The sequence below is a fragment of the Agelaius tricolor genome, unplaced genomic scaffold, assembly GCF_023055355.1.
Source record: "Agelaius tricolor isolate 1412-34295 unplaced genomic scaffold, bAgeTri1.0.p SCAF_5, whole genome shotgun sequence".
Classification (NCBI taxonomy): Eukaryota; Metazoa; Chordata; class Aves; order Passeriformes; family Icteridae; genus Agelaius; species Agelaius tricolor.
Genome location: NW_027269265.1, coordinates 24,006,585 through 24,150,763, shown reverse-complemented (window position 1 = coordinate 24,150,763; position 144,179 = coordinate 24,006,585). Strand labels below are relative to the sequence as shown.

Genomic DNA, 144,179 nt, shown 5'->3' with positions numbered 1-144,179 from the left:
AATATAATTTTGCTTATTGTTATATCTCCCACAAATATTTATTTTTTCCTTTAGTCTCTCTCCTCAAGAAATACTGACCACCCAGCCCACAGCCTTTGTCCTCACTGGAGTAAGTAACATGTAGTCTCTAATCTGATATAATTTATTTGTGGAAGCTCATTCAGTGTATCTTGAAGCCCAGTGAAGATTTCTATCAACAGGCACTAGATTTATATGATCAGAGAGAAGAGAGAAGACATTTCATACAAACTACTGTAATAACTGAAAATTAGGATAATCAGAAATTGGACTGTTTTGAAGTCCTGAGCAATGTTCTTCATTCCTATGGCTGTGGCTAACAAGGAGGGAGAAGTGGCTCTCAGAGCTGAAGACAGGGAGCTAAGAAAAGCCAATATTGTCATGACTGACAAAAAAAATCAGGATAAAAATAGACAACTACTGGAAAGAAACATGTTCTCGCTTTTCCAGAGTATTTTAAAACCTCAAGAAATGACACACCTGTTCATCGCTGTAGAAATTTTTGTCCATGTTTGAGGACCATAATGATAGTCTCTGTGTGAATTATGAATTTTTTATAATAAAAGTTACCTTTTATAACTAATTTTTTCAGTACCCAAAAAATTTGTCTTCTTCTATAAACTACTACAAAAGCAATGAGAGAATTCTTTATAATAAAGTACATCTTAATTTTTTTCCTGAAGTGTTTTCCAAAAAAATATTTCAATCAACTGTAGTGCCTTTTCAAGCTTATCAAACACAGTAACTCAGTAGAAGTAACAATGCAGCTCAACATAGATCATTCATGCATAATTTATGTTATTTGTTCCTTTAAAAAGGAATGTTTTTCCTAAAAAATAAATGAAAATGAAGAACTGATTTTTCAAAGTAATTTCTTTTCACTTATTTCTACAGTATTTTTCTCTATACAAAACAAGAAATGAGCCAATATTATCAGGTAAACCGATGTGGTAGCATATGAAAGGACCAGCCAATTGCCAATTAAATTGGGGAAATAATGATGAAGCAAACAATATTTGAAAATGTGTTTCTTTGTATTAAATATCTCACTTCAAGGCACTGAAAGGAAGGAGAGAATAGGAAACTGCTTAGATGATTTCCTATTCTTTAGCTTTCAATCAATTTTCCTTTCTATAAAAGGAAAACTGTACAAGGCTACAGATACCCTATACCCTGACTTCAAGAGGATTTTTGACATGGTTTTGCATGATATAAGGTAGCAGGGTATAAATGGAATTACTAGGACACACATGCAAAGCAATAGTTATCAACTCTCAAACCAGAAATACTAAAGGGCATTTGTCTTTTCTGGGTTTAGAAAAAGTCAAGTAATTGTTATTAAGTAGTTGGATGAAACTAAGAGTACATTTAGAAGATGTTCTATGCATCTGGAAAAGTCAAGGGCTGCAGTTAAGAATAATTGTAAAAAACTGAAAAAATGTAGGGAAAAGCAACATACAATTCAGTAGAATAAAGTCTGGGTTATGACTTCATGTTGTGACACACAAACAAGTATTCTGTCACTATGTTGCAACAGATAAACTTTCCAGTCTTCAGGCTCCAGAAAGAGAATTTTGTTTGTTACCACTGCCCCCAAGAAAGATGTAAAAGACTAGACAGAGCCTGGAAGAGTTCAAGGAGATAATGATCAGATTAGGAGACTTAAACTGTTAGGAAAAAAATTATAGCACAACTTTTTTTGTTTAGAAAAGGAAAAGCTAAAAGACAGTGTAATATGTCCAGGTATGTAAAATAGGCATGCAGATAACCTTTCAAATTAGGGAAAAGAAACCTATTTAAATGCTCTAAATCAGCAATAAGGAAAAAAAAGTTTCAGCAAATTTAATTATTAAGGTAATCTTTATAGGGGCGAGAATAGAAAAAAAAAAGCTAGAATAGGTTGCATAGGGGAAACTGCGCAATCACTATAGATGAAGCCTTTTTAGTCTTTAGACCACCTTTAGCTACATGCTTGTACAGAGTCTTACAAAAAAACAGCCTCATTTGCAGAAAAAAATTGCAGCTGCTCCATCAGTAAAGGTAAACACTGATGGATGCCAAGGGGGAAATAGAGCACAGGACTAGGAAGGGTGTGTGAGCTGAACAACCCTCTCCTGACAGTTTAGTTTAATGATAACTGGTTTCACATCACTGGGAGATATGAAACCATGTGTGTGTCTCTGATAGTTTGTGGATTAAATGGATTGTGTGCTTCTCCAACTGCTAAGGATTACAACAAGAAAAGGTCATTGTGGGGAATTCAGCAACATACATTAGCGAGAGGAAGTAAGATTTCTGTTTTTTTCCTGAGGTGACACTTATACATAAGTTTAACAGGTTTGAAATCATAGTTTGTTCTCAATAAGGAGATATTTCTAGAAAAGCAAGTTTTTCTAAAGTCCATCCAGTATAACCTTTTGAAGCCAGAAGTAAAATGGCAGTCCATTAATTGGCTCAGTAGATCGCAAAAATTTGAGCTGTTCTCTGTCCAACCTCTTCTTCCTTCTTCCTCAAAAAAAAAAGCAGCCCTAAGTTTGGGATCTCTGCCACTCAATTCCTTCTCCATTTCCTCAATTGCTCCTCCAACTCTTACAATCGTTGAATCACCTAAATTATGGGAGGCTGCCTGCACAACATGACATTTAGGTTGTAATTTGATGCGCTGGTTTAGCCACAAAAACCAAGGCAAGCCATGACTCCAGAAGTCAAGTGAGAGGCCTGTGAGTTGAATGCTGGAATTATTAGGAGAAATACCAAAATATGCTTCACAGAAACAGATCGATTAATTGTAAAAGTCCCTCCTGGTCTCTCCCTGCTAATTTTTTTGAGCAGCTGTTGTACTCACAACCCCAGCTGTTATATCCCAGAAGCAAAATCAGAACTAGTCAAAATTATTTTTCTGCTTTATTTCTGCTTTATTTAGTGAAGACAGCACATTGTCTTCACTATCATTTATTTTTTTTATTGGAATATGCTAAATGCTTTTCTGGGCCATTGACTTCCCATTGCATAGGTCAGAGTGACATAGTGGTAGTTTAATACCTCATGCAAATCTTCTGTTCCATTTTTTCTTCTACTGACCATCATATTACAATGCTGTGAAACACCAAAAGGATCCTCTAGTTTGGAAAGCAGCCTGGCAGAAGCAACATGGCAGGAAGCAGTAAAAATTACAAACTACAAACCAAAAAGTAACCCAGCTCTACCTCTATACACACAGAAACAATGTACTCAATTCTTACCTCTTGAGTGTAATCATGGAATCATAGAATCATGGAAAGGTTTGAGCTGGAAAGGACCTTTAAGGCCATCTAGTCCAAACCCCTGCCATTACCAGGGACACGTTCACTAGATCAGGCTCAGAGCCCCATCCAACCTCCCCTTGATTGTTTCAAGGAATGGGGCATCCACCACCTCTCTGGGCAACCTGTGCCAGTGTTTGATGATCTTCATTGTATAAAACATCTTTCTTATATCTAGTCGGAATCTGTAAACCCTGCTGAGTGATTTTCATGAAAAAAAAAAGAAACTGTGACAATTTGGCTAATTAAATGAATATTACATCTTTACTAGAAAGGATTGTGGTATCAGGGGATTTGAGAAATCAGGGTCAATTTGTAGTTGCTAGAAATGCAGCTTGGCCTTTCACCTTTTTATTATGCCATTTACAATGAATAAGCAATGTTAATAGACTTTCCATTTCCTGAAAAATTTTCTAAACTTTGAAAATCATTATTATAGCAGAAATTTTGCTTTGCAGGAACAAATCATGCACAGTGAAAGCTACAAGATGATGATAGTTTGATTGTAGATTGTGTTTCACAACTTCCTCTACTCCCCCAAAAGACCATCTATCTGCAGGTATTTTAAAATCCTGAAAGAAATCCTCTAAGTGATCCTTAATTCTATAATCCTGTGACTGTTTTGCTACCTTCTGAAAGTGAAAGCATGTGAAATGCAGGAACTTCTGAGAGAAAAAAAAAAAAAAGCATAAAAAAAGGTGAGAAGATAAGCTCCAAATAGAACACCCAAAGTCAATATAGGAGTAGTTCACAAGCCAAGAACAGGTAGAAGCACCATCACATACTATGAGATTTTAATGCAAAAGGAATTTAAAAATGAGTAATTTAGATGCAGTCAAAGATTACAATAGAGGTAGTCAGGATTACAAACCTAGATTTCCAAACAGACTTAGAGCTTAAACTTTTCCATCAAAGGCAGTAGCAGAGAAGGGTCATCTGAGAGCAACTTTCCTAAAGAGAATTTGAGATATGTTCCTCTGAGATGGGTGATAATTCAAAAAGCATTGTGGATTTTGCAACTATATACAAAAACTAATCTAATGGTCCTCTGTCTTGGACTGTAGCAACAGAGCGAAAATAAATAGAAAATCTGTGACTCATTGTCAGGAATTGAAGCGCTTTTTTCTGGTGTAACAACTTGCAGGAACACACATGAATAACTTATAAAACAGATAATGTAGCAAGGCCAAAACAACAGCATGCATCTCTTACTACAAACAGCAAACATGGATAGACAATACAACAATTGAGAATAAATAGACACTCTAGTCTGAAAGGCTAGAGCGCATCTTTAGGAATATTTCTAGAGGGCAGAATCTGAGCTCAGATCTTGAAATCCAAATGGTCTCATTCTTAAGGGCACAGCTGAGGGAGAAGACATTTTCAAACCTGAGCTTTACTAGGAATAGCAGCCAGTTGTATGGTCTTCACTAGCTCTCTTTTCAACTACCAAGATGAAACAGAAACCAGTTAGTGAATGTGTCAGAGCAGCCAATTCTGCAACTATTGATGGCTGAAGACAGAACACACCTTTCTTCCTCTGGCCTGATGCCTTTCTACAGGAGATTTTACTATTGAAAAGTTACAGGCTTGGTCTAGCCAGAGTTTACTAAACAGCTGAAAGTCCAGTTTAAAGAAAAGGAAATGAACCTCCACAAAGTCACTAATCTTCCTGTAAAAACAGCTTAGCATGGCAGGAAAAGGACACTGAAACAATATAAATTATATTTTAGTGGATGAATGAAGTTAATAGTATTGCTTGTTTTCTTTTCTTTAAACACAAATCAGCTATGGAGCTATTGAAAGCATTTACATTGTACATATGAATACAACAGGATTTTCACATTTAAAATATTTTTCCTTTTCTATAGTAACTGTTCTTGGACCAAGAACTAAGGAAGACAACAATTTAGCACTAAATAGTAAAATTGTTATTTAATGTTATTTTATTGTTGAAAAAGAGAATGTTGAGAATAAAACAAATGGATTCTAGTACACGCAATTCTGATGACCTTTATAGTATGTTTTTGAGATTCTGGAAAAATAGCATAAGGTATTTTAGAAATGGGATTGTTTCTCATTCATCTGATTGACTTCAGTTATTGTTGTTTCAGGGCTTTTTACTTGAGACAATTTTTTGTTAATGGTGGAAATATGTTCATAATTATTAGCAGTATCGATCCAATAGGTCAAAGAGTTTCTGCTTCCACATACTTGAAAGAATAATAAAGACCTATATAAGCTCAGACAAGCTGTTATTCTCATGACTGCTCTTCAAAGTAAGTGTATCCCATAGAGGCTGCAGACTTTGCTACACACATAAATTTTAATGAACCCTCTCATACTTGTACTTGTTAGTGTTTGGTAATAAAAATCCATATACAGCAGGGACTGTTCACAAGGGGAAAGTGAGGTTTAAGGAAGGAGTTAGACACCTTTATGTTAACCCTGCACAGGCAAATCAACTTGTAGGAGAAAGCTGTAAGAAAAAGGGAGGCTTTCCTGCCTTTCATCAAAGGACAGACATCAGCCAGGCTAAAGACAGATCTACCAAGCCTCTTTCAGGTTCATGAAGCAAAGGCATGCTATTAAACAAGACCTACCATGGCAGCCCTGGTTGTGGCTCCATTCCAGGGTATTCACAACAGGAACTACATTAAGTATTTTCTTTCTAAAGATAGAGAAGTTGTATTATAACTGAGAAGGCAGGAAAAAACACATTTCCTGTAAGAAACGTTAAGAATTTGCTAATAAACATTTCAGAGTAGTCATTAAGAAAAATACCACCACATCTGACTTTCTTTCTGTGCTGAGAGACATCTTGTTTGTAACAACTGAAACCAGCCTCTTCTGTTTAATTCATGAAATAGCTTTAACAGCATCTGCCATGTGGATCACAATTAGATCCCTATGGAAATGGCCTATTATAATCTTAAATCACTATTTCTGTCCTATTTAAGAATGTTGCCATACTATTTGCCTGTAGTAACATTACTGAAATCTTTAGAGTAGGTAAAAAGGCGATTTTAAAGTTTCTAAAGCATAATCACTACATAAGCAAGGCAAAATATGACCAGAACACTGTCTTCTTTTATGTCAGCAAAGTTTTAAAAGATAGAATTTCATTTACAGTCAAAGAAATCAAATTATGTTTTCACCAGCTGCAAAGTTTTAGCTGCAGGAATTTCCATTGTTATCTGAAGTCCTCAAATCAAAGTAGATTGTATTTTGAGATGACTGCTCACTAGTTTTTTCTTTTTTTTTTCACTCTAATTTTGACTTTGCTGTAGAGCTGTTGTAAGCTAGTATCAGACACTGGCCTCTTTGTCTCACTGAGGTCTGTATTCTCCATTCAGCATTCATTTTCTTACAGTAAAATAACTCAGATGAAGCCAATGTTTCAAACTAGAGTCTATGACCTGCCCTTGCTCAGAGGAGTATCTCAACTTACAGGACAGAAGCCTTACTAATAAGTGTTTGTACAAAAGGACCTTATGTCTGTATTGCCAGAGACAAACAAAAAAATTATGTCTGTATATAAACACAGGTGTAAACAAAGCATGAAAATAATCCATCCTTGCTTCTATATTCAAATGGATTGTACTATACACATGCTGTATTTACAGATGCATTACTGTAAACATCCTTATTACATGCCTCTAGCTATTGTTTCCTTTGTTAGAAAATAGAAATATTAAACAATTGAATGAGTTCTGGAATTAATAATTCAGAGAAAGGAAGAGAAGAAATATTTTATAAATGGTTATTCATTCCACTTACACTCAATTCAGCAAATGCTATGTTGAGAGCAGCTTCCTCCCCTTTCTGTGCACTGCCAGTTTCACTAGGAGGTGCATGAAAGGAGCAGAACCCAAGGTAAACACACCCCATCCTCTCAAGGCACAATTAACATAGTGAGGAGAGGTGCTTTAGTGGGAATATAGTAAAGATTGAGTTATTTATATTAGTGACCAATATTACCTGTAGGGGAATAGAATATAAGAAAATAAAGGTAGTATAGAAAGTAATCTTACCCCTAAGGAGTTGCAGCTGGGCCAATTATTAGCGATTAGGGACCGGCCTGACTTTGACAGGCCACAGCTGCAGCCAATGAGAAGAAGAGTACTATAAAAGAGTGGGTTGGTTGGTTGAGAGGGGAACTGGACTCAGTTGGCTACTGTGAGGACAAGGAAGAGCCTGTGTTTAGAGGACCTGCCCATGAGAAACATCAAGGAGGTATGAAACTAGCAATATGCAGCCTTTGCAATGTACTGACAATAGAACTCTTGTAATATAATGACAACAGTTACCCATGTCATTTATTGATACAGCAGTGTGAAGACTAATCTTTACCATAGGAAATAAGATTTTTAGCCTAGGATAGTGTAGTCATATCTAAAATGTCTCCCAAAGTAAGTGCCTCAGGAAAAAGATTAATTATTTAAAGGGTGTAATAACAGAGATCACATGGAGAGTTTGAAAACTCTTCCCAGTCTTTTCTATAAAAAATGAAAATGTCTGGGACAAATACAAAGGACAAAGTCAGAGAATCTGACACAGGAGAAATATGATGGGTCAAGTTGCAGAGAGCTGTAGAAAGGGCTGAAAGCATCCTTTTGTCGAACTGCATCTGAATAAGGAACATGTACTAGACTTAACAAAGAGAATTTGAAAAGGGACTGGACTTGGGTAGGCAGAAATAGCTTGTTTTGCATCAGCTGATAAAAGATAGCCTAGGAGTAATTCAGATACAAGTGGGGTTGTGATCTTGCAGTAGAATTCTGAAAATATCAGACAGGATTGGATGGCTGGTGTAGGAGTGGGGTGGCAGAGAGGAAGGAGTGAGTGACTGAATGTAAAATAATACAAAGCACGTATTTTCATCCATGCCTTGTTTCATAACACAGTGACTCACCTCCCAAATTCCAGGACAGTTTGGTCTCTGGACTAAGCACTGCCTTTTTCTTTCTCTTAAATTCATGCCTGATATTCAAAAGGATTTTAGTTATATAATACCTTTCCACCACTTTTTCAGTGATCTATGAGGCTTTCTCCATTTTAACAGCCTAAAACATTATGGAAATATGTATTTAGGCTAAAATGAAAACAGCTACTTTCTATCCTAATAGCCTACTTACTAAGATTCTTTTAGACAATAGTGTCCTGTCTCTTTCCTACAGAAATTGGACATTAAATGACAAGACAGAAAAACTTAATGTTTAAATTTCATCATTTTAATGCAACAAAAAATAAGTGATTATGAAAAAAGTACATTGTCCTGTGAAACACTGGGAAAAAGATCATATCAGGATTTGAGTTTTTCCCCTTTGCTGACCATATATAGAAAGGATTGCTGTGGAGCTATGTTCAGCCTCTGGGTCCTCATCAAAGCTCTTCATCCAAGGCCTTAAAATAGAAAGTATTCTGACTTGCTGTGGGATATAAACATTGAGTTGTCTGTATGACATAGTTAATTTCAGTATTATGCCTAATACATCGATATTTTTCACATTAGGTTTTCTACCCCTAGAAGAAATTGCTGTTTTGGGATTAGGTGAAACCTCAATGGAGGTATAGGTAAGACAGCCAGTTTTCACTTACCACAGATATCAGCAACAGTTAAACTCCTTTTTGGAGGTTAATAGGAACAACTGACTACAACAGAAACACCACAGAGGTGTATGGAAGCACAGGTGTCTGTGGTGCTGGTTACAATTGCTGGTACCCAGGTGTTGGTTTGTGTCTGTGGCACGAGAATCACTGGGGATGTGACCACCCAGAAAGCCATGAGGGGTTTTTGGCCACTCTGCTGAAAGACAAAAGGCTTAAAGCTGGAAGTAAAAGAACTAACTAGAGGGGTATTCATGCTTGACTATGGAAATCAGACATTATGAGGGCAAATACCTCAGAGTAGGAGAGCTTGCTAATGACTAATTATTTCTGTGTAAAAGAAAACAAAGAAAAACCACTCAAGATGCCATATGGCTGCTGATTTGTCTTAGATGTAAGGATATATAGAAGCAAGTAATATGAAGCAAGGAAGTGAAAAAAGATTATGAGCATCCAGTCCCTGCAAGCAAAGCAATGAGGGAAAATAAAAGCAGGTACAAGAAAGAATCAAAGGGCAAAACAAAGAGGAAGCCTTTCTGCTTTCCACACCCCATAGTTTTGCCATTCCTTACCCCTTTGTAATCACATATTCCCCCCACTTTATGTATGAAGCTACTTTAGTTATTGAAATACAGCTTTGGAAATTGAGATTCAAAATGAGAGCCATCTGTGTCAAATGCAGAGCATGTGGAAAGTCCCTCTCCCAGAACATAAATATGTTTACTTTCTCACAAATTTAATTTAATTTGTGCTTTAATTTAAAAACTGGAATGTTGCAAAAAACATTGTGGAAGTCACTTTTCCAGCTATAGCAAAGCATGAAGGAAAAAAATATGTACATATGAATTAAATTTTGCATACATAAATTGTGTAATATGTTCAAGATGCAATCCTCATTTTGGTGGGTAAACAATACTTTCTATTTAATCTTCTTATCACAAAAGTACATTATTAGCAGGTATCAGCTAAAAATATATACTCCAGAAAGAAGATAAACTATATCAGATTATTGGTAATAATTTCCATGTTTTAGAATTTTCATTCATTTTTTAACAATTTTTTTCTTGATACATCAGCTTAATCAGCTGTTGCATATTTTACGAATATGTTGTGTGTCTTTAACACTTGTAAAGTTTTCCAAATAAGTTAAGAGCAGATCTATGCTAACAGCTAATTAAAGCTTTTTAAGAATTTTAGCAAACCTGAATTTGTTTGCCTTAGTATTCCATATCATTTTATTTAGTAGATCAGAAAATAAAAGGCATTAAGGTTCCACCCTGAATGTCAATAATTTTAAAATGCAGCTGTCTTATTGTCACTGAATAATCTGAGATCTGCATACTGAAGATATTTTCTTCAAAGTGAGATGAAGGGATATTAAATCTTTCATTAACATATTTTTCTACACTCTCTCTTTCAATAATTTTGGTTAAATTACAAAATAAGCAATCCTATCCTATGCACTTTAACAAGCTTCCATCTAAAATTTTCCATTCCAAAAAAAAAAAAAAAACCAACCACAAGCTTTGTTCTATTTCAGCTCATGCTGGAATTATTAATGCATTCCTTTTCTCTGGCTGTTTCCAGAATCATCCTTGAAAACCAGAGTATTGAAGACCTACATTTATTTTCATTTGTAAGTGAACTTTATGGTAATTTTTTTTCACTGAATTCATGACTCTACATCTCTGCATGGCATTGTGTTTAATTGTATTAATTATTAACAGAAAGATTGAAGGAAATTTCTATTTCTCAGGCTTTTTTCTTCAGAAACCAATAAAGAATTCAAGGACCTTTTTTTAGGACTACAGAAATCTTTGAGAAAGCACTTTTAAAAGCATTAATATTTTTAAGATAAAGGCAGAAAGGGAAAATCAATTTCTAAAATGGTAATATTTCCCTTATGGAAAGAATCCAAAATTAGTAAGCTGGTGTAGCTTCAGAAAGTAGGTTAAAAATACTTTCAGGCTTTTTACTCCTTGCATTTTTTAATCCCTATGAAGTTAATGCATTTGTACCGAGACTTTTACAGAACCTGAAGTGTTTGATTTACATTGAATAAATGTATTTTATTTGTTAGAAATGGATCTATTAAAAATTTCTCCTTTTATTGGTTAAGGAATTTCCTCTTTCCCAGTTTAAAACAGCCATGACAAAAGTAAAAACACCATGAATGTGCTGCCAGTGACAGGAAGTATGAAAATAAGAGAACTGACATTGATTATTTTATCAGTCTGCCACCAGGACTGCTTATGACACAAACATGGTGTATGGGCATCAGTAGATTAATCATGAAGGGGTGAATAAGATGGAGTTGCATGTTTGGTTAGAAAAGTTCTCATCTGAGCCATCATTTGAAATTCTGTTGTTAAAGTCAGTCCACCAAACGATTCCAACAGTAATCCAGTCCTCCTTTTTTTCCTTAATACAGTTCTTATATAGGATGACTCCCCACTTTGGAGAATCTCCTATTTCACTCCAGTAAACATCCTTTATACAGTATATATGTATTTGTCTCCTTTTTTTTATACCTACCAACTTAAGATGAGGTTGAAACCCTTTATGGAAACTCCAGGTATGACACTTGACTGGTCATAGACTATATATGTAACAAAACTGACAAAATTACAAGGCAAAAAAAAGTCCATTTGTATTAAAAAGAAAAAAGCAAATATATCTTTTAGATGTATTTTGTTCCCAAGTATATTGCTTCTCAACATATTGGAGCAACATGGACCTTGAGTTCATCTCATAGCCCACGCTTGGATTAAGCCAATTTGCATGATAACCTGAAGTTAACTACAGAAAAAACTCTTGTTCTATAACTAGAATTTGTAGAGGTTATGTTTTAATTATAGGTCTTTTAAAATTTCTAGTGGCTGCAGTGGCAGATTTAATTAATTCAAATTCACATAAAAGTAGCATAATGCCAGATTGTGTCTGAAGAAACCTGGATGATCAATTGGAAATCTTTAAACTGTCAGTTGCCTTAGCTCTGTTCAGTCAAAGAGATGACAGAAATAACCCCACCACATTAATGCCACCAGAGCACTCAACAGCTAAGAGGGGGAAAGGGAAGCTTTTTCCCCAAAAAACCCCATCTTTGTCACTTTGAAGGGCTTAGTTGTAGGTGGGATGCATAGAAAAATACTGATACGCTGTAAAGGCTCTGACCTCTGTGCAGAATGGACGTGAGTTAAGATTCACTGTATGTTTCAGAATTTAGTATTGCTGGCATAATATTTATAACAAATATCACTGCAATAAAGACAACTTAATTTCTGTAATAGACTCTTTCAAAAGAGACTCAATTCATCTTCTTTTAGGAGGCATTTGGTATACTCCAAGCTTGGGGTATAGTAAGGTCATTCCAGCATTTAGGTAGGATTTTCTGTCGCTTCCATTTTGTTCTAATATTTGTGGTCATCAGTGCCACATAGGGAAAAAAAGGCATCAATTACCCAGGAAATTATTCCAAAAGGCAGACAAAGCAGAATAGAAATCATCATCATTCTCAATAATATTCCTTAAATGTTTGGCAGGAAAGACAAGTTCTCTTCACAAGAAAAATGTGGACAGTAATGCCTTTTACAAGGAGTGTCATAAACTTCCCCTGAAACCTCCAGAGACAATCTAACTTAATATTCACCTTCTGCAATGAGTTTGGAAGTGACAGCCCTATTAGCAAACTAATTAGCAATCCGTTTTACATGGCTAAATTAATTTTCATGGCTTAATTATAAACCCTTTGTGAACCTAAAACTTTCAGATGCTCCATTTTTAATAAGAAATGTTACCTTAAAACTCATCATAGTGAACTACTAATTTAAATTTCTACAGTGAGTAATGCATAAAAATATGTTAATGACTATATTACCATACTCCCTTTAAATAATAAAATACCAGCCACATGCATTCTTCATTGCTTTTATATTACAGTGCAAATACAACTGCATTTTAATACAAGTGTGCAATTAAATTTTTGCTAGTACACATTGCTCTGGAATCTGCTTGTAATGAGATATGACTGGATTGTCAGGATATTACTTTCAATAGTGCAAGCATTGTTCAGTCAGCACAGTCTCATGAGGGATACATCCAGCTAGAAACTAATGCAGACAAGTCAGAGGAGACCTGTAAAGCCAAACAGTTGGTGATAAGGATTTAATGTCCACATGATACTTATTCCAGCTGTGGTGGGACTTGTTTTGTAAACTTTGGGATAACTCTAGCTTGGCCTGACTGAATAACAATTTGTATCTGAAGCTGCACCTTGACCACATCTTCCAGATTAGTTTCATCCAAAAGAAAGACAAAAGGGACACTGAAAAAATCAACTAGAACTTCTTCAAAATGCAAGCTAAAGCAGAAATTGGGAATGAGCAGATTCATCTCACACCAAGTTCTTGATCCAGACAGAAATTGGACACACCCTTGAGATCAACAAATTGACCTCTTAGTCCAGGGACCTTTTGTTGAAATCTGATAATAAAATGCAAATTCACACTTGTTGCTGCAGAAACAAAAATCTCTGAAACCTCTGAGGCCACCAACTGCTCTGTAGAATCAAATAATCAAATCATTCTTATCCATAACCTTTCATCTGGAAAAGAAAAGGATTTGACTTCAAATGAAGGGGAAAGAAACCAACAGGCAGACCCCTCAACCTCTTGCAGATTCTTAAATTAATGAGTAATAATAAACTCCCTTTTAAGACAGAAATTCAAACAGTGTGGGAGTACAAAATGTCCACTGAAATTGCCTCTAGCATATCACTGTCATCTTCTGAAGAAAAGTTATCTCTGTGATGGTCTTTCCTAATTTACTCTAAAAGAACCAAGACCTTCATGATTGGCAATGTAGAATTTAGGTTTTCCTCCTTTTTCTAATCTGAAAAATGGCCTCTTGTTTGCAAGTACACAGAGGAAAAACTTGCTTACAAATTTCAGTTGATGATTCCATGAAATCAGCAAAAGACTTTGAAGATTTCAAAATCTGCTGCCTGTGAACTACATGCAAGAAATATCTGATTTTGTAATCTTAATCCCCAAAAGTTGTGTTTGGAAAAAATGATCAGTATAATACAAGTCTTCTTTCACACTAGAAAATTTTACTTCTCTCAGTCAGCTTCCTCAGTCATAAATCTGTTAAATATGAAATTGCACATATGAATGTTCCAATATTAATATTTTTCTTGTGGTTTTTCACTTCCTAATTAATAACTTAGAGAAAGCTAGAATTTTGTATAATATTTTGCAGTTACTTATGAATTGCTTAACAGGTCAATGTTTCAATCAACAGTTTTGTATTTTTTAGCAGCTAACAAAAACACAAAGTTTAATATCCATGAAAGGTAGCTCTGATACTTCAGAGTGCAGTGTAGAATTCTGAATTTTAGTAAACTATAATTATTCACACAGCCTTTTCAAGTGGATCTAGGTTTTCTGATGGAGTGACCTCTAGATTTCTCCTAAGACAAGTGCCAGATGTCACTGACATGCAAGTGTGTCTTGATAAGCCTGAAAGGCAAAGTTAAGAGCTGAATTTAAACTCTGTCTTAACCAAGGTTTTCCCCTTTGTTGTGAAGAATGTGAAAACAGTTTTAATAGAGAACGTTAAAAAAAGCAGAAATGTTGACAGTAAAATTAACTTCGATGTAATTTTGTAGCTCTGTTATTTTCCATCATGTTGTAAAAATATAAAACTGAAAAACTGATCTAAGAGTCTTACAGCTGCTATGGATACATGGCTGTGGCAATGATGTGTTTCTTTCCTGATGAACTAGCAATATAAATATATCTATTATTTACAAGTATGTTGCTTCATCTATCAAGGCTGCACAGAACAGACTGCACTAAGTAGGTAAGTGAAGCATGGCAGAGAGTGATAAAAATGAAAAATTACTCCCACTTCAGTTATGCTAATTCTCAGCCATGTTTACAATGTTTACATTCTCTTTTAAGGTAATGCCTCCAAAAATAGAGCTTTAATGAAAATTGCATCAGAATATTCAAATTAAAATATTCCTTTTCAGCTTATTTCACTCAAATAAAAGGAATTCAAAAGCCAACTCAGAAAATAAAAGAAGAAAAAAAAGCTCAAAGGATTTTAAATGCCCAACTCAATAATATAAAGTACTAATTTATCTGGGAGAAAAAGGTCTGCATGATTACAAAGCCCTATTTCTGTGACACCAGTTGCATTGTGAGAATGGCTCTTTGAAGTCAGGACTACCAGTGAAAATCATTTGATAATTACCTAACAATGGGATGCAATAAGTTTCAATATTTCCTTGCATTAAGCTCCTTCAGATCCCTGTATAGAACTGGAGGGCAATTTAAGCAGGAGGCTGATTGAAATGCTTTTTAAAATTGCCTGGAGAATCTTAGGTAGGTTCTTTTACAATAAGAACAATAGCCCAGCATCTTTCATGCCAGGGTTTGGCAGCATGGATAACCCAGGCTTTCCCTAGGTATATTTGTGGGGTAATTTTTGATAGGTGGGAACAGCTGCCATCTGAAACATCCTTGGTTTAACTAAGGAAGGAGAGACCAAGATTTGTGCCAAAAGCAAACTTTCCAGGATAGTAGAATATGTAGAATATGAAGAATAGTAGAAGATGATGTTCTGAAGAACAGATCTAAAGGGGCAGTGTGCTCCCTCCCCTTCTGCCAAAGGCCAGGGCACAATCAGAGCTGGAGGGCCTCTGTACTTGTGCTACGATGCAACACACTCAGAAATTGAACCATTCCTTTACATGGGAATTCAGCATCTAGCCTGTTTTCCCATGGCTGTAATGACAAATATTTGCCCCTTTTTATGAGACTGAGATAAAATTTCCTTCAGACCAGGTGACAGGCAGACACTGAGGTACATAATCTGCTCCTACCCTTTGGTCCACGAGAGAAGGACATGAGGCTGAAGGAGTGTTTTCTATGGGTTCATCTGCCCTGTGATGAGAAAGGAGTGGGTGGATTTCTGACAAAACCATTGAAAAAGGAGCTGCTATATTTTTTTTCTACAGGTACATACTCTGCTCCTGCAGTTTTCTCTAACTTTATGATTCTTTCCTCTTTGTATTAACAAAATATTTCATTACTATAATTTAGTAAAAATTTTCTGACTCATAAGGAAATACTTGCGGGCTTCACCAACTTTCCCACACTTGCCAGAAAGGGCTCAAGTTTATTACATTAATTTCTTGTGCAATCCAAAGCTCTTGAATTCAGACAAGTTTTCCAAACCCAGCAGATGGGTGGACATTTTGGGGAGGAAAATGCGGATTCAATGTAGAAGATATAAAGTGGTTGGAGGAGGAAGAGGAGGATGTATTACATCCCTTTTAGTACTTGTTTTAGTCATACACAAATATATATACGTTAAAAACATACCTTGTTTTTAAGGTACAATATATTTTTTATTGTTTGCTTTAAATCTGGGGAGGAAGCAGACTTTACAGACAACAAAGTTTTGTGGAATAATCCAAATTCTGCTGCAATTTAGCGTGTGGCGTGCAGCATATCTTTCAAATCATGCAGAATATCTTTCAAAGATACTGAAATTTTTACTTTTCTCCACAAGCTCACTCACGTAGGAATTAGGTTTCATGCTTTTACCATGAAATCATGGTAAAAGCATGAAACCTTTTTTCTTCTTAAATCAGTCCCTAGGATTCAGTGCATACTGCCAAAACTTTGTATTTTCCATCCCGAACACAAAAAGTGGTCGTCAAGAAAAATTTTATTCTTACCTAAGTTATTTTTTTTCTTGTCATATTGATTTAAAATCAATTATATGAGAAAAAGAATTGTAACAAAATCTGTGCATATGGCTCCCTTTTCTAAAGCTGCTACTACAAATGAAGCAACTCCACAGAGATTCTTACCTTGGCCAGGTTTCAGCTAAAAAGTGGCCTTTTCTTTAAGGCTATCACTATTCTTTTTCTGTTGTTGGCTTTAGTCTTTCTGTTTAAACCAGATCTGTGGAGGAGATCTAGACAAAATCAGCAGTGTTTGTTATCCTTACATTGATGTCTTCTCTGGACAATAGTTCAGAAGACAAAAAGTATTTGAGATTGCTGCCTAAAAATTCTTAGTTTTCAATAAACATTTCCTTGAGTCTTGAATACCTCTTTCACTATGCAAGTATTTCAATTCAATCTAATATTCACTTTGTATTAAGCAGAGGACCCCAGTGACAAATAATAACAATCCCATAGGAAAAAAAGGAACAAAACCAGGCACTGAAGAAACAGAATTGAATGACCTGTTTTGAAGGTATTTGATATAGATGATATATTTCATACCAATGCAATCTATAATTATTTGCAAGATCTAATAAGTTTAGTAAATTTAGTGGATTTGTTATTACAAATAAGTTTCCTTTTGGAATATCCTATCTGAACTAATAAATCTTATTAGAAATGGGCAACCCGCTCTGCCTACATAATTTTTAGACTCTGCTATTACAAATTTTGCTTCAAAAATTTGCTTCAATTACATATAAAACTAAGATTAAATCATAGGTTTACTTTGTACATAATTAAGACATGAAGCATATTACAGTGGCTGCGGTCATGGAAGCATTGGTGTGCTGGTAAAACATTCCCATTCTTCAGAGACATCCCATGCTTCAATAAACCCACCTGTACAGGCAGTTCCTAACAAACTGGTGTCCACACACAATGCCAGCACCATCCCTCAGTGAGCTGGCTGTAACCTCTTGTCACCCTCACTTCTCTTGGCTTCATAGACTGACAACAGCAGTTGAGTGGGACACGGGATGAGGTAATAGGCAGAGGTCACAAACAATGAACATGATGCACCTCAGCTAAGTGAATTAAAAAGCTTCAAACATGCATCTGGTTGTTATGGTAACCATGCACAAATTAACAAATCCTTTTAATATAGTTTTAACATAATGTCTCCTATGATATTTACATGGTTTTTCCCTTTGTGACACCCTCCAAGAACAATTATAAATAGTTGCTTTCACATCATTTTAATTGAGGACAATAAAACATATAAATTATATTTTCAAAACAAAATTAAAAACCTTTTAGGCATAATTAAAAATTATATTCAGTTTGTTACATCAAAATCTGACAAGGATTCATGACATAAAACCCAAGTTTCTCCAGCCTGTGTTTTTTATAGCAAAACTATTTTGCATTACTAATTTAAGCATATTCCATTATTGAATTCAAAATCTGAAACTGTTTTTGCTAAATAATACAGATGATAATTTTCTAATGCAAATTGCATTGCACCAGTGATGATGCAATTACAGAATCACACAATACATAAAGATTAATTGCTGGACCAAAATTTGTGGATGTCTAAGAATCAGTAACTACAACATAACCTAATTTCTTAAAAGAAGACAAATCTCCATTCCAATCCAACTATATTCTTCAATAGAGCTAATTTTCTAAATCTGAAGACCATTTTGAAGGAGAAGAATCAAGCAAAGATATGGCTATGTGTAGGTAACTGCTAAAGAGAGATATTCAAAGAAGATAGGAGATTAAAAATATTTTAAGTTATATATATATTGATATACCAAATGAAAAAGGAGTAAAATGTTTGTTTAGGAAAGTTAATCTCTGGGAAAACTCATAGGTAGTAAATGGTAAAGGTAAAGCAAATGAGAATGAAAGCTTTTAAAGTACACTTAGAGCAAAATATATTGTAATAGTGGCATAGTCTCACCCTCAGATTTTGATATTCACTGTAAAGTTGAAAAGTGTTTCTTAGCTTTATCATATGTGCTTAAAAAGAACACAGAATTAGGTATTCCAAAGAAGATCCTGGATGTACATACAGACAGGGGAATGGGATGCTGGAAAGCAGTGCTGTGGAAAGGGACCAGGGGCCCTGGTTGATGGCAAGTTGAACCTGAGCCAGCAGTGCCCTGGCAGCCAGGAGGGCCAGCCCTGCCCTGGGGGGCATCAGGCACAGCATCACCAGCCAGGCAAGGGAGGGGATTGTCCTGCTCTGCTCTGCACTGGGGCAGCCTCACCTCCAGTGCTGAGGGCAGTTTCAGTCACTGCAATGTTAAAAGGACATTAAGCTCTTAGAGAGTGTCCAAAGGAGGGCAATGCAGATGCTGAAGGGCCTAGAGGGGAAGCTGTATGAGGAGTGGCTGAGGTCACTTGGTCTGTTCAGCCTGGAGAAGAGTGAGGAGAGGCCTCATTGCAGTCTACAACTGCCTTGGGAGGGAAGGCACTGATCTCTTCTCTGTGCTGACCAGTGACACTACCCAAGGTTTAGGTTGGATATTGTGAAGAGGTTCTTCACCCAAAGGGTGATTGGGTGCTGGAAAAGGCTCCCAGGGAAGTGGTCACAGCACTTGACAGAGTTAAAGAAGCATTTGGACAATGCTCTCAGGAACACAGTGGGACTCTTGCTGTGTCCTGTGCAGGGCCAGGAGTTGGACTTCAAAGATCCTCATGGGTCTCTTTCAACTCAGAATGTTCTGTCTTTCTGTGAAGTGATTTAAAGTTTGATTTACAGTGCACTAGTAATAGGAAATTTCAAACAGTCCTGTGAAGTTTAGACACTTTTAAAATTGAGACCTTGGTAATTTACACCTCAAAACTTCTGGATGAGCATATTGCTGGTTTCAGAATTGCAGGAACATTCAAGAAGCCTGAAAGGATGCCGGTGCTCTGCTGATACTCAACAGGAGTAATGGCAGGTAATTATAGGCTTGGTAGCCTGCCAAAAACCTAGGGGGAAAAAAAATGTTGATATGAAATTCAATTAATAAATACAGAATAATAATTTATAACAGCCAAAATAATTTTACAGAATATAGGTCTCATCAAACAAATTAATAAATTTTGTATGAGACTACATGAATTAAAAAGATAACTGGATAGATACAGTAGTTTGAAAAGATATTTGAACCTCCATTAACTATCACGATCTTGTTCAAGAATTAGCACTACAAAACATCAGTCTGTTCTACATGTCCCCCAGTAAATAACAATAGCATCAACGTCATCAGGCTTGCTTCCTATTTGAGCACTTGTAAAACAAATGCATTGACAAGTATAGGAAACATTTATGTCAGAGCCTTACAAATAACAAAATAGTGGTCAGTGAAGTTCCTTAGAAATTAGAAAATGAGACAGAAATAATTGTCAGGTTTTTTTTCATTAGTCATAAATGAAATTTCACAGGGATCTTTTCTGAGTCCATTTCATCTCTTACATATGCATTAAAAAACTAGAAAAGAAGATGAAGCCTCATGTGAGGCAGTTTGCTGATGTATAATCCAGCCTGTAAAAGGGGAGGGCTGGCTTCCAAGACCTTACAGTAACAAACATGAGGCCTAATGAAATGTAATGTATATATACATAAGGCAAGGTACCAAAGTAGTTAAACTAAAAAACATCAAACAGACAACAGGAGCTTTCAACATCACAAACACTATCTATTTTTAATTCTGCTGCCTTATTTTTTTTTCCTTGCAGAAATCTTTGAACCCAAAATTTTCAAAATACAAGCTGAGACAAAAAAAAAAAAATCTTAAACTCTTCAGCCAGAAGGCTTATTCTGAGCTAGAAATACAAACAACTGAAAATGGGGAGTGTATGAAAGCACTGAACAATATGGAGGGAAGTTTTCTGGTATCACCTCTGCTCTGTTGAACGTTAGTGGTATCTTGCCCATCATCCCAGTATTTCCTGAATTTTGTCTTCATCTAATGGCTCAGAGTGCCCAAGCAGTTTAACAATGTGAGGTGAGCTCTAATTTTTCCACCAACCATATTCCCTTTATTGAATCTTTTAACAGCTGTATAAAGAATGTTCATTCAAATGTTTTAGAAGTTTTCTATGATTCCCATTCACGTTCAGACCCGTTACTCTGAAGACAGGTTATCTTTCTTTCTTTTAAAACCTAGCATAGTAATTTGAAGTGACGAACATCACCATTTTGAAATGCATTTACCATATCCTGAATCTCCTAGTCAAAAAAATTTAATTACCTTCATAATAGATACATACAGAAGGATTGACAAAAAAAATGAAGCAGTAAATGGATGCTGAGTATTTAACCTGAACTGGTGGGAGCCATGGCTCTGGACATGGCTAATTTTCTAATGTTGATAGAAAAAACTCATGAATTGAACTCATGAATTAGAATGTAAGTCACAATACCAGGTCTACTAAAAGGAAAGAATAACTGCAAATGCTTTGGATACTAAAGTGAGAAAGACAATTTGCAATATAACATGAGTCACCTTGGACAGAATATTAGAACACCTGCAAAAGCTGCAGCGTGAAGCAAAGCTATCGAATGGCTGTCACCTGAAAAATAATGCTTGGCAAGAGCTACCGTGAACAGCATTTTAAACCAGATCTGGCACTGTAAAATGGTAAAACAAAAGACAAGCACAGTAGCATAGGAACCATGGAGAAGGCAAACAATTTATTCTTTCAATATGGGCACATGAATATTAGAAAAATTGTCAACATACTAAACCCACAGACCAGTTTCTTACCACCCTACCACAGAGGTTGGGCCATAAAAACTTCTGTCACACAAGCAAGTTAAAGGTGCTGGTGCACAGATATTAACAAGATTTCTGATCAGAAATCTGTGCAAAGACTGCAGCTGACAAGCCAATGAGGTCATCAGCACAGGCCCAAAGGGTAGAGACAACTCCAGCCAGACATCTCAGTATGCTAAACTTGTGGAAGAGGGGCAGCCACAGCAGAAACAAGAGAGAGGAAATTAATGCTGAAATCTAAACTCTGATACGAATAGTCATGTAGCTACAAAATAAATTTGGTTAAGACTAATCTAGATTTCTCTACTCCACTTTTCACTGCTTTGCATGAGCTCAACCTTCTGAAGCTGTAGGGCAGCCAAAAAAATATTTCAGGGATGGAGTGAAAGGACAGATGCAAATGGAAGGAAATGCTATTTTCGCCTATTGAGCAAGGAACCCCAGCTTAATCCTACCTTCCCAGCCCTTCACTGCCTGCTAAACCAAAAGGAAAATCTTGAGGAAAAGCAACAAAAATGACTGAACCAGCAATTTATAAGGCTGAAGCCCTTTCTCCATAGAAAACCAGAATCACTAGAATGGTCCTAGAGAAGCTAGGAGAGAGTTAGTATTGATTTTATCATGATGTGCTTAGGGAAGAAGAATGGCTCTGCAGGTTTTCTCCCTATATATATCCACAGCTGAACATGAGTCAGGTGACAGGAGGAAAAGGAGACCTGTCTAAGATTCTTGGCTTGGAAAAAAAAATGAAACCAATGAAAGAATTAAAGATTTTGTGAAAAGTCCAGGTTGCTTCCTGACTGTAATACTGTAAGTACTGAAGAATTGAAAACTGAGAATGTTCATAAAATCAGGCCCTTAGTCCACTTCTTTTTCCCACTTACTGCAGTTGGCTGTACCTGTTTTCCCAGTAAAAATGAATTCTGATTAACATCCCACAGTGCAATTCAAGGCAGAGATGGGAGGGAGAAGAAGGCATTGAACAGAGCTAGTGTTAGTACACATATCTAAACACACTTCTACAGCTCTGTAGTTCTCTTTTCATGTACCTCCCACTGACCCCTCTCCATGCAGCCACCTCTCTGTTCAGGTAGCTCTTGCTAATTTAATTTTTATCTCCAAAAAGTTATGTGGGAAGAATACATGAAATGCAACCTGGCTTTGGCTCTGTGTTTAAAAAATGAGAACATCAATCATAATAAGATACTAAATTCTTTTAAAAAGTGTCATAGCATCTTTTGTATGGAGATCAGGCCTACTTGGTTTTAGTGCAGCTTGTTTGGTAAGGGATTGTGTTCAAAGGTACCAGGCAATTTCAGATCTCCCTATCTTCAATGCTATGAGAGACCTCAGCACATACAAGGAAGTTCTTGGCACTTCACAAGGATCGGGACAGAGTGAGAACATTAGGAGATAGTTTGCTTTCTAATATTTTAGGTCTGACTCATCCAGACTTGACATTTACAGCCTTATAAAAATATTAACACCTTCAAGAGTAATTAAAAGAGAAGCAGTCTAAAAGAGCTATTTTTATCAAAGAGAAAAGAAATAACTTTGTGTTGACTGTCTAAAAAAGCGTGACAAAGCCTAATTACATTTACTCAAAATCTAGCCCAAATAAAATGTCAAGATGATGGCTCTCTTTCAAATTTAGAGCTGCATAAGGAACATACAGGGAAACAGACTGTAATAGATATAACCAAATCCAAGTCTGTATTAAATTAAAAGCTGTTACAAAAAAAAGTGAACCATTTTCCTAAAAGTGACATCATGACAAATCAGAGGAAAATAAACATCATCTTCTTGCCTTTAAGAGGGTACAAATTCAGTGTCACTGACTAAAGAGGAGTACAGGGACATGAGGAGTGAGGGATGAGGCAGTGGGGAGAATTTCTTAGAAATTGTTAACCTTCTTGAACAGCATGGGTTTAAATGGCAGCAGAAGCACATTAATCTAGGTTCTTAGTCAAATTCAGCTGCTCAGGTTCACTCTCAAGATCCCCTGCAGAACCAGGCTCAAGCTGTTAACTGAAGTAAAAAGCCAAATTTCTGTCTTTTCCCTGAAGAAAAGATATATTGCCCAAATGATTTCCACTACTGGACCAAAGGAAAACAAGGGCAAATGAATGAAAAGAGCATATCTGAAAGTGTTCAGAACAGAAATCCTGACTGAAGAAAGAGTGATAGCTATAGAAAAAAAAAGAGGAAATTAGGAACTCCTTAACTGGTTCTCAGGTCTCTCTTACATCTACCTTCTCCTTGCTTACCCTCCTACCAGCTAATTTTGTCTTTGAATCAATTGCTGCCTGTCCTTATTTTTCTCTCCCCTCCCTTCTCCACTGGCAACTGGGTTTAATTTCACAGTTCATAACACTGGCAGTCTCCAAACTCTTTGTGGCTTGTCCTCTAGAGGCTCCCAACCATTTTATGTACCACGAATGAACACAGTACCTCCTCAGGGATCAATCCTGCTATCCCTTAGCTGAGAACTCTCCCCATGGAAGAAGTCATATAGCCTGTTTATCCAGAGAAAGTTTACAAAGCCAACAAAAATTACTCCAGTGTCATCATTAAGACATGCTCTAATTAGGACTGAAAGAAGTAAATCAAAAGTCATTACTATAAAGCTGCTTCTTTCTACATACTCTAGATGAGTCATCAAAAACATACAAGCGTGTTGAATACCAGTATTCAGATAGCATCTCTGCAACATCACATAGTACAGGGAAGTTTTATTAAAACAAGGAACTTGAGATCTCTGTCCAATTCTAATTACAAGCTCACACTTAGTTCTGTAACTGCCAGATGTCAAGTCAGAGCTGCCAAAGTGAAGCAGAACAGATGGCATAGACCCATTTAAGGCTCTGAGTTTTGAGAATGGGTTTGGGGGATTGCATAGAGGGATTTTTCTTGTGCCAAATAAAGCACTAGGGGATTTTTCAGCATCTATAGGAAAAAAGAATTTCAGGACAAATAAAAGACAATCCAAAGTCTCAAGCAAAATTAGCAGATACTTAAACTCCAATAATTTTTTTTTTCTCTAGTGGGAATTTTTATAATAAATCCTCCTTTCTGAATAATTTGTTGGTTTTAGTATAAAAAAAGTTTGTAAAACCTCGGGTCGTTCCATAAAGTCTCTTCATTCCTACAAAAAAGAAAAAACATAATGAAGTGCTTTAATATTGTAAATGAATCTTGGCTCTGAGTGAGATAGAGATATTTCAGATTGAAAATTAAAGAAGTTAAATAAACAAAAATAATTCTGTTTTCCCAGTGCCTGTGGTAGCAGTCACACAGAAATCTTACACCTGGTCTTCCATTAGAAGCTTAAAGGACTTTCATCATAGGCAAAGTGGCAAAATAGAACTGTTTACCACTGACTCAAGTCCAAAGGAGAAGAAGTTTTAGATATTTGGCCTCTGAAATCATCAAACTCTTCTTTGCTTAGAAAAGAAGAGTGATACTGAGGATCTGCTTCTTCAGTTCTAGTGGGAGCTGCAGATAACCAACACCTCTTAAGGCTGTGTTGTACGTGACTGTTAAAGAGCTCTTTCTACTCTAATTCAGAAGTGACAAGTGTTAAGGATGGCTTTTGACAGTGAAAAACCTCAGTCCAAGAAACTACTGTACTGGGTTTGCACAGCATGGATCTGGTGGAGGGTGGGAAGGCGACAGGTGGCTTCCATGAGAAGCTGCTAGAAGCTTCCTCCATGCCCAACAGAGCCAATTCCACCTCCACCTGCCAAGGCCAAGCCCATCAGCAAAGGTAGTAGACCCTCTGGGATAACTTATTTATGAAGGAAAAAAGTGCAGAAGTAATTGTGGCCAGAGAAGAGAATATGTGAGAGAAACAACTCTGCAGATACCAAAGTCAGTGAAGATGGAGATCATGGAGCTGGAGCAGAGATTCCCCTGCAGACTAGTGAAGATCAGGGGGAGGCAAACTGCCAGGTTGTCCCCCTGCAGCCCTTGGAGACCTTTGAGGTGCAGAGATCCACCTGCAGTCTGTGGAAGAGAGCCATGCTGAAGCAGATGGATGTCCACAAGAAGGCTGTGACCCTGTGGGAAGCCCACACTGGAGGAGGCTCCTGGCAGGACCTTTGGACCCTTGGAGAAAGGAGCCCATGCTGGAACAGGTTCGCTGCTGGGACTTGTAATCCTGTTGGGCCCCATGCTGAAGCAGTTTGTGAAGAACTGGCGCCCATGGGAAGGACTCGTGTTAGAGAACTTTGTGGAAGACTCTGTCTCATGGGATTGACCCCATTTTTGAGCAGGGGAAAGGCTTCTTTCCCTGAGGAGGAAGAAGCAGCAGAACAAACCTGTGATGAACTGACTGCAACCCCCATCTTCATCCCCCTGTACAACTGAAGGAGAAGAGGGGGAAAGAAACAGAGAATCAGGAAAAAAGTTAAGCCTGGAAGGAGGGAGAAATGAGAGAAAAGTGGGTTTAAGATTAGTTTTACTTCTCCTTATTCTACTCTGATTTTGATTGGTAACAAATTCAATAGACTTCCTCAAGCTCAGCATGATTTGCTCATGACAATTTGTGATCTTTCTCTGCCCTTATCTCAATTCATAAGCCTTTCATTATATTTTCTCTTCCCAATCCATTTGAGGAGGGAAGAGAGAGAGTGGCTTTCCTGGGTGCCTGGCATTCAGCTGTGATCAACCTACCTCCACAGTGTGAGAGTATGAGGCCAATTCTGTACCACTGTAGTGCTGGTCTAGAGAGTGTCTGCTCAAAACATGGCAGCCAACAAGATCATACCATTTTTTCCATAACAGGCTGAGTTCCTTCTGTTTGAAACTTGCTTCCCTTGAAACTCTTTTTATCTCTTCATGTCTGTACCGTTGCTATGCTGCAGTAGTTAACCCCTCAGCCATCTTCCCAGAGCAATGCTTGAAAATGGCTGTTTTCCCTAATGAGTCTGTGCAACATCAACTGCTCAATGTTGCAAACTGCACAGCAAGGCAGGGGCAGATGACAAGGAATATACTCCTAAGTGTACTGAAGGATAGGTCAGTAAGCTCATACATGCTGGGAAAGAATTTAGAGGAAGGATGCACTAATGTACTGAAAATAAAACCCTAGGCCTAGTTTTCTTCTGCTCAGCTTTTAATGTTTGACTTTGAAACCTGGCTGCCTTGTAGCCTATTATGATATTTTGCAACCATTAAATCCGTCTGTATAATCCAGTGCAATTCAGAGAACAACAAGCCATAGAAAGGAAATCCCTCCTCTCAAAAGGGATTTTAATCCTTTCTTGCAAAGAAGGTATCTATGCACCACTCACATTCTAGGCAAAATTTTCACTCTTGCACTTACATTCACTCATTCTTTAACAGCACAATTAAAAAGCTTCAAACATCCCTTCCATTTTTATTCCCCAGCCTCAGTCTAATTGTGAGACGAGGGAACAAGCTCCAGACTGGCTCAAAGCACAAAAGAATGTGTAGGAGTAAAAGAAAGAAGTGGATAATTATGCAATAGAAATACAAACAGAGAAATTATCATCATCATTATTATTGTCTTTAACAGGGAAATAATGCAGTGAGCCAGGCTGAGGAGCTTCTCAAGCAATCAGCCTTCACTCATGGTTCTCTGCTGTAATTGGTGAAACAGATTTAGGACTAAAGACTTAGGTTCACTAATTTATATCCTCTTCATTATTTTAGACCTTATAGAACTTAGCCCTAAAATGGAAAAGTTTTCTTTTTAAAAGTGGGGATAGGGAAATCAGGGAGGGTGATTAATGATGATATACCCAAGTTCTGAAACACAGAGATTAAACAATGAAAATCCAACCTCTGGGGGAAAAAAGATGAAGGTAGAAGAAGAGGGGAATAAATGAGCTAAATTAGCAAGCTCTAAAGTGAGATCTTTTTGCAAAGTACTTGATTTGTCTGGCATTTTATTTACTAAACTATCAGGCTACACAGGCTATCACACACTTATCACCTATGTACATCTCAATAACACTGTCCTTTCTTGCTGAGATTTTTAAACAACCCTTTAAATTTTCCTTTCTCCTTTGATGGCTGAAAGAGATTATTTTTGAACAAGTGAAGCAGCTCAAAATATATTTATATCTGCAAAAATAGTTTATGAAAATGTGGAGATTTCAGAGGAGTTACCAGTGAAATATCCTTAGACCTGAAACTCAACATCAATTTTCAACCTGTGCATAGTGAAGGAATCAAATATACCAGCCAGCCACCTAGAGGGAAAAAAAAATAAGAAGAGTTGCATAGAAATGCAGGAGGAGAGTAAGTATACTTCATCAAGGGCTGAAGATAATTCTTCCGCCCTTTTTTTTTCCTGTCCTACCAATAAATGGAGTTCCAGGAAAAGTAAAAAGTTATTTGCCTCATGCTCCTTCTCACACTGTAAGGCAATTAAGTATTTTTCTCAGTAGAGGCTCAACTTCTTCCCCACTGTGGACCAGATTTGCCATGTTTCTGTACTTCAGAGGGCCAACTGCAGCTATACCACATCAGCATAAAATAAACTAAGTCAGTAAAGTTCTTTAGCCTAGTCTGCACTAGGCCCATGAGCTGTTTCTCCCACTTCTGGAAAGACTCCTTTACTCCATGTCTTTTGCCATCTGGCACAACCTAACTGTACTTCACTACCTCATTTTCTTACCTTCTCTCTAAGTCTCATTTACAAATCTGCTTTGCTCTTTGCCTTCCCCTTCTGCAGTTTCTCACCTGAATCTTTCAAATATTTCAATCTGCAGAGCATTCTTCAACAGAGTGGAGTTATTGAAGGAAGGGTGAACAGCATCCAGCAGAATGTTCCCTTAGAGCTCACAGGATCCACTCATAACTTCTGTTTGTAATCTGAGTTCCTCTCAAAGTGGTGCATTACACACTGTTCCCATTCCCAGAGCACATGTCTAAGGTCTCAGCCTAGTCCCAGACTGATTCTCACAAGAATCAGCTTGAACATCTCATCTGCCTTAACCATTACAAGGTTATCAGTAAATCACCAAAAAAACCTTTTTCATTCTTACAACCTCTCAGATCTACAGGAGACTTGGATATAATTAGGTTCTACTACAGCAAAAGGAAAAAAAAAATTGTGTCTCACGTCAATTAATGTAATTTTGTAATAACCATTCAGCATGAAGTTTCTGTTTGCAGAAGATTTTTTTTTCTTAAATAAAATACATTATGAGGTCACTGATATTTTTCTCTCAGTTTTTGCGCTGATTAGCTGTCTTGAAGATACTGAAGATATTCCTGATCCAGAAATATTAATCCCTGCATATGAATAATTTCATCCAAGGTATCAGTTCTCTATTTCTAAAGTAACTCTTACATTCAAGTGTTTATAAAATCATAGCCAAAAACCAGAAGCAACCAGATCCATAAGTGGGAAAAGCAGTAAACAACTTAAGATTTTACACATTCTAAAGCAGTCAAAGTTCTTCCAAAACAAATGTTCACTGAAGGCTAGGATGAATACAGCAAGATAATGCAAGGTCATTTAACAAAATCTGCCATTTGTTTTCCTGGTCTCTCACCCAGTTGATGCTTCTACTGCCAGAATAGTGAAACTATGGAAAGTCCTATTTAACAGAACAATTTCAGTTTGCATCCAGAAAAAGACTACATATTGGTTTGTTGTGTTATATGTCTCCAATAACTGAATTTCATGGTGCTTTTTCTGTGAAATTACATTTTTTCATTACATCAATAGTCAATCATTCTAATTTTGTCCAAAATATGGTAGGAATGATTCAATGGCAGAAAAAATCATACAGAAGTGAAAGTATTTTAAAATTATGTAAAAACTCTTGAAGAGTAATCATTAAGAAATAAGCACTTTGATTTTCTAAACTGTAATGAACTTGAAATTAACATTTTCCCTTGAAACTCTATCTAAGATATACATGTCTTCCTGCATGAAGCTAGAGGTTGTTGTTCATTTTAAATTATGACACAGAAGCACTTTCTGCTGAAAACAAAATGTGACCTTTTTCTGTTTTAGTGATTGCCTTTGAAGAGAAATAAAATGTCACTGCGTCTCATGAAATTTGCTGGTAACTCATGTGAATCAGAAAGATATTTCTTTTTCTCAGTGGGAGACTGAGGTCTATGCAACCTGTGGTAGAAAAGAAAAAAATCCTTTGTTTTAGTTATAAAACAAAGTTGTTTCGTTGCTGGATGAAAAAAAAGAAGTCAAGAACTGGTTTTGAGTGCCTTTCAAAAACATCAGAAAAAATAATGCCTCTCAAAACACCCAACAAAAACCCCCAGAAAACAACTCTACATATTTCCATTAGCTTTCACAAGTTACAGACTCCTTAGTGCAGGTATATGTTCTACCATATCTGCCCAAGATTTAGCTTGTTATTCCAGCATCTCCTGTTGAGGACTATGTTTGACTCCTGCTTGTTAAAATCTAGCATGAAGCAGGCAGGAGCACAGCAGAAACCAACACCTCAAAACTAGTTTTAAGCAGGAAACTTAAATAGATTCATATATTTTAAAGCACATTTTATAAACAAATTTTTGTTTATGTTGCTGTGTTTGCAATGAAAATTTCTGACACTGTATTTTTAATGTAGATTCTACTCTGTGAAAAGATTCACACAGAACAAATAACAAATGTCAGTAGTTACCATCAGGTGACTCTTCTTGGATCTTATTGCTTCATTATTTCCAGTGGGTACTCCAAGAAACAAAAGGTCAAGGTATCAGTAGCCTCCTGCAACACCAAGATAGAATCAAAGGAAAAAAACAGAACCATAATCTTGAAGGCATGATCCATAAAGGTTGAAACTGATAAAAAAACCTGCATTTTCTCCCTTTCTTTCCTCCAAGAAAATTTTTTATTCAACTATCTTATGTAATTACAGGGAAATTGTAAAACTACAGCATTCAGTTTACTTAGACTTAAAGTTTTCATCCCAATTCCATTTTTCAAAGCTGAAAATTTTCTATTTCCAGGTTGGATGTTTTTTTTCCAGCAAAAAGTGGAGTGTATTCTGTTCTGTTCGGTGGAGTGTATTCAGCAGTTCCATTCTACTACACTGACGTTATGGTCAAAGTTAAAAATTTTTATAGTTAAAATATAAGACAAAGAAAAGAGGAAATGTGAGGATTCTGGATTTTTTTCCTATTTAATTTAGTGAGGAAGAAAAAAACCACAGAATTAATTTAAAATTACATATAAAGCCTTTTTTTTCCCCCTCACAAGAAATTTCAGAGAGGAAGACACAAGCTCTTTTAGCAAATACAATCAGCTCTGAACAGAAGGTTTACATCCCCCCTCTCTGGAGTATGCTGGACAAATATTTCTCTCTATCACCTATGATCCAACAGACACAGTCTTCTTTGGTAATGTTTCTACTTTAAATTTTCCAGCTAGAGATAGATTTGTTTTTCAACTTTTATTCTTCAGCAATCTTTTTGTTACTCTGCTGTTCTGCATCAACACAGTACCACAAGAAAAACTCTGGAGAAATCCAGCCTTGCCCTATAACAGCCCATGTGCCTAATGGCAGAGCACACATCATGCAGAGATGGCCACTAGAGCCCAATTTCATCAGCATTTCCTTCTGCAGCACACCACGTTTGGTTGCAAGCTTCTCTTGTTCAGCTCGAAAGCACAGTGTCCCCATGTGCAGAAACGTGATGCTCTCCCTAAGGCTTTACTGTGAGTCCCTATTGCTGCATGTGGATTTTGCCATGGGAATATATAGCAGCCATGGTGAGCCCATATCTGAAATCTAATTCCTTGCACCTCACTTTGCATAAGCTCCACTGACTGTTTGACATGACAAATGTGATGTGTTAAACATTTCTTAAAGGTTTGTAGGACCAAGGACACTGAACTACAACTGCGTGACTAATCCTCTGACACTCAGCCTCTCTTGTATGAGGGTTTATTTAAAAATTTCACTGCTGCAAAGAAAAATGAAAGGGTTTTGCCAGTCCTTTATTTCTGATTTTTTTCAGAGCTTTGTATTAAATTATAAGTGCAGTTGCTGCCATAAAAAACATGTGTACCACACTGCTTTATATTACAAGTAAAAGTAATATTTTTCCAATGTAAACTCCATGTTTACACTGGAAAATATTGCCTCCTAGAAGGCAGGCAATGGGCACACCAGCAAATTATTCCTGACAGATTATGATCGAGAGCACTCCAAACCACAACCTACACTTAGAGATTTGTGAGCCTTTCTGGAGACTGAGCAATAAAATAACTAGCATAAACCTTAAATTAATGGTTTACCTACATTGCACACCAGCATGTAGCTCAAGATCTCCAAACAAGCTCCAAATAAGCTAGTTTGGTCAGTATCAGATACAGCCTAAGTAGCTTGAAGTAGAGTAAATTAGTCCCCAGGAGCTTTGTGCTTCCACTGAGCATGAGCTTTAGTACATAGATTTACCTCTAATTTAACATCTGTGCTTACAGCTTTGCCTGTAGGGTTTTTTTTAAGGATAATAAATTTTAAGTGTAGGTTTTGTCTTTCTTTAAGATCATAGCCAAAATAGCAAACAAAAGAGGTTTTAAACCCATCAGATATTTCACCACTGCTGAAGGGCATATTACCAATGAGTAAGAGATAGGGAAAAACATTATAAAATTATGTGTGGTCACGTTAATCTTCTATTGACTTTGATTTGTTTGCAAGAATGATTTATGAAACTGTTAGGAGCTGCATACATTAACCAAACTATCCCATAATAGCTTTCATAGTGCTAACTAGTTATCACTAGTGGACAACACAATTAATGAACAAATCATGATTAGCTATCGATATGTCACCAGACAATATTAATTCAGCCCAATCACTTGTTCCTAAGCATTTTATTTCAGAAGCAACAGAACTGGAAATATATTGGCTGGTGTCATTGTGTTCATGTTATTCTTCAGATAAATATCTGTGCATATTCTATTTTTCCTGTTAGTCTATCAAATCATTCAGTATCAAAAGCATTTATCATCCTATAAATTATATTTTTTTATAAAATTTGCTTTTATAGTGGAAATGCTTTTCTTCTTTGTAATTTAGAAGACCCATCTCTAAACATCTGCAATGAGAAGAATAATGCAACTAAATTAGTGGCAGCTGTAACCCTTAACATAGCAAAGATTATCTTAGTATATCTGTCAGAATTTCAACCCCTTTTTATCTAATTGTTTGTTCTTCTTGCACTAGTCTCTTCCGTATAACAATTAAATACTGCATTCTCCTAGGCAATCTGCCCAAGAGTTGATTGTGCTCAATACTTTAGTTGGGAAAGAAAAGAAGGGGATAAACCTTGAGAAGTGTGTTTCAGTTATTCACAGAGGATAACACTAGGATACAGTATGGATCACTTGTCTTCAATAACAATGCCCTTTTAAACAGTGGTATGAATCTCTACATGAATATCAGAAATAAGCACTCTTCAGCTGCACCCCACCTCTCCTTTTTTATTTCCTAAATTGCAACTAATCATTTGGGATCAGATCATCCCTTGTTTTAAGATAGTATTTTGAATTACAGATACATTTCCATAATATTATGAATGTACCTTATCATCTTAACACTTCTTCAAACACATTCCTGGCTTCAATTTTAATATGAGGCATGATCCACTGTCTAGCCTACACAAATACCCACTGCATACCTTTCTATAATAAGTGGAAGTTCTACTGGAAAAAAGTAGTTTTCTACTACTACACAATGAGAACATCTCAAATGTTGACTTCAGAGGGCATTTATTTTTATTTTAATAAGAATTACAAAAAGGGATGGGCAAGAGCAAGATTTTTACTTCTGAATGTCTAGTTTTGATTTTCTAGATTAGTCCCTAAACCTGTCAGCAAGAGCTGCAGTGATAAATCACAATGAGGAGGGATGGCCCCCAGTCTGTGAATTTATTCCTTTTCAAGACTCTATGACCACATCTGGTCAAGAGGATGCACACACTGAAAGCATCATCTGCTCCTGCTTTTTATGTTGCTTTTATACTGACAAGAAAGGTAGAAAAATTATTAGGAGCCCTCCTTTTGAAGATTACTATGTTAGCAGATGGAGATATGTAGAAAGTTTCTATTCCCTCTGCTCATATGGGGACCCAGCCAGTACACCTGTGTGCCAGAGAGGTCATAAGCAGCTGTATCTGCTAACACACCCATAACTGCTGTACAAAAACCAAGCCAGCCCAAGGACTAGTGAATTCAGAACAGTTTGACAGGAGGATGCTGTGGAAGAGCACTGCACTGTATTTATGGTTTTCACCTCTGTCATTGAACAGAAATTGTACTGAATCAAGTACTTAGAATCAAACACTTAAAGATTTACCTTCATTTAGTCTTCAAGTGAACTAATACAGGTATAGTGAAACTTTATTATTTTTGAATAGCAACACCTGAAGAGGAATTAAAGGTGATTTTAAGTAGCCCACTTTGAATTAACTTATTTACTTACTCCAATTAATTCCTATAAATGCTCTGTTGCATACAGACCTTTATACACATATTTGATGCTGACTGATTTCATCTGGACTCTAGTTGCTTTGGTGAAACTGTCTTAATCAAAACATTTATCATTGGGAAAGAACAAGGGAAGGGGACACAGATTCTCAAGCACACCAGAGGCATTTGAGAAAAGGATGTAACAAAAGCAGCTCAGCAGCTCACCTTATAAGAGGTTACAGGCTACAACTTATATCATGAAAAAGGGGTCTCTTACACCAAAAGTTTTGTGCATTCATGGCTTGGCTTGCCCATCCCCTCCACAGCATTGCCATCCTCCTTCCTGAAAGGCACAGAGCCATCAAAGTAACAAGACCCATTCATCCCAAATCATTAACATATTTGACATGCTTCAAATGTTTCACTACAGAAATCAGACTGAATGGATTTTCCTGAGGGTTTTTGCTTAAGTAAAACCAGGAGACCAGAACTAGATCCTCCTCTTTTTCAGAGACCACATCAGGAAGAATTGAACCACAAATAACCTCTTCTTCCCTGAGTAAAGTGGAGAATAAAGCCACAAACATTTATTTAACTTGCATTGAGCAAACCAATTTTTGGTTTAGGTTTTTGGTGTAGGTTTGAGTTGCATGTTTTATTTAGTACCATGTACATTCTAACAGATAGAAAAATAAGTACAACATTCCTTCCCAAAACCCCAAAAGTTCAAGACAGGATATGCCTCACAATAGCTGAGTACCTGGCAACTATTTTGTTTCACAAAGAAATCATATGGGATAGTCTATATTCATGGGGCTTGTAACATCACTGCAGGGATGTGCCTACTGTCTCCCAGTTGTGTTATACTACTTTGGCCTCCTGTCACAAAAGAGTCAGCAGCATTATACTTTGTTAATGCATTTCAAAATAGTCTTAGCATGTCAAAAGTCATGTGTCAAGTAGGACAGCCTTGCAATAGCTGGACAAAAAGGACAATAGAAAGGTCAAAAGTCTTTTGCAAAACACTAAAAGTCAATCATTTTTGGACACAAAGTCGATTGCCCTTGGGCAATGCTAGGGAAACCTAGAAAGACTGCTTGGTTTGTTATTCCTCTTCATTGAGCTCTGCTACTGCAGGACTGCAGAGTCATGTCCAAAAGGAAATAAAATGTATTTTAAAAGCCCCAACAATAATACAACAAAATCACCCACTTCTTATCAACAGTAATTTTCAATTATATTTAAAGCTAAAACAAGATAGAAGGAGGCAGGTGAAAAAACCCCCTCCTGCTACATAACATAACACTGATATATTATTTTATTTTCATAGAATCACAGAATCATTTAGGTTGGAAAACACCTTTAAAATCATCAAATCCACCTGCTAATGTAACAATGACAAGTCCACCATTAAACCATGTCCCCACGGGCCACATCTACATGTCTTTTAAATACCTGAAGGACTGGTGACTCAATCACTTCCCTGGGCAGCAGTTCCAATGCTTGACAACATTTCTGTGAAGAATTTTTTTCCTAATATCCAATCTAAACCTCTCCCGGTGCAACTTGAGACCACTTTCTCTCTAGCTCTCTTTCCTAACCATTTGCACCTAGTTTGTATTCTCAGCATCATGAATCATAACTCAGATAGCTAATATTCACACCAGTAACTTTGTCTGAAAACAGTGCAAAAAATTCTTATATCAAGGTTCCTTAAATAAATTCAGAAACTTCTTATTTTTCCCAAACCCCGAGTCAGATGCAGTAATGTAATAGATGTCAATATTTGTTTCAGTATTACACAGAGATAAACATCTGTGCTGATGCTGTGCATTTTGACATGCCCTTCAGGCTTTTCATTCAAACTAGGCAACCAGAAAGATGTAATTATGGTAGGTAACTTTGTCTTTAAAAAACCCAGCTAACTTTTATAAGTAGGAGTGTCATGGAGCAAGCTGAAGATCATGAGAAATATGATCCTATTAGAACAACAGCAATACAAGTCTCTCGTACTGTTACAAGTGGAAGGTGAAAGTGTGATAACCAGAACATGTGTATTAGTTGCGTTTGAGTATTTGCAGTTACTGCAGCTTCCAAAACCAATATCTCTTTAAAAATGGGGGTCTCTTTCAACTTCCCTTTTTTTTACTAGTCTTTAGCTAGAATCAGAAAAAAAATTATGAAAGAGTTTTCAATAGGTTTCGTATCCTGTCCCTTGATCACCTTCTGGCGCTGCTGTTCAATTCTGTTTGTATAATCTTTGGGCACACTCTGTGTGATATATATCAGTCTTGAAAATTCAATTCTTCTCATCAAAGCAAGTAATAACAGCCTAATTGACCTATTATTCCCACCAGCTTCCTTGTTCACTGAAGCTGTATATATATTCTGCCGTGTCTAAACTTAACACTGCATTTATGTTTTACTGCTGTTTTTTTCTAAGTTGATGAAAGCAAAATTAATTTCTCAGTCAGTAAAAATCATGCAGAATTAGAAAAAAAACTTCTCTGTGATTTGTAACATAACTTATTTAATAACTGTGGAGTAGCTATGAAATCTAGGATTTATGCCTTGTTTACAATCTTTATCTCTTATCTAATGAGAGTCAGGACTCATTAAACATTAACCCATTCATTAAATGACATCTTTACTATAAAATTATTTTTCCTCCCAGAAAAATAAACAAACAAAACAAAACCAAACAAAACCAAAACAACCTGTCTAGATATTGCTGTGATTAGCCAGACATTCACACATGACATGGAAATGGTTGAACAGTGTTTTCCTCTAAGTAGTTTAAACAGAAACCCTCCAATTCTCCAGAGAGGAGGATGTCATAAATACCAGGCTTCAGTTTAGAGCATCCAAGACAGAGCTCACTTTGCTCACTCATGAGCAGCCAAACACATCTATACAAGGAATAGAGCCAAGATCTTAGAAGTTCTCCTCCCAGAAAGCCATCTCCATCTTTTAGTCAGTTAGGCTTGGCTTTGCACACGGGGAGACAAGGTGTAACCAATTTTTATTGATCCAGACACCTACAACACAACACTGCTAGCAGCTTGTGATTTACCACATCTCCTGAGTCACAGCTCAAAGTCCCAGATGTGTAGATATAACACAAATAATGAAAAGTATTTATTCTGCAAAAGTCAGTGGCAGGAAGAGTTCCAGTATTTCTGTGCCACCCAAGCATCCCTTCAGCACCAAGGCTACCCAGGGGATCAGACAGACATGCCTTCATCTTACAGTGCTCCCTTAGTGCATCATAGAGAGTAGTCAATAAGACAAAGACACAAGTCTTGGGAGGCCTGGCGTCTATTGTACCAAATCCCAGACAGTGTCATTTATCTGCAGCTACAGGTGCCAAAAAGCCTTTGTCAAAGCATGAAGCTAAAGGTTTTGCCAGAAATTTAATTGAGACAGGACAGTTTTCTGTAAACTGGTGCTGTGGTAACTTTGTACAGGAGAGCTACGTGACAGGCTCTGCAGTGACTTGTCTCAAGGAAGAATGTACCAAAAAAAAGAAGAAAAAATAAATATTCTGGCTATGGGGCACTGAGGGTCAGAATGGGACATTCTCTCAAAGCCTGTGTCCCAACAAAAGTTCACTTTCATTCACTGGAAGAGCAGCTTCCACAGAGTATGTGCTATAGAAATAAGATCTGCCTTTTCATCCCCACTATCTGCTGCCTACTCTCTCTGGCAGTTTGCCTGTCACTGAGAGTTTTTTCTTTTCTCCCTGTTGACAGAAGAAAATCTTCCCTATCACTTCATCTGTCTCAGCAGGTCACTGGTGTCTCTGGTCTTGTCTCCTTTCTCTCAGCCTTGGAAAACAATATCATACCTTCACCTATGTGGCATTTGAGAAGTTGGTGGATCATTTCTCATCTTGATCATCAGAATATTGTATTTTATCTAACCAAACTGGGCAATTTCTTTGAACACTAGAGCTTGCCAGCATCTGCAATAGGAACTTTCTAGTTTACACACTCAAACAGGTGGGGTAACTGTCATGCTGAGCTCTGGGCATGTTGGATGGCTACTCTCTTAAACTCCATTTCATATTAATGTCTGCAGCCACAGTTTTGTGTGTAGCCAAAACTTTAAGGAATACATGGCCAAGACAAGTGTTGATGATGCTATCAAGAACGACACAGATGCTGAAGACAGGCAAAAAATTAATTCATTTCATGCGGATCAATTAATACTAGAGGACATACCCCTGACCTGTGTCTTCAGTCAGTAAAGTGAAGAAAGTGCCTACCCACAAAATCCAAATGAATGAATGCAGCAGACTGGGCATCTGTGACAGGCTAAGACCAGGAATAGCAAGGAAAAAAAATTGTACATGGGACTCCCAAGTAAATAAGCACTGAGATCAGCTGCTATGAGTCACTGAAATGTTCCTCCCCTGACATTCTGGAGAAGACAGACAGCTCCCATGATGGGAAAGCAAAAGCACCTTGGTCTTCAGTAGCAAGGGCCAATTCAATTACTTTATGAGTCTAAGAATCTGTTTTGTTTATATACTCAGAGGCCCCTGTTCAATAAATGCTGGTTTGCAGTGAATGCCCAGCACACCAAATGCTAACAGTGTTGATGTCTCGTTGAGGAAGATGGGCAATTTTCCTATCTGGATTTTCCTTATTGTTGGAGCATGCAATATTAAAAAAGAGAGGGTGGGTGGACTTGTTCTGATGAATTGAATTAATTTCCGGTTTAATTAAAATACATTATGTACTACATATTTTATTGCAGACCTACAGAATGACATGCCCTCAACAAACACATTTCTATTATAAGATTTCCTTCAATTAGTGCCAGCACAGAGAGCTTCTGAACGCAGTGTACGGCCAGACAGGGCTCACTGGGAGGAAGAGAGCATGAAAGGCACAGTGCCTGGCACACTGTGGGAGATCCAGTGGGCCTCTGGCTTCAGGAAGAAAACCAAACAATGGGTGGTTGTTCACTGTAGGACTGACTTACAGCAGAAGCCAGTACCATGCTGCTTACTGGTCCCTCTGCCAGCCTGTGGCAGCCTTGTGGGGAGCATGGACAAGGCATTAGGGTGCTGGCTGCCTCCTGACTACTGGATAATCTGAACCTAAAATCATGGCCTCACCCATGGGCCTTGCCTGCATTTTGAGCAGGCTAACCAGCAATGCTAAGGTGAAATAGTCACTACAGACTTGTGCTAAAATTGTACTAATTCCTCGTCATCAGATTTTGAACCCTTCCCTGTTCCACCTGCCCTCAAAAAGCAGATGTCTGGTTTTACTGCAAGGTGGTTTCACATTTATGATTTCTGACACAGCACATAGGTACCGAATTCATGGCTCTGTTCTACCATCCACATTAGCAACATGAGCATCCTCACCACATTATGATGTCTGAATTTTGGAGAACTGCTTCCCTCTGCCAACTCTGTCCTCTGGGGATCTTTTTTTATTGCTTTTGAACTGGTTGGATGAAGGCAAGAAAACAAGACTTGAAAAGAAAACCATGGTGATTGTACAGATCACTAGAACTTGAAAGCAGGAAGGAAGTGAATATCATTGCTCCCCAGCATTCAAATATGGGGAAAATGCTCTATCTGTGTAATTGCAGAGCAGTTACAGGCACACAGGTAACAGACCAGGTGGTCTGAGCAATGTGAGAGGGCAAATCAAGACCTGAAAAAATACCATGCCATGTAAGCATGCAATAATAATTCACAAGGAGCAGTTTACTGCTACTTCCAAGCAACACAGTATGGCACTAATGAGTGAATTTCCCAGAGAAGGTAAGACCTTTTATATTCAAAAAAATTCAGCAGAGAATAAGTTCTACTGTGTAGCAAAGCCCTTAGACTAGAAGTAGCATGCCAAAGCCAAAGAACTCTGGATCTCACCCTGAAATTTTTAGTGGAGAGATTCCACAATCTTTTGACATTGAACATATATTCTTTTCTAAATTTAGAGATGTTAAAGTATCTTCTATATACCATAACATGACAGCTATACAGATGGAAAGATGAGTCACAGAAATATTATTTCAAAATTCTGGATTCTCATGTAAGTACTACCAGGTTCACCAAGTATGCCTCACATACTGTAATCATGTAGACAGGTTTTCAGCTGAAATGCTACCCAATTCTACTGGATACTTTCTTCCCACAGAGGTGCAAATTATTATATAAGCAGGAGACAGGGAAGAATCAGGACTCTGTATACTTGAGTGCCTGTGTTGGGGAACACAGAACTGTTTCTGCTTTCACAAAATATTTGGGATTTTATTTCCTTTCAAGATGCATTCTGTGAGATTTCAAAGTCTGAGTGTAATTACCGATGTGATGCAGCCATCTGAAATTTAAGAAAATAAAATTTGGAAGAGTTGATGCCAGTCTTTCTATCACCTAAGCTGTTAAAGAAGCAGTAATTAACACCATGTTGGCACATCTAAATCACAAAAGCACATCCTGTAAGAAGAGGAAAACTTTTCCTTCCTACCCTTAAACCAGCCCTTGCAGTGCTTATCGTTTAAAGGCAGACTGCCCACAACAGAGGACCAAGAGAGTAACTGCTGAGACAACAGGAACAGATGTAAGAACAGTATGCAGATTTGCACAAAGACCTCAGTAGTGGGACAAGTTCACTTCAGCTGTACATTAAGTAGCTGAGCAGATCATATTTGATATATGTTATTGCAAAGCAGAAGGTGCAGGAGAAAATAACTCTGAGACACAGAAAGTATCAGATCAGAAGGTGGGTGGGTTGCACACCAGAGCTGTGCAATAGCAGCAGAATATAACGTTTTCTGCTCTTTTTTCTCTTCTTTTTCGACTTCCATATCCTTAACTGTTTACTTTAACTTGCATTTCTGACCCAACCCTTAAGCTTGCCAAAAGTAAACTGGCACGCAGGCAAAAAAGGACAGTCAGATTTAGCTAAACATTTCCCTTCTGAAACTAGATCACCTGAAGTTTTGCTTTACATGATGTCTTTCATACACAGAGCAGCCATTCCATGTAGACTCCCATCAGAGAGAGAACAGCTGTCTTCTGTAAAACCAGAGAAGCTTCCTCCAGTGTCTATCATTGCCAACTATGCCATGATTGCTGCTTTTTGACTGTCACTCAAACCTCTACCTTTCTAGTATTCAGTTTTGGTTCTATTTCAATTCAAAGGGCCATAGCTACCCTGCAGACTACCATATGGTGTAGGAATCTGAGCAAGCTTGAAATGAGAAAGCCTGAGTCTGAGTCTGCCCAGACATGGACACATGATGCACAGCAGAGGATAATTTATCTCACTTCCAAGAAAAGAAAATTACCCATGGTAAGCCTTGTGTTGCTGCAGCAAGATTTCTACCAGTACCCAAGTTACCTCACTTAAAGCTAGGGTGGGAATCTGTAAACAATACTGAAAATTGCACAGTCTCAAACTCAGATGCATTTCCTTGGATGGATTATATATCAACAGTATCTGCTGCCACAGAAAAACAGAAAGGCAGAAGGAAGCTTCCATCATTAAGTATTCAAATCCTTAACAATTCTTTGGCATATTCAAGCCAGGTCACTCCAAGAACTCATGAGATGAACTGCAATTTTGCAGCTGTTAAACACCAAAACCATAAGCAGGTTTCCCCACTGCTGTCCTCTTGTGGAAGAAATGTATTGAGAGCATTTAATGAATTTACCTTGTTTTTGAAGATTGAACTCTCCTTCTAAAGTCTGCCCACCTCAATGTGATATTTAAACAGTAGAAGAACTCTCACCAAACACTTTTTTCAATCATGCAGCCTTACAATGCTACAGTCAGTGACTGAGGGAGATAATTTTATGCAGCTACACACATACACATATATCTATCACATACACAAATATATGTATTTATAAAATGAAAGAGACTCTAGTTGTCTCCATAAAGACCAGTTGCCACAGAAGTCAGTGACAAATGCTGCAAATGGCACAAAACCAACTGTACTGCTCACTGAAGTGAGCAATTAGCTGCATATTGATGCTAGAATTTCCTATAAAGGTGATTTCTGTTTCATTTTGGATTTTTAAAGACAAAAACTTATCTTGTCAGTTTGCTGAGATCTTGCAAGTTCTACTATGCATTAGAAAGGACATGTTCTCAAACACTAATCACCCACATTGCCAACTGCAAGATATTTTTCAGAGTAAGATAGTGTCATCCTCACCAAAGAAAATACCATTGACTGCAAAGTTCTGGGGACATTAATAATGTAAGGTATTATGCAAGGTTCTGTAATATTTGCATTTTATATTATTTAGAAGTTCTTCAGAAACTGATTGGGATTTTTAGAAGTGGTTATATTTTGCTCAAATCTGCTCTCTCCAAATGAAAATAGTTATACCACTCACTTTATTAATAAAATAAATAAAGGATTAGACCTCTTGAAAAATACTTTAGAGACATAAAATATAAATAAATTATTTCTCTGAATAGAGAAAGTACAATAATTTTGACATTTGTTGCTGTCAATGTAGACTGTTAGAATACCCTCAACCATTTAATTACATCATAGCTAGAAATACTTTGAAAAACAGATCCAGTGTTTTTGATCTTCTGGTATGGCAAGATAAACATAGGCCTAACAAATGTTGCACCTCCACTGTTTTGACGATTTCAATAATCAGATAAGAGTTAACCAAGGAGTTGCATCAGCTTGAGTGACTTTTGGAGAGCTAGAGCCAAAAGCCACTGGTGGCTGTAATCATGCAGCAAATTGAAGCTATGTGTTCTTTTGATGCTTTTCTACAGCTTCTTCTTCAAGAAGATTAAAAGCATGAAGAAAAACTGTTTTTCTGAACAGGAAATCTTCAGCAGAAAATGTAAACAGAATTTGGAAACAGTTGAAAAACCACAGCATGGAAAAAAGAGATTCTGCAGAGAAGCAGATTGTAACTGGGCAGCAAGGACCTGCCTAAGCTTGCAAAGAATAGCCAGATTTAGATAAGGCTGTGTGCATCTAAGGACTTGTTGGTTTTTGCTTGCAAAACTCCTGTGGGAAGACAAATCCCATGTTGCTCTGTGCAAGCAGTTCCCTGTGACTGTGCATGGTGATAGCACTGGATTTAGAGCTATCTTTCTGACTAGTCAAAAGCAGATCAAGCACTCAGGAAAATAAGGAGTCAGCCATAGGAACCCATCAGGCATAAGGGGCATACTGAGGCCTGAGGTTTAGAGGATTTACTCAGAGAAGAGAGAAAAGCTAGTTTCACCTGATCTGCTTTACTGCTTTACTAAAAGACATTCCCACGAACACCACGGGAAACCTTATGGGCAGCAAAGGTTAATTAAATTTCTTTTTCCTTTCAGACCATTCCTCATGAGATTTCCCTTCCACAAAGTAGATCCATCTTTTGACCTTAAAAGAAGGATCATATTTGCAGTCAATCAGGAAAGCATGTTTTCTTGCTGCCTGTTCTCCTAGGCAATGGCCTGCAGGTACAGAAAGCTCCAACAGCATCATTCTTTGCCCCTGTTTTGAAGACACCAATATCCAGATCAAGAATAAACATAGCAGGACCAGAAATAAAGGCAATCACTGCACAAGTGGCACTTCCCTTGTGGAAGCATCCATCACCTAACACCAAGAACTCCTTTCTTCATACATAGCCCACTGCTACAGGTGAAACACAAAATTGTGTAGGACTGGGGACCTATGGTCTCTTAGTCTTCTTAAATTTGAAGTATTTATCATCACTACCTGGAACTAAACAGCAATGATGTGAAGGCAACAAAGAACCATTTCCACTCGTGTCTCTCTTTCTGTCAATCACAAATTTAGATTAATAACTTGACAATTACAAGTATCTTGTTACAGGCCAGAGCTCTGGGTGTTCATCATTGCTAGGAATGAGGTGACTTTTAATACCGGTTCAAGATCATTACCTCTGGAATATTTGAGAAAGGAATTCAGTCCAGAATTGTAACACAGCTAATGTTTTATGCAGGCAAATCTAAGGGATATGATATCTTACTGCTATACCCATGCAGATGACTTAGCAGAACTTGGGAAGAGCTAACACACAGCTAGTAATGACACCAACAAGAAAGATGTCTGTAGTCCAAAGGACTAAATAAAGTCTTGTCTGGTTAATAAGAGAATTACATGAATATAGGAGTATACAAATAAAACACTTAAAGATCAGCTATATATTCATAGCATAAATGCTTCTAGTGCATAATACTACACACAAGAGGCTAAATATCATTGTATGCTACAAGGAAACAACACCTTGGATTCATGCTGCTGCAGACTTTTGCTGCTATGTGACCACCACTGTATCAGTTGTGACTTTTACTCTCTCCCATACTCCCTTGAGAGGAGGACAACTAGCAACTGGAATCTGTGCAGTGCTGGTCACTGGAACATAAAGTCAGCAAGAGAAAAAGGAGCACTGCATGCTGGGGTGTGTCAGCATTACACACAAGCTGCCTCTCCTGCCAGCTGCTGAACTCTGGTTGGTTGGAGACAATAAAAACAGACCAGCAGCCTAAAGAATCCCTTAGTGGGGAGACAGGAAGGAATGCACAAACTATTTTTCAAATATTTTCAAATATTTTCAAATGCAGGTCTGCTCCTATAATAGCAGCTGAACTGTGACAAACAGGTCTCTGCCAGTGCTCAACAACATATAATTTTTGCATTTTCTGCAAATCCTTTCGGGTTTCTTAAACTAGTCTAACTTCAACCTGGATATTCTTCATATAGAAATACAGAAAACTTAAAGGAGAGGATGATCAGAATGAAGCTATTTAAATGAACATATAAGAAAAAAACCCCAATGGTATTGCCTGGGATCCTTTTTCTTAGATTAGACAAAAATATGTAAACCCATATGACAGTTTAATCTTAGCCTGGAAGGATAGTGCCCTCTGGTGATAAAAATGACCTAATATTTAAAAGTATGACCCTTCTAATCAGCTGCATTAGACTACTCAATTGCCAAAGCTTTGATTTTGAAATACATTTAATTAAGAATCTTTCATTTGTAGCAAATATATCTCCTTCTGTGTGATTGAAAAACTTAAATTAACATTTTCTTACCTAATACAAATAGCTGCTGACTGATTCTGCTGCTTTGCAATTCTCAGTATTCATTAAGGTTCACAAAAACTTTATGGACACAAGAGGTACATACTTACTGTTTGTGCCTCTTAAGAAGAAACAGAGGTTTAACACTCAGTCGCTGAACTGTTCCAGGTCCCTGTAAGTTCATCTAATCAACTACAGGGAAGAAAATAAGGATGGATTATTATTTTTTCCTATTTGCAAAAAAATATTCTACATTCATAATAGGCTCCGCTAAATATCTCACTAATTCATTCAGGTACAAGTAAATATGTAAATTTGAGTGGGAAAAAAATAGCAAATATTCATAAATTGAGAAATCTTGTATATTTCTGACCAAAGCCAATTGATGCAGCATTCTACTCACCCGTGACAAAGGAGTTCAGAGCCAAAAGGAAGAGAACATTAGGGACCTCTGTTTCTTCCTGTAGGGACTCCTGCAGTTACCAGCCATTCCATATATTGCTACATCTCATTTTCAAATTATAGCAATATTACAAATGGGTGGGTGTGCTAAATGAGATATGTTTAATATCTTTGCTAGGTTGCAGGGTTGAAGTTTAGAAGAGTCCTGCTTTTTCCTGGTTCCCTATTATCCTTTTCTACCAAGATGAGAAGATTTTAGTGGCCAGGTTTGTTTTACTAGCAATCACTATACTTGCAAATATTGGTAAACCTTATGTAACCTTCTCGTAAGGCTGAATACTAAAACATTAGAAAAAGAAAGAACACACAGAAGAGGAAAGAAGCTAATTAAATTCCTCTTACCGAGTTGGTATCTTCAGCCTATAAAGATATTGGAGGGGGAGACTAATTCATCATATTAAGGCTCCCAGATCCTAGTGCCATGGGAGTATCTGCTAGGAAGGCTAGTAAGAAAAATGCCATTTGAAATCTTTATACTAAGAAGCAGCAGCAGTTAAGACAAAATTATATGAATGCTGGTATGAACCTGCCTGTGCTCATAAAGAGGGAAGCTGACTGATGGAGAAATCCCATAGTCTCTGCCAGATACATTTCTAATCACTAGCCGTGCCTCATACTGAGTATTTCCAGGCATTCAGGCTGAAATTCCTTAGAGATTATTTTTTAATGTTTTTCCATAGCTGTGTGCCCAGAACAAGAACCCTCCTTGAGGAAGAGATTAAAGTAAGCTAATTCTGCCTTAGAAAAGGGTGGAAGCGTGACAGTGAATAACAGGAAGGCCCTGGAGAGCTGAACCATGCTGCCATGGCAATTGAAGGAAGCATTATCCACCTTCCCACACACTGCACCAACAGCAGCATTTGCCCTTAGACTGCTCAAGGACTACACACTGCCTGCACCAGAAATTTGTGCTCCACCGCACGATCAAGTGACCCAGACAACTCCCTGTGTCTAAACTGTGTCACTATTGCCAGTTCTGTAGCAGAATGTGTCAATGGAACAATGAATAAATTGTGAAGAATGCCCCTGAAGCCAGAAGACATTCAAGGTTTTAAGTAGCTCCCCTCACAACAACATTTGGGAAATAAATGCCAACAGCAAATGACCACTGACATGAAAGAAGGTTCAGTCTCATTTCCCTTTTCAATACAAGTCTATCCAAATATTTGAGCAGATATATCTGTCCTATTGCCTTTTAAGAGCTCTATACTTTATCAATAGTTTCATTTTGAGAATATGAAGATAGGAATAGTAAGAAGGCCAACTTGACCTAAATCTATGGTAGGGAACAAGTTTAAAGTAGCATTCATGTTATACTTACAGTTTATACAAATTTAAATCTGTATTATTTAGTTATATGACTTTCTGTACATTGCCTTTCAAAATTTAAGCAGGGATTATGTGTTGGAAGTGCACATGGAATGCATTTCCTTTACAGTTTAGAAGTTAAAAATAAGTTGCCAAAAGAAATTTTTATATTATCCCCTGAGAAGAAAATTATTTATGTGAAGTCTGCTTCCATTTAATCAGTACTTCTTAAAAGTGAATAAGACCCAGTTCCACAAATTAGTCTGCAGAAGTATCTTAAATGTTTGCACTTTTTTCTGACAAAATAATTGAGTAAGTTGCTTATGATGTTGAGCTGTCAGGATCATAATGTTAAGAGCTTTAACTAGGCATTCAAATTGTCCATGAGCATTTGAAATTACCAAAATTTGTCAACGTTTAAAAAATCAAGTATTATTTACTGAATTTCTCATTGAAATAACAGCAAATACAGAGGGGAAAAGTATTTGAAGTTAAAATCAAATCAGCAACATCATATACTAAGCACCAGAGCTACCATAAAGATTTTTATGTTGTCTACCAGTCATTTTGCTCTAGAGAGAGTTGCTACATACATGGCACTTCTGAAGATTAGACATTTGCTTGCATATACACGTCTTCACTGGTCTTCATTTTGGAGTAGTTTGGGTATATGGAACAGCCATTGCCAGAATCAAGCTAGCTACTCCTAGGAAAAACAACCATCTTCCCTTCCTCCCCCATTTCCAGCATCAGAAACAATGCAAGTTCTGTGTAGCTCATATCCTTGCTCCTCTTCCCATACCATGAGTATGGGTAAGATCAGGCTTCAGCCTTCAGCTTTGGTACACAGTGCTATAAAGTCTTCCACTGACCTTGTTATTCCTAGTGTCCAACTTCCCTTTCCAGTTTCCAGTTAGTCACTGGTCCTAGTATATTCTAAACAATTAATAGTGAAAAGCTATCAACTTAGAAAGAAGAGCAACTCCCCAAAACTAAGACTCAAGAGTGCAAGAGAACAAGGCTCATATGCCATGATCTCACAATGTAGACAACCTACCCAACCAAGAGTTTGTAACACTTTAAGTAGCATCATTGCATATTTTATTAAGAAATTCTTTGAAATCAGGCTTTTAAGGGGAGGAAGAGTGGTATCATTAAAAAGATGAGGGTACCAATAAAGGATGCTTATAGGGACAAGTTTCCTTCCATGGGATCTAAGCTTCAGCAAGATAGGAATAAAGAGCAGAGAAGTACCATACTTGAAGCAATCCAAGTTTGCTCTGAAAGTGATACATCACTGGCAGGGTTGTTTAAAGTTATTGTTTTACTTTTTACATCATTATTATCATTATTGGTGATGGAATCACCATCCCTGGAAGTGTTTAAAAAAGCTTGGGAATGAGGCACTTGCAGACATGGTTTAGTGGTGAACATGGTAGCTCTGGGTTAATGGTTGAGCACAATGATCTCAGAGTTTTTTTCCGAACCTAGCAATTCTGTGGTTATTATTCCACTCAATATAACATTTGAATACATTCCAATTCTTTGGTAATCCAAATAGACAGAAACAATGGGGAGAGTTGTCTCTGATTTCAACTGTCAAAAGAAAAATCAGACACTTTAGGATTTGCTAAAGTACTAAGCTTCCAACTGACAAGGTAGAATAAAATGAAAAGGAGTTTCATGTAAATGGGTTGATTGTCAGCTAAAACATGCAACTTCTAAAATAGAGGGGAAAATATAATAGCAGGTTAAAATGCTTAGAAGACTGCATTATATGCTCTGTTCTTAAATATTTTATTATCTATCACTGTTTCTACAAAATATATGGATGAAGGACATACTGATTTTTTTTTCCTCCCATTAAAATCCTTACTCACAGAACGGCTGCATTTTTTTTCATATTTGGTACCCTATTTAATATTCTTAATTTAACCCCTGTGATTTACCCTTTCTCAGCATATCAAAGATTTCAACAATATAGGACACATTCATTTGGACATGACTAAGATTCCTGTAAAAACTGAAGGCTGGAAATGATCACAGAAATATAGTCTGCCTGATGTGTTCCTTTAAAAATTGCTATGAACTGCTACATAGCATAACTCAATAGCAAAGGAGATCAAGGAAGAACTTCCTTCTTCAAAAGTTTTTTTGATTTGGAGGTGGAGGATGGGGAAGGAACTGCAGTCAAATTGCAGACTACTCTGGTGTAGTCTCCAAGGGTGTCATAAGATACTAATAATAATTCTGGAAGTTCAAGAAGTTTTGAAATGTTTATAAGCTCTGCTTTTGAAAGCTTAGCTGTTGCCTCAGATTTTAGCACCTGTCAACTCAAGCACATTGGAGCAGAAGGTGGCACTGGTGTAATAGCAGTGGGGAGTGTGAGCCTCTGGAATATCACAGAGGAGAACCGAGTGAAGAAGGTTTCTTTCCCAAATAGGAACTGAACATGTGAAGAGGACACCTAGACATTTATACTGAAATAAAAATAGTGAATAAGTTATGTCTCCACATGAAGGAAGCATAACTGAGTGTGACTAATTTTTAGGTGCTCCCTGAATATTTTGTTAATTTGTGTGTGGTTTGTTTCAATTTACAAATTTTGTTTGTTTTACCTTTAAGGAGAACGAGCATTGCAGGAAGCAGCACTGCAAAGTCTCCAGACTGGTCCAAGAGCAGACTAGGCTGCTGGCCCAGAAGGAAAACATGACACAGGATAGAGGATAGAAATGGAAGAATTATAAGAGATAAAATTATCAGGATGATCAACAGCTCAGGACAGAAATGAACAGCATGATGGGGGAGCAGCAAAAGAAGGATGAAAAAGGGGAAAGGAGGGGGAAAATATGTTTTTAATTATAACTAATTACTAATGCAACTAGATTTTTTCCCCAAAAATGGAAATTTTTGGAGACTTCTTGGAACTGCAAGACTGGTTCTCTCTTTTAAGTGTCTGGCAGACAACTCACTTTAGCCCTCTGAATTAATTTTTAAATCTGTATAACCTATCACAATAATTGTTAAAGGCTTTTAGATAGCAAGTATTAATTCAGAATGTTCCACCTGCACATTACCACCAACAGGCTGTCCACTGTCTTACTACCTTGCACTGCCCTCAGGAGAATATTTTTTACCCAGATCACAGTTAGTACACACTGCAATCATCATTCCAGTCTGGAGGTTTTTCATGCCATGGTTAAGTAACCATACTTGAGCTTAAGGTTGTTGAGGTTTTATTAAATTTCACTTTGTTTTGTTTACCTGGCATCAACATTAAGTTGCCTATATCTGTGATGGTTTTTATATACCACTAGAGATTTCCAGATCATTATACTGGATAATTTTACTTAGTTTAGCTAGAGTGCTGTGCAGTTTGCATGTACTACTACAACCATTGCAACAACGGTGGTCAGTATGTATTTTAATTCTACTGTTTAAGGGACATCACATAAGCAAAACTAACTAACATTTCCTTTACAGTAATATGTGAACTTTATCTCAAATAAAGCAAAAAAATATTAAACACACTTTTAAAGGGTAAATCTGCTCCAAGAAATTCTGCATAAATTATTATTATTAATAATTTAAATTAAAAATAGTATTTAATTATTTCTGACAGGGAAACAGCAAGAAACTTATGCCAGCCTGGTTTTCTTCCCCATGACTGCTTCATAATAGACTACTAATATTTACAAATTCTCTTGTCATAAAAAGAGCATATGAGCACTGATTTAATTGCTGAGAGACAGTATGTTCACATATGCTCTGGACCAAAACTGAGCTGTTTTTCAACAAGAGACTGTCACCATCAGTTTTCTGTACATACACACACACAAAATGCCAAACTCTACTCTTCTTCATATGAGGCCAGTGGGAAGTTTTAAGATTATTTGTACTTTGCACTTCAACTTTCACTAATCAAAAGAAATCATAAGTATGTTTTTTAGGCAATTACTTCTCTTTATGGCACTGCTTGAGAGTATATGTCTAGAACCAACATAGAAAAGCAGATTACTTTTATTTTAAAAGCATATTATATTCTTGCAAATATCAAAACTCTCCCTGAATAAATGAATCTCAGCAAGTCTATGCAAAAAGACACAGATTGCCAAGAAATCTTCAGAAAGGGTCTCTCTGCATGGAGGTGTACAAAGTCATTGCTCATCTCCTGCGTCCAAAGCTGCTCAGCAGATGCCTAGCAGGAGGCACTAGGCTGCTATTCTTCAGCTGTAGGAAGCACATGCAGAGAGGACCTGCAAGTGATAAAAAGCCAAAAAGCACTTTTTAGACCTAGCCACGGTAGTTCTTCCTAGCTGTCGGGTCCGGCTGTCTGTCTCTGCCCCGACACGGGTAGGGTGGTTCTTGGGTGGCACGCGTTTCAAAGGACAAGTCTGGACTCTTCAGCTTTTCGGTCTTCAGATTGTTTATTATTTCTTAGCTACAAAATTTTCTGTCTGCCCAACAGAGGTCTGATCTGCAAGCAGTCACAGGCACTCTCTGACCACCCACGGGGCGGTCATGTCTTTTTATACTAAAATCTACGTACATGATATTTACCTTTATTTTCCAATACTTTTCACCCATGTTAGCAAGTGCACCTCCACCACAAACCAATCCCCAAGTGCCAACATCATCACCGGAGATGGAGGACAAGAAGAAGAAAGAAGAAGGACGAGACACGCCCTGATCCCTCCATCTTGTCTCCATAACCCCCCTGTACCAAAAACCTTAAAGTCTGTATTTCACCCTCTAAATGTGTCTCTTCTACACCTCTTACCCTAAAGTGATTCTCATGTCCTCAAACTCTTATCACTTCTGTGGATGGATCAAAATCAAGCCACCAAACACTCTTGGCAACATTCCAGGATTTTCCAGACCCCCAAGGGTTCTCCTGGCATCTCTGGACATCTGGAACGATGTGCTGAGATCCCACACCTAGCAACATGTATCTGCTTATTCCAAACCTGTCCCTCCCTCTTGCTATCCTTTGTGCAGTTTCCTTCCTTCTGTCTCGTACCCCACCCTTTCTCCACTGCCCCTCAGTCTCTGTCATAGCAGATCACTTACACACCTGGTGAGTAACCTCGGGGTTTATGGTGTTTCTTAAGTGAGCAAACACTCTCCCTCCACATTCAGGAAATTAATTTGATATGACAGGCTTTATGTCACAGCCTTCCTCTTGCTCTGTAATACCAGGATGCTCTGACCTCAGCATCAGTATCTGGCTATTTCCAGCATCCAGGGGAACCAAGGAAGTCATGGATATTGTCCAGTCTTAGCAGCAGCTATTCCTTGCCTCAGTGACAGCAAACGTACCTGCTGTATTTGCCAAGTCCCGATTCAAAAATCCAGACTGCTGAAGCTGTCAGAACTATTAGAGAGCAGGGAAATAGTTTCTCCTCCTTCCTGATCCTAAAAGCCATTTTCCACCTCTTCCCAACAGCCCAGACCTATAAAAAGAGCAAGCAGTATAATCCAGTGGTTTGGGTAACCTTTTTCTTGTAAGAGGTGTTTCCCCATCTGTTCTCTAAAGAAAGAAGAGATGGATGGCTGAAGCCATCTGCACTGCAGGTCTGGGTGCAACAGTTCCAAGCTGAAGGAGCCTCAAGGTTCTTCTCTCTCACCCACATACTTTCCTGAAATACAAATTTCCCCATTTTGGTTTTGGGCTCAGAGAATAGGGTCCTCATGTAAATTTGGAGCTCTAAGCACAAAAGGTAAAAATTCACTAGCATACAGCTGAACTTTTCAGGAAGCATTTGAATGATGCACACAGAAAGGTAAGTGCAGATAAGGCTTTACATACATTCTAAGGAATTTCTACTCTTTCCCTATAGGAGAAAGCACACAAGAATGCAGGCAGTTAGGAGATACACTACCTGGCTATAACATCCACACACTCAGTTTGCCTTAACCTGGGAGACACAATTGTATCTGTGACAGCAGTGTTTAGAAAAAATTTCCTTCTATCACTGGATATATAAACTAGGACAGGGTGGAGTTTGGGGGGTCGTTTTAACATTTTCCTTAATTTTCTTTCACTTCAATTCATAAAGTGGGGACTTATTGAATCACCAAAAGTCATCCTTTGGTCCTAGGAGCAAGAGTCTGTAAGGATAGAGTAAGTTTAGTGATATCATTTTTGTTCTCAAGCGAGACACTTCAGCATTGTATTTAATAGAATTTAAGAAATATTTCTGGAGTCCTGTGGAAAATCTTGATGAGATTTGCAAAACTATGCAAAAATTCTGCATTTCTGTTGTTTAGTGAAATCCCTTGGAGAACCCTTATACTCAACAGTGGATGATTATTGTATTTACATCTTCAAAGCATTCTGATTTTTTATCCTTTTCATGTGTCTGCCTCCTCTCTCTTCAACACAGACAACCTCCATGCTGTTTAAACTTTTCTCATGAGAAGAGGGGACTCAAATCATTTGATGGAGCAGACACAATTTTAGAAAAAGACATAATGGTAACCTCAGATTTTCTGTTTGCTTCTTTCCTACTATTCCCTAGTACTTCATAGTACAAAAACCAGCAATGATAAGATCTTTACTGGATAGTAATAGATAGCAGAAAATTCCTGACCCATACAAAGAAAGTGATAACACAAAAGCTGAGACTTTTGACAGTCACCTTTCATCTAACTGCTTTGAAAATCTAGTGTCATAGCTAAGTTTTGCCACATCATTACTCAGCTCCCAGGATTATATATGAGTAGAATGAAATTATTATGTACATGCACAAATCTTTCCTACACACTACTTCCATTCTCCTCTTGATAAAAAAGTCTCTGTCTCTCCCTTTTCCTCCCTATTTGTTAATTTTGTTCTTCAAAGCTCTTAGATAATCTAAAGACACTATAGAACAAAAAGGAAAGTTTTCTCACAGATCAGGAGTTGACTAAAAAACAGGCACAGAAGAACTGGAATAAATGGATGGAACTTTTTGGTACAAGTAGTTGAATGTCCTCTGAGTAGTGGAAATCTGCTTGCTTGGTTCTAGCCCTTGCCTCAAAAGAATGACCAAACACTTTAAGCCAACAAAACCTTCTGCTGTGCTTCCTTTTTTTTTTTTCCTGTAAGCCCTCTTTAACAGCCTCTTCCGTTAATTTGTCTGATTTTTGTACCCCTTGTTGATGAGCTGATGGTATTTTACTAGTCCTTTGTCTTCCCCCACCTCCCCAGCCCCAACCCAAAAATGCAAAAAACTTATTTCCTTTGTGTTTCCATTACTAATCACAATGGAATAATCATCAAAACTAAATTATCTCTTTTGTCCTGCCTGATGAGTATACACTTGAACCATTGCTAGTCAAGGGAAGTGTATTCATAGTACAATAATTTTCATAGCAACAACTATATGAAAACAACAACATTCACAGGAGTAGAATTGCCTTTTACTTTAACATTTTTTAAATTGTTTACTTCTACCTAACCCTATTATGTCATTTTCTATCATTGACTTTTTAGGAGTCACTGAAGTATAATAAGTAATTTGGAGTATCTGTTCAACCCACAATTGAAAATCCTAAAACAGACAATGAAAGAAAGTTGCCTTCTGTAGCACACCAACATTGAATTTCTGCTTCAAAGCCAAGAGGAGTATAACAAAAGGATTATTTGTAGCAGTCAACAGTATTAAACCAGAACATATCAAAACATATAAAGGTCTCAGAAAGCCTTGAAGTTGTTTGTTAACAATACAATTTCCACAGTTTGGAACAGAATAACTATATTTTACTGGCAATATTATTCTTAGATTTGCAATGCATGGGACTCTAAGCATAATACTTAACTGACACCACACTATTCTATTCTTGTGTGTTTTTTCCCATCTGGGTATTGCAGGATGGAAACTTCTGGAAAAACCTGCCTCAGGGTTTCCAACTGAAGGTCTCATTTTCAATGCTGATAAGCTTCCTGAACTCTATGAGCCTGGATTAAAATTTCCTGTGCCAGAAGTGTGCCTTGGAACACAAGGAAGAACTTCTTTTCTGTGTGAAGGAATGCACACTGGAATACATTGCCCAAAGAGGTTGTGAATTTTCCTCACTGAAGGTATTCAAGAATTGTGTGGATACAACCCTGTGTGCCATGTGTTCTGGGATGACCCTGCTTGAGCAGGGAGGTTGAACCTGATGACCCACTGTGGTCCTTCCCACCTTACCCATTCTGTGATTCTGTGATTTAGTTCTGTGATTTCCATTATACAACTAGCCTTTTGGGAAAGTGAAAAAAAAAAAAAAAAAAAAAACCCAAAACCAAAAACAAGCCACCAACCAAAAAAAAAAAAGCTAACACTATAACACTACAGGATAACCAGTGTTTCACAATTAAGTTTTCATTAATGCCATCAATGCTATGCTCTTCAATGTGGTCTTCAACACATTGATGCCTTTGCCTAATCTGACTAATGCCATGTACACACACAACAATAAACTGGTTTTAATAAACACACATCCACGTGTTTTGTCTCCCACATGATAAAATAGCACTGTCAGTTGCTATGATAAAAAGTCTTTTTCCTTGTTATATTAACTTTTTTCATGTGTGGCTCATTATTTCTTCATGTTGATTACTCAGTGGAAGAGTTGAATTCTATTTAAGGCTATGGAAAAGGTCATGGACAAAAGGAAACTCGAGTCTCTGTTTGCCATTTAAAAAGAAAACTACCACACTTGTGTTAATATTTGCTTTCACTTACAGCAGGTATACTTAGGCTATCTGAATAGCAAATCATGGTGAGCAGTGTGAATGAAAAAGTGCTGAAGTTATTGATCTCAGGAGAAAGATGTAGACATGTAACAACTGATTCTTTTCCAACAGAAATCTCTGAAAATACTTGGGATATTCCTGTTATGATTAAAAGCTGTTCAGCTACCCAAACTTATCAGCTAACCACTGCAGAGAAGAGAAATGGCATTATTTGTATCTGATATCCAGAGAAGTAGAATAAGTAATCAGAACATGCACGTTTAAGAAAAGTCTATTAAGATAAATGAAACTGAATGCAGAGTAAAAGTTGCTACCAAAAAATATTATATCAATAAAAATAAAGTTACATGAGCACAGGACATGAATGACTTCTGGGTCTGGTCAGCTGGTTGAGTACTTTTGGTGGGGGGAATGAAAACATTGTGAGAAGAATTTTGGTTGCAATTCCAGTCTTAATTCACCAGACAGACAGTCATTTTTAGATGCAAATATTACCACTGCTTTCAAGGAATGGTGTCAAACCGGGTTCTCTAAGAGATAATAAAGGTCGGGATTTGAGGTTTGCTGCCTGGATCCATCAATAACATTCCAAAAAACATCATATTTTATATTGTGAAAAATTATTTATTGAGAAGCAATATTTCATAACTTGCAGAAATGTTTGATTGCTACTTGTGAGAGTTTGCACAGGCTGTAAAAAGGGTTCAGTCAGGTCAGGATCTTCCAAAATAGGCCCTGACAGATACAAGCAATACTTACCCTGCCTGTTCTGCCTTGATATCTGCCTTGGTTGTCAGAAGTAACCAATGCAATATATCCCTTCCAGCATGATATTATCTCTTTCCTCAAAATCATTCATCCTTTTGCCATCTTGCCCTTCTTGTAAGTGGGAGCAAACAGAGAAATTAAGCACAGGAAGATCAAGTCTGTCCCTGCTTCCAATTAGGAGAAAGGCTGTAAGCAAAATGGAAAGTGCACTGAAGGAATATGCAAAAGACTATACTAAAAATGCAATTATGCTCATGTAGAAGAAAAATGGCAGGAAACTGCATCTTGGAAATGTTGATACAGAATGGTATTTCCTCCCACACAGCTTTGGTGACAATATGCTAATGCTGTATATTTGACAGTAGTCTGCTCCAGCTTCTGCATCTGTGACAGCCAAGGCATGAAACAGCATTTAAAATAGCATTTGCTTATTATTTTAAAAGTATTATCTAAGTTCATAGCTACTATGGTATTAAAATATGACTCAGATAATCACTAGTCACTGTTCAATCCAAAATTGCAGTTAAGCTGGAGTTACTTATATGAAAATTAAATCCTAGCACATGTTAAATTCTGCCTTTAGACATGTTGTCTAAACAGACATCCTGGAAACAATACTTCACACATGGAAACACATCAGGAATGCTAAGAAAGCTTGCTATGTCTGAAGATTGCAAGGTATGGTCTTTTGATGGGATTAATGAAGGTGTTATTTTGCCTTTTTAACATAGATTAACTTCTTTTTTGCTTTTATAAGTGTTTAAATATCTATAAATGACAGCTTGGTTCAGCTATTCACTGCAGATTGACTTATTCAGTCTAATTACTTCTTTTCTAATGTTATATGAAAGCATTACTCATAAGTTCAATTTTACTGGATGACTGATCTAAAAATATACCTGCATCTCCAGTCCATTTTACACACTGAATGAACAGATAAACAACATAATTCATTTTCACCGTCTTTTTTTTAAGAAAATTGTACAGTTCAGTCCACAGAATCAAAAAATTAAGTTGTATTGAGTGATTAAAAAGCACATAGATGGTTTTGAACTCTGCAGAGATTGAGACTGCAGAAAGCAGTTAACGAAAGTTTCAGACCAGAACTACCAACCAGGGAACAATATGACATGGGGTGCTGGGGGAGAATGAAGAGTTCAGGATTGTGTCAGAGGCTGCTTCTAGTGACTCATTTGGCAAGAAGAGAATCGTTTCTTTGTATTAATCCTCAGTGCCTCTCAGTTCACCTAGAACAGGGAATGTTTTCTGTAACCTGCCCACAATGCACTCTATTTCCTTTCCCATGGCCTCTCCCAGAAGTACATCATCAAAATGTACCCTACCCCTTCAGCAGAGTACCCTGGGGAGCAGAGCATGAATGAGGAGAAAGTATCCACGCCCAAAGAGAGCAAATAAAGTGATGGTCACCATGTCCTCTTCAAGAGGAACTCAGAAAAAAAACAAGTTTCTGTATTGCCTCTTACTTTCTCCATTCCCAATAACTTTTGAATTGGCTGCTTTCACAAGGCATACTTTTCACTATACTCATATCCACATAGGCAAAATGTACAGGCCGAAACCACAGAGAGGGAGAAGGAGCATACAGGGAGAAACATCTTCATACACTTGTCAGTACCTTCTCTTAGTTGACCAATATAACAATGAAGGAGTTTCTATCAAACATCAGCGGTGTGAAATATTTCAGGATTATTAGTAGATCAGGGACAAAAATCTATTTCCAAGATTCACAGCCCAGTAGTTTATACAATTCTGCTTCTTTTAATACCTCACAGCTTTTAGCATCTGACATTTTTCTTCTTTCCAAAACAAATTTCAGCTTCCTTAGTGTATTGCTACTTATTTTATTGCTTTCGTTTCCATTTTCTCCCTTGCACTAAGATTCCACCACAGAGATTACATAACCATTCATATGTTCAGCAGGACTAAACACTTACTGGACGAATCCCAAACCGTCTTACTGCCTGGGGGCCAAGAAAAGGAGTTTTCACATGTCTGCAAAACCATTCTGGATTGGAATTACTGACCCTGAGAAAGTTCATATCATCATCTTTTCCTGCTTGCTAATTGCACCGCTCATTCCCAATCAGCATGTTCCATCTTGAAATAATTGCATTCAAGAGATTACTTCTACAGTCATGTGTTCAATCTCAGAAAATTCAATTACTTGCACTCATCACAAACAACTTTGGCCCATTTTTTATGTCATTGAAAAAAAATTTCTTAGAATTTCACTCATCTTTCAGAAGCAAAACACAGAAAAACAGAAAAAACAACTGCAGTACCAAAGCACTATCACTGTACCAGCCTAGGAAGGGAATAGTGTGGGAAGTGTACAATAAACAATTTAAGCTTCTTCTTCTTCACCCTAAAATGATTGCTTGCCTCACATATTTAAAAACCAAAGTATATAAGTTGCAGTTAGGACTGTGATTTCCCAAGCACAAATCCCAAAGTTTGACAGAATCCCAGTTTCATATTACAGTTGTGTGCTCCAGGTTGCAGGAAGCTCAGAGTTACAGCCCTGGGACCACTACTATTTGAGAAGTTTAAAACACAAACCAGCTCTTCCCACCCTCAGCCCTGAGCTTGCCCTCCAAGAACAGTGTATTCCTAGATGGGTTCCTGTTCCTAGAAACAGGAAGAGTTTCAACCATGAGCACTGCCTGACTCAAGAAGAATTTTGAACATTTGCAGTGTTACCAAACACCACTTCCTGTCTCAACCAAGTATTTTCATAGAATCATGGAATCAATTAGGTTGGCAAAGACCTTTAAGATCATCAAATCCAAGCCTCTACCTGGCACTGCCAAGTCCACCACTGAACCATGTCCCTAAGTGCCACAACTACAGGAGATGGTGACTCCACCACTTACCTGGACAACCTGTTCCAAAGGTTGAAAAATCTTTCAATGAAGAAATTTTTCCCAATACCCAGCCTAAACTTCCCTTGGTTCAGATATTGAAGGGAGAATGGTAATATGACACAGCTGGTAATGGTAGATTTACAAAGTTGTGAAAAACCTAAACATATTAAAAACAAACTTAAAGAAGCACTGAGCTGGTATTTTGACTATCTGATGATGTGCAGACATAGGAAAAAATACATCACTTTTTTACTGAGTTTTCACCTCTGGATTTATTAACAATTTCTTTTAAAAACATCCTACAGAGTATATTATTTATAAGCTAGCATCAGTATAAAGAATAGATTGTTTAGGAGATGTAAAAGTAATGTTATTCTTCGGTGTAAAAGTAGTAACCAATGATCATCACATTCTTTCAAAGACTGCTGAAAGGTCTGAACACAAAGAAAATCTTTTGAAAACCCTTGTAAAATGGCCACAGAATTCCAAAAATTATTCTTTTAACAGAGATAGAACACTGTATCTGCACAAGCCCATGGATACCTGAGGACAGAGCCGTTCAGCCTGGCACCTGCATTGCGAGTCAGACTTCCAACCCTTTCTATGGCCTTCAGCTTTCAATACAGTCAATACTCTTAAACATTCAATCTGCTGTTGCAGTGTAATTTTTATCTGTTGACTTTCTTTTTCTCTGTGACATTTGCTTTTCCCTTCCTTTATATATTCTTCCTAAGGCCTCCTTCACATGGCTACCTCTTTCACTATGCCATTAAACCACTTTTTCCTGTGATTCATTGATTTTAATTCTTTTCAGCTAGTAACTGCATATTTCTATTTTATATGAGCAACTGTCCACAAAACAGATTCCTGATTACATTTTCTGCTGAAAAACAAAGCAGATTCTCCTTTATTCTAATCCATCTTTTCTTTTAATAGAGCTGAAAATTGGGCCCTATATTCATATTTTCCCCTGAGATAATACATTCACATCAATATTTCATTATATAGTTGACTTGAATTTTGGGGATTCTTTGTTTAGGTTGGTCACAGTAGATTCCACTGCTCATAATATTTTCAGAGATGGAAGTGACTACTGGAAGTCAAAATGGTTTCTTTCAATGTCTCGCCAGACAACAAGGGGACACATTGAAATAGCAGGACAAATGCAAGCAAAGATCTTTCTGAGGAAGTATCTACAATTACTGTAATTTACCTGATCCAAACAGACCAAAGTAACAAAGATATACGAGTTGATTTTATTGAAGATAAGACATAATGAAATCTGGTATCTTTGTTTAGAGGGAACATACAAAATCCTATTTCTTCAGAGTGCGAGAGAGCTCAAAAGGAAACAAAAAGTCTTTTCTGAAATCTTCAGGTTTTTTCCATTGGTCAGTACCTAAACCTCAACACTGAAATCCAACATTTCTCTCAGAGATTCTGTGTTCTGTACAATTCTGTAAAAATTGTTAAATTTTCTACTTTCTTTGTCATTCCCCAGTTTTTATATCGATACAGCAAGATTCCTCTGCCTATATAGTCCTACTTTCTGAAGGGTCTGACCATACCACACCTAAGCAGTGACACATGCAATCTAAGACAGAACTTGCTTCTATTTAAGGAAAAATAGATTTTTCCCATCATAACTAGCAAAAGATAGCATTTGCACATGCTGACTTTAACATCTCTTGCCCAACACAACAAATCTCCAATAACTACTTGGAATTTCTGAGTTAGATTTACAAGTGAGGACAACAAAGCTTTTTAGACTTAGTATGAAACAGTGCAAGTAGGGGAGATAAAAAGTTCATCTGCCTCCTCTACCATTTACTCCAGTAACAAATTCATGACTTAGCTATTATTATTACCTCAGCATGGGACAGCTAACCATAAGTCTTACTGCTTGCATTGCAGTAGGAGCATGGACTTTCTGTTGCCACTATGAAGTAATGGGAATATCACTGTTGCACTGTATGTTCTGATTCAAGGATGACAAGATTGATCTTTAGAAGTACATGTTAGCCTAGAGACACAACCCAGCTCTTCTGAAAAATGTGTATTCCATGTTTGGTACAGCAAAGTTTCCTGCAGTTGTAAGCAATTAAAAATTTGTGTAAAAGCTTCTTTTTAGCAAAATACATTGAAGTCACTTGAAAAATGCTTGTGGTTTCTGATAATTATTGCAACCATTAGTAAAACAGATACAAATCCCCACTTATCAGCTCTACAGCAATAGTGGCTGTTTTAGTCATTAAACTGCAAGTCAAATATTTGTCAATTGTTAAGCTACAGATCCTTGACATTTTCCAGGGTCATCCAGGACTCTCTAGTCTTCTTCTACCAACGCTTAGGTTCTAGGAACACTTAAGTTTTTTCAATGTATGGTCTTGAATATAGGGAAGGCAGTCTAACCCTAAAGCTTTCTCAGTTGAGATCATTGGCAAGCACTCTTTCCACCACAAAATGGGCAGATATAATTAGTTTTGGAAGCAGCATTCTATTTAAGAAAAAATGGTACACATGCAGTCTGAGCAGGTTCTGAAGTTATCAGTTCAAACCAATATCAAGCCAAAACATCCTGTGTCAATGGCAAAATGTTCCATTCATTTCTCCTCCCAGACCTACAGTTATCAATCTTTAAGAAGAAAAAGTCAGTTTCAGGGAGATATAAAAAGATAATTGTTTTTAATTATTATTAATTAAATTAAGTACATATTATTATATCCTGTAGATGTTCACCCTTGTAAACTAGTTCTCCGAGAAGAAGTCAGAATGACACAACTTGCCATAACACAGCTAAACTCTTTGACAGATGAGTCACCATGTCATAAGAATGAAGAAATTCAAGTCATGCATTTACTAATCTTTCCAGAATTAAAGAAGCAACAAGAGAATGAAATAAAAAACTAAAGGTAAATTAATAAATCAAAACTCTTCTAGAATATTTGTTCCCTAATACCAAATACTATCACAGATTTGATGCAATTTCAGAAGTTCTGTTGCTTTCAGTTACGATTACAATTTTGGGCAATTTTAGGGGGGTTTTTTAGCTCTTTGGCTTAGAACATGATTTTCACCATGGAAACTTTGGAAATATGCAATCTCATAGTTAGAAATCATCAAGTTTTGTTCCCCCTTTAATATCTATACAAGTTTAGTTTTATTTTAAAAAATTATATCTTCCCCAAGTGAAAGAAAATTGGTTTAAGGCACAGACACTTAAGAAAAAAAGGTGTTGTAAGGAATCTAGACTAGAGAAATAATGATTTCCTAGTTTCATAGTTTCTAACTTATTCAGCAGGATTTTCAAGCTTCTCACAGATCCCTGGGCAATGGAAACTTATGTTATGAATTTGAGGCAGGATCTTACAGACTACTTACTCTCTTAGTCATCATATTAGAGAAATTAGTCTGGTCACACACACAAAAACCCAACCACAGCTACAAGCACTAACCAAAAGAAAAAAGATAGGAGAGCCAGGCAGGATAGAGATCAGTTGTAAGTGGATATAAATAATGTTTGGAAACTTTGGTTAGAGAATTGACACCTTCCCACCATGTTTTTAGAACACTTTACCTCAGATAGCAAATGCATTATGTTCACTACCTATTTGGATTTCTACCTAGGAAACATTGGCAGTGAATTCAGAACTCTCTTGATCCCAGGAAGGTCATAAGACAGCTAGCTACCTGCTTATGAAACATTCCTGTAGCAATAAATTCATTTAACATTGTTGTAAGCTGAAACCCTCATGGTGCCTCATTGAGCTTCTGCTTCACTGCACTTTTGTTTATAATATTAGGCTATGTTTTCAAGTTGCAGCTGTGTCTAGAAACTCCACACAAACTAAAAGTAAACCTAGCAATATAGAATATTGATTTTTATTTTTTTCCCTTTTTTGCTTTTTTTTTTAAAAGCAACCAGATTTCATGGGGTAATGATTTAGAAGAAAAACACTGCAATTTCATAGATGCCCTAGAAAAGATGAACAACATGATTCAAAGTAAGACATTTCTGCTATGGAGTACGATATATATATTTTGTAGAATTTGTGACTGAATTTCTACAGACCAAAAGCATCTTGTCATACCTGTGACAAGATGACCCTCCAATTTTCCCTTTCTCAGCCAGTTGATATCTACTGATATTTTACCAGAACCCTTTAAGGCATGGTAAATGTTTGTTTCTATAAAGAAACACATACAAGCAGCACTCCCAAAAACTGATCAAAGCTTGTATTTCTCAACACAGGCTTCATTTTTCCAACAGCCACTGAGAACTTCTGCACTGTTACACAGCTGCTTGATACATCCCAGCTGAGATAAATGCCTCCGGATCTGTGGGCCCTTTCCAAAGGACTGATGTCCTTGCAGAGACATTCTCAAGTCTGTTTCAGAAGCAGAGTAATGGAGTCCTGAAGAAGTGAATAGGACAAGCTCTTCTACAGGACTGCAGCTTGCTGTCAGCCTGGAACTATTCTGGCATATTGAAGCCAGTGTATTCCAGCAAAATGCACAAACACATCTCAGAGCTGACACATCAATGCCAAGATCCATTCCCAGCTAGCAGTGTGGACAGGTTGCACTAGGTTTGGCTTCCTCCCATCCTCTAAGACTATCCCAGACAGCTTCACACCCTAAAGCTTACTTGCATGTTCTTGTGCCAAGTTCCAGGTTTTCATGCTACAAAGACATGTCATTTCACAGGTTCTAAATTCATCACTTCTACCCTGGATTATGGTTGAGTGGGACTGAGGCTCTGCATGGGGCTTGCAAGAGATTTATGGCAACTACTACAAGTATGCTGTGGTACTTGGCCTCAGTTGCCTAACAGACTTCCTGGCTCCATTTCACCTGGAACAGAGAGAGGCTCAGATTTCTTCAGCCTTGTAACAAAATGGTAAGAAAATCAACAATATGTCCTTCTCTTTCAGAGATGCTCCCCTCATTCCCCACACCAACTTTCACCTACACCCTCAACATTCATGAAGGACAACAGACTCTATGTTTTGCTGTCCCTCGTATTCCCTCCTTCTTCATCTGTGTTGTGAACTTGTCAGCTCTCAGGTGAACTGTTGTGGTTTTGCACTGACCAGTGCAATTGCCTTTACTGCAGTCATCAGCTCAGCTATTCATTCCGTAAAGGAACAAAGATATACTCTTTTTTTGTCCTTTTCTCTATTGATTGGGTTTTTAGCTGTTGAAGCACTCCTAAAGCCACATATAACAAACTGAATTAATTCAACAAAGCCCTTAAGGCACGACCTCAGCATACAAAAGAAACCTGCCCATAAGAAAACAGATTCACCACCTGCAAAACAAGCAACAACAACAACAAAAAAAAAGAATCTGTTGTACCAAAGGAAAAAACGTAGAAAACTCCAGTTACATCCTTCTACTGAGATTAAGTACAGCCACTGGCAAACCAATATTTAAAATGCCACCATGAAAAGTGCATAAAATGATAGAGTACTCCTTTTGCTATAAGGTTCTAAGAGAAATGTTGTCATTTTCTTTCCACCAGATTCTGATATCCCAAAATAAAGGGGGATAAAACCCAAACACTCATGGAAAACAAAACATGCCATCCATCTTTAAAAAAAAAATAATAAAATAAAGCTTGCAATTTAGAGAAAAAAGTGCTTGGGCAACATGTATTTAGATGAAAACCTCTTCAGTGTCAGCCTAGAATAGAAGTCTGAGAAGGTCTTCTCCACCCAGCACCAGCTAACAATGTAAGATTTCCTGGACTCCAAACAGATATCTCTGATTGGTCACAGGGGAAGTGGGGAAGATGTACTCACTCCACCACTTCCAGCACAGCTGACTGAACCTGGCACAGCAGCATTACTGGGGCACTGACTAATTGAAACAAATTAATATTGATTTTATTCAATTTTTCACAGCTCCACTCAAGGTCTTGTTTCCCTAGGTTCTGCAAATACACAGCTCTGCTTTCTAAATTAATCAGTTTTATAACTATCCCATATAATACGGGTTCTTAACACTGGTCCCTGTAAAAGGCAGAAGGAATAATCACAGAATCATTTCGATTGTGTAATATGTGGTAGGGATAATTCATACTATTAATGTATGGTATAAAATATTGTAAAGTCCAAACCATGTCTTTTGACTACCCTGCCCAGGAGCAGTTGTCTTATTCAATTCAACTCCCGGTCACATGTTAAGATAACCATCGATGCCTTAACGTAAGAATAGAAGCTTCCAGGAGATGATTGATGGTTTCCCGAGTTGTCAAGAGCCACCCAAAAGCAATTATCGCCTTGCCGATTGTGCTTCTCAAGATAGTCAGGGGGCACCACCCTGATACATCTGAATACATGGCTTCTTCTCCAGAGCCGACTGACACCAGTGGCACACCTGGAGGAGGCTTCTGTCCACCTCTGCCCATGGAAAGCAACAGCGATGCATGTGAAGAGACACAAAGAGAATTCGATCATCTTTGCCTCGAGCAGAATAAACTGTATAAAACCTCACTGTGCAAAGCCACGAGCGTGAACAGGGGAGACTCTGACACTCGGGAGGTCAGATCCAGGTTCACCCGGCACTGATCCCGGGCTCGACACTGGCTCTTTGGCTGTGGTGGTTTTGAAGACCAAACTTCAGTCTCACAAACAAATTAATAAATCTTTGCTAAATTTTTGATAATTTTGGCTCCTGATTTGAGCATTTATAACAATCGGAAAAGATGTCTCAGATCATTGAGTCCAACCTACTTGGTGGCACTAAGTGCCACCACCATCCAGTCATTTCTTGAGCACCTCTGGGGATGATGATTCCACCACCTGGCCAGTCCATTCCAGTGTTTAACAATTCTTCCATGACAGAATTTCTCCTGATTGCAAACTGAAGCTGGGGTCAGTGTTGTGTTCTGTACCTCCCCTGGAACAGCCCGAGGCTGAGTCCTCTCCTCCTGTCACTAAGGTGCAACTAAATGCCAGAAGAGGATTAGGGATGGCCAGAAAACCAAAACCAGTCCATTTTACTGGCAGGTCAGAGGGCAGGTGCTAAAGGACTCAAACGGCAACCATATCTAATACCCCAGAAACTTGAATTGCAGAGCTCCCCAGCAGCAGCACAGACACATCACTGCTGAGCAGGCAGAGCAGATAAGCCTACATGCTTGTTCTTACATGGTGCAAATGAGTGTGCAGTTACCTTTCTACTGGTGCTTTGACAGGAGAACTACCCTTGTCTGACATGAACTGCAGAGCACACAGCCACTGCCAAATGCTTACACAACATTATCAGCCTAGTTACGAACAGAAAGGTCGTTTCTGTTTAACAAAGATAAAACCAAAGCTGTCTTTTAAGCATAAATGAAGGGGGAAGATGAAATAAATACACCTTTTCTCTTCATGAAACCAGGAAAATAGAAGACATTTGTAACAACATGATTTATAGATCACTTTTCCGTGCTTTTCTCAGGGGAAGATCAGAAACAGCCACAAATAGACTTATAGGCAGACTAACCCATTTAAATGTTAAATTGCAATCCAATCTGACACGATCTAGAACATTAGTCCCTGGCTTTCCTATCTATTGACACCCCACACAGCAAAATCCTCCAATTAAAATGAAATTGCTTTTCTGCTGGTGATGCAGAAGGGAGTTTGGGTGGGGATTTTTTTCTTATAACTTGATGCTAATGTTTTCCATTGGCCTGGGCATCCCTGAGGAATTAACTTTTAGGTGATCTGCTTCTTCCCTTTCCATGAAGAGTTTTGCTACAATTGCTGCAGAGGCTTGGATTCATCAATTCATCAATTGTCTTGCATTGATCAGGTATCAGATTCCCGTTCAGAAAGTCTCAAGGACTTAGGGGTAAGAGTGCCCAATCCAGACCGGGAATGGCAGACTGCTCAACAGGTCTGTCTCTTGTGTATTGCTCACAACACCTCATAATGCTTCTCTTCCAGGTACTTTGTACCCTCAGTCACTTTCTTGTATGGGTCAAACCTTTCAAGCAGGTGCAGTCTCCCCTAATGCACCACAATGCACTGGAGCACGAGGCACTGCAGAGGTGACAGAGCTCAAGGCTCGTCACTCCTAGGGAGAACACAGATTAATAAAGAGCATAGGGACATATGTTACCACTCCATAGAAATACTTTGGGATTTTGTGTTGTTAACCACTGCATTACATCTATCCAAAGTTCAATTAAATATATAATTTCAGGTATTCCAGAGAGAAAACTAAATATTTCAGTGTAAGTGCCAATGATGCAAAATTCCTTTACAGATCATCCCTATACTAATTTTAGAAATTCCTTGCTAGCTAGTGGAGGTCAGGGAGGATAAATTGGATGTGTTTATCCAGGAAGCTGTAGCTTTCAGCACTAGCTTCCTTAGTAATCTATGCTGAAGCCTCAAATCTAACATTTAATAATGTCTGTAATATTTAGATCACAAGTCATGAATCCTGGCGATGACATACGCAGATAAAAATTAGAAAATATAATAATGAGTACAGCATGTGAGCAAAAACTCTGCCACTATGAAGTCAAGAACCTCAGCACATTCCTTAATAGTTTGCTTAAACAGTTTTATCAGATGATCTTTTCTGCTCCCAAGGGCTGTACTAACTCAGCAATAAGAGTGTGCGCATGTTGATGTGATGAAAAACCTACTAGTAAGCCCTAAAAATATGTTCCTGTTTCTTCCCAACACCATCTGTATTGAGATGGGATTAGTAGTTTTTTAAACATATTCCAGCCCACATTTCTTCATCAGTTCTCTTAGTTTTTCATATTAAACTTTCCTCCTGTGGCTCTCAGTTTAAGCATACCCCTACTGTCCTTCTGCTTGCAATTTTTTCCCTGGTGTCACCAGTCTATTAGAAGAAATCTCTCACTTGTGGAAATTCTTCTGTTATCAAGTCCCATATTGGTACTTCTCTTCCACCAAAAAACACAATAAAATATGTCTATATTGCATAAATACTTCGCAGCTATCTTGGAAAATAATCTTTAGAGAGAGGCTATGTTAAAAAGTAAATTAAAATTAATTAAAATATAAGGAATGTAATTTCAACATTTTTATATGAATAGACAGAAAAATTAAAACTTCCATTTATTTTCCTTCGGTTCAAGAGATTTTTCTCTTCTTGTGCCAGTTGCATTACTTTGAAGTTTTACTTGCACACAGAGATTATTTCCACTCTCTTTCCACTTCCCCCTTGGTATTTTGGCTCCCAAAAATATTAATAAAACTTTGTATAGATAAATGCAAACACCTATGGCAGGAAACAGAATCTGTAACTGTCCTGAAGGTTAATAAGCTAAAAATAAGACATTGACACTTTGTATGGTTATGTGAATGTAATAAACATAGCATTCCATTTTCCATCTCAAAATGGCAAAACAGACACCTACAGAATTAGTACTACCTGGTTTTTATTGCCCTTAAATGAGTCTGCACAGTGGTAAACATTGGGGGTAGAGATGTGTTTCAAGTGACTTACCCCAAGTCACCATAAAACCAGTGTGCAGATATATTATTTTATCTGTGCAGATATATTTACTGTAACTACATGTGAAAGTTACTGAGAGGGCTAATTCTAATAGAAGAAGGAAAGGTAAGAATTAAAAGGTCATTTTTCTTCTTAAGAGGAAGTACTGGAACTGGGGGCAGCAGTTAGGGGGACAAGCAGGGAGAAACCTGTCATGCAGATAAGCAGGGCCAACAGGCTTCCTTTGATGAGGTGGGTGAGGAAGTACTAATTTAAAAACCCAAGGTGCATGACAAAACATCTACAAATAAGTTCAAGATGCTGGAGGTGCCAAGTGTGACCTCACCATGTGGAAGTCTTCCAACTTCTGAATCAGTCCATGGGGGCCTGTTCAGAACCCTCCTAAAGAGCATTCAACCATCAGAACACACAGATAGCAGCTTTGTCATGAATACCATGGCTGCAAGGCTGGTTTCTTAGAAAGGCATGTAATACTCTGTGTGTGTACATTGAAAACCAATGGGAAAACAATGTGCCTTTTTGATTATTTAACTTGACGCCGCACTCCGTTATATCTGAACCTAATTTATTAAAATAGAATTCAATGGAATATTTATAAGAATAAAAAGTGTTTCTATTTCATTCCTTGTCGATGTCCTTAACTAGCGCCAGACAAAACATAACATCGTGCTAGCCAATATGAAACTAATTGGAGAATTAATCCTTCCTGTTGCTGGAATAGAATTCATTCTAATATATATCATTTGTAAATTAATCAGCATGGATAAGCCATCACTTACAACACCAATCTACTTGACAAAATGACTGTAGTTCTGGGCCTGTGACTGAGCCATCTCCCAACCACTGCAATTAGCTCCCAGTCAAATGTACTGGCTTCCATTCAACAGCAAATTTGGAAATGTCTGACTGTTTACTTTGTGACTGAAAGCATGTTCCCACTTCTAAGGACACAAAGAAGGGCTGATAGAAAGAGGAAAAAGAGTGAAAAGAACATTATCAAAGCAGGTCAGTCAATATAGTAAACTTAAAACCTAACCTATTCAATCTCAGTCTGATCAGCACACAGGGAAGATTGCTGTCCTTTTTTCCTGTGGAAACTTGTACATGGGCAACTGCTATAGAAGAGGTATCTTGTAGGTCTTTTCTGGTAATGATGACAACATCTAAGAAATGAGATTTTCCCATATATCCTATGTGAGAGAATCAGTTCAAGCTACCAAGATGGTCAGAAATCTGTCCTGTGTAAGGCATCTGAAAGGTAAAAAACAAACAGTAACTTCTTCAGGGACTTGGCTGAAAAATGTAAGAGTTACAAGGGCAGAAATAATAACTTACTTTTTTTATTGTAGAAAGATAATCCTAGGTGTAGATGCATTTTTATAATGGAAGCTGCATAATACTGCATTTACATGACAATTTTATGTGGTCATGAATATTTCCTATCTTGGTCAGTTTTTCATAGGATTAGCTAATGAAAAGGTCTGCTTCACCCACTAAAGCTTTAGACTGAAAATTCCACAGAACAGCTTATATAGCAGAGATGAGGTCATGAAACAGTTGCTGTTGCTATTATAAGCAGTTTCAGAACTTACTTCAATGTTTTAAGTCATAGCCAAAAAATTTGGTGTAAGATTTGGGAGTCATGCACAGATATCTATCCATGTGTCCTTCACTGAAAACCCTTTGTGGATATTGAGCAGTAATAAAAATGTTAAATAGCAAATTGGATAAGCCTGGGTAGGAAAATAATTGAGTCTAGTGAGTTTTAGAAAAGTGGGCTACATTAGAACCCAATTACAGCTCTTCATTTTATCAGCATTAGTGAAAATCTTGCATACTACACCAAGAATAGGACTTTGGGAACATGGCAGCAGGAGAATGGTCCTGGAGGAACTGTTGGTATGAATGATAACACAGCTCACTTTATCCTATCTTTGAGAGCCAGTAAAAGGGAAAGCTCAGGCTGAATCACAGAATCAGTCAGGCTGGTATGGACCAGAGGGGGTCACCTGGGCCAGCCTCCCTACTCAAGGAATCCCTGCACAATTAAATCTCAGCAGTATTGGAGCTAGCACCTGTAGATGGCATTCCAAGTCAGGAGCCTTGCCCACAGTGTACAGCAACACACATGAACTCCCACCCTCACTCAGCAAAGGTCATCTGGAAAGATGAAATTCATGTGCTGAAGATTGAAAGATACTTGGATAGAAAATCTGTTACTCTTAGAGGTAAGAGGTAATTTAAATTCCTATATATTTGAAAGACCAATTCATATCTGCTGTTGTACAGCTGTATTTGTAATGAATCGTTTTAAAGAAACTATTTTGTTGGTGTGTTTTGAAAGCCAACTTTTTCTATTTTATCAGTTTTCTGTTCAAGGTCTTATGCTTCTCCAAGCATACAAAAAATCCCACCATAATGACTGAGCTGTTGAGAACTTTTTTTTTCCTGTAACAGGAATGCCTATACAGGTATGACACAATATTTTCAAGCTCATGACCAGTGCTATATATAGCACATATCTAGTGCTATTTCAGTTTATACATGGAAAAGAACTATTAAATCTGAAAAATCATTTCATAACTAAACTTGTGAACCAGTTCACGGAAACAAGCCAGAAAACACTGGGTAAGCAACATGCACACTCTGAGATTTTGCTACTGAAGTTGAGGCAGTGGTCACCTCATCATAAACAAAAGCAAATCAAAATTTCCTCAAAACAATTTTAGCAATACAGTTGAAAATTAGAAAAGCAAAAAAGGAGCCAAAAATTCATTTAAATCTTAAGGCCTGATTTGACTAAATTATTATCACAAAAACTATTAGCACAACACTATTTATGGCCTAGGCAAAAGCTACAGACCAATTCTGGGAACAGACAAGTTAACTCCTTAAACCTTTACTCAGTTTTTAATCAGTACAGTAACATGGTCTGAGGTAGATCCCTAAATGTAATGGACATACTCCAGACTACCACTCCAAGAAGAAAAAGAATTTAGTCCACTGTCCAAAAAGCATCAGAAGGCAACCTTAGTTACTGTGGGTCTGAGGGGAGTTGTGTAATAATCCTATGATAGTACTGAATTTAGACAGGAAGCTCTACAGGGAATGACAATCAGTTTTGGTTTTGTGCATTTGAAGATCATTGCTACATTGACATATGTTTCAGGCCAGAATACTGAAGTATCACACTTTCCCCTTAAAGAGTTGGGGAGCGTTCTCTTGGTATAAGATTACCTTCCTCTTGACGTTAAAACTTTAGTGTTCTGGAAAATGCAGTTTACCAGTTCAGTTTGGTTTTCCTTCTACATGATACCCCATTAAGATACCCAAAGACTGATAAAGATTTCATTCCTCTTGTCAAGTCAAGCATAAAGACCATGCAGTCATGCCAGAAAAGCCTCAAGGAAAATTATTTGCCAGCATTAAGTGGCAGCTGCTCCAATTTTTTTTCCTGGCCTGTATCCACACACCATCCTTCTGTTGAGTCAGGAAATATCTACAGTGGCACAGACAAAACTCTCCCTGCAGCCCACCACATCACATACCATACCCAGAGGAATTTCTTAACAACTGGTCTGCACGACCAAGCTGGAGGCAACTTGTACAAAACACGTGGTGGATTTCTAACCACAGCTGAGAGAGTGGACTCTTAATTTTATATGAAATATTATCATATGGGGGTGGTACATTTTCTTAATGAAAAAAGTTACACTGTATTTCATTAGGCTATTTCTGTTTCTACTGTCATCAGCAGCATCTACCACTTGTCATTCCACTTCTTTAGCTGATGTGTAATATTGGTTCCCTTCCACACCATATCATTTTTTTTTTACTTGAAGACTTTTCAAGATAGGTAAGGGCTGTTTAAATCTTGCTTAAATCTTGCTTGAAGAGGATTTCAACTAGGATAAAAATCCCCAGAAACTTTGAAACAGAGAAGGGCTGGAGCAAAGAACAAATAGGAATGGGAATTGTGCAGGATGGCAAGAATTTCCCTAACCACCAAAATTCAGATTTGCAGCTAGACCACCAGAGGCTTATCATGACATTTCAGTCTGTTCTCTTGGAGGTTTCATCTAAGTACAACAAGGCTGAAAACATGCAGCACTGCTAACTGCAGGCTGTATGCTGACATGAGAAAAGAAAATGTCTGAAGACTTTCATGTTCACAGGATCTTCTGTGCCTCATTCAGTGTCAGAGTGGGGACAATTATTTCATTCACCCCACATGGTGAGTTGAATTTGGACTATTTTCTGGACTCATGTGCATATCAGCAAACTCAACAACTAAAGAGCAACTGTAACTCAGGGTACACAAAACACATTTAAACAATGGCCCTTTTTGCCAGTAAGGAACCCTAGACTTCAGAGAGCAGCAAAAGCTCAGATGTTTCAAAAAGTCAGAAAATTTCTGACATTCAAGAAATTTTAAGCTGGCTTCTGTTCTCTTACTCCATTTTCAAACTCTGTTGCTAATAGAGCACATCCATCTTCCATTCTGCAAACATTAAATTATTAAACAGAAAGGCATCTGAGACAATTAGTCGCTAATGTTAAAATAAAGAGTTTCCTGATTCTAAACACTGAGGCTGTTTAAACTGACAATTCTCCCAGCTTCCCTGGGTAGATGAAATTATTTGATACATATTTCCCATATGTTCATGCATATTTCTCTAGGTCCACAGACATTTTTTTCTCTAGCTCCTTCAGTCTCATTCCTTGTTCCTGAAGTATTTCAGCTGTGAACCTGAAGCTTTTGTTTTACTCTTTGATGGTAGAGGGGAAAAAATCCATTGTTTTCAAATTCTGCAGAGCCTTGTGATTTTTTTTTCACTTCCCTCCATGTCTATAATATATATTATACTAATAGTCACAGGATTTCTGTTACATTCAGGTAGCATTAAACTAAATAATGAGAAAACAGATTTGTTTTCCAACATTGATAGTAAAAGTTAGCATTGGTTTATCTTGCAACTCAAGGAAAAAGGGTTATCAAAAGGTTAGGACTCCTGTCACTACATCTGCTGTGAAAAGCATTATGAAAACAGGTTACTGCATAGAGGACAAAAGCAATTCCAAGTGTTATGGCCTACATAGGAGGAACACCCAGGATGTGACTTGCCACTCAAAACTCAGGCATACCTGTGTCTTCAGCTATGTGTGTGTCCTGACAGTCTGAAGTAGAAAAGCAATCCTTTTCCACTTTGAAGTATACGAGTCTTAACCAGAGATGCATGCACAGTTAGAGCAACCAGGACTTTGCCACATCAGTCTCAGAGCTGAAACTCATTCTGAGACATTCTTAATACTCATCAGCATCAAGAGTGGCAGACCTTACAGGGCTGGGTGAATTCTAAATAATTGTGTTCACATGCAACTGTGTTCACTGTTGCATTCTTTAATCCTGCAAGAACTTTACTGATCTCCTATGGAACCCAGGAGAAAGTAGTAGCACAGATTTAGGGGGAAAATTTCTAGGTCATGCTGTATTCCAAAAGCCATGTACTGAATACACAAGGAAGAAGATGGGTTTGATTTTAATCAGCGCTGCACTTCAAGCAGGCTCTCATCTAATTCCGTTTGAGGATGCAGTCACACTGAATAAGGGAGCTGCACTGAAGGAAGAACAGTGCTGCACAAAAATCTGCTGTACAGATCAGGCCACAGTTGTGAGGTATTTCACAGCAGTACAAAAACTACAAAGAAGTTAAGCCACTGGTACTTTAGAAAGGAAGAAATTCTCTCCAAATTATTTCCTTTCTTCCTTCTTGGGTTGCACGATAATGTTAAAAACTGCCCTTATTTCCAGCAAATAGCAAAATGAGCATTCTTTTCTGTAAGGAAAAAATCACTGTAAAGGGTAGACTTGGGTTCTCTCTGGTGCTCGGGTGAATAACGATGGCATCAGTATAAGAGTGGCACCATATGCAGGCCTTGCAGATGTGCTCTCTAAGCTACCCCTCACTATAAAGTCATGGGGCAGCTTTAAATAAATCCTTCTCTCAGGTCCTGCTGCCACATTGAAGGGAGTCACCAGGACTGTACAGCAACCAGCATTTGCTCACACAGCTGACATTCACCATGTCACCAGCATGTGGCACCTGAGGCTTGGTCAGACTGCCTGGTGACTGCACTACAGGGAGAAAACAGCTGTGCCAGCCCCTTCCCAGCATGGAACCCTGTGCCTGGAGATGTGCTCCTATAGTGCACAGGGGAGCACGTTTGGCCCTTGTCATGGCACCCCAGCAGCTTTCCAGCAGGGAGCTTGTTTTTGTGCTTGAGGTGTCCACAGCGACAGGAGCCCAGGACTCACCTCACAGCAGGAGTGAACCCACCGCTGGGTGTGCTGCAGAAATGGGAGTCCTGCACTTCCTTGGAGACTGAAGAAACCAAATACCTGTTTCTGACAGGATGCCCTGACAAATGTTCCTTCCTCCTGAAACCGAAGCTAGAGCAGGAAACTGAAGGTAGAGCAGCCAGGCTGTGCTGCCCTCACAGGAGGGAGGAGAGGAGGGTGGGCGGCAAGGACACAGCCAGGCCAGGAGCAGGGCAGGTGCCTGATCCAACACAGTAAGCAAAATGAGATGTTACACAAATCAAATGCCTGTTCCCAGAGCTCTGTGGGTTCACAGGTCACTCCCTCCAACAGATATTTCATGCTGTAAGTCAAGCCTGAGCCTTTACATCTGCAGCCACAGTTCAGGAAATCAGCTAATTCAATCACACGCTGAGAACTGCTGCCTCACGGTGCAGCAGCTCCTGTCTGCAGCCTAACCTTTGCATGCAACAGCTGCTTGGCAAGTGAAATCAAATCCTGCCCTTACCAAAGTCATCACTGGATTATCCTTTAGTAGAAGGTAATTTTACATTGCCTGGTTCTGAATAGTTTTTTATTATATCATTTTCTCTGTATTATATTATATATAATATATATTATTGTATGTAATATAATATTATATATTATATTATATATTATATAAAATATGTATAATAAAATATATTATATATTTATATAATATATATTATATATATTATATAAATATAATAAATGATATTTATTACATCATTTTCTCTGAATAAAAATAATAATTTTTTAAAGCTATATATTCAAGCTATTTCCCAAAACACAGGGTCAATATATTCTTACTACTAGTAATGAATCTGAAAATTCATTCCGGATTACAAGTGACCACTATCACCTTGTTCCTATGGGTTTTTCTTCTTCTTCTACAGTCAAAATCACCTTTTTTTCATTGCTGAGCCCACTCTCCCTATTACTCATGGTATGGAGCAAGCCTTGACTTCACACTACTGGGTATGCTGACTTTCAACACCTCTTTTTCCCCACAGAAAAATCTTCAATTCTGTTTGACATGGGAAGAACTTAATAAGGTCTCAATAGTCCTCACATACATAAAAACCTTCTATCAAAATTGAGTTCTTGTGACCTAAGCCTTCCAAGCCAACAATAGAGACTCTGACATTTGTGGAACAAAGATTTTCTTTTCCCAATTTGTGTACCTTGAGTGTTGTGTTAAAAGATAAAAGCATTGTTTTATCAAAAGCTGAGTCCACCAAAAGCCATGGCCTTATGCAATATGCATGTACAATAAACACATTCTGTGGTGTATGACATTAAAGACTTGGAAATATTGAAGTATGCATTAGCAATCTGAGTAAGATAGGTCAGCTGGATCTGAGCTACATCTGCATCTTGCAAAGGTTACAAGTGAATGTCACCTTAGCTATATCTGCATTACATTAAAGTAAAAACTCCCAATTACTGAACGAAGAAACAGAAGGGAATCATTCAGATTTAAAGTGGCTCCTGCAGGGCAGGATTGTCATAAAAACTGGGTCACAAGATCTGTGAGTCGGCCAATGGCAGAATTTAGTCTAAAAATAATAAATGGATAAATGTACCAAAAATAAAATACCCTTGAATTCTAATTAAAGGCTAATTTTGTGTACTACCAAAAACTTTGGCAAAAGGCCCAACTGACAAAACAAGGAACAGCTAATGAATTAAAATTTTTAAAAAATCCAAAAAGCAGAAACAAGGACAGGCAGTAAAGTATTGCTTTGGCAGTCAGGGATGGTGTCAGTAAAGACAGAGCCCAGTTGAAGCTCAAGCTGCCCAGGGGCATAAAAGGTAAAAGGAAAAGAATCCTGTAAGCAGCCTAGTAGCAAACTGAGGTTCAAAGGAAATGTGAAACTGTTGATTAACAGGGAAATAAGGAAAGGTTTCTTGCCTCAGTCTTCAAAATATTTCCAGACCTCCATACCCACCTGCAGTTTGAGGAATGAGGAAACACACAAGTGTTAGGGACTGTTTGGAGACATTGGGTATATTCATGGCTACAGAGATGGATGGGACACATGGAAGGATGATTAAAACCTGGGGGATATGATTGTGAAGCACATCATTATATGCACATGTGGTGATCCAGGGAAGTCCGTGGAAAGGGGCTCAATAGTGCAGCCATCTCTAAGAAAGCTGTAGAGGATCTGAGGAACTAAATGCTGGCCAGCTTCAACTCAGTCTCTAGAAAGACCATGCAGCACAACTCTTGAGGATCCATTTCCAAACAACTGAAGGACAAGTAGGCAGTGAGAAAAATGTGGATTTACAAAGGGCAGATCAGAGTTGATAATCTGCTTTCTCTAATTAAATTACTTCCTGTGTGGACAAGGAGGCAGCAGTGAATAGGACATGCACACCACAGTGACTCCATGCACCAAAGCCACCAGCTTTATCATTGTAAGAACTTCTCCCATAATGTCTACAAGTCAAAGTACTATGCCTCAGCTGCAAAAACACCTGTGGCTGCTCCAGCCCTCCACAATCATTTGCTTCTCTTTCCTGACCCTTTGAACTACCTTGCCTGTTTTCACAGAATGATAAAATGGATAAGATTGGAAGGGAACACAGTGGGTCATCCGGTCCCATCTCCCTGCTCAAGCAGGGTTACACTAGAGCACATGGCACAGGATTTGTGTCCACAGGATTCTTGAATATCTCCAGTGAGGGGGGGCTCCACATCCTCTCTGGGCAACCTGTTACAGTGCTCACTCACCCACACAGTAAAGAGGTTCTTCCTTATGTTCAAGTGGAACTTCTGGTGCATCACATTCTGCCCATTGCCTCCTGTCCTATTGCTCAGCACCACAAAGAGCCCAAACCCAACCTCTTGACACCCTCCCAGGGATATTGGCTGCTCCCAACCTTGTGTCCTTAGTGATCCTGCTGAGAAGGCATCAAAGTTAAACAGTACAGGGCCCACTGTTGAACCTTTTGGGATGCCAAGGTTAGTGACAGGTCTCCAACTAGACTCTAATTTTGCCTGTTTCATGCCATAGGACAGCCCCCAAATGAGTATTCTGTAGAGATGCTTAACTGTACAAGACACAGGACAGTGATTAGGTGTGATGGTCCTCTTGTTCTATGAATAATTCTTTATGCATTCCATGGGTTTTGTTCCCAAAAATGAACCTGGAGTTATCAGAAGCATTCAATCAATCCTAAAAATCCTAACTTAAGAAGTTTTCTTCAGGTCATTTTACACCTTGTAATTGTCTTCTTATATTCATTCCAATTGAGTAAGCATTTTGGGCAAGACTGTGACCAGCCCCTAGACACAACACATCTCATTTCCTTTAGCCAATCAGAGCCTGTTTTTCTCTTTTCACAGGTACAAAAAACAAAAATATGCACACAAATCAGTGTCTGTGTATTCAGTTTCTTCTCATTTTGTATATGTGTTAGAAGATGAGGATGAAAAAATCATCGTGCTGAAGTTCTTGTGTTTATTTGTGCACATCTCAAAAGTTCACCTTTTTAAAAGAATATGCTATGTTATACCTAGGGGAATTTCAGTTTTAGATCAGTTTTTTGTAACTCTTTTTATATTATTTTTTAATGTCAAAAATCTTTATGACAAGTTGTTCCCTTTAAAGTGTTGTCATTTTTATCATAAAAGTTCAAACTTAAAAAAGAAGAAATAAAGAAAGAAAATATTCCTGTGTTTTTCTAAGTGAATGTGAATTCAAGTGAAATTCTACACTGATTGGGTCCACTCTTTTATGGATGTGTCCTGGTTTCAGCTGGGATAAAGTTAGATTTCTTCTTAGTAGCTGGTACAATGTTGTGTTTTGCATTTAGTATGAGAAGAATGTTTGATAGCACACTGATGTTTTAGATGCTGCTAAGTAGTGCTTAGCCAAAGTCATGGACATTTCCTAGTGCACAAGAATTCAGGAGGGAGCCCAGCCAGGACAGCTGACTGAACTGGCCAAAGTGATATTCCATACCATAGAATGTCATGCCCCCAGTATATAAACTGGGGGAAACTGGCCAGGAGCTGCCAATTGGTGCTCCAGGATGGACTGGACATCAGTCAGCAGGAGGTGAGCAACTGCATTGTGCATCACTTGTTGTTCTTGGGTTTTATTCCTTTCTCTCCTTCTCCTCTTCATGACTATTATTATTGTTGTTAGTGGTTAAAGGAAGATGTTGCATTGTGAGGCAAGTACCAGCACTTAATGCTAAATAAAGAAAGATAAGCCCTCCAATTTGCATTCTGTGTTTTTGCAGGACTGCAGGAGCAGGACAACTTTCATTTCATTTCTTTTCAATTGTGAAACTGTTCTTAGCTCAAACCATGGGTTTTACCTTGTTCCAATTCTCCCTCCTATCATGCCAGAGGCAGGGTGGGCAGTGAGCAAGCTGCTGAGTGGTACTCAGTTGCTGACTGGAGTTAAACCACAGCAGGATGTAAAAGAGGAACAATCTAAAACACTCGATTACACCAGTAAGTAACTGGAACAAGAATCAGACCAGAAGCTTCATGTATCTACTGCTGTCTGGAGGTTTGCTCAAGGTAATGCAGTGATGGAAATACTCCCACTCACTGGGAAGCTGCAAATCCATATTACTATTTTCTCTGCAGTTGGTCTGCTACTGCAATCCTACAAAAGCATGGAATAGCAGCCAGAGTGTGGTGGAAAGGCTTAGCTGTTAGCATTAAGTACTGACACTCATCTCAGAAGAGAACATCTTCTCTTAACCACAGCTCTGATCCTGCAGGAGATTAGCACACACATTTGATCTGCACACAGAGCAAAGCAACCACTTATTCCATTAGGATCAAAGCTGCAAAATCAAATTATTCCATTCCTTTGTGAAAGTGGAGGCAGAAACTGTAAAAGTATTCTCTGCTTCTTGCAGGGACATGGGAACTGTCAATTGCAGTGGGCAACAGTATTTCAAGTATGACATCTTTCTAAAATATAGTTCTATCAGCAAATGAAATGGTTGCATCTAAGATTAAGAAGTTGCAGAAACCTGACTAAAACAGATGTCCTATTTGTTCTGTCCAACTTAATTCCAAGTTATTTCAAGCTCTGCTTTGAATGGCATTATATCATACATTACCAAATATAGCAACTCAAAAAATAAATCCAGACTTATTTATATAAATAACTTAACTAGGACAAAGTATAATTTTTCATACTGATGCAATTGGTCTACTCTGCAGACCTGTCACTTCATGTATTTAAGATACACATAAGGAACAATTTAATTTTTTGTTTAATCTGCTTTAAGTCTACTTATTAAGATGGATTAAGTCTTTGAAAGCATCCTGCACATGTGTTTTCTTTTCAGTTAAAATCCTCTCTCAAAAAATACTCCCTGTGTGTTTATACACGTAGCTTTGCACCATGCCAAAAAGAGCACAGGAAGCAGAGAGATTTTTGTCCACCTCCTGCGGTTTATGGGACTATTTCCATTTCAGTTACAATTATGCTGGATAACAGGTGCCTGTGCCAGGACTTGTCTTCAAGTTTGTACATTTTCAACTCCTTTTCCAGTCAAAAAGAGCCCTCTACACAAGATCCTGGCCAGCTGCAGGTGGGCCTGCTTGAACAGGCTGGACAAGAAGGTTCTTTCCAGAGGTCCTTTCCAATCTTGACCTTCTCGTGATTCTGTGAAAAGTAGCACATACAGTAAAAGGATACTCTACCCTGCAGCAGTTCACATCTAATTACCAAATCCATCCATTTTCTAGAGTTACCTATCAGGGTTGTATTCTCCCTTTCCCAAGGAAAATTCTTTCATATCCCTTAGCCAGAAAGAGAATATGAGGTTAGTAAGTCATTTAATCACTTCGATTTGGGGGCTGCAGGCATCACTTTGTGATCGAAAATATCCTGTCAACATATGACTAACACATCTCCTAAGTACAAAGTAAATCAATTTCAGGTATTCACAAAGGAAAGGAAGCAACAGCAGAACATTGTGCACTAAAATTTCAGCATAACCATCTAGTTTATTGTAGTCAGCCAAATTATAAAAATAGCAATCACAGTGTACTTGGCTCAATTTGCTTTTGATGGGCCAAAAATCAGAAAACAGAATTAAGAAATTTTTTGCCATGAACATACTGTATAACCTATTCTGCAAGGGCTGCAGTAGTCTGCTCCACCACCCATTCACAGCACAGCTGTGCTTCTGGGGCCCTTTTGCCTTCCTTGGAAACAGCCACTAACAACTGCTTGCTCTAGAGTGCCAAACTGGTGCTCATAATCAAATGAAAACTCCAGGGTGTCTTGCTAGCATTTCACATTAAATTAGCTTCCTGATTGGAACATAGCAAGGATTTTTCTGCTCTGGTTAGATTGGCAGGGACCTCCAAGGTACTTCATTTCACATGGCTAACTTGTTCCATCACCTGGACATTTCACTTAAAATTCTTTGCTATTGCAGAGAATCCCAGACACTGTCACATGCTTTCAATCTCAGCTGCTTTTTCTGCCATATCACAGAGCAAATTTTATCTTACATTTTTGTGAGAGAAGTTAGGTTTTCAATAGATGGTAAAATATCTTTTGTGGCTGACATCTCATTCACAGAAGAAACAGCAAAACATTGACCCACCTGAGCAAAGTCTCTGTTAGGCAAGTACAGCTGTGGGGACTAAGCTGATGGCAATCTCTCTTTCCAGCCCCATCTGCACTCCAGTGAGAAAATGCTGGATGCTTTGCAAATGGTTTTAACTCCAAGGGAACTGTGATAAAACCCTCAGTTTCTAAATAACAAAATATACATTCTTCAGAGTTCTGCAGGAACTTAGCTTTCTCATTTCTGCTTTTACAGGGCCAAAACCAGAGAACATTGTCTGGTTCAATGCCATCATTTAAAGGGTGCCATCTCTATTTACCTCCTCCCCTAGCAGATGAGTGGGAGCAAGTCTGAAATGAGAAGTTATATCCCCTCATGCTCAAGCACTGCTCACACCACATCTGGGCTATTTTCCCCCTCAGTGCAGTGTGTAAACCTAGAGTGGAAGAAGGAAACATCACAGCAACTTGTATGGGAGGGTCACATTTCAGTCCTAAGTAGACTGGCAGCATTGCCTGAAACCATGAGCAACAATAGCCCCAGCTTGGCCCTTGAGAGCCAGCTTGGCCAGCTGTTAATACATCTCCTTGCAGTTTGTCTCTCACATCTGCTCTTGGACAAATGAGTGTCAGCAGCTGGCTTCCATACTGACAGCAACTGTGATAGCAAGAAGAGATCTGAGGGTCGTTCACTGCTGTTTTGGCCATTTCACAGCACGCCAGAAAAACACAGCAAGTAGTGTTCTGCCCACATATAAACTTCCTGTGAGTTTTCTAGAAAGTTCAGGTCCTTTTAAAAAACAGAGCTAACAAAAGTACACCCAAGGATGAATAAAGACCAGCACTGCCATAAACTCCTTATAAAAATACTTCATTAGCCAGGTGTGATTTGTTTGCAGATTAGGATAGCTCAGTTTAAACTGTTCATGTTTCAACTAGTAATGCAAGCTACCCTGTTATGCTGACATATCTAGCAGGAAGAAGCACAATAAAAAAGGAAAAGACAATCTCTCTCCCATGGAAGCACTTGCTTCAGGTCACAGAGGATAAGGCCTGAAAATGTTCACAACAATTCAGAGCCAAGACTCAAACATATCTGCGCTGCTACAGAAAACAGCAAAATCCACACCAGCTCATGGTATGAAGCTGAAAAGGAGCTCACACTTGAATGCTAAAAACATAAAATCCTCTTCTTTGATACTTATTAAATAGAAGGGCTACTTCATACCAATCTAGTGCCACCTAAGCTTTTCTGGGTCTCTGCCTCGCTTCAGTTTTTCACACATGGCTATGATCCCTTGTTAAGTTTTTACTAATAACCCTATAAAAGCAATGCAGTTCCATCAGCTATCTGAAGACATGAACTCTGGTACATGAGTCACTGGCATGTCTCCTGAGGTTGAAAGGTTGGTAACCACAAAGAGGTGAGTTCTAACCCAGAAGGAAGTGCATGTTCAGGGAGTTCAGGGGCTGTCCCAATTTTATTTTGACCCCACTTCAACAACCATTATGGTTCCAAGTTATCCTGATCACATAATTTATACACATGCTTTGAAAGTGGTAAGTCCCTTAAGCTGTTGTCTGCTCCCAGTACTCAGGAAGTGAGACTATGACAGGGCTGCCATGCCTGGACTTTGTAAGACACAGGTTCTTCTTCTAGTAAGGTATATTGGTCTTTGTCTATTCTCTAGCCAAAGAAACATTCCCTAAATGTGAACAGTTCCAATGCATTAAGCTGACTGCAGATCATGACATAACATACATATTTCTCCCCAAGAAAGCCAAAGAACAGCCTACTGCTTGTTCCACACACATTAGCCAGCAAGCAAAGTCTTACCCTGCTTCATGGCAAGTGTACCACACAGCTGGATACCTCCAGGCAGTCATAGAAAAGGATGGAAGGACACACAAAATGGACAATCTGTAGGAACTGGGGACAGACTCCCTTATTAAAGTATGTAGGGATTACTTTGCTTAATTTTTTCTAAAACCAATTTATGGGCGTTGATTAAATTGTTTATCTTTTAGCATCACAGTTCTTCCTTCAGACAAATGCTTACACTATTAGGAACAATCTGCTATTTTAAACAAGATTTTAGATTAAATTCAGAGCAGAGCAACAGCTTCATTAATTTTTCCATCTGTTCTGTTCAGGCTTGTTGGCTTTCATGTAACATTTAACTTTTGTATGAACACAAAATGCCAAAAGCTAAACTGAGCTCAATTCTATTGTGCTTCACAATCTGACAGAAGGTAATCTAATAATTTGCCTCAGATTTGGTTGAATAGGATAGGCTTCTCATCACTGTTCACCAACTATTCAATTTAACCAAGGAAAAGAGGGAACACTGAGAAATGCAATTTCCCTAACATTGATGGCTGCCATAGGACCTCTCATTGATGTCACAGTTCCACACACCAAGATGTGAAGTTCTAGGAATTTAACAGTATTTGTATTTCTAGGCAAATCCACATGCCTTTAAGCAACTTAACTTCAACTTTTGGCTGACCTTGTTAAATCTGTGTCTAAACCTGGGAGTTATCCCATCCAAGCAAGAGAAGGCAGTCTACACTTAACAATCCAGCACTTTTTCCTCAGGAAGAGGAAACCAAATTATCAACAGTTGATATTAAAAAAAAAAAAAAAATACAAAACTGAGAGTAGCAAAAAAAAAAAAAAAAACAATCCCAGACTCTCCAGAAAAAAGAGAGATCCCGAAGCTGTATGGCAACAGATTAAGTTACTATCAAGTATTTCCAAAGGTTCTTAATACACTGACTGCACCAGCCCCAGTCCTGTGAAGCAGGACCAGCCAAGAGGCCAAGCCAGGGCATTTATCACAACAGCTCAGAGTCAGCAAGAAACCAAACAGCTGAGACTTGATGTCTTGCTAGTGAAAGAACAGAGCACTGTCAAAGATTCTTTCCAGCATACTGAAATATCTATGTGGATGGCAACAATTCTAGTTTTGAGGTCCAGTCAGAAATACTCCAGAGTTTAAAGGTTTTTATACATATGAAATTATCATCCACATTTTAGATTATGGCTTCTATTGCTCTAAATGGCTTGTTTCAAAATAATTAACCACCATTTCTCTTCCTGAACGAAGGGTAGCTCTCACACTTACAAGTTCCAGAAAACTTTTACCCAATCTTTAAGACACTGACAATAGGAGCTTTGTGTTGTGGGCTGATCTAAACACACTAATGGCATACACATATATATACACACACACATATTATTTTTTTAAATTTATATATATATATACCAGAGTCCATAATAAATAGACTCGAGTTCAGGACTTAAGGTAATGGAAAGAGAAGAAAAATTTAGATGGTTGTGTAGCATGTACAGCCTGTAAAAGTGTGCAGAGAAACACCAGGCTAGAACTAGGCACCTTATAGACCAGGCACTATGTCAGCACTGTCAATCACAATGTGCTTTTCTAAATGTCCTAACACCAGACACAAGAACATCAAAGAACAGGGACAGCTGCTATATTGCTGTGAGCTCCATCTGATTTTATGATCCTGGCAAAATTTTAACTTAAGAATCTCCCATGTTGCTCTCTGAGACAAATGTATTTCCCAGATGGCAATGCTTCAGTTTTACACATGTCAAGTGAGGAGCTTCAGACCAAGAACAGATCTTGCACTGTTCTCAAACCCACAGCCTGCCTAACAACATGAAGAAAGCAGCACCTGGCTGCTTGTTCCCCTACCTCTGATTTGCCATGGATAATTTTCAGTCTTTAACTTGCCAGTACTTAGCAGAACAGTCAGAACTGTTTTATCCCTTGTTCTGCAGAAGGTTAGCTCCTCCAAGTCTTTTTTTCAAAAACATTTGACCAACTCTTCATCTGATTTCCCATCTGTTTCCAGCCAAAATCAAATGTTCAAAGTAATCATAAATAGATCAACTTTGAGTGTCATGAATATTGCAGATTGGTAGAAACTCTTCACCAAGAAACCCAGTAATACAGACACTAGCAAGGACTTCAGATTGTAGCAATTTATCTTTTTAAAATCACTTTCTCCCATAGCACAACCCTAAAAACACATTAATTTAAAATGTTGATGAATTTTCAGTGAACAAATGGCTTCCTTCCCCTACTGTAGCTCACCTGACCTATGCCAATGTGCAAGAGGTATTGGATCAAGCAGATGAAGGAGATGTTACAAATCACCAGGACTGGATGGTCAGTGAACACTTTTAGCTACCATTACAGACAGGCCCTGTGCCAGATGACTGGCACACCACTACTGCCCATCCACAAAAAGGGCTGTTGAGGCAATCCTGCAACTTGCAGATCGATGAGCCTGATCTCAATCCCTGGTAAAGTTGTAGAGCCTGTAATAAGAGTTATGAGCCTATGGATAGATATGGACATTTTGGAAAGAATTTACATGCTTCTTCAGAAGGAAAATCCTGTCTTACTAACCACAGAGTCTCTGGAAGAGGTGAATAAGCAGAAGGAAAAAGGTGATACCACCAGACATACCTGGATTTCAAAAAAGTATTTGCCAATATTGAACACTTGATAAGCTAACATTACTAAGAAATTTGATTAAAAATAACTATTAAAAGGTGAAAGCTGGTTAAAAAGAGTGTTGTCAACCTTATTTCAAAAGTTCCATACCTCCTCAGTGATTTCTCATGTGCTGCTCCTCATAGCACTTACTCCTTCTTCACAGCACAGCCAACAAAGCCCACCTCTCTCCTCACCTAGCTAACCCACTCTTTTGTAGCACTTGTCTTATTGGACACAGCTGGGGCCTGTTAAGGGAAGGCCTGTTCCTAATCTTTGGTGATTAGTGCAGCTGCAACTCCTCAGGTGTGAGACTACCTTCTGCACAATTTTCTTACATTCTATCCCTCCACAAAAGGGTAGGAAGGAAACCACAAAAAACCCATTCATTATCATGACTTGGTGATGAATTTATTTATAAGGCAAACTATCTAACTATCAAATAAACTGGACATACTTAGTGTTACAAAAAAGTAGTTAAAGTAGTTAACTAATTTTAATTAGTTTAGATTAGTTATGTAGTTAAAATTAGTTAACTAATTAAATTAGTTAACTAATTTAACTACTGGAAGTTAAATTAGTTTGATTCCAATTAGTACAAGAACAAAAAAAGTGAAGTTATTCTAAATTTTATCACTACCACCTTTATTTCCACAGTTCATTTCAAGAACTGATAGAAACCAGCACAACAAATACAAAAAGTGAGAGAAAAACATGTATTTTATTTGTTTTGAGGCAAAAGGAGCTTGTCTCATTTAGATCAAAGAAATGGAGAGCAAATGATTGAATCAAGTTTTTAAGAATTTACAGAAAACAGAAAAACCATCTTCATGTTTATCACACCAATAAACAACTGAATTTCCTATGAACTCTCTAATCCTTTAGACTTGGCACATTTTTTACTGCCCACTACCACACTTCACATCTTTGTTTGTCAAAATGTTATATTACCTATGTAAACATCTGTTTTATGTGTAAACTTCAACCAGTAAATGGGAAAGCCTACTAATTTATCCACCCCCAAAAAAATCAAGTATTAACTAAATATCAAATTAATTACATCATATTCTATGTAATACTGTTTCAACAAGAACTAAAGCCTGTTGAATTCATAACAAAAAGGATGCAGAAACAAAAAGCAGATGTGCAGTGTCATGCATTAGTGTAATAACATTTTAAGGCAATAATAAAAAAGGTAAGTTTTATTTTTAACTATACTCACCAAGACAAAAATCAAGCCTGTTCTCTTAGTTCATTTTGGTAGTGTAGGCTTTCTTCTTTGCTCAAGCTGAAACTGTTAACTTTTAGCATATTCACCTGTTACTGTTTTTGATAATAAGATACTTTGGTCAAAATACATGTAGATTTAAATTTTGCACAACAGTGGAGTTTATATGTTTTTAGTTCAAATTTTTATGGTGAAATAAAGAAAAACTCTGTTCCCAAAGAATCAAATTGGGTAAATGGGAAGAAATACTTGAAATTAAATAAACCTAAACTAAACAACTCATGAACAGCAATATCTCTGCAGAGATATAGAAGTTCATCAGCCTAAATCAAAAGACTGAGTTAATACTATTCTTATAGGCTTTTTGTTGTTGTTTTGTTCACTTCAGGCTCAGATTGAGTGAACAAAAGTAAACACATGGCAGTCTGGAAAGCCAGACATCACCAAAGATTTCCTTTATTGTTCAATGGGCCTTTGTACTGCAGAGCATCATCAACCCCAACCATTTCAAACAAGAAACTGAAATCACATCTCAAAGTTGTTGCAAATAATCCCAAAGTAATTATAGTATCACAGTAATCAAAATGACTGTTCTTTTTCCTCTGTTTATAACTTAATCTACTACCTGTAATTTTTACAAACTGCAGTTCACATTAAAACATTTGCTGATAACAAAGCTTTTCTTTGAAAACAACACTGCTTTACATCTAGTCAGGCAGCTTGTGCATATCAGAGCACTGTCAAGAGAGACATGGAAAAGGGTAAAGGAGAAAAAAGCTGAAATATGGCTGCAGTTTATCTGTGCCTCTAATGCACTGCAGAATTTCAGGCAGCACTTGAGACAGCGAGTTTCTTCAGATGATCCATAAATACTTGTAAGCTGACATCATCAGTAAGAATGGGTGCTCCAGACTCCTATGAAATAAGGGAAAAAAAGAGAACTGATTATACACATTGTGAAGAAAAAGCATTTTAAGACACAATATGTTCCATTGAATAAACATTTTATAAATTTAGCAAGATCTTAGAAGCGTATCATTGCTGAAATTCTGACAAAAAACCCAGCAGACTGTACATTTACATAAATTTTCATACATTTACATGAATTCAAGCATAAACCACAACTACATTCTCTTCCATTAACACACAGAGCAATGACTTGCTGTATAGCAAGATCTTTACACCAGCCATACAAAACTCGAGAACTGCCAAATATTAATTTACAAACTTCTACATGTAAATAAAATTTCCACAGCACAGTTCCTGCATCATTCCTGCCTCAGTAGAGCAAAAAGGAGAGAAACAGTAATATGCAAATGACACAACCAACAAATCAGTATCTGTCAGTGAAGCTAAGACATATCAAAATGGTGAAAGAAGGAAACAAATCCCCTAAGGGTCTGATTTGACCAAGTAAAGGTCATCTGGCTTTCCCAAAGAGAGGTGGGCCTGTTCTCTCCTGTGGCTCTCTACCACCTCAGAGAAAGACCAAAAGCAGCTGAAACTCACAAGCAATCAAATCACAAAACAACTAAAAAAACCTTTTGGGTGGATTCTTGCAATTCCACAAATCCAAGAAGTTCAAAACTGTCATGTTTTAATTACTATTTCTAAACAAATTTACCAAATTTAACAAAGTCAAAATAAACAAGCAGCTGTCAACTCTGCAAATATTACACAGTAACTCCCTTAAGTCTTTTGAGACCAGTCTACCACTATTTCCATTTACAGATACAGGAAGAATTCCTGTAGAGCTCAACAATTCAACCTTTTCAAAGGTACAAAGCATCCATATTTCCAAATAAAACCAGAGTTGTCAGAACTCTTGTAAAGTCTTCCAAAACACAGACACAAAAGTCCTAATGAGGATGCTCAGAACTCAAAAGTCCTAATGAGATGCTGTTTTCTGAGACCTGGCCAGAAACAGTTGTCAGTGAACAACCAAGAGACAAATCCAAGTGCAGCAAGATTTCTTGGATCACTACGATAAACAGCCACTCTCAGGGAAGGCACACTAAATCAGCTATCATCTGATGGCAGCAAGATGAGATTAAAGGATGCTCTACTTCCAAGCCTGTCAAATGCTAAGTCTGAGTTCTCTTATACAAGAATCATAGAATCATTTAGGTAGGAAAGACCTCTAAGGTCAGTGAGTCCAACCATTAACCCAGCACTGCCAAACCCACCGCTAAACCATGTCCCTAAGTGCCACATCTACACAACTCCTAAATACCCCCAGGGACAGTTACTCTACCACTTCCCTGGGCCTCTCATTCCAATGCTTGACAACCCTTCCTATGAAGAAATTTTTACTAATATCCACTCTAAATGTCCTCTGGCATATTGAGGCAATTTTTTCTTTTTGTATTGCTTGTCACCTGTAAGAAGAGACCAACTCCTAACTGGCTCCTTTCAGGTAGCTGTGCAGAGTGATACAGTCTCCCCTGAACCTCCTCTTCTCCAGACTAAGCACCTCCAGCTCCCTCAGCCACTCCTCACAGGACTTGTGCTCCAGAGCCCTCACCAGCTCCATTTCCCTTTCCTGGACATACTCCAGCACCTCAGTGTCCTCTTTGCAGTGAGGGGCCCTAAACTGTACACAGGACTCAAGGTGTGGCCTCACCAGTGCTGAGCACAGGAGGACAATCCCTTCCCTGGGTCCTGCTGGACACAATATTCTTGATCCAAGCCAGAGTGCCATTGACCTTCTCCATCACCTGGGCACATACAGGCTCATGTTCAGCAGCTGTCAATCAGCACTCACAGGTCCTTTCTGAAAATTTCAATTGCATCTTCAGACACCAACCACATAATAAAGACGCACACAAAGTTTTTCATTAATTTCTGAAAATGCTTTCTATACTATTAAGGCACATGCCTCCTAAAGGTTAAAGAAAATCTTTACTTAGAATATTATAAACCAACCAGGCAATTCATCACCTCCTGAAACATGTTTTCAGTGGTGTGTGGGTGCCCTCTTCAGGTCAGTGTGGACTTTTAGTTGTGCACAAAATAAAATATGAAACAATCCAGGAATGTCATGAGAAAAAAAGAGCAGGATGCCAATCAGTTTTAAATTTCTCCCAGATATAACACTTCTCATTTCATAATTAGTACTTGATTCAACTTTTTTTCACAAAAAAAACCTGCAAATGCTACCATACAAGTACTAGCATATTACCTTGAGCACACATAGTGCAGTGCCCCTGGGGAGGTTAATACATCATTTCTTATGTTACCCTAGAACTGAATTCTTTTCAGCATTAAAATGGACAGCTATCTTTTGCAAGATGTATCAGTCTCACCTGTCCAGCATGAAACATTATCTTACAGATCAGTTGAAGATTTCTTTTTTGTATTTACATTTGGAATACTGTTTCATTTGCTTATTAATTAAACAAACAGAAAACAGTTGTCCTGTACTGCTGGAAATGTGGAAACTTCAAAAAATTCCAGGTAATGTTTAAATTAAAAATAAGACCTTCTAAACTACAGCATTTGTGTGTATGTTGAGGGGAAACAAGATGAAGGGAAGCACTAATGAACTGCTGGTTAGATTACCAAGTTTGGAAACAAAAGAATTTGGGATTTGTGTTCAAATTGTGCTGGACCTGACTCAGTACAAAATTTTCAAGTTTTTTCACTCTGGACCTCAGTGATGTTCATTGCCAGAAGCTTCATTAGATCCAATTCATCCCTATGAAAATGTAGCCTGATAAAACTTATTTGACAAAGTAACTGCCATAAAATTGCTATAGAGTTTTCTCACTCATGACTTCAATAGTGTACACCATTTAGCAAAATACTCTAAGAGCACGGTTAATATGTAGCTTCAAATGTCTGATGCCATTAGATTTGCATGAGAAGATGACACTGCACTAGCACTTACTCACTACAGGCACCATTTAAGAATACAAGCTGCTATAGAGTGTTTAACTTCTGAATAAAACTTTCTGCTTAAAGACAAGATTTGAAAACTGATTTCTGGCCACAGAAATTCTGGAAAACATCAGTACACTGGCACCGGTGTATTTGCCAGTTCTTGTAACTACCTTCAACGCTTATCTCCCCTACTGCAAAACAGTCCCTTCGACTTCATGCGTGGAAAGCACCCTCATTTCCAGTACTTTAAGGTATTGATAGCAATGAGATCTAAAGCTCTGTGATACAGGTGGACAGGAGGATAACAATACAAGGCTGCAACATGCTGACTTAAAGACAGGGCCACCAGGCAAAGGTCAAGCAGCCTTTCTAATGGCTCAGCCAGGTGGAAGAAGCAATACTGAAGTGTTACTGTTCTGTTCTGCCCTTGTGCAATTTTCATCCACAAGACAGCTCAGCCTGACCAAAGCTGCCTAAACCCTCATTGTCACTCATTTACATATGAAAAAACACACCCACCAGTATGAAAATTATGAAGTGGCTGCCCTTCTTACATCTTTCACAGCAGCAACAGGGAACATCCTATTTGACTACAGCAGGTATAAAATTATTCTAATTCCACCATGGTGTGGACAGGAATATGATTCTACCTTTCAGGCTGATGGGCTTGCTCCTCTCTCCCTCAAAAGCAAAAACACTGTTTGGTAAGATCTGCATCACTGCTACTAAGCAGAATGAAACTAAACTTAATTACTGGTAAAGTTAAGCTTAATGAATTGTAAATTATATACTTAGCTTAATCAATCATTGTCTAGCCTCAGAATATTTAGTACTAAGGCAGTAAATGCTCTTATCAGTGACTATTCCAAATCTTTTTATCTGTTGCCTCAACAAAATATCTGCTTTTAACTTTGCAAAACTATTGCAGTCAAAGTCCTTTGAGAGGCTCTGTCAGGCAAACATCAAACCCATAGTCTTAAGACAACACCGTCTAAGAAAGTAGGCTAGACATGAAAGCAGCCTAACAGAAGCTTAAAATAGTAAACCAGATCATTTCTGTCTGAAGAAATAAAGCCCATTTTTCTTAACTTTAGTAATTTTGGTCACATCAGACCAAAACTGCATTTCTTTTTCAGTTTCAAAAACTTCACATTATTACTTATACATACCTAATGTGCCACTTCACTTGCCTTCTGAAATAAGGGGAAAAAAATCAAGTATACAAGCTTTGTCAGCAGATTCATACTCACCTGTCCCCATGCATACATGTTGTTATGAGTCTGAGAGGGATTTACTTTTGAAAGCAGGAATCGAGCCTTTAAAAAAATAAAACAAAGACAAGAAATTGATCTTCTCAAACAGAATTTTCCTGCACTCAGAAAAAAATTGCACATGTATGAAATGTCATTTCTATTATCCAGAGATACAGACACTGCAAACAGCACCACTGTAAATAAAGCCAGTCACTGATTCCACAGCTCTAATGAAGAATTGCTAACAACTTTCTGATGCAGCTGAAAGTAAGCTTTTGTATTTTTCATGCACTAGCAAAGCAAATGTGAATATCAACAAGACATTATTAATAAGTTTTTAAAAAATGACACCAATAGTAATACTGGTATTGGTTCAGAGACCCAGACAAGTACTGTCTTTTCTGCCCTACACAGAATCTGAGACTCCAAGTCAGAATGATTAAAACAATAATACATAGCAGCATTCACAAATTAGGGAGAAAGCTACTCCTAAATATCTTGTTCTGTGAAAGCTTTAAGAGTCAGAACACTGATTTGCAATTTATGTATATTTTAGCAGAGAAATTGATTTTTACTACAAAGATATCTCACAAAATTACTAATATATCATTTCCAAGATTATATAACATACACTTCACCATACCTGGCTTCCTCCATGCTCTGTATCAATGTATCTGGGCATTGGAAATCTGGAATGGAGAATTTCTTGGGCATCATCTACTGGAGCTTGTAGCAAGTGGTGGAAATTTTCATATTCTGGCATATCTTGGTACCCCGACTTACGCCACTGTGCTATGGTCTGGGGACAGGGAAAGAGAGAAGTTTAGAACTGATTCACCAAACTTTCTTAGAGGATACACAGGTCTTTTCAGAGGAGAATGTGCCATTGCTGGCCTCTTTTCTATCACTCATCCCTTTCTGCCCTATAGTATGGAAGTTAATTTTCAAAAGCCAAGATGTGCAGGTAACATGCTACTAGATTTTTTTTTTTCTTAACAATTTGTGGTCCATCTGTATTTCCTCTTTTTTTGTCATCTTTTACATGCCAAGTATTTTGTTTGAAGGAGGTCAAAGATATTATTTACACTTCTCTAATATGCATGTCTATGACACATAAGAAATAAGTATTTATACTGATACCTTTCAGAGTCTGTAGCACAACCTCCCCACCCCTCTAGGAGAGAAGCTGGCTGCTCCAGGTCAGCTCACTGATACAGGCAGCTGCTAGGAAAACCCTGCTAGGGGCTGCTAGGAAAGCCCTGGAGGGATCCTCAGCAGGGGCTCCTCCCTCCTCTGCTTGGCAGCTGCTTTTAAACTGAAGGTCTCATTCCTGGCTCCTGCCTGAGCTACAAGCCTAGACCAGGCCATGTACCTACTGATCCGGACCCCCACTCAGGGACTGGACTTCATGGCCAGAACTTGGAGCTGCCTCATCCCCATCAACTTGTCTGGTGATCTGCACTGAAGGCTGAGTCTGGCTACAGCCCTCAGCTGCTCTGCTTGCCTTGCTCAGGTACACTGGGGACAGGACCTCAGTGACAAGACCCTGCCTGCCTTGCAGAGATGCTCAGCCCCTGCTCTCCTTCCCTCAGGGAGCACCACTGCTGCTTGCTGATAGCACCTTACAAAAATAAGGTAATATTCTGCTACTTAAGAAGTGTTGAAGTTCAGTAAATATTTTTATCAGTGCAGATACAAGGACAGGATCCAGAATAGTATTTTTCAAATTCTCAGCTATGAACCATTTACACTTGCAAAGCACTAAAAAAACAGCAGCTCAATTCCTTCAGGGAGGCAGAGTAGTAACAAGTCACAAGCACTTTAACTTTATTACTAAGGAATGTCTATCTACCAAACTGCCAGGAGCAGTTCCATTCATCCAGGACAGTACAGACAAAGGGTGACTATAAACTTGGTGTTCTGACTACCCATCCCTGAAGAACCAATTTAAAGGTCTAAAATAAATGAGTGAAAAGTGGGGAGGAGGGGGAGAAAGGGTATAACACTCTCTAAAGTAGGAAAAATAATCATCTAAAAAAATACTCTGCATATTAAAGCTAATTCATCTCAAACTCATCATAAGAAACAGGACCAAGATGTCAAGTCATGTCAGGTATCTGCATATAGACATGTTAAACTACCAAACTACAAACACAAACTAGGACTCTGCTGTCAGCCATGCAGATGAGAGGGTCAAGCACTGGAGGTGCATGAGAATGGAGCCTGACTTCCAGTGATTGCCATAATATATCACTCCTACAGAAAAAAAGTATTTATGTAAGAAATGACAACTCTTACCTCTCCATGATAAATAAGGATTTGGAAAAAGGTGTCCATAAGGAGAATGCGATCTGGTAAAATGCTGCTGCTATCCAGAAGAACAGGCTAAGATTTAAAAATAAATTTTAAAATTATCAACTGAGATTTTTTAATCAGTAACTTAGGAACTTTTTCAGTCACTTACTAAAGCTCCATATTTGCTCCTTTTCATGTTACACATCTGCAACCCACACAATTTCATTCTGAAGTTATCCTGCCTGATTCTATGTCTGATACTTCATGAAAGTAATAAAAAATGTATTCAAGAGCTGAAACCCCTTTCATTATTATGCACTTTACTAGTCCTTCACGTACCTCTGTATTTACCCATATAATGCCATTAATTTGAATTGTATTTCAATGCATAAAGATTCAGCAGTTCAAGTGTAAGATTTTTGTTTGGGTTTTTTTTAAGTCTTGTTTTCACAGCATATTAGTACTATGCATATATATCCCCCAATACTGTATATAGTAAATACTCATGGTTTATGAAATCTAATATAATATTTAAGGTTTTCAGTCACCTTTTTAAGGGTAGTAACACTGTTATCAGTGCTTATGATTTAACTGAATCAAAATTACTAGAGATAACAGAAATGGTAACTATTCCAAGAATCAAGAAAAAAATTCATTCTGCACTGAGACATTAGCTCCTGTTTAATCATATTTATCCTTCAATCACCAATGGAACTACTTGTTTTTCATACATGGGAGACTTGCAAGCTGCTCTTCACAAACCACCTTATTACTTTCATTTGAATTCCACTTCTAAAAGTCTTTTTTTTATATCCTCATGAATAATCTAAAGAAAAAATCCTAAAAAAAGTTAGAAATACAACCTGCCAAGATCCTCAACTACTATGTTTTCACTGCCTTGCTCTCTATTATGTAACAGACTACTTTTGTTATCAGCTGACACAAAGAAGTGACTGACACTTCTTTCAGAAGCTTCTTGGAATACTAGCTTTTTATTTTAGGTTTATACAGAATGTGCCATGACAAGGTCAGCTGGAAGGTTCTGTACTAAATCTACACATAATGGGAACCATGTTAAAATTAGAAGCTTTAGATTAAGGCAATAAAATTGAGGAAATTTTTTACATTAAAAAAAACCCTCAACTTTTCTTTCAGGTAACAGTGAAACTATATTTTTAAATAAAATCATTTTTGTTTATATTTACATTCTGGCTTCACAAAGCCAAAGAAAGCTCTCAAAAACTAACAGAAAAGTACTATCCTTAAGTTTAAAAAATAATCTCTTTACAAAGTGACTTTTATTCTCAAGACTGCTACATCACAATTCTGAGATATGCCTTGTTCATAGCTGCTTTAAATCAAATGAATGTTATTTCTCATACAATAAATTTTAAACCAATATATTTTATAACACGTAACAGTGAAGCCAGCAATCAGCTCTTTCTCAACAAAGCATCTTTTAACCCACTATGGAGTTATTTTACTGATACCTCTGGAGGTCCATTGAAAGAGTAGGCATAAAGAATTGGCTGAACCATGATAAGCGACTGGGTTAGATCTTGACGCATAAAATGATGACGATAGTAGGAGCTCTCGTCCGGACTGTTGTTAAAAACTTGTAAGAAAGGAGATCTTCTCAAGTGAAACATGAACTGCAAAACAAGAACCACTGTTTTAAACTTTGACAGATCAAAAGGATAGTTGTACAAGGAGAGAAATATTTTCCACAAACTGCATGAGACCAATGCCACAACAAAACTGAATGCCAGCTCCTTTAACATTTTGAATCTCTACAGGCACCTTTGCTAGTTTTTACAGACTCCCATGACAGTAAGAGAGGTATCAGAATGGGTAAACCTACAAAGCAGCTTTGAAATGCTTCCTTTACTCTAAGTTCTACCATTCCTATGAGGGAGGTTGCTGTTCTACAACTAAGTTACACCACATGAACAGAAAAAGGAACATTAGCCACAGCAAAGTCAAACCTTGCTAGTAAAAGCATATGCTTTCATTGCTGAAACAAATTCTCCACCTGCTGATTCAATCTCTACACAACACTTAACACCTACAGATAGATTAGTCTGAAACAAAAATATCATGGAAGTGCGTGAAAAGTCTAAAAGTGAAGTATCTGGAGCTATCAGAAGGGAGAAATTTATCAGAACAGATTATTAGCAAAGAAACTATTTGAAGTTTAATACAGTCAAGGTTAAGTTCACTTCACCGAGAAGTGTGTTATGGTCAGTACCATAAATCATATGGAAGAGAAACAATAAAGCAAATCCATTTATTTTCCTCATGTTTTCTGAATTTCTTCATTAGAGCAGCCCTTTTAAAAGTGTTGTCATATGAATTACAAATTCAGGTGAGATAAGGATTTTATTGTAGGAGAAACAAAAGATATACATAGTTAAGACATTTAACTGTAAGGGCAGAGGACAAAAAAGGACACAGCAGCACAGACAACAGAAATGATTTTCCTAATGCCACATGCCAGACAGTAGTAAGGGGGCAGGGGGTCTGTTCATCCTGATATGTCTTATTGTACTCAGTGCTACAAGGACTCTTTCTTCACTGAGCATTCTCTTCCATCCCTATGGACAAACTCACCTGTGGATAAAGTGAAAATGTTTCTGAAAATCTGAAAGAGCTTGGATCATCCTTGTGATATTCTCCAAATTTCTGACACTGGAGTAAACAAGAAAAAAAATGTATATTAAGAAATATACTTGTATGGTCATGCCATTACTGTAAGTTTGGTTTTAACAGGCACATGACTTGTGGTGCTTGCAACTTTGAGAACAGACAGAAACCTAGCAAAAACATTGACACAAGTTCTCTTTTTAACAAGCAGTGATTTTCTTGCATATGAAGCTTTAAGAACTTTGTGTGTTAGTTGTGTTTCCCTCTAAAATCACTAAGCAGACTTGGATGATTAAACAGCCCAGAAGAAATTAAATTATTATTATTATTATTATTATTACAAATAAAAATTAAAATACATTAAAAACACCAGACAGGAAATTGAACTTTTGAAAATAAAAAAAGAATCCATATGGTTTTCTAGATACTTTGCCTACTTTTTTTTTGTTAAAAATATTTACTCTACAATATCATTACAGACAACAGAAAGCAGAGAAAACTATAATTTCTGTTAATCACATGCTAAAATTTCTCCTAATTCCTGGCAATTACAATATGTTGAAGAAACCAATAAATGAAAATACATGAAAAATAAACTGAAAATACACACCTGCTCTTTTTTAAATTTAAAATAGAAAATCTTTGTTAATTCTGTATAACCTGTATAACCTCATGTGGAAATTAAGCATTCAGTTTATTTTTTACTTTTATTTTAAAGTAAACTATCACTGAACAGTATGTGTCTGCAAGAAACCCATCTGAGTCATTCAGTACAGCTTGTTTTACCAGTCGTATAAGCTGTCTGTCCAGCCACCTCAGCACGTCAGGGCCCTCCTCTGTCTCTGCCCTGTACACTGCCAATCTAGCCATGAGAATTGCAGCAGCTTCCTGGTCAAAAGATGCAGCAATATTTTGAATCTGGGTCTGTGCATCTGCCCAGCTGCAAAATAAAAATACAAAGATTTGCATCACAGTGAAAGGAAAAAATTCAACCTGAAAACATCCCTTCAAAATTAAGGCAAAGAAACATTAACAGTTAGCAGTTTAACACACTCATGCTGAAGCTTCAAAAAATCTACTAGGCAGATTAAATAAGCAGCCTCCCAGTTAACCATTCTTTAATTAGAAATGTTCCTTATTTGTACAGATGCCATGCAACCAGTGAAATAAAATATAATGTCACTAATAGAACAGGTGCCATATTTTTTTTTAAAAAATAATGATGAAAGGTTGTTACAGAAATCACCATCCACTAATCTAATCACACACTCCCACATTAGCAATTTTCTTGTGCATTTTGCCAGTTCTTTTTAATTTATAGAGTAAACTACTAATTAGACCTTTCATCAGTCACCAGAATTCTACAAATACAACTAATTAAGTTAACAACATAGTGTTTTCAACAATTAGGGCAATGCTTTTTTCAACAAACTGAATTTTCCATCTAATTAACCAAGCAATGATCTCCTTCTGCTTAGAGTAAATAAATGTCACTGGACATTGAAAAATGTATTCAAAAGATTAAACATCATGTCCTAAAATTGTGAAGTATATTGAATCAAGGAAACTGCAGGTAAAGGTTATACATGGAATACCAGGTATTTACATCCCTCTGAACTGCAGTTAGCATTCTCCAGCTCAGTTTTGAAGTGATTTTTGCCATTCCCTAACTCCAAACATACCCTCAGTTTAGGCCACAGAATTTCATTCACATCTTCCCCTTTGTCTAAAATCACTTGGCTTTCCTCAGAGCACTCTTTCAATAACATTATACAGCCACTGTAACCTCTCAGAGAAAAAACAGTCCACAGGACAAGAGAGGAAACTGTCTCAAAAAAAACAGTGCTTACAAAATCTACAAAGTAAAAGGCATATACATAGATATACACCCTGACTTTTCAAAAATTATTCACCACAAGTAAAACATACTTTCTGGCAACTGTGGTCACTCTGATACGTCTCTGTCCACTGGAATGCTGATACTGAGTCACAAACTGGATTGCACCACGTCCTCCTTGAGGAATGGGAGCATTGTGCTAAGTACAAAAGGAAAAGAAAATTAAAGAGAATCTCAAGATTTTACAGTATGATTTGAAAATGTATAACTAATTACTAGAAATTATTTCCAATAGATGGCCCGAGTTATATTAATGCATCATCTGGTGCTTTTGTTACATTGAGTACCTTTACTACACACAGATAATCAACTTGGAGGTTGTTCAGGGGTGTTAGAAGCAGTTGCTGGCTTCACCAGATATCCTTAAAGCAACCAATGCTCTCTCCTTACATATGCCCTTCCAGAGACAATGTTTTCCAAGGGGCCATACAATTCCTGGTTTCACCACATTCTAACACCATATGACTCACTGGAATTACAGGATAAGAAAAGTGATACTAATCTAAAATGTTGATCAGTGGATCTCCAACAGCACTGTCAAAACAAAGATTGGAATCCAGGTGTAAACTGAAATTTTGAAACTCTGCTCAGTGAAAATACAGGCTAACATGCTATATAAACAATTCAAAAGAGAAGGAGAGTTGAAAACAACTATTACGCTAAATAATTAGGGCGGTTTCAGAGCTACCAATAAAATGGGCCCAACATAAATATACAAGAAGTAAAATCAAAACCTGACTAATATAAGTTCAAGTTTTCAAACCTTTGCATGAATAACAAACTATGAAATACAGCACACTAAATATATAGAAACTACAGTCGGCTCAGTTCCTAAGCTGCTTCTTGAAATAAGAAATGGTGTGAGAATGAGTACCACACTTGCTCCTCCTATTTTCATCCTCTTTTCCCTCAGGGAAACAGGAAATCAGACTATTTGTCCTTCATGCATTTCAAGGAAACCAATCTTTGCTTGCAAATACTGAGCAATAAATTAAAATGTAACAGGATGTAGTAATTACCTTGTAACTAAAACATCAGAGAAATACTGTTAAGCACTTTTAAATACACAGATTACAGCATTTCCACATAATGCAATTAAAATATATTCATTAAGTAACACACTGAAAGAAAAAATTTGAGTTAAGAGATTATGAACTCAAATCAAAATCTGTAGAGTTCTTTAGTGCTCATTGTCACAAACAAGAAGATTAGCCCATCATTAAGCAGTTACTGTCCACCTCTAAACTTTGACAACACAAAATGGCAACATCATTTTTATCCCTGCTACTGTGCTTGGGGAAATCACATAAAAATACAAGCTTCAACAGTCACATAAAGTAAAATTACTCTGTTTAGTACACAAGTAGACAAATATTTATTACCTGGTTTACCACCTCAAAGTACAGTGCAAGTGTTGTAGTAGGATTAAGACCACAAATCTTCCACTGACAAGTGCCTCCTGTTCCAATCTCCTGCAGAAAGATTTTGTAATACTTTTATAAACCAGAAGTATTTCCTTGTTTATGAAATACAGCCTGCAATAGCCATTATAGGTAAATGTTTGCAACTACTCTCACAAGCTTTCTCCCTGCTCACTCTGTCACCTTCTCAGACAAACGCTCCTGGCAAAGCAACTGCAGAGCTGGATGTAGGAATAATAAAAAAAAATTTTAAAAAAGAGATTGTTGTTTTAAATAATTAATACATTAGAAAGATCAGAAGCTGGCATTAGAAAAATACTGAAAAAGCAAGTCAGAAACAGGAAAATACCAGATTTCACTTAAGCAGAGGCAAAAAGCACATGCAAGTGGAATGACTGTTCTAAGGTGCAGCAGTAAAACATTGAGCAATAGCTTACACACGGTATTTTACTTAGTTACACAGTCTCTAGTAACTAACAAGGTAACTGTACACAGATAGCAATGTATTTCAACTGACAATTCCTTTTTGCCATTAAAGCAACATAAATATCCAGCAAAACCAATTAAAGTAACCCATCATCCATAATGGACACAGGGGAACCAAATAAAACTTCTAAGGAAAACTATGCTGGCAATATTGTCACTGTGCCTGTACTCACTTGAAAGCATTTTGGCTAGAGGACTTGTCCAGTTACCACTGAAATGAGCTGCAGGTACTCTCATTTTATTCATATTCAAATTTGAATTCAGATAATTTCAACAAAAAGGGGTTTGGAACAAAAATTAATCATGATATAACTGCAAAGCCAGCAGACAATCTCACAAGTGAATCTCTACTACCTCCTATGAAATAGATATGTAGCTTAAATAAGGATATGTACCTTTAATTTATTTTTGGGGTTTTTCATTTTATTGCAATATATTCAATGAAATGAAAAAAATCTGTACCAGATCACCAAGAAAAAAACTGTTGGATATACTGAATTTTTTATATTCACAAAGATGCAGTCATAAATACAAGGAAAATTTAAGGAATAAAAGTGCTTGATTAAAGGCCAATTGTGAGCATTTTCATACTGGGAAGTGCTCTACTATGCAGATTCTTAGGAACAAAAGTGAAACTTCTCAAATGTAAGACATTTTGGTCACTTGCAGAAATTGTTTTTTTTATTGGTAATCAAAAGTTAGTAATATTAAATTATAAGAAAATACATTAACATTTAAGTCTAATATAATTTAAAAGTATAACTTCAGGAGCCTGCAATAGCTGGATCTTTCAATCATTTAATTAAATATGCATTTGGTGAAACAGCTACAGAAATGGGAAGAGAGAGTTCAGATAAAAGGGATGTTTCCAGTCTTGTGTCCTCCTGTTCTGTCAATTCCTTCTAAAAAACGTATTTTTATGGTTCACTTTGGATAAAAGGACACAGGTCTGATATTAACAATAAAGCATGCTAACTCATTTTCTACTTGGTTTCTGCTACATCATCATATAACTTTTGTATAATAATTTTAAAGCAACTAAATCTAAACAATCTAAACAAGTGGACAAATCTAAACAAGTAACAAGGGATCTGCAAGGTCTAGTACAATTGAATCTGACTTACTAATGAATGTAAGTTTGCACGTATTTAATTTAAAATTGGTCAAAAGTGACCATTTTGTTTCATTTATGGAAGTTTCAGCCTCTCTTCAAATCCAGAAATCTTAAATTCTGTTTTTCCATAGAAGGACATGACCTTTATTTTCAGCAAAGTTTACTTACATTTTCTGAGACACAAGGTCCCTTAGAGTTGAGAGAGACACAGGGTCCAATCGCTCCAGAAATCTTTACTTCTCTTGAAGTCTTCATATTTCAAATAAAAATATACATTAACATGCCATGCTAAAGAATTCAGTCTCATTTTATTGTTAGATAATTAAAATCTCAAGGCATACTGCATTACTGATAGCTTTGGGAAAGGTTATAATAATGCTTGATACATCTGGAGACACTTTTCACGTGCTCAGTTTCTACACTTAATTATGTTTATTTGCCATACTAATTAGTATATCTTAACAGCATGAAGATAAATTAAAACATGGAGAAAAGCTGCTTGATTTATAAACATAGGAGCCTAGAAAGTATACAGGGTAATGCTTCCTTCCTAATGAAAGGATTAAAATTTCCAAAGGTAAGATTAAGACTGAATACTTTGTACTGTAAGATAAGCCTACACACACTTGATAAAGAATTTCTACTCTATGTCCTGAACATATTTAGCTAAATTAGTTATTTATGTTCTTCCAATGTCACTTTCCTCTTTGAAGTGATCTGTGTATCCCTCTAGAACTGGGGCTCCATTTTTACATTTTCTGGGATCTTTCAACAAAATTCACATCAATATGTATACAAAAAAAAGAGGGTTCAACTATTTGTCCTATTACTAAAAATTTAAACAGAATTTTACCAAAAATGAAAATAGTCTCATGTTCTTCTACAATATGAGATTGGAATATTTTTCAAGAAACATCAAGGAAGGCAGTGCTTGAACCTACAGGATATTCAGCTCTAAGCTTATCACAATGGTGGAGGCAAAAAATAATGTTGTTAAAATGCCAGAATGGATTCTGGTAAGGATGGAAAGTGAAAGAAAATTTGTAATGGAGTACACAGAGAAACTGACTTACCTAAAACCAAGAAACCTCTGATATCAAAATCTGTACATTCACATTGAATGCAAGATTAGAAGAACTACCATTATACCTAACTCACATTTACAGAATCCCACAACTACAGAAATATAGCTAGGACTATGTACAGCTATGTACAGCCCAAACTTAATAGATCTGTTTAGCATGTTCCCAAAAATTCCTTAAAAAGGCAGATTCCAGTTTGTAGCCATCCTATTGCATTTTTTCACTAACAGACTGCATTTTTGTATGCTTACCTTTATTTCTAATGTGCCACCAAATCCCATCTTAAATTGTCCTTGCATATCTTTAGTGAATACTCTCTGAAAAGTTTGTTTGAATAATGATGTATTGAACGAGTCTCCCATTACCATGTAGCCTCTAGACAACAAAACAAACAAACAAAACCCATGAGTTAAATTAGATTATTTATATACTTCATTTTTATTAAAGAAACTAAAGACAATTCACTGTAAGACATATTTTTACCTTCTTAAAATAGACTAATGTTAAATTAGTATTTTGCTACAATGTTAAGGATGAAAGTTTGAAGTGAGCTCCTTGCCCTATGCATCTTAAGGTCATTATAGTATGTAACAAAATCTTTCACTGGAAAAATACTGTGGTGGACTTACAAAACTAAGGATGTCTCAAATCCTGACATACAAAGTCTTTACTTCTCATAGTTATTTGTTCCGTGTATTTTGTGTAGTTCATTCATTACTTCAGGGTTAAAACTATGCTCAAGAAGCAGGATTTATTTTTATGCTTAGCCACATTCTGGGGATGTAACTGCAACAGTTACCACTTGTCATGAAATATACCCTGCCATTAGAAAATATAAATGGGAGATATTTTCAGTCATCAAAAAATGTTAATGAAAACACTTTAGTAAAATATGTCAATAGGTCAAACATTACACTCAAAAGAAGTTTCCACATGGATACTAAAAAATAGAAGAAAACAGACACAGATAGAATCAGAAATTCCTCTCCGTATGCAGGATGTAGCCAAAACCAAAATAGAAGAGCTGTAAGAAAAATAAACAAACTATACATTAAGGCTACAGAAATAGGGTGAGTCAGAAGAGCAGACAGAAAGAGCAAAACAGTATAAACAGAAACACAACTCAAGTTTGTTTGATGCAGAAAAGGAACAGGAGTCAAATATGCAGGTAAAATCAAATTTAAACATAAATATCCTGAACAGTGAAAGCTCCCAAGCTAAGGCTATACACACAGCTCCGAAGAGAAGCAGTGATTAGCATGGCCAAGCTGGCCTGAAACTCAGGAACTGTACCTGACAGTCATCTAAACCACTAGATGAACCTATATCTATAATACATATATAGATTTTATATATATACAATATATAAAAGAATGGCATAATAAGACAGAAAGAATAACAGAGGGTTTTATACCACTCCGAAGAACACAAAAAATAAGGACAGGTCCTTATCTTTACTGAAACCTTCCACTTACACAGACACACACAGAAAAACAGAAACACAGATATGTTTTAAACACATGTATCTGATAAACTGTTTGTTTAAAAGACATCCATGTTATTCAAGCCTCAAAAATATCACATTAAAAGAAAACAGCAAACCCGCTTCTGATTAAATCAAAAATTGTGGTGACAAATCTGCCAGAGGCTGAGATATTCTAAAATTCCAGTACAAAAGTAGCCAACAGAGTTTGTCTGTTTACACTTTTCTTTTTTAAATAGCAGAATTGTTTGCAAGTGCTTCACGTTTAACAATTTTAAACTGCATCTTTATATACTACAAAAAAAACCAAACAGACACATACCCAGTGTAGTTGGGACAACACTTCATCTCCAGTAGACCAGTCTGATCCAATGCACATGCATAGATGTCAATAACATGACCATTTGTTGCAGCTCGATTAGCCAGGGCTTCAAAATGCTAAATACAAGATGAAAATACAGTTCATAGCAATTTACAATGTGAACTCTCCTCATCTTCCCATTAAATCCTAAAGTCACAATTTTTTTCTAAAACATTATCAGATTCTATTCACATAAAAGTATATTTTTCCTAAAGTTAATAAGACTGGAATTTTCAACACTTGGGGTTTTTTTCCTGATCAACTGAGAGCTTGACTGCCACTAAAGAGAACACTGGTTGCTATTTAAACTAGAAAATTTGATCATCTTCCTTCTATTCACATAAAAGTATATTTTTCCTAAAGTTAATAAGACTGGAATTTTCAACACTTGGGGTTTTTTTCCTGATCAACTGAGAGCTTGACTGCCACTAAAGAGAACACTGGTTGCTATTTAAACTAGAAAATTTGATCATCTTCCTTTTAAACATTGTATTTAGTGCTAGATCCAGCACAGAACCGAATTTACTATTCTAATCTCAAGTGTCTACAATGAGAGATGCTTGCAACTGAGCTAATTGTTTAAGCTCCCATTATAATCAGTCAAGATGACTTGAACAAGTTTTGGATGCAGTTCACCAACCCAAATGTACATTTTAAATTAAATTAGATATGACTAAACTCTACAGCCTAATCCTTCCCCAACTTTTTTTATAGGTAACTTCAAGAGACAGTTTTGAGCGCCAGTCTTAGAAGCACCAGCCTTACAACACTAGATACACCATTTGGTCACATAAATTTCTGAATTAAACCAGAGAAACACTCCAAAGAATTTTAATGTGAGCTAAACAAGTCCTAACTCAATATTCTGACATTTCTGAAGAAATTCTTGAGACATACCACTATTCAGAGCCCGGTGAACAAAACCACACAATTCCCACCTCTTTATACATTTCCTATTACTAACAGCATTTTGCAGTGCCCACCAATTTAAATGTTTACTTTATAGGAATATGTATGAGATCCCATGACCATCTCTTACCTTAGTACCCTTTTTAACATATTTTGCATTGTCTTTTTCAATGTCATGCCATGATCTTATAGGTAACTTCAACTCATCCCCTACAACCATGCCAGGTCCCTGCGTTGCTGGTCCTCCAATGAACATCATTATGCGTGCACCAGTATTAGGGAAAGTGCACTGCAGGAAATAAAAGACAAAAGAAAACCTTTGGGTTTTGCTACAAACTGAACAAAAGAATTAGATATGTGGACATTTATCACACTGACAGGATTGTAAGAATAACAGCATTTTTTCACTCCCAGAAGTTAAATCTGCCAGTAATTCTAAGTCTCATTTTTGCCTTATTAAAAATATGTAAATGTCTATGAAATTATAAGCATGTAAAGGATGAGATTCACCAGAATCATCCTACAAAATTCATACACATCAATTAGAAATGTTTTTACATATTGATTGTGGAAGCTTTTCTGCAAGAAAATGATCTAGCTGTAGTTTAGCCTAGCTGCAGCTAAAGCTTTTACCTCAAGGAGCCCAACAGCTATAGACAGGGCCACTCCAGAGGAACGTAAGGGCCGTTTTCCTTGTGGAACAGGCCAAGGATCACGCTGCAGCTCACCCAAAAGATCAGTAAGATTCATATCAATCTTCTGCACTGGTTGCAAAAATCTGGAAACAAATACATGGAAGTCGTTTAGATTTAAGTTATTAAATAAAAGTTTTATCAATTGCTCACTAGCAATATATTAGACATCTATTTGAGGTATCTAATTCTAGATTCTGGTCTGAATTCAGACCAGTGTCTCTGCTTCATCAAAATAAAGCAGTTTGGAATTACTACATACACACTCAGTTTAAGAAGCTGAGCAAAGAGCTTGCAAAACCGAAACTTGCAGACTTACAGATACCACCATTATCCAGAAAGAACTTTAACTAGTCAAAAGAACAAAGCAGATGATGATGTATGAATTCCAAAAAGAAACATGTTTCCCTGCTTCAGCAACAATCAAAGATCAGGAGAAAAATTAACACAGTAAGATCTCTTTCATGCTGCTGCAAGTAGTTTACATATGCAGCTAATTTTTAGACGGCAGAGACAGCAAAACCGTCTTTCAATAATTTCATAAATTTCTTCTGCCACAGTGAAATACATAGGAAAATCAAACACCAGTCTGCAATTTCCAAATGAAAGACCAAAGGGGAGGGAATAGGAATAGAAGAGGGAGAAAAAAGGAAGGCACAACTGGCTATCTGCATAAGGTATCTTATGCAGTGTTAATATCTATTAACACTTTCCAGCACACCGGTCAACAGAAGAATCATTATTATTATTTATGTATCTATAACGTACCTCTCAGAGCACTTGCAAAAATCATCCAGATAATATTACTATTACCCATTGAGTCAATTCTTCCCAGTACAAACTGTAGGAAAGAACTGTCTACTAGTAAATTTGTGCCTGACCAAGAAGTTTGGCTATCAGTTTATTGTTTTATTGATCATAAAACCTAGGTTTTCCAGTACATTAGTGGGGTCAAGGTATGTGTTTTAAGATATTTAAAGTAGATTACCTGTTAGAAGGTGGTGGCTGCTGCACCTGAGGACCCCGACCGACTTGTGCAACAGCTACTTTTGTAAGCCCCAGCATTTCCTGTCACCAAATAAATAAGATTTTATTACAAAATTTGTTTGCGGACTATTTCACCATTAGCACCTTAATGATTTCTTTTTGTTTGCTTCTGTTCATTACCTGAAGCTGTTTTGCAGAGAGGTCCTTTGTTCCTCTGAAGACATAACTTTTGGAAATTCCTTCACAGCCAAGCTCATGAACTTGCACCATTCGGCCAAAGGTAATGAGACCTACTAATGCTGTTGGTGGCAGGAGACTGAGGGACATTTGCATGGATTCCTTCAGAGCTTGCAAGTCTTCATCTTCCATGCATGTATCCACAACATAAAGAAATATCAAAGGCATCTGAGGACCACGCTTTGAGAAACAAAATTAGAATCATATGAAAAACAAGTCTTGCAATATTTAAAGGATCAAAAATGAACAAGTAAGGCAAATCTTATAAATGTTGCAATTTTAGTCATACCAGTAATGTCAAAGTTTCATCTAACTTAACTCTCAATTGGTAATCAGGATCCAGAACAAAACCCCCACCAAAGTGAATTCTGTACAAAAAGGAAATGCTTACAACAGAAGAAAAGAAAAAATCATTTCAGGATATCAAGTAATTTTGAAGCATGAGCCAATTATATACATCTTTTAAAATACAATGACCTCTTACTGCTCCAAGTAAACATAACAGTCATAAAACTATTCACAATTATAAAAGATTCTAGCCTGATGACAGTCCATGGCATTTCACCTCCTGATTTTACTCTAGAGATCGTCAGTACTTTTTATTCTATCTAAACTAATTTTGCTGTAGTATGAGCAAACATTCAATTTACTTTGCATTACAGCAGTCAGCAAAAAGTACAGATTCTGTTCAGTATTCACCCTTCCTTTCATTAAAATTTGTCACACTTCAGTGAGGATTCAGATTACGATTTGCCTCACTGAGGTCTTACAAATTTTAATCCTCAAAAATTAATTTAGAGGTTGAAAATTTGAAATTCCAAATGTTTGCAATTTAGAGGTTTAGGCCCATTTTTTATTTCTATTCAAGTAACCTCTGTCCTGAAAAAGGATGAATATTAAAATTCAAACACCTGAATTGAACATGTATTAGCTGTTGTCTCTAAACCAGACAGCACTCATCATTCAAATACAAACTTAAATTCAAATGGTTAATGAGAGATAAATGAACAGTAACATCTGAATTGAAATTGCTTCAGCAAGCAACAGAGGTAAGCAGCCTCCTGACACAAAAACAAATTAAATTCATTGTAAAGAAACAGACATAACAGAAGTATCAACTTTAGAGAAGAACTCTCTTTTTCTTTTGAAACCAATCTTATAAGCCATCCTAATGCTCTTATAAAATATTTTCCAACTGATGGCATCAATGTTCAATAAGCACATAAATACTCACAGTCACTAAAATAGAGTGAAGAAGCAAAATGGAAATTTATTCTTTTTGTATATTGCAAGGTGCTGGATGTTCAATATTCTATTTAATGATTTTACCTGTACTACATATTCAATGCTGGAGAATTGAGGCAAAAGTTCAGCTGGCTGATTCATTTCAGATATGCCAGCGTAAGTAGGAGGAAACTGCAAATAAAAACACAGGAATTAAATGTAAATAAAAGATTGTAATTTCTACAAAGGAAAAAAAAACCAGACATTTTTCAACAGATATTCACTATTGCTATTATGGAAAAAATCTCAATGCAATGTCTGAAGATAAAATTGCACACTCATGCTCTTGCTGTCAATTTCAGATTGCAACTGTAATTTGAAAAATCAAGGTTTTCATTTCACCTCATAAAAAGTATTTTCTATATATTGCATTTTTTATTTTTCTTACCTGGTTTCTCTGGTAACAAAAGTTGCAAGCCCAGAGTTTCGCTCGATAATCCACTTGGCTATAAAAATACAACAGGTAAAGTTTATATAGCATGAACAATTCATTTGCCTCCGCTGTCCCTAGAATACATGTCTTTAAAACTTGAAAAACACAATGACTTTTAAAAAGGTTCTTTCAAATATACTTTGTCCTAAATACCCACATTACAAACAGAAAATGGAGCCTTACACAGATGTATCAGGTAAAGTATTGTGTTTAGGGAGAAAGAATGGTCTTCAGGAAAAAATGCAAATAAGAAATTTAAAAATACAGACTCAGCACCTATATTACAGCCTTTGTCCATGGTTTTCGCATATCTTTTGAACTCTCCCTACCTTTGAATTTTTCATCTTTTTCTGCCTCTATATATTAGCTGCCAGAGTGTGGGACTAGCCTGAATATACATTATGCCCTAAAAAAAACCAGGTACCAACATGACAGCTATCTCTGTAACAAAGACAAGATTACTTTCAAATTATGAGTCTACTCCTTTTGTCTACATTTTTATTAGTATTCAGAAAGTTAAAAAAAATGTGAATTCTATCTTCACACCACAGAGATGTTTTAAAGTCCTAATCACATCTTAAGGGAAAGTCACCTTAATAGTTCTCAATGTACACTTTTTGCTATTACATCTTCTCCTGCCTACAAGAGCAAAAACATTTTTATAATATCATTGAATCTTCAGGTAAGTCCCAGCATGCTCTAAACAAAACATAGATCTATTGCTAACTAATTGTCTTTACCAGTTATAGAGGCTGCAAAGTACCTAGCCTAAAGTGCCACACAGGCTTCTAAAGTCTCCTCAGATTGAGCCTCTAACCACCCTTTCAGGGGAAAAAAAAAAACCAGTCATTACTAGCACATACAACACAGGAAAAATGTGCACAGTTCACTGTAATGTTGGCATCTGACTCTATAACTTTGTCTTTTCATTGCTTTTCTTCCAGCCCTCAATAAAAGATAATGCTTCTGAAAAAGTTAACTTCAACTAAGTCTGACTCCCAGCATAACCAGCCACTGAAGCTGTTTAATACTGAAACACAATTTTGCATCTGCTTTGAAGCTGTCTTTTCTCCCAAGCAGGGACAAGTGATTCATAACATTAAATTTATTCTACAGGTTCTCTGACATCATGTCTAATCTCTATCAATCAGGGCCCTTGCCTAGCAAATTCCAACCTAGAAATCATTCTGCTTCTCTTCCATACTTCTATGACAAGAATGACATATGAAACACCTCCTCTGCTTGCAACCCAACCTTACCCATGACTAGTCCACAACCATTTGAGCTTGTGCCAACATCATCCCGAAGCTTGAACAGCTTTCTACCCTCTTTCATGCCTACTTCTGATGTTAACTAAAACAGATAACCTGCTTTGGTCCACAGATGAACTAATGTCAGTAATAAACGTAGTTTATTTCTCTTGGAAATTAAACTATACCAGGGTCCAACAGTTCAAAAGATACAGTACTGTAACGTTTTACCCAAGTCATTTTCCAGAGGCAAAATGCAAGAATATACTAAATCCCAAAATGTATAGTTGCAGAAAAATAACATACCTAATCAATACTAAGTACATTGAAACGACTCATTAAATGAAAGCTACGTTATCAGTAAATATGTTACATATGCAAATCTATGTGCAGAACCTTCTGAGACCTGCAAGTCTGCACGGTATAATGATGTGAGGAGTACTTGAACTTCCATGCACCAGATCTTGCACACAGTTCAGCTGCTCCCAAGATTCTAAAGCAAAGAACTGGAACAATAATATGCTTTAAGTTTACCATAAGGGATTCAGAACAGCTCGGCACGTGGTCCTACTGCACAGCACTGGCTCATACTGAATAGGAGGCAAGTCTGGCCGCTCTTTCAGGGGTGTGAAGAGGGCAGCCACAGGGACTACCATTCTTGTAGCTTCCAGGCGACTTGAAGGCCAAACATTCCAGCTGAATCTAACTCCATCTCTGTCCTCATTCTGCTGGATAAATTCCAGGAAGGTTGTCATGGTCAACTTCTCTCTAACACTAAAAGAAAAAGATAACTGTCAGCAGAACGTTGAGATGCAAAGACTTTTAACTACTAAATGCTGAATGCAGGTAGTAACAGTCACACATTCAAATACTGTAACTGAGTTACAGTCAATAAAACAAAGTAGAGCTTATTAAATCCTAAAAGTAATGTGCAGAATTCTAAGGGGAAAAAAAATACTTCTGTATAAAATTTTTTAAGAGTTTCTAACCATATTTTTGGTATCTCATGATGCAGCCTACATGCACACATAAAGGGATGACAACCTGACATTCCACAAGAGTACATTCCTACAGCAATGCTAGGAAGTAACTTTGTAAGAAATACAAGTGCCTTACTCCAATATATTATGTACCAAGAAGCACTTTTCAACAATTCTTTGAATTCAAATTTACCATTTTTGCCATTGACTTAAGGCTTTCAAAATGTTCTGCTATGATTACTCAGAAGCTGGAGAACTGGGGAGCACAGACACATCTGAAAAGCTCAACAGGTACCTCTGAACATCTGGTAAAGTCAGCAAGGAGCACTTCCTCCCTCCAATCCCAAACTCCTCAGCTATATACACACTGTTCCAGAATATCTGCTGCATGCTACACAGTACCTTTTATAAAACATATAGCACAGGCTTTTCCAGGAATTAGGATGTCTAAACTCACACTCCTTAATAATTAAGGATTTACAGTAAAAGCCTACATGAACCACCTAAAAGGAAGTAGAAATACTCCTAGGTCTCAATTTATACGGTAACAAGTTACAGTAGAAGAGCTATTATAAATGCTGAAACCCTCCTGAATTGGAATTTAAATCAGGAATTCTCCCAAGCACACTGACATTCTTAGTTCTGACCTTACATACAGTAAGGAGACTCACAGAAACTCTCAATTTATCAAAACCTATTTCTATCTATCAAAATTATAATGGCATTGCACCTTTAGTTTCTATAACAGCTAAAAACTTTTCAAGTTATTTTAAAAAATAGCCTAACTTAACACTTTTATTCTAATTGTAACTTTTAAGAAAACAGAATTACAAAATACATAAAGCAAAGGGAAGTGCTGCATTTCACAGTTAATATCCTTAAGAAATAATCAACTGCCAATATTTTAATGGGCACGTCTTGATATTAGGAGCAAATCTGCTCCTAATGGCAATTACAACACAGGGAGCATGAGGGACTTTGTGCATAAAAGCATTTCCACCATTGCTTTTACTCAAATTTCCGCAAAGCAGGGGGACAAAACTGAGCAAAAGAGAGAATATCTGGAAGTTGTAATTACTACAGAGAAATCAGAGACAGAAATAAACTCAGCTAAGAGAGGAAAGAACAGCCTGGCATTTGAAGAGGATATAGATTTTAAGAAATGTCTCTCCTAATAAATCAAAATCCATCCATGTTTTTTAAAAAACCTGGAAAATGGGATATTAATGCAAGAATCTGCACAATACAACTATCTCCACTCTAACCACAAATTAAATAATCTCTCAATTTAAAAATTATTTCCTGAGAAGACAGAGAAAATTGCAACTTAAGGCTATTTCAGCCATTCACTGGCAGCAACTATAGACTCACAAAATCCAGCTCCAAACACTGCAACATGTCACACTTTCTGTCCTGGACTTCAAAGCGTTTTCTCCACATTTTGCTCTAGCTGTGTTTGAAATGGCTGTACGTGGATATTACTTTTACCACCCAGTTATTGCTCCTTAAAGGGCAATGTACAAACACCACTGTGCAATGACTAATCACATGCACATAGATACATAAACGACTTGTTGGATTTACTGTGTCAAATACTATTATTTTCTATTAAGTATGGATTTCCTATTCAGAAGGTAAAAGTGGCCAATAATCAAGTTCTCCTCCACCTTTTCTTCTATCCTTTTCTTCCTTTTCAAGTGCCAATAATGCTTACCTATTTCCCCACTCATCAAATATGGAACTCTTGGTCTGACAAGTTACATTCAGTAGCATTGTTACAACTATGCAGACACATTTTCTGAGATAGGTGTGGAGATGTATTGCATTATACAAGAACAACAAACCCTCCTGGCCTACAGCCTACACACAAATTTTGGATACCTAAATGCCACAAAATACACACTGCTCACCTCAGAAAACCTCAGAGAAGGGATTTTCAGAACAGGTGAACAGCAACAGTTCCCACTTTGGGATGTCACTGCAGATTAGGATATCCAAAAGAAACAGAAGCCCTTTCTGGTTTGTTTCCTTCCTCCCACTGCTATGGCTGAATGTACCTCACAACCCCACACCATGAGAATCTCAACTGTGTGTCGCAAAAGAAGCCACACTTGAATTGCATTGAGAGTCACTGGTTGAATATCAGCATCTTTAAATGTTTACACAGCAAAGATAAATATGTCCCAATGCAGAATAATCCCAAAATAATATCCCCTAATCCCTGCATACATATACAAAATCAAAACATTTTTCTCTACAGCACTGTAAGAGGTCCAGCATAGATAGAAATACATAAAGCAAAGGGAAGTGTTGCATAGATAGATAGAAATCCCTCATAGTACCATGTATTTAACGACCACTGAGTACAGCTCACTGCACACTTGTCTTACAACACGCCTATTCTCTCAGTTTATTAGGCACTAACAACCTGGTAAAAGAGATTAATAATAAACCCTTAATTAATTTTTTATGCCCAAATTACATACCAAATACAAATCTATTTCAGTTCCAAGAAGGAACTTAAATACACGAGCAAAATGGTTTAAATAATTTGTCTAAAACAAATTGCTGACATTTTCACCACTCAAACACAGTCATCTTCCAAATCTGCTCTCCCAGACCTCTTACTGAAAACTTTTTTTTTTTTAAACAACCACGGTATGTGATAACCCACCTAAATTAAAAAATCAACACATAATCAAACGCAGCAGGGCCTGCATTTCTTGTAGTTTTACCTACACTGGAAGGCATCCCCATCAGCGGCACAGCGGCGTTCGTACAGCAGAGCTCCGGGACAGGGGCACCACAGGCGCTGCCGGAGAGTGCCGCCCTTTACCCCCGGCCGTGGAAAGGCCGTGCCCCGCCGGCCCTACCCGAGCGCCGGCACCCCGGCCGAGCTGGGGGCTGCTGGGGGCCGCTCGCCCAGCCCCGGCCCGACAGGCGCTCCCCGCCGCACCGGAGGCCGTGGGCAAGGCTGATCAGTGGCCGGCAGTAGCCCCGGACCCTCCGGCCGCCGGGGGCCCCAGAGCAGTTTCGGGCACCCGGAGATCCCCCACTGCCACGGAGGGGACGCGGGGAGCTCCCACCACGCTCGCTCCAGGTCCGGCAGCCGTGCGGGGCCCCGCGGCCCGGGGTGCCCCCCGTGCCTCCCAGCGGGGGGAGAGGGGCTGCCGCCTCTCCTCCCCGCGGCACCGCAGCTCCGCCGGCTCGGGCTCCCCGCGCCCTCCGCTGCCCCCTCAGCGCTGCCCTGCCCGCTCACCCGCGTCCCGGCCGCCGCCGCCGCCGCTCCCGCTGTGCTCGCTCTCCCCGCCCGCCCGCTCGCAGCCGCCCCGGCGCTGCCGACGCATCAACATGGCTGATGGGAGAGTCCGCGCCACGTCAAGGGGCAGAGAGCGGGGGCGGGCTGAGCTCCGCCGCTCCCCCGCCCCCGGGCCAGCCCGCCGGCCTCCCCGGCCACCGCAGCGGGGCCGGCGTCAGCTGCTGTCCCGCAGCTCTGACGGTCCCTTCGCCGCCTTGCCGGCTCCTGCTCGCGTGTGTGTGTTCGCTACTCTGTTCGTCTTTCTTCTGAAGGTCGGTCGTCTGCACCTCGATCTCAAATCCATTCAGGAAAAAAGGCACCCCGACCACCGGGGGCAGTTTCGCCGTCTCTCCCCGCCGGCAGCGCTCGGCTCCCCGGTGCTGCGCCTGTGCCCGCGGTACCGGGGCTGCCTGCGGCCCCGCCGGTGGCTGCGCTGCTCTGGCCGCTGCTGCTCTGTCCGGCACGGAATTCCTCGGGATCGAAAGAGCCGGGCTTCCGACAGTCCTTGAGCTCACCCTGCCTGTTCCCATCTTCCACCATGTGTACTTATGGCAACTTTTTAATCTGGAATATTGTTTACATGTTTCTTCTGAGTGCCTGGGGAAAAAAAAATACATTGAAATTATATTCCTGAGGGTTTTAGCCAGAAACAATCCTTTATCTTGTTAGTGTGGTCAATTTTTTATCCCCAAACTCAAGTTATAGGGACTCGTCAGTTTCAGGAATTGTTTTTAACAAGCCTGTCATAAAAGGCCAGAACAGTAACCTCCGTCTTTCCTGAGATGTCGTAGTGCAATTAATCCAGACATGGGGAAGGACTGAAAAATGTTCTGCTGACTGACTACCATATCCTCCCTCCCTCATTGCAACTCGGAAAACATTCTGTGACCACCAAGCAAACACAAATTACTAAAACAACCTTATCCTCTTTTCTTCTATGTCAAATGTGATTATGATAGAATTTCTTTGCCATTAGCATCTCCAGTCTGGTTTACCAGTCCTCTTCAGACTAAAATCATGAACAGTTAAGCAACAGCAGAATTTACCGGAGGGATTTTAAATTTTCTCATCCACAAATCTCACTGCCATTTGTGGGAGAATTAAGCAAGAGCTTGCCAATGACGTGTACCATCCTCACTCTGAACTCAAAAGAAAAGAAGAAAAAAATAGACCAACCCCCAGACCCCACAACACTTCAAACTTCAAACAGATGCACAGAAAGTGGCTCAGTGTTGTAATTTCAAAAGCATTCAAGTACCTTGTGAAACATTTTCAGAAAATTACCTACAAAATAGGCAAGACACGAAGTCTAAACTGCAGGATGAACTCTATAAATAAGGGAAAAAGAGGCAGCTGACATTTAAAGACACTCAAAGGGCAAGAGGGGAAAACAGCAAAGTATACTACTCTGAAAGTTTACTACAAATAAAATATATTCAGTATTTTTAATTAATCATCAGCACAAATTTAATTACATAATAATTCAATGCTCTAAACTTGAAGAAAAGTCATGCAGCTGTTATGATAGTGTGAACGACAGAGAAAATCAAGGAGAAAGAAAAGAAGTAGAAAATAGATGTAAACTCATTTACTCATTATAAGAAAACATTTTGTTAGCTCCCCATATTCATATCTAGAATGTAGACTTGAAAGCATTTTAACTTTTCATAATGCAGAATTTATGTGTTACTTTGTTTTGTTTTGGTTTTTTAGCCAATGGGGCATATCCATTAATGCAGGTCACACTTTCTTTGGAAAAGTACTCTTCCTTTATGCCTAAGCAGTTGAGGAAAAATATATGCATTTCCAGTTTCACTTTCCTCTTTCTCCACTGAGTCATATTTGCTAGCCATTGCATCAGCATTGTTGGTAAGATGTGTTAGGAACAATTTTATTTCCTGTGGAAGACTATCTGCAATAATTAAAAATATGTTGCTTTGCTTAACAAGTATCAATGGGAAGTTCCAGAAAAAGTAATCTAAAGATAGAAAGTATATTTAAAGTGGATTTATATCTGTGGATTCTCTTTTAGTTCACAGTTCTGGACTTTACAACACATAGGAAAAATAAGTTCTGAATATTACTAAAGTATTAGAAAAGAACTTTATATAGCTGGACTCACCAAAGGTTTTGTCTTGATCATCAGCCTTCCCAGAGTTAGCACTGTGGGCTTAAGTAGGAAGTTTTATTTTAGTGGTGACTGCAATTGCTGCATACTCAACTAGGATGTTAGATCCGGGTTTGAGAAAAAAAACTCCCTGGTACACGTAGGTGCTTTTGGAAACACCTTAAAACAAACAAAAGCCATTGGAGAGGAGGAGTTAAGGTAGATGTTTATTTAGAACTACTGAAATACAGACTTGCAGGGGATTTAAAAAAAATTTTGATTTTTTTTTTAAACTTATGTCAGAAGTATCTAAAACTACTCTGAAATATTAGATCTAAATAGACTTTGCATGCAGAACTAATTGGAGAGGTAATATACTGATGGACGTTTTGTGTAACAGGAATTTCATAATACACAATGTAAACAATTACAGCATCATCCTTCTGCTTTTTTTTACCCGGGAAACGATGCCCCTTTCTGCAAATGCTGCCTTGCTTTCTGCCATGAGGATGCTCCCACATTATAGTCCTCAGAAAAACTCACATAACAGCAACTCAGGCCTTGACCCTTCCAGAAAGGGAACTCTGTGTAAATTTATAATCGTTAACTTCTATGTAACTGACTTTAACCACAGATCTCAAAGCATTTCAAGGAAGGGACAATTATGAATACTGGGTGTTCACAGGTAAAATAAGAGTGTACTAATGGGTGAGCTTTAAAGAACCTTTGGCAAAAACTACAGTGTATTAGAATAATGGCACAGAGCCTAATGAAGGACGTTATTAAAGGTTTACACCTATTCACCACAAAAATAGGCCTAGTTTGATGGGCAGTGAATTGGCAAACCCCTTTCTGACACTGCTCTTTGGCTGTATTTCCTTTATTCCCCTCCGGTGGTTTCCAGGGCGCCCAAGACGCCCGGAGCAAACCGTGACCCATCAGCGCGCACGGCCGAGGCTCCCGAGCGAGGCCGGCCCGCCCCGAAGGCCCCGCGGCAGAACCGCCGCCCCGGCCGGGCCCGCCCCGCCGCTCTCGCGAGAGCAGCGGCACCGGGCGGGCTCTGCCGCCGGGGCGGCGCGGCCATGGAGCCGGGCATGGAGGAGCTGATGCCGCGGCTGCTGCCCGTGGGCGACTGTGACCTGGCCGAGGACTTCGACCCCACCGTGCCTCCCAGGACGCCCCAGGAGTATCTGAAGCGTGTCCAGTGAGTGGTGGCGCGGACGGGCCGGGGTCGGGGCCGGGCCCGTCATCTCTCCGCGGGAGCGGCGCGGCAGCCGGTGCTGCCCGGGCCGGGCTCCGTGTCCGGGCGCGCCAGGGCGGCCGTGGGGAGCTGCCCTTCGCCGGCATAATCGGTGTTTTACACACCTGCAGGAGGGGCGGGTACCGATCTCTTCCCTCTCATGACCGGCGACACGAATCGAGGAAACGACGTGGAGCCGTGTCAGGGGAGGTTTGGGCTGCATATCAGGAAAAGGTTCTTCACCCAGAGGTGGTTGAGCATTGGAACAGGCTCCCCAGCGCAGTAATCACAGAACCAGGCAGAGTTCGAGAAACATTTGGACAGCGCCCTGGAGCACAGGCTGTGATTTCTGGGCTGTCCTGGAGTTCGACTCAATGATCTTGATTGGTCCTTCCATGCTTTTATGAGTATTTCAAAGACATCCGGTATGTATCAACCTGTTACAGGAAAGAAAAAATGCAGCCCACTTGATTCTGTTTTGTAGGATTGAAGCAGCTCGATGTCCTGACGTGGTCGTGGCGCAAATAGATCCCAGAAAATTGAAAAAGAAGCCGACAGTAAACATTTCAGTAAGCTTGAGAGCTTTTACGTGTTTTGAGAGGAAAAAAAAAAGGGGGAAGATGCTACTATAATGATGTTCGTATTAATTTGGGGGGGGGTCATTGGCATAACTAAATAGCACTGCTAGATTCTAAAAGCATCTACAGAATTAAATGTCTGTGTTTGAAGAAACCCCTGCTCAACTGCTGGGTAACAGCAGTCTTACTAACGGATTAAACTGATAATCCCCATACTATTCAATATGCAACAGACTGTTTTACTGTCTGAGGAAGTCAAATGTTGCATTAAATTTTACAATTATTTAATCATAAAACCTGCATACATTTTAGAAGAAAAATATATCCATACCTGTCTTTGGGTTTAAGTCTATATCTAGCATAACCGTAGTAAGTACAGCTAAGCTTTACTAAAGTTAGATGAAATTCTAGCATCACTTCTTTCCTTTTGGGAAGAATATTTTATTGGAACTTCTCCTTACTTTTCCAACAAATCTGTTGAAGCAGATTTTTCCGTTGTTGCATTGCCTTGCCAGCTTGGTTTTTAATGTATTTTCAAATAGTTTGCCTTTCTCCAATGACAATGATGTAATCTGAAATTTCACTATTAGATTTCTCAGAGAAAGTTTCTAATACTGATCTGACCTTGTAACTTCTGTAGCCATTCTCTTCATCTGTCTCATCTGTGTGTAGTGACATTCTTAAACACTTGTAGAAAGATTTTGTTTAATAACCCTTTCATGATAATCTTTAAAGAGGTTATATCTACCTAACTATCAAACTTAATTTTCTAGATGGTTTTATGGTCTTCTGTCTTCCTCAACTTACTATCTTGACAGAATGCCTAAGATTGATAGTATCTGTTGCAGATAAGGAAACAGTGTCCTGTTTTTTATGAGCAGGGAGATTAAAGCAGAACAATTGCTGAAAGGAAGACATTAAGTAATTCTTCGATAATGTATTTTGAACACTTAGTTTTCCTCCTCATGTACATACGAGAAGAGTCAAACAAAAAAAATTTCTCTAAACCAAAATCTTAACTTGGCCTTGGATATGGTCATGAAATTACCTTTCTTAGATGAAGATTTCAAGGATATTATTTACCTGACAGTAAACATTTACTGATTCTCTTGTTCTTAAGGATTCTTCTTATAAAGCTCTCTTTACATTATAATTATTGCCAGTGTTTTCTCAGATTTCTGGATGTCAGCCTGCTCCTGAAGGATACTCTCCAACGCTCAAGTGGCAGCAGCAGCAAGTGGCCAATTTCTCAGCTGTTCGTCAGGTACAAGATAGTCTGTGAGGAGTCTTGCACTGTCTGGATAGAACATTTCTGTGCTTTACAGGGGATAACTTGATATCTAGTATAGAAGTGTTGTGATTTTGTAGCAGGATAGATGTTTATAGGCAAGAGTTTTAAGTTCTTGAAAGCTAATTGAGCATATACTGTGTGGCTTTTAAACCTCTGATAAAACTCTTGAGAGTCACATTTAAGAAATCCTCCTTCAACAAAAATATGTCTGTATTTAGGTTAAATGCTATGGTGTAGTTGAGGAAGGACAAAACCCCCTATAATGTTATGCAGTTATATTAAAACACAGTGCTAGCAGGAAATGTTCTGCAGAACTCAACATGAACTAAGAACCAAGTGGATTCTAACCCATCAGGAGATTCATAAAGTCCCTTCATACAGTCAGTTTAGGGACCTGTTGACAGATGTGGCAATCCATTATGAGGAGGCATACTGATTTGGTAAAACATATTTGTAAGGTTGTAGAGTTAGGACAGACTTTAATCTTTCCTGATACATTTACACCCTGCTCGAAGTAACAGAAGAAGAATAGAAAATTAAGCAGTCTCAAAGGGTAAAGGTTCTAAGTTCAGCTAAGCATTACTAAAGTTTTAAACTGAAGGAGGGTTGATTTGGATTAGATATAAGGAAGAATATTTTTACAATGAGGGTGGTGAAACACTGGCACAGGTTTCATCCATCCCACAGAGAGGGATGGATGCCCCATCTCTCAAAACACTAAAGGTCAGATTGGATGGGGTTCTGAGCCTGATCTAGTTAAGATGTCCCTGCCAATGGAAGAGGGGTTGGACTAGATGGCCTGTGAAGGTCCCTTCCAACCCAATCTATGATTCTTCTATTCTCTATGCACAGTTCAAACAGAGTGAAATGGAAAATATAATAAAATGTAGGTAGAGGTCATTTGTGACTCCAGTGCTGCAGACAGCATGTTTACAGTGCATTGATGCTGCATTGTAGGAGTACCTCAGGTACTGAGGTGTGACCAGCCACGAGCTCATCACTAGCACTGAACTCTGCAGGAGCTCATGTACCATGTCTTTTGCAGGGAGGAAAATTTAGTGAAGGAGGAGATCTGTACTACTGCATCTACATTGTAAACAGTAACTGAGCTACCCCTCTTTCTGTGAGGGATCACACTGCATTCTGTATATTAGGCTTAGTCTAAGGTTTTAACAGAACTAAGGAGACTGACATCTAAAGGCTTATTCACTGAATAGGTATTTCTTTTATGCTCAAATCAATTGTCTTATCTGTGCCAGAATTAACACTGTAAAATATGAGACTACCCTAAAAAAGTATTTTTAAAAGAGCATCAGAATTCACTTGTTCAACCACTGCATCAGCTGCTGTTACTTTGAGCATTTTTAGTGGTCTTTTGTACAGCTACAGGAACAACCAGAGTGGGAGACAAATTCCTTCTGCTACAGAACATTTACAGCTCTCTACAAGTAACTGTTAAGCAGGCCAGTTTGTCTAGCCAGGTAGAAGAAATGTGCTAAGAAAGCACACTTGCCTTCTTTCATACAATTCAGTAGACCTCTGATACAGATACAGACCACTGTTAGGAAACAGGATATTGGCTTTATATGTGCTTTTGGATTAAATCAAAGTGGGTTTTTTCTTAAGATTGTTCTAACAAGAAAAGTCTACAAGACTGTTAAAGCTTACTATGTCAGCTTAACCTTCTGTAATAGACTTCAAAATGCCTTCAGCTTTAACATTACTTCCAAAATCCCAGCATGAGATTCTTAATTCCATTTCTGCTAAGAGGCATGGGAATTATTTAGCCAGTTGTGCTGGCTACATATACATATTCTACTGATTTATAGAAAGTCATAAAATATACTTTTCATACATTTGTGGCTAGGATAAAATATCTGCAGAGTTAAACTGGGATTTGACTTTGTTTTAATTACTCAGAGCCTGAACAAGCACAGGAATCACTGGCGGTCACAACATTTGGACAGCAATGTTACTATGGTGAGTAGAATTCATAACACTGCTCTGTGGTTTGTTTTCCCAGTTATTGAATCCACAATTAATCTTGCTTTATAGTTGCATGCAACAATTTAAGTATTTTCTCCAGTGTCTTCAAGACACAGTATTACAAAGTTTTCATTTATTTTTATTTACTTCAGCCAAAATCAGAGGATGAGGAAGGCTGGAAGAAGTTCTGTCTCGGGGAAAGAGTATACTCAGAAATAGATGCACTATCTGATAATGAAAATTTAGGAATTGATTACTTGAAGGTGAGTATAGGACTTCTAGTTAGTTTTCAGCAGCTATTTTCTAGACTAACTGCCAGAAACAATCTTACTGTTTATTACCACTTTGTGCCAAGTAGAAAATAAGCTCTGGTGAGCCCAGAAAGTGCCAGTGTACATTCTTCTTATGCAGAAACCAAGTGAAGCAGGAATTGAGTCAATGTTTTCAGTCAAAACTTGAAGACTTCCTTCATCTCTTATCAGCTAAAGTCATTACTTTGTTCTCACTGAACAGAATGGAAGCTATCTTCATAGTCTGCTTTAGTGTTTTGTTGCATAGTGATATGCAGATACCCTACAAATATGTTCTTTACTATGTCATTTTGTCAAACCAAAACTTTAACAAGTAACAGTAGACGCAAGGTGCTCTGATACTTCACTGGACCTTCAACTTTCTTGAAGATACTTTTTTAATAAATTTCAAAGCTCAGAACAGACTTTCAAATCACTACCATTGTCTGAACATCAAATTAAAATCTTAGTATGTTCTAAATTAGAACAAAGATGTTTGTGATAATGTTTGCATTTTCCAACTTGCTTTTTTTCAGGTGGGCTTTCCCCCTTTGCTAAGTATTGTAAGCAGGATGAATCAGGTAAACCTACCTCTTAGAATCATATAGTGACATTGCCTAAATCATTATGTCTCATGTTCTGTAGCAGAAGGCTTACCTATTTTTCTTTGCCTAGAGTAGGCATTTGTTTATTACAAATTCTATTAACTATACACTCAGAAGGAATGTATTCGTTAACTCACATTCAGTTACAAATAACTTTACAAGCAGATTTTTCATGACTAGTTCTGAAAGTATTTTGTTGTGTAGTTTCTCTATAGCCCATTTAACGTTTGAATTTTTGCTGAATACCCAATAGTTGCTTTACAATGTTTTTAAATTTCTCAGTGTTTTAAGTGCAGTTCTGCCATTTGATTGTGAACTTTTATGTACATTGCAAGGCTAGAAGAATCACACTTATCTTTCCTTTACTACATTTCCCACTTGCCACCATTATACGCAACCAACCAACCGGTCAGTGTGATGCTTCTTTCCTAATCTGTAGCTACTTACCCATAACTTTTCATTAACACAATTAATTCATTTCATACAAAGTTCTTTCCAAATGTGGTACTTTAACACTTACTTTACCCTTACATGTAACTTCAAACTGGAATAAATACTGTGGAGTAGAAATACTTTTTATATAATAAATCCTTCAGGTAGGAGAGCAGCAAAACAAAACATTGCAGATACTATATTGTCTCTTTCTGTTCCTCTTTTGAAGGCAACAGTAACCAGTGTCTTAGAATACCTGATAAGCTGGTTTGGAGAGAAAAAATTTACTCCAGAACTGGTAATTTTTAATTTATTCTAACTACTTGCACATGAATGCATTAAACAAAGAATAAATTGTTTGCAGTTTTCTATTAAATTATTTTAATTTTCTAAAGAGTTCTCTAGATGGTTGTATCATATTGTTACTTTCAAAACTTTCTTGATTAGATACTAAAATGAGTATTCACATTTGTTTTAGGAAGGCTAAAATTACAAAACTTAACAGATACAGACATAAAAAGTACTACCCAAACTCCCTCTGTATCCCTCCCTTTGTATCACTCACCCCATAACTTCAGCCACGAGCTCGGTGAACATCAAGCTTTAGGAGAGGAGAGATCCCAGCTGCTTTGGTTCTGTCAGGGTGCTGCACATTATTTACCAATACCTCCAGTTTAGTTTGGAGGCACATTACAGTGTGCTGACAAAGACACATTTAATTTTTCCACATTAAGCACAGACCAGAAGGCTTAGCTGCATTCATGTGGTGACAAATCAAACCTAAGAACTCCTGATTGACAGACTGCATTTGGCCACAACTAGATTGACCAGCAGTGTAAGGGCACCGTATCTACAGAAGACCGTGGTGGATGCTTCTCATTCCTTCAGTACCACAAAGAAAAAGAGTAATGAAAAATTACATGATGCTTAGCGTAATTTCAGGTTTTTTTCAGTCACTTAAAGACCTTTCATGTTCTGTCCTTCCTTGTAGAAGACTGTTTTCTTTTTAACCAGTATGTATGTGGCAGAGAATGTGCACAATGACTTTTAGGTTAGGTCCCAGAATGAAGGCCACTAGACACTGTGATTAAATTATGAAGTTAGACTGGTACCAGAAATTAGGTTTGCAAGAATGCAGTAGAATTCAGAGATGTAAAACTCAAAGGACATCTTTTCACAGTGGTGCAAATCTTAAAGCAGATCTAACCACTAATTCCAAAAAGATCTGAATTCATGCATTCTGTCTTCAAGAATGTTTTTTTCACAGATTGTGAAGTTAAACATTAATAGCCAAGTAATAGTTAAGATATTATTAAAATAATCCTTCTTTCAGACAATAATAGCATCAGCTGTAATAATTTATATCTTAGCCAGCATTAAAAAAAATGCTAGGAAACCCAGGAGTAGGGCTCACAAGAATCTTATCTAGAGACACAGAACTCTCTACCATGTAGTGTCTAATGTGGTTTTGAAAATTTAATTATTGCATATAGCACTTCAATGCAGTTTTGAGACATACACTTCAGTCCTGCTCTATATAACATGAATTGCTTGTATCTTCAAGGAAATGCTTAGAATTACAACTCTGTTATTTGAATCCTCACAGGGTAGATGGCTTTATGCACTGTTGGCATGCCTTGAAAAACCTTTGCTACCTGAAGCTCACTCCCTTATTCGACAGCTGGCGAGACGATGTTCAGAAGTCAGGGCACTGGAGGTAAGATTTAATATAACTGCACAGAGGACTTGGTGAATTTAGCAGGTTAGGAGGATCACTTTTCAGAAGTCTTAATAATTAATTTTTCATGTCTAAAGTTTGCTTGAGAATATAGGGAAGACTACAAATACACATAGCATGTCTTGTAACAGCTTCTCTATTTGACACAGCTAACAAAAGAATTGCCGTAATATTTCTCTTTTCCAGGAGAGCAAGAATGAAGAACAAATATCAGCTCTGAACTTGATAATCTGCTTAGTTAGTAGGTAATGCAACTTATACACCTCAACCAGTAATCTATGTCCAGCATAAATGCATGATTATTTGTATTAACCTAAACCCTTTTAAAAGTGAAAGTAAATAAAAGTACCCTGGGCCAATGCAGCAAATATACTTAGCTGAAAGGATTTAAGATACACCTAAGAACAAAGTAAGCTTATTCCTGTCTTCAGATGAGCCCCCTGAACCATGAAGCCATAATTATGATAGAAACACTAAAAGAAGAGCTAGAAAGCAATGGGTCGGACAACTTGAAGTCAGGTATATGTTGCATTGGAGGTTACTTACCATATTCCACTTCATTCCTAGGTACTTTGATCAACGTGACCTGGCTGATGAGCCTTCCTAGGCTGTTTTGAGAACATCCAGTATTTTGCATTGCCACGGTACAGAGAGCGTTATCAGAGTTAACAGCAAGACACTGCACTGTTCAGACCTGGAGTATTACACAATCCCTTCAGAACACCCTCACACGAATGCATTTGGGACAGCTGTGAATAACTTCAGCTGAGTTTTAGCTGAGATTGTCAGCATCTCCAATACCATCATCACCATCATTGTAAAGTGGTAACTGAAGTGTCCAGCATCATCTCTCAAGCTCCTGTCTTTGTAAACTACATTCTTGGTTAGAAATTTCTACAATCTGAGTAATCTGTGGACACTGCTATTAGGTGAAGTCTGAGGTTACATTACAAATTATTATTCTTTTTCTAACAGACTTATTGAGGACTTTTTTAATAAAACTAAAGGATTTTAAAGACTGTTCTCAAACATTGTGGGTTTTCTTACTCCATATTATTTAACAGCAGCCTTACTGTAGAAATCTAGAGTTAGGGCTGAATGTGTTTTTTCAAGTTTTGGAAAACAATTACTGAAACAATTGTTTCAGTAAAACATAAACATTACTACTTTTTGAGTAGTACATTACAGAAGTAAACCGTAGCTAGCAATTAAAAACAATTACATTAATATTGAATTTATACACAAGAAGACAGAATACATTTCCTTCTTTAGCCAGTATAGACAACCTTAGGTATAAAACATTCTGACACAAGGAACAGTTGCTAATTTAAGGGACGGGAGAAACTCTTAAACTATGCAAAAACAAGTTTTCTTCTACTGCCCCAAACTACAACCCTACAAAGGTCTCCACCTAGTATCTTTAATGATGTGTGAGCTGTTGGCTCACATGTCAACAGGCTCCATCAAAGAAATACAAATGCTGTCTTAAAAACAGAGCAGGGATGCCCATGTCTCATGACTAGCCAAGTTTTTGAGCCACAGAGGTGCAAAGTCCAAACCCCACAGTGAGAGGTTTGTATCACCCATTTTGCAGCCCTCCTTCCAGGGCTGCCTCCCAGAGTGAATGGGGAAAGGTAGCACTTGGGCATTCAAGTCAGGCAACACAACATGCATTCATTCCTTACTCAAATTTAGTCTTGGTCAGGATTTTTCTCTATTCTCAAACTCTGTCTCTGGTCTTCCAGGCTCTTTTGGTAATTGAAAGGTTTTGCTGAATATGTAGAGTACATGGTTTTTACCATGTATAAATTATTACTTTAGTATAGAATAAATTTCATACCAAGACACAAGCATAGTGTTAAGTTATTTCTATGAGCATTTATTATATATTTTGGAATTGTGCTGCACACTGCTATAATTTACATGTTATATACAAGACTGAGCCAAGATACTGAATCCACATACAAAGGCTTTTTAAAGTAGATACCCAGATTTGAATGTGCTCTACATCTTCTGTATCATCACCTGAAATTTACCTGCAGGAAAAGCAGAGTCGGATCACGTTATTACCATTAGAATTATTTCTCCAAGTAATTATAGAATTATTTCTCCAAGTAATTATTTTCTTGTAAAATTTTTTTCAAAGAAATAGTAAGGAACATTTCAGTCTTACAGTTTAATTGTAAGCAGTTGAGCCATTATTTAAATTTAGCATTAATTAATTGAGCCATTATTTAAATTTAGCATTTAAATTTTAATTCCATGCTGAACAGCTTCTCTCTTTTCTTTTTGTCTGTAAGTTGACCATGTCCCACACCACAGAAGTTTTGTCAGCTAAACCTAAAATTTGTGCTAAATCTGTGGAAACTTTTAATTGAGCAGCTTATATAGTTACAATGGTCTTTATTTATTAACATCCTAACATCCTTAATGAGTCCTATAGAGAAAGAGCTTGTGCAAATAACCTTCTGGACACACATCCTTACACATTTGATGCTTCTAAATGTAAATACAACTTTTTAGTTTTACTTTTCACTCAACATCATGGAGGCTTATCCTCTACCAGTATTTTCTAAATACTAAAGGATATAGTAGCAAGCCATATCCTGAAGTTCACCTGGACTCCTATGGCCCAGCAGTTCAAACAAATCCCACCTTGAAAAATGCTTATAATAGCAACACAGAGTCAGGAAAGTTACCAAGTGAGCTAATAATTGAATACTCCTTACTCCAAGTACTACTTACATGCAGGCATTGATGAAACTTCAGCTGTTACAATACTCTTTATTCCCAGATTTGATAGGCCTCCTCTGATTAGTCCACAGGTGAATGCTAAATACTGAATAAAAAGTTGCACTTCAAGTGAGTGTCAACAGTGAAGCTTGTTGATAAAGATTGAAAACAAGTACTCAAGAACACAATACTTGGACAACAGAAAACCATGGAGGTTTTGAGAGACTGTCAGGTCTCTAATAGATGAAAGCTCCAATATTTGGCAGAGTGGAGCTCACTACACAGATTGTTCTCATTTTGTATTTTGAGTCACCTTCTCTTTCCATTCAACCTGTAGGAACTTAATACCCTTAAAACAATTATTCCCAAGACTTGGCTGAAATTAGCAACTGGTATTGAAGTCAACAAAGGAGAAACAGTCCAAGACAGCATTCTTGTGCAGGCCATACCTTAGAATACAAACACCTGCAGATATTTAAAATATGTGTTGCAAAATAGAAGAAACATTTCACCAAACAAAAAAAAAAAAAAATCCCAAGGACACAGCCAGCTGGGAGGACTAAGATCAAGAATTAAGAAACCATAAAATAGATCTGAATGCCCCATTTTTTAATCCACCTGAGCCAAAGTGCTCTATGATAGGTTTTGCAGAGGGACTGATTTTACCTGAACTATTACCATAACTCAGCATCTGCATTCAAAACTATTTTTAATTGGTGGAAGAACTTTCTGAACATTCACATCATCTCAGAACCTTGTTTTATGTAACAAATAGCATCTTCCAAATGTGTTTTGGGAATTTTAAAGAAAGTTTCTGAAAACACATACTTCCTGAAGAGAAAGAATCTGTGTGACAGTGGCAGGTAGTGGCAGACAAGCACTTGCACCATGAAGTAACTCAAATGTAACAGCAGCAAGTTTCACAATAACCGAGACCATTTTCTGAACTATAAATCAAATCCACTGTTCTAAAACAGGATGCCTTTCTAAGAAGCACACAGGTTCTGAAGGCATATCTTTAGGTGCCCTTCAGAAGAGTTTGTATCTATTTAATTACAAAATGTAACATTATTACCAGATGAAGGTAATTAAAATGAAACTGGTAGACCCTCCCCCACATAGAATCGAAGGGTACCTTTGGTGCATGTTCTAAATACTGCTTTCCTGCAGACATTTGTGTCAAGAGACGGAATTTATTGTCTTGAAGGACGTAAATACCCTGTTTAAAAAGAAAAAATTGAGGGGTTTAGTTAAATGTGCAGTAATATAAAACCTGTATTATCTGTGAATGGATTTGATTTGTAGATAAAATATATATGATCTCAGGCTGAAAAATAAAATTGTAGATTAAGACATATGTGATTTAAGTTTAGATTGTATTATTTACTTACTTACTTTACTTAAGGAATATCAAAAGAAAATTTTCTTAATTGTGAGTATACCAAAAAAACCTCTAGATAACAATATGATCAGTTACCCCTAAAAAATGTTTATGTATGTTTCTTCTAGAAAGTCTTTGGTAATATATCAAATGCATATTGATTTTTACATTCAAATATCCATCTTCACTGGGTTTTGCACATCGCTATTCTTATTCTCAAATTCAGTGGGAATTATTTTCTTAATAGCAGTACAGGCAACTACACCCAGCAGACAGTCAAAGTAAAAGTCTGGTGTTTTCTACAATACAATTTAGTGCAACAATATGCATCTTAATAAACTAAGTATAAACACAGTATGGCTTTAGCTACACCTGCCATGTTAATTTCCTTGCTACTGACTGTGCTACTTCAGAATTTCATAAGACTTGAACTTAAATTAAGGCTGCATATACAATTAAGACCCTTAAGCTCAATACTGCCACTTTTTTGAATTTAAACCCCAGATTTCTAAAGTAGTAATTATCTCTTATTACTTGATAAGTCACTGAAAAATATTTTACTTGGCACAATCCTAGTACAAATTCTCTTCTTCCTAATTTGACACAACAGGGAAATGGCCATAAGGAAACCAAGTAATTCAATTAGGAAAAAGATTTTTTACTCTAGTAAAATGGCTCCTTAAGTTATTTTGATCTGGCTTTAAGAACTGTGGCTGTTGATACAGGAAAGCACACGGATACAGCACAATGTCACCAACATGCAAATCTGAGAAGTTTCTCCACTGTTTCTTATACAAGTATTTTCAATAGATTACAACTGTCTCAACTGCTGAAAACTCTTAACATTCTCTGAACTAAAAAAAAACCACTTCACTGCAGCTATTTTATTTAAATAGGTGTTTAGAGAATAACATCACTTTTTCACTATTTTTACTAACATTTATTAAGAGACAGATTAAAAAGTTCTTGTTTAAATGTTAATCAACTGTAATCATTACTGTCCTTTCTGTCACACTGCAACAGTGCTTATGAAATTCAAACCATTTAGTCTTTTCAAAGAGGGTGGCAATAAAAACATCATAGGCAATTATTAAATTGTACTCTAAAGCTACATGATAATATGAATATTGAAAAACAAGCCTTTTAAACAAAACAAATATGGAACATTTTGGGTTTCTTATCTGGTGATTAATTTTAGACCAAGAAAAACAAAAAATGCACTAGCAACTCAAAACTCTCACCACCTTTCTAAGTTAAATCTTAATCTACAGCATTAGTACCTGGTGATTAGTCCTTAGGTTATCGATTTGTTTTTTGAATACCGTTGTCCAAAAGTCTTTGCAAATGAACTTCATAATATCTAATTCATCCTTGAATCTGGCAGTGTCTTTTGTAAACCTAAGAGAAAAGTGAGAAATATATCAATAATGATGGTACACATAACCTGACCAATTAAACATAGAAATATTTTTAATGGTACTATACAACATCATTTTTGAGGTTATTATAGAAATTAGTTTTCCAACCATTGCACAGTATCATTGTAGCCTCACTGTCCATTCACCAAGTATTTTAAGAGCAACAGTGTTATCTTAGTATCTGCAATATGCTAGCACAATAAATTGTTTCAATTCCATGATTATCAAACATAGTTGACATACAGAAAGGTGGAAAGTGCTCCATCAGTTTTATCTTCAAAAAAGTATCTAAATAGAAGATAAATAAAATGCTCACACCTATACTATTTCTTGAAAGGTGTCCTTCAATTAGGCAAAAAACATAGGACCAAGTATATAAAGCTTGTTCCCGTTTCTCAGAAGGGACTTCTTTCTCTTGCTTATTTCGGATCCTCACTGAGGGTCTTTATCTGGCACCAAAGGACCACTTTATTCAACAAAAGCATGATTCAGAAACCCAGGAGTCTGCACAAGACCTCGGAACGAGGGCGCTGGAGTTGCACCGCCGGTCCCCAAAGGGCCCGAGCTGCTCAGTAGTGGAGTCGCAAGGGCTGAGGGCACTTGACAAAAATGAAATAGACTCAGGACCAATCATAAAATTATGCTCAAGAAGTAAATCAGAAAAAGAATGAAGTCACAAAACATACCAGAAGCAGGAAACATGCAAAAGTCTACACAAAGTAGAATTAAAGATAATTGTAAAAGTAACCATGTACCCTGACTCGGTTTTCATGACGGGAAGCACTAGGAAAACAACACACTTCAAAACTGTCCCGCGATACACAAACACAGGTCCTCACAAGAATGCGATACGAAAAGAGGAGATGCCAGAACGACTGCTGGTAAGAGGAACGCACTCTCCGTCCAGCCAAACCACCGCACCTTGCCCGGGCAGGTGTGCTTTACCGGCGAGGTGAAAGCCCCGAGAACGAGCAGCGGCTGCCAGGGCCCGGCGGGGACTCACCTCTCTATGAGCCCCTGCCCGACGCGGAAGCCCATGCTCTCCAGCTTGGTGGTGCAGCGCCCGTTCTCCTGCAAGACACAAGGGCCCGGCCACAGCGTCAGCCCCGGCCGCTGCCGGCCGGCCCCGGGGCGGTCCCGGTCCCACTCACCCCTTCGCCCTGCTCGGCGGCGCGGTACAGCCCCGCCACCATCTCGCTGTGCAGCAGCAGGAACAGCGCCTCGTCCGCCATCGCCGGGGCCGCCGCCCCTTCCGGGCGGGCCCGGACACCCGCCGGAGATCCCGGCCGAAGCCCAGCAGTACCGGCCGGGCCGGAGAAGCTCTGGGAAAGGGGCTCTCAGGTTAAGGCTCTGTAGAGTCCGCAGACTCGGGCGCCGCCGGCAGCGCAGGGTCCTGAGCGAGGGCCGGAGCCGGGGATCAAACGCGCCCCTTCAGCGGAGCTGCCCCGCCCACTAAACTGCTGGAGCCCGGCGGAGCGCGCGTGTGTCACTGCCTCCGAGAGAGCGCCCGTGCCTTCCCCTGCCCGCCGCGGGGAGCCGCAGTACGACGTCGGCTGCAGCCGGGAAGAGCGTGATTTAACGCCTCGCCGCCGCCCCGGGCGCCACGCCTGACGCGCAGCGCAGAGCTGCCCTGCCACGCCGCTCCGGGCGGGATGTGAGGGCAGCAGCGGCCCCGTCAGGCCGCCACCGCAGCCAGCGCCAAGTAACGGTCCCGTCTATTGGCTCGCCGGGCACAAGCGTCTCTGGTAGCTCAGCGCTGATTGGCTCTCACCCGAGTCCCGAGCGTGCCGGCTCCTCGGCCCCATTGAGGAAAGCAGGATGTGTCCTGGGCGGGTGGGAACAAGCGGCCTCGAAGTGGTTTTCTGATTGGGCTACAAAGAAATGACGCTTGAGTTCTTATTAGCTCTGTGTCGTGTCACTCCGGCGGCCCCCTTCATTGATTCGTCGAGCTAGAAGGCAGAGCCTTCCACTAGTTGGGCGGCCGGGATGCCAGTCTGCCTCCGGGCTCTGTGATTGGTGGTCGCTTTTGGCGAGCCACCCTGGTGGGTGTGCCACTTCCTCTCGTGCCCGGTGATTGGCGGTCAGAAGGGGCCACCGAGGTGCGATTGGCTGTGCTGTCCGGGCCCGCGGCCGCCGGAGTGGGCGGGGCCTGTCCCCCCTGTTTCCCAGCGCTGCCTCGCGCGGGGCCCGGCCAGGCCGCGCGGCGGACGGGATGGCGGTGGCGGTGCGTGCGCTGCAGGAGCAGCTGGAGAAAGCCAAGGAAAGCCTCAAGCACGTGGACGAGAATATCCGCAAGCTCACGGGCCGGGACCCCAATGATGTGCGGTGAGCGAGGCGGGGAGCGCCCGGCACGCCGCTGTCCCGCCAAGGAAGGGCCGGGCGGCGGGGGGGGGCGCTCGTCGGGCCTGCAGGGCGGTCGGCGCGGAGATGGCCGCGGGTCCCCGGGTCTCTGTGCGGGCCGTGCCCGCCCCGTTCGTGCGGCGATGGGGCAGCTCTGCCCCGCGGGGGTGGGCCAGGGCCGCGGAGCGCAGGACGGAACGGCCGCAGGCCCGTTGGGCCGGGCGGGCAGCAGCGCCCCGGGGTTGGGCAGGCAGCACTAACAGCGCTCACTGTCTCTTGCAGGCCCCCTCAAAACAGGCTGCTAGCCCTCGCAGGCCCCGGTGGAGGTAGAGGGCGTGGGAGCTTATTGCTAAGGTAAGGAGGCGCAGAACGGCCAGCGGAGTTTCATCCATCCTTTCCCTGGCAGTGGTTCGTGCCATCGCGCTGAGTGTCGTGCGTTCCTCGTTTACATCCGCTGCTCGCTGCGGCACTGTTCGAATGAGCGCCAGAGCTACCCTACCAGGCCTTGGGGGTTAAGTTTAAAACAGCTCTTCATTTTGAGTTGCAGCATGTCTAAATGGGTGGCTTTCCCCGACCTTCTCAGCTGTTAGGCTGAAAAATAAAGAGGAAACGTCAAAATGAAGGGTGATATTGTGTGGTGGCTGGGACCTTGTCTTTGAAATCGTTCAAAATCAGTCTCTTGCTGATTTAAAAACTGGTAGGTGTTTTAGGAGGGATTTTAAAACACATGTAGATAAAAGCACATCCTGAAAATTACTGCAGATAAGATTATTTGAACACAATGGGGTGCTTGTTTCATTGTAGCTACTCAGTTCAATAAGTGCAGAAATTCAAGGTGAAATTAGATGCAACATGTTTGAACATTTCATTGCAGTGCTAACAGTAAATGGTGATAGAGCTGAGTAAAATTTATGTTTAATTGTGACTATAAAGCAAAATTATAGTTCAATTGTGCAGACTTGAAGTGGTCTAGGGATTAATCTAGCTTGTTCTAAGACCACAAGTGTTTTCTTTCTAGGCGTGGATTCTCGGATAGTGGAGGAGGACCCCCAGCCAAACAGAGGGATCTTGAAGGTGCATCCAGTAGGTGAGTGCAAAAACTAATGCAGCCAACTTGCTTTTCTGAATGAGAATTTGTAAGAGTAAACAAAAAACTGGTAATAACTGGGAACTTTCACGGTCTTCTTTGGAGATTACTTACTGAAGACTTGTTGGGAATAATTTGGGTGACAGCAAATCACTCCATGAAATCTTTTTCATACCTTAGAGCAACGTAAAGTTGGTAGCAATAATATAAAGATATAGCAATACAAAGGTATTTGTAATTTTTTGGTTTTATTTGGCGTACAGTCTGCTATATTACATTCTTCTTAGTTGTGACATTTGTTTGCAGTGAACGCAAATTTCGTTATGACTGAGACCTGTTCAATAAATTGAATACAGGCAATGTGACAATGGACTCAGGTTTTGAGCTTTCACATTTGGTTGCAAATCCATCAGATGTGAGTGATAATTGTGAGTTTAAGTGCTGTGCACACTTAATGGGCAGTGGTAGTTCTCAACCAAAGCAAAGCTTGCTTTGGAATTTTTGAGTTAGCAGAAAATGAAGCTGGGAAACAGGAAAGTGCTGTGCCACAAATCTGAAAAGGAAGGCTGAAAATTACTTCAACTTTAATTATTTATTTTGGGACTTATTTGATTTAAATTATTTATTTTAAGTTGTTCTTTGTTAAAACCTTAGTTCATACATGTCTCAAGTGGTAATCTGTCTGCCTCTCTCCCATAGGTATTTGGTAGGTAACTTGAACAGCATTTCCTGTTTAAGAAATTATACCAACCTTTCCATGTCAATGCATTTAAATCTGTCTAGTGAGCCCTTTATACCAGTAGACATTTTAGAGATTTCTGGAAAATGCACATTTAAAAGAATAAATTCCAAATGTATTTTTTAAAGTCAAATATGGTATTTGTGGATTCTTCTGTTTTTATTACTCTGCAAGTTGTATTAAAATTTAAACTGTTCCATCTCACTGATTTTCATCAACAATAGATTCTTTCTGTAAAATGTTACTTACTGGTTGTTGGAACAGTGGGGAGATTTTCACCCAAGTGTTGGTTCTTATGACTAGACACACTTGTGTTTTTCTCATGCTGGAAGAGATTCCCTCCTAAATAAACATTCTCTAATGGCCACTGGCTTTCTTCCTCAGGCTGGGTGGAGAACGTCGGACAAGAAGAGAATCACGCCAAGAAAGCGACGCAGAGGATGATGATATTAAAAAGGTAATGTATAGTAAATGGAGCTGTGCAAGAGGAAACCTACCTGCAGCACGATGAACAAAGTAGTTTGTTTTCTGTCTTGTAGCCAGCCTTACCATCTTCTGTTGTTGCTACCTCCAAAGAGCGAACACGTCGAGACCTTATACAAGATCAAAATATGGATGAGAAAGGAAAACAAAGGTATGCAGAAATCTCTTTTACACTAACGTGGTACTTTTGAGTTCCAGAAAGTCATAGAAAGTAGCTTTAGATTTTAAAGATACTGCACACAAGCTGTTGTGTATCAAAGATTATGTTGAAGAGTTACCATTATGGTATAAAATTTAATTTAAAAAGTATTCTCTGAAAATACTTCACAAGCAGCAACCTGTGCATTGTTCACATAACTGACATGGATTCTACTTTTCAGGCTACCTACAGGAGCAGGTTTGCTAGTGCTAGTGTTTTAACATCATTTGAGTAAGACAGAAATATCTGTAGTTTCATTGGTTGCTTCATGTCTTGGATTATTACAGCTGTCTTGGCTCATCATTTATTTTGTTGGTTGAAGTAGGGTTTTGGGTATGGTTCCTCACTCCCTCTGCCTCTCTTTTTAAATGAAATGGGTCCATCATGTTTCTTTTCTCGTACTACTTTGATTTCTTGTTGTGTGTGCAGCTTTCATTTCACCTACTGCTTTTTAGATTCCTCCTATGTATATCTCCTTTTTCCTATATTTTATTTTTCTCAGGGCTATTAAAATTCTAACTGAAATGCAGCTCTATTGGTAAGAGGTATTGGAAAATCAAATTTGCAGCCGTGTTTGACCTCCTGGACTCCGTCCATTTCAGATTGCAAGTCACTGGTGCAGTAGTAATTATACACCAAATAAACAGAAGAATTAGAACCAGAATAAGGAACTATAGAAAGCTTCTCTGATAAGTTCCCACAGATCAACTGGCATTTTGCTTATTTCTTTTAATTATGACCTCACTTAGAGTCTTCCTTTACTAGGTTCTAATTGTTTCCCATACAGGGAGACTTCAAAATTCTTAGTGAACTTCCTAGAGCTTCAGGCACTATAAGCTTGTTCCCTCAGAATTGTAGTTTTACTTCTTTTCAGCTCAGTAGTCTCTAGGGAGATAAGAAAACCAGTATTAGTCCCTATGAATTGTGGTGGAGGGAGGTTCTTTAAGAGGACAACATCCCCTGAACTCCTGATTTTGCTCAGTGTCTTCTGGGATGTCATTCATATACAAATGCACTTGCAGTGATCTCTGGCTTTCAATTTTTATCTGTTCCCGTTTCTATTACTTAATATACTTTTACCTTTCCATGTGAGGTTTGTGCCACTGTAATAGAGTGGTAATTAGGGAAGACAGTAGCATTTCCTTTCTCACTTTATCAGGTTCAAGGCAAATAAGAAAGTCTTCATCAGGTTGTAAAGACTTAATTTGGGATTGAATAAAAATAAATTGAAGGTGGAAGTCAAGAAACTAGTTCTTGCTCAGAAGAAGGGAATTTGTTGAAGAATTTTACTTATTTTTCTCAAAACAACACCTAATCAGATGAGAGCAGTTCTGTTTTCATCCCACAGTGCAGTGTCTCATTGTTGGGCAGCCCTGATAGATAAGTTTTCACTCCCCTATGGCTCCATTTCTCCTTAGTCTAAGCAGATTGTGGAGAGGGGGAGTGTATGCTTTTTAGAAAACCCAGTTTGCTCCCTTATTGATAGCTCACACTGTATTTACTTGACTTTTTTTCTTCAGTACTTTCTGCTTTAAGATTTTTTTTTAAATCTTATATTATTATTTCTAGATGAAAAATGTGCGGGCTTCCAGTTTTGCCAGTGCTAGCTGTTCTGTGTTGCACATAAGAGCTGTGTCTTACTCATAAGCAAAATGATCTGTCACTGTAAATTATATCCTGGACTGTTGGCACAGTCAGTATGTCTTCTGTTGCTAATGGCCTTGGGTACTATTGGGCCTTTAAAAATAAGTATCCTTGAGGTGGAAAGTTTCTCTGATTATTTATATAAATAAAAATCTTAGTACTTGAACTGAATCTCAAATTTCTTTTTCTTGTGGGTTTGTTTTTTTTCAGGAATCGACGTATATTTGGCTTGCTGATGGGCACTCTTCAAAAATTTAAACAGGAGTCCACAGTTGCTATTGCTACTGAGAGGGTAATTACTTTAAATTCTATCAGATTGTAAATAATAAAGCAAAATTGTTTGGTTAAGTTATTTCAAGTAAGAATGAAAGTTCCCTACAGTGTAGGTTGCAGGTGCAGCAAATTGGTGAGATTGTGTGTAGGTTTTTTTTGGTCTCAGTTCAGGGGAATGAGGGAGGGAGGCAGGAAAGGCATTTTTACCATGACTTTGTAACCCTGTTTCTGACCTTCATGGAAGCAAAAAGGCAATGTTAAATGGAATTTAATCAGGTAACTATTTAAGAAATCATAGGCTATTTCTGGAAATAAAAGTGATGCAGTATTGATGAAGCAGTGCCTACCCTTGTGTGTTCCAGATGTTTAAATTATAACCAAGTATACAGAAATCTATGCTTTATTATGCTATCTGTCTAGAAATCTCTTTTCTGTTCCAGTACAAATAACCAGAATTTTTGATGTAATAAATAAACGTGTGTTTGTACTGAAGCAAAGCCTTTGCATAGCTTAGGGATTACTTCAAAAAACTTGTATATAGGATAGTGGTAACTTTATTCCCTTTTAATTTGTGAAGGCTATGGTATTTGTTTACTGTTGCACTAAATGAGTTATTTAGTTAATACTAATAACCTTTAAATTAAAAACAATGTTTTAAAGTTCGCATTTCAGCAGTCCAGTTGAAGCAGAAAGATTTAAACTTTAAACGTTTTCTGTATAATGACAGCAGAGCTGACTCACAGTGCTGGTATTGATTACTTTCAGATGCAGTATTTGGGTGGCTTACCTACCTTGTCATGTGGCACATAAGACCAAAGTTCACTTTTGCCTGCTTGCATTAGAACAAAAAGCTGTTTATCAGGATGATCTAGAAACATGGAGTCCCTGTCTAATTTATAATAGTATGTGTTTGCACAAAGAGACTTTGAAGAATTACTGCTCCTTACAAAATTTTTCTGAGAGTACCTATGGAGATCTTTTTTTGTTCATACATATACACTTGCTATAAATCCAACTCAAGGCCTGAGGAGTTTTACAACACAGCTATTTTGTTGTCCAGGCAGTAAATTCTATTTTTTAACGAACAGTTATTGTACGATCTGAGCACATGGCAGTCTAGGGTATACAAACAGCATTCCTGGATAGTAGTAATATATATAATTAGCAGTTAATATACTGGAAGTGTTCACAATCTAATTTTTGTTGGTCACAAACACCAGTCTGCAGTCCTTCATTTGTTTCTGGAGGAATTTAGTTCTTTCTCTCCCAAGTGGGAAATTTACCTGATTTCCCTGATAGCTCAAATACATTCTTTTTATTTTTCTGCCATTGGGGGAAAAAACCCAACTTATTTAAGCTTATATTGAAATTTTAAGTCGAAACTGAAAGATAGTAAAGCACACAGAAATTCACAGGGCCCCAGAACTATATAGTTAAACCAACAAAAAATTAGGTGCCAGCAAGCAGTGACACTCCTTTCTTTCATTAGCTGCAGTTTAGGAGGTATTTCCTAATGTGTTTTTAGGAATGCCTTTAATGGTGTAAATAATTGAGGATTTTTAAGTGGATCAAACTAGAACACTTTCTCTTGATGTAGAAAAAAAATAAAGATTTTATTTCATTTATTTTAGCAAAAGAGACGACAAGAAATTGAGCAGAAACTTGAAGTGCAGGCAGAGGAAGAGAGAAAGCAAGTTGAAAATGAGAGGCGAGAACTGTTTGAAGAAAGACGTGCTAAACAGACAGAGCTGCGGTTATTGGAGCAAAAGGTTGAGCTTGCTCAGTTGGTGAGTTTTTGTTTTGTTCCTGATCTTTCTCTTGTTTAAACTATTCTTGTGTATCTCAGCATTATTTTCTTTCGTTTCTCAGCAAGAAGAATGGAATGAACATAATGCTAAAATAATCAAATACATAAGAACAAAGACAAAACCTCATTTGTTCTACATACCTGGCAGAATGTGTCCTGCTACGCAGAAGCTGATGGACGAGTCACAGAAAAAGATGAATGGTAAGGGTCTTTGTGGTACAAAGGTCCTTGTTCTTGCCTCCCTTTGTTTGCCATACAAATTTATTTTAAGTCTATGCTTAAATACATGAATTTCATGCTTAGGACAAACTATATTCTTACACGGGTGTTCATCATAAGTGGAAATTACTCTTTCAGTGACTTATTTTTATATTGAATGGGATTTGATTCTCTTTCAAGAAGTCAAAAGATGCATATGCAGAATTTCAGAGGTATGTGTTTTAAACAGTCCTTTATATTGGCTTTAGTATCCAGATGTTTCCAAGTGCAGCAACTTCATTTTTGAAAAGGCAGATTCTGTGAAGACACAAGGAATTGCAGGTGTTTACAAAGCATTTGAGAAGTACTTTCTTAAGTATACCATTCGAAATTTCTGATAATTTTTTTTACCTCAATGTGTGTTCATTTCTGTTTCACAGGATGACTGTATTTTTCTTTTGGAGAACAATTTAAAATGCTCCGATTGATGGTAGTCTTACCGTTCTTTTTTTATTAAACTAAGAATGTACTGGGTTGGTTTGTTTTTTTTTATTAGGCGCTTTTCTTTATCTTGTGGGGTTGGGAGGTAAGAGAAGATAGCTCACCTGTCTGGATCACCTACAGTAATTAAGCTTTCTTAATACCTAGCTAGCTTTTAGCTTTTTTTTTTACTGTCTTTTGTTTGCCTTAGGAAGTATAACCTTAATAGGTAAATACTGAGAAATTAAGGTATTCTTTTGATATACTATTGGTTGGTTTGATTCTAATGAAGTCAAAAAGTTTTTGTTAGCTTAGATTTAGGGCTTTACTTTTCAAATACTCAGCTGAGCTTACTCTTCCCTTTGCTTTGTTTTCTTAAGGTAACTAGCAGTCTTTTTCATTATGCATTAATGGCTTGCTACTTCAGAAAGGACAAGGTTGCAATATTTATGAGTTGAACAATTTGATAACTTACTAGCTCTTAGTTAAAGGGTAAGTAGACCTCAGTGTCTGTAGATTATCTTAACTATTATGTATGCGTTTATTCCCTAGCGCTCTTTGAAAGCAGGAGAAATGAATTTGCAGAGCAGATTAACAAAATGGAGGCCAGACCCAGAAGACAATCTGTGAAGGAAAAAGAACATCAGGAGGTGCAGAATGAAGAAAAGAAGGAAGAACAGAACAAGGAGCAGGAAGAGGGTAAGGTGGCTCAGCAGGTGGAAGAGATGGAGACAGGTAATCAGCACAATGATGTAGAAATGGAGGAGGTAGGGGAGGAAAAGGGAAAAATAAGTTCAGGTTCAGGGCATAGTGATGCAGAAAAAGAACAGGAAGAGGATGAGCAGAAACATGACGTAGAGATGAAAGTAGAAGAGCCTACTGAGGTGAGGGAGAATGACAAACAGCAGGATGGTCAGCATGAGGAGGTCACAGTTGTAAAAGACGAAAGTGAAAACATTCAGCCTGTGGATAATGATCAGGATGTGGCTGAAATGAATGAGGCAGATAGTGTAGAACCTGTAGAAAATGAAAATGGCAGAGAAATAGAACCAGAAACAGAGTGTGATGCTCAGCCAGAAAAAGTGTGTAATGTTCCTTCTCCCAAGAAGGAGAAAGGTATCAAAACAGAAAATAATGCTGAACTGGAAGAAACACAAGAGAAAACACCTGAAGCTCAGACAGAATCTGTGGCTGAGGCTCTATCTCAGCCACAGTCTGTGCCACTAGCACAATCACCTCAGTTGTCTCAGTCCACTCAGGATACAGAGCCCCAGACAGACAAGGATGAAAATGCTGTGGTGTCTGTAAAGGTGGCTGAAGCCCAGGCAGAGCTGAATCAGACACCGAGTGCAGAAAGTAAGAGTAAGACTAGGAGTGGAAGCAGGGGTAGGGCAGGGAACAAAACTGGTCATACCCGTAGCAGCAGCAGCAGTAGCAGTAGCACTTCCAGCAGTACTACCAGTGCAAGTAGTTCCAGTACTGGCAGCAGTTCCAGTCGGAGCAGTTCCACCAGCAGCAGCACTACAAGTGGGAGTACGAGCAGGGACAGTAGCAGCAGCAGCTCGAGCAGTAGTGAGAGCAGGAGTCGGAGCCGAGGCAGGGGCCATAACAGAGATAGAAAACGCAGAAGGAGCACAGACAGGAAGCGAAGGGATGCTTCAGGAGTAGATAGAAGTCACAAGTCCTCAAAAGGTGGTAGTAGAGATACTAAAAGCTCAAAGGATAAAAGTTCAAGGTCTGACAGAAAGAGATCTATATCAGAAAGTAGTCGGTCAGGCAAGAGAACTTCACGGAGTGAAAGAGACCGTAAATCAGACAGGAAAGACAAAAGGCGTTAACAGAAGAGACCAAGCTTCCCTAGCCTAATCTTTGCAGCAGAAGATTATTTGAGTGAAAGGATTCCTTGTAAGGAGGAAGAGAAGGCTGCCTTAAGAATTGCATGCTGTAAAAAATCTTTTGGAAAAATGCAGACTGTTTACCAGGCATTCTTGTACTTTTTACATAATTTTGTAAAAGGTTACTTACCAAAATTATGTGAAGTTCCTGAAAATGTAAAAATAAAAGATTAACACTCCTTTGCATCTTTTTTTTAAATATCCTGTACTCATTAAGATTCTCTGTATATTTTAATAGGTATACCTTTAAAGTAGATGTGATCATTTCCTCTGTATCATACACTTTTTTTTGTAGAAATAAATGTGCATTTTAAATAAATTGTTTGAGATGTCCTGTTGACAATTAAATTCCCCTTTTTAGATTATATGTAGGAAGGCAGCATTGCAGGAAATATAAAATTTTGTCTTTCCCCTCTATTCCTTGCAAGAATGAGAATTTTAAGACCTAGTAAAGCAAATAATCTCTCCAGTGCTGGGTAGGAAGGCAAAATAATTGATTTGAATCTATAGTTTTTGTTTTCTTCTGTAACTGCAGGCTCTTAGTCAATTCTGTCTATCTTCCAGTTTTATAAAAATTTCTTATCCATAGGCAAGCAGTAATTAAATGGGAATGTTAACACTGGCCAAGGTAGCTCAAGTCAGTCTGGAAAATCATTCTTGCCTGCTTTCTGCAGGTGCTTTGTTAGTATTTACATCTATGTTCTATATATAGATAATCTCTTCAATGATGATCCTTGTTTTGGTGGCCAGTGGAAGAAAGACTTCAGCTTGCTTCTCAACCAGGATTCCTTTTGTTTTAGTTGCAGACTAATCTTTGATCCCTTCATACCACTAGGAATAATTACATTGCAGTGTTGGAGTTACATGGGACTACCTAATACTAATGTTGTGTGCGTGCAAGAATGCTTTCTGAATGTATTTAATAAACCTAAGGTGGTACAGTGTTATCTATGAAGGTGAATACTGTTTTTATATAATTTTGTATGGAAAACAATAACATCTGTTGCTTTGTTCTGTACATGTGCAAATAAATGTGGCTTTGTAGACTACTTAACTCTCTTGTTGCCTATCATCTTTTCTATTAACAGGTGTATTACCTTAGGCTTTCTACATTTAAAGTATGAATTGTAATTGCAGGTGGCTGTACCTTACAAGCTCTGTATCCAGAGTTTTTCTTAAAGCTTTTAATTGTCTGTTAACTGACTATGAAACTGTAGTGCTCTAACCTATGTTGTCTTGACAGGAAGAGAATTGTGTTATCTGATCCACCAAATCACAAACCAGGAAATCTTAGAAAGATTTCAGTATGGAAGGACACATAAGCTGGATTTAGTGTACAAAATGCCATGTACACCCTGTTTTTCTGGAAGGTAGTTGCCAGGTTCTAGCTTGGAGTGTGTCAGTTTTCATCTGAACTCAACACTAGTGACAGATTTATGTGTTCTGAAATGCTCAATGTCATGACTTCAAGAAATGTGTCTAGTAAGGAATGGAGTGCAGCACAAATAGGCAGGGGGAAAACAGGCTTCCCCTTTCTCAAGGAGTTCAGATTCTTCGGTCCGTTTGCTACTTCAATATCTTATCTGCCTCTGTCTCTCTACAACAGAGTAATTTTTATTCTTGTCACTATTTTCCAATGTTTATTTCAGAGAATCTTGTGGTTTAATGTGGTGTCTTTTCTGAAGGACAAACAAAAGTTTGTAAGTTCAAATGCCTTATTGAAGATGTTAAACAATGTTCTACCAAAAAAACCCTTAATACTGAGTAACTGAACAAAATGTAACTGGTCTACATGTTTTGACTAATTTCAGGTTTCAGATTGCCTTTGGAAGCCATTGTAGTTTTTTCAGTTAATTACACTTTTTTTGTAACATTGAATAATTCTAATGTTTCTTATTTTGAGTTTGTGTGATTCACTGCTGTAGTGCATTTACAGGTTTAAATGGCTGGTACTGGAGTCAGTGTGCAAATCTTCTGACCTCTTGTTTCAGAGCAACACATTAACAGGGTTTATGAAAACAAT

At 38.0% G+C, this 144,179-nt stretch overlaps 4 protein-coding genes across 5 annotated transcripts; 2 read left to right on the top strand and 2 right to left on the bottom strand.

Moving 5' to 3' along the window:
* Positions 1 to 86,699: 86,699 nt before the first annotated feature.
* On the bottom strand, positions 86,700 to 115,313 carry SEC23A (SEC23 homolog A, COPII coat complex component). 2 transcript variants are annotated; one of them, XM_071426852.1, is made up of 20 exons: positions 115,174 to 115,313; positions 111,469 to 111,708; positions 109,640 to 109,697; positions 109,297 to 109,383; positions 107,911 to 108,147; positions 107,732 to 107,811; positions 106,685 to 106,829; positions 106,182 to 106,340; positions 105,104 to 105,219; positions 103,550 to 103,673; positions 102,385 to 102,465; positions 100,578 to 100,667; positions 99,228 to 99,334; positions 98,085 to 98,238; positions 97,266 to 97,343; positions 96,146 to 96,307; positions 94,659 to 94,745; positions 93,004 to 93,159; positions 92,358 to 92,423; positions 86,700 to 88,140 (listed from the first exon to the last, which is right to left on the bottom strand). In XM_071426852.1, exons 2-20 carry the CDS (start codon positions 111,687 to 111,689, stop codon positions 88,051 to 88,053), a joined length of 2,298 nt encoding a protein of 765 aa, XP_071282953.1. In that variant the 5' UTR covers positions 111,690 to 111,708; positions 115,174 to 115,313; the 3' UTR covers positions 86,700 to 88,050. The 2 variants fall into 2 exon arrangements, with proteins under 2 accessions (XP_071282953.1, XP_071282955.1); XM_071426854.1 differs by lacking the exon at positions 115,174 to 115,313 and adding an exon at positions 114,650 to 114,837.
* A 3,023-nt stretch (positions 115,314 to 118,336) lies between these two features.
* Positions 118,337 to 126,498, top strand: GEMIN2 (gem nuclear organelle associated protein 2). Its single transcript, XM_071426856.1, has 10 exons — positions 118,337 to 118,523; positions 119,044 to 119,128; positions 120,312 to 120,401; positions 122,349 to 122,408; positions 122,567 to 122,677; positions 123,241 to 123,285; positions 123,971 to 124,039; positions 125,348 to 125,458; positions 125,666 to 125,724; positions 126,047 to 126,498. The coding sequence occupies exons 1-10, from the start codon at positions 118,402 to 118,404 to the stop codon at positions 126,084 to 126,086; spliced, it is 792 nt and encodes a 263-aa protein (XP_071282957.1). The 5' UTR covers positions 118,337 to 118,401; the 3' UTR covers positions 126,087 to 126,498.
* Positions 126,499 to 127,332: 834 nt separating this feature from the next.
* On the bottom strand, positions 127,333 to 132,754 carry TRAPPC6B (trafficking protein particle complex subunit 6B). Its single transcript, XM_071426857.1, has 6 exons — positions 132,163 to 132,754; positions 132,015 to 132,082; positions 130,874 to 130,991; positions 129,348 to 129,431; positions 128,225 to 128,318; positions 127,333 to 127,515 (listed from the first exon to the last, which is right to left on the bottom strand). Exons 1-6 carry the CDS (start codon positions 132,241 to 132,243, stop codon positions 127,484 to 127,486), a joined length of 477 nt encoding a protein of 158 aa, XP_071282958.1. The 5' UTR covers positions 132,244 to 132,754; the 3' UTR covers positions 127,333 to 127,483.
* Positions 132,755 to 133,146: 392 nt separating this feature from the next.
* Positions 133,147 to 143,210, top strand: PNN (pinin, desmosome associated protein). The gene is made up of 9 exons (XM_071426855.1): positions 133,147 to 133,336; positions 133,634 to 133,705; positions 134,370 to 134,438; positions 135,562 to 135,634; positions 135,717 to 135,811; positions 137,714 to 137,795; positions 139,408 to 139,563; positions 139,646 to 139,784; positions 140,814 to 143,210. The coding sequence occupies exons 1-9, from the start codon at positions 133,224 to 133,226 to the stop codon at positions 142,097 to 142,099; spliced, it is 2,085 nt and encodes a 694-aa protein (XP_071282956.1). The 5' UTR covers positions 133,147 to 133,223; the 3' UTR covers positions 142,100 to 143,210.
* The last annotated feature ends 969 nt before the right edge of the window (positions 143,211 to 144,179 follow it).

Excerpts from the sequence above, each read along its gene's own strand:
- SEC23A (XM_071426852.1), bottom strand. The coding sequence starts at position 111,689 with ATGACAACCTTCCTGGAATTTATCCAGCAGAATGAGGACAGAGATGGA. Across the intron at positions 99,335-100,577 it reads ACTTTGAGGTGGTAAACCAG|CACAATGCTCCCATTCCTCA; the intron begins GTAATAAATATT and ends TTTTGTACTTAG. Across the intron at positions 88,141-92,357 it reads ACATGTATGCATGGGGACAG|GAGTCTGGAGCACCCATTCT; the intron begins GTGAGTATGAAT and ends CTTATTTCATAG.
- PNN (XM_071426855.1), top strand. The coding sequence starts at position 133,224 with ATGGCGGTGGCGGTGCGTGCGCTGCAGGAGCAGCTGGAGAAAGCCAAG. Across the intron at positions 133,706-134,369 it reads CGTGGGAGCTTATTGCTAAG|GCGTGGATTCTCGGATAGTG; the intron begins GTAAGGAGGCGC and ends TTTTCTTTCTAG. Across the intron at positions 137,796-139,407 it reads TTGCTATTGCTACTGAGAGG|CAAAAGAGACGACAAGAAAT; the intron begins GTAATTACTTTA and ends CATTTATTTTAG.
- GEMIN2 (XM_071426856.1), top strand. The coding sequence starts at position 118,402 with ATGGAGCCGGGCATGGAGGAGCTGATGCCGCGGCTGCTGCCCGTGGGC. Across the intron at positions 118,524-119,043 it reads GAGTATCTGAAGCGTGTCCA|GATTGAAGCAGCTCGATGTC; the intron begins GTGAGTGGTGGC and ends TCTGTTTTGTAG. Across the intron at positions 125,725-126,046 it reads ATAATCTGCTTAGTTAGTAG|GTACTTTGATCAACGTGACC; the intron begins GTAATGCAACTT and ends CTTCATTCCTAG.
- TRAPPC6B (XM_071426857.1), bottom strand. The coding sequence starts at position 132,243 with ATGGCGGACGAGGCGCTGTTCCTGCTGCTGCACAGCGAGATGGTGGCG. Across the intron at positions 132,083-132,162 it reads CCGCCGAGCAGGGCGAAGGG|GAGAACGGGCGCTGCACCAC; the intron begins GTGAGTGGGACC and ends TGTGTCTTGCAG. Across the intron at positions 129,432-130,873 it reads ACCTAAGGACTAATCACCAG|GGTATTTACGTCCTTCAAGA; the intron begins GTACTAATGCTG and ends CTTTTTAAACAG.